This window comes from Nuphar pumila, chromosome 12 (assembly GCF_984573655.1).
Source record: "Nuphar pumila chromosome 12, dmNupPumi1.hap1.1, whole genome shotgun sequence".
Taxonomy (NCBI): domain Eukaryota; kingdom Viridiplantae; phylum Streptophyta; class Magnoliopsida; order Nymphaeales; family Nymphaeaceae; genus Nuphar; species Nuphar pumila.
In genome coordinates this window covers 9,238,696-9,382,874 of record NC_143260.1, presented here as the reverse complement: position 1 = coordinate 9,382,874, position 144,179 = coordinate 9,238,696, and the positions used below count along the sequence as shown (strand labels likewise).

Below are 144,179 nucleotides of genomic sequence, written 5' to 3'. Positions count from 1 at the left end.
CTTAAGGTTGAATTTTTTTTATCATGGTTAATTTTCCTTTTCCATTTTTTTTAAAGAGTTCAGCCTTGGGATTTCTCAATTGAAGCTTGACTTTGTTTCTAAATTTAAATATATTCTTCCTTTATTTTTTTACCAATCTGCTTCTTGTTTTTTAACCTCACTCATTTCACTCATAAAAACAGCTATATGATAAATATTAGAACTGCCACTTTCTTCTTTCTCATTATAGCTTGCCTTCACACTTTTGTCTATCTTGAATGCATATGCATGACCTTTTTCTTATTCTTCACTAACCTTCATATGTAGCACACATTTTTTATCTTGGTCCCTTGGGATTGATGTTTGCTGCAGGCCATCACTGCTCTTAAGAAAGGAGCATATTTGCTTAAATATGGTCGCAGGGGAAAACCTAAGTTTTGCCCATTCAGGCTGGCTAATGTAAGTTTTCTATATCTCAGTTTGGTTGCTGCTCTTAGTTTTGGAGGTTTTATTGGTTCTTTTCGTTAATCTTCTAGTGGCTTCAGTAGTTTCTGATGAAGCATATTTACATAGGCTTTATATTGGATTATGGCATATGAGTTCTTTCACAAGACCTATATTTTCTCCTTGCATTTAAAACTTGTTACTTTGCCATTTTTCTAACTTGAAAGTCTAATGTCTTCTATTTTTTTGAGAGATTTACACGCTGATGCATTTTATAAACATGTTTTCCTTACTGCTCTAATCTCTCTCTCTCTATTTTCCCATCACTTTTTGACCACCTTTGAGTGTAGCCACTAATCTAATTTGTCTCTGTGACATTATATATTTTTTGCTACAGGATGAATCTGTTCTGATATGGTACTCCGGAAAGGAGGAGAAGCATCTTAAGCTAAGTCATGTTTCCAGAATTGTCCCTGGACAACGTACAGTAAGTTAAAGTTTATCTGCATAGGCTTCTGAGAATTTGCATCTAATTGATATTTTGTGGTAACGAGGTGTAGTTTCATGATGGACAGCGGCAAACCACATACATGGAAATCATTTATACTGACAACTTTATGCATGGCTTTAGATAAATAACTTGTACTGGATGTTTCGCCTCACATTCAAAAGCATTTGCACTTAGAGTTGTCAATGCTTTTCCTTTTCCTCCATCCTTTTTTTTCAAGAAAATTCTCTAACACTGAATATGTGTGTGTGCATGTATGAATGTAAGTATGATCCAGTACTAGATACCGTTACAGGTGTGTGATGTAAGTGCATGATCCTGGGGTTGGAGAATTTTTGTGCAGTAAATATTTGATTAAAACAATAAAAAAACTAAGATTCTATTAACAAGAAAAATAGAAAACAAGCCTGGAAGGGTAAGTCCATAGGTTATGAGATGGTTGGTCCAAATAAGATGAGAGGATCAGAAGGCATAGGATTTTACTGATTCAACTCATCCACATTGCCATGTTGCTTCTCTTCCACCGCCTTTTCATGATCTTATAGAGAAACCCTAGAATCAATAGTTCTCTAATTGCAGTAAAACTGCTAATAAGGGCTCAACTTAATTCCTAAGCGAAGCAAACCTAAAATAAAGTTCTAAATCCATACGCAATGTCCAAAACATACTAAACAACTACTGAGCCATGGACCAAATTGGATCCAAATTAGGTCCATAATGACCACAGTTTTGGGGAACCTTTGAACTGGACAAAGTTTTAATATGGGATTGCAATTGTCTGCCAGGATTTTTGGTCAACAAAGAAGTGCACATGGAAGCGGTTACCTTTGGTGGGTTAATGTTTTGGTGTATTTGTATCTACTTGTTACTTGAAGAAACTGGATTGATTTTCTCTTTTAAACAATTAAAAAATAACCTGGATTAATGTTATCAAGACCACTTGGCACTAATAACGGGGCAAGAAATCACCAACTAGAGTAGTTACATATGTGACATGTACCAAGCCCTTGTACTGGTGTTAAGGGTACTCCTGAGTACAGGTATCTAAGTTTCAAACATAGCTCAACCAATTTTATCCATCTTATGATCTAATTAATGTGTAGCCTAACTCGATACCAAAAGTGTCTACTATTAACTATATATTTGTTTATAATGTTGTCAGTTAATTACATACCTTTGACATGCTTTGGACTTTGTAATTGATAGTTTATAACTCAATATCTGAAGCATCTTGTAAAATATAACATAACTATACATTTTTGCATGTTTACACACATGCACACAAACATACACGTGCCCACCTTTTTCAGAAATTTCAGCATCATACCCTTTGTACCCATGTTGTACTTGGTACCTGAAAGGTAGTTGTTAAACTGTCTTGGAGGGAAAAGTAATCACTTTTCCTCATTGAAGGCTTACATGGTCCATGATAGAGCCAGAATTAGTTTAAATAGAATAACACATTAAGAAATAGAAACTAGAATCTTTTAAAAGACAAAAGGATCATGGACTATCAGACTTGGTATTCAAAAGCCCAAAACATCCAAAATATTAATAAATAATGTCTAGTGTAGAAAACTTCAATTGTTCAATATGCTCCATCCTTGTAGAAGTAGGAAAATGAAAGAAAAGAACCCAGGTGTCAATCTATATCCTGAAAAGGATAAAACATAAGAAAAAGAGTATCTAGAAAAATAATTCAAGGATATAGGGCTTTGGATCTTGGAGAATCATATGAAGGATTTATATGCGTGCACAAGAGGACCTACATTAGTGCATGTTTTCGGATGACAGATCAGGTGCAATCACACTGCACACTTTAGTGTGCCGCTGCACTGATATGCCCTCCATCTTCTGTTGGGCCCCACAGTGTAAAGGTACGAGCACAGGTATGTCAACCACAAAACACACAAACACTCACATGAAAAAGATGACTCACAAAAACATTTAATGTGGTTCGGCTAACTTGCGTATGTCCACGATGGAAGGATCACTCTCTCACACACATTGTGGAGGTGATTATTTTTCTATTTAAATCAGCTTTACATCCACTTTTAGAAGTTGTTGGATTTGAGAGTCCCTTTCTATTTTACAATGCTACATTCAAAGGATTCTTGAGCTATCAAATTTTCTTTGATAGGCAACTGCTTCTTTCCTTCACTTGTAAACTTTCCATTCATTTGACATGGGAGCTGTGTAGAGTCATTATCTCCTTATCCTTCTCATATGAGCTGGAGTCGGAGTCTTCTAGATCACGGGTTTACAGTCTTAGATCACGATAGCTGGACCCATTTACTCTAACATGCCTTCTCAAGCCAATCTCTACATCAATGGGATTGAGCTTGTCTCTAATAGAACCATATCTTCGTCTAGGAAGAGCCTTCGTAAGGATATCTGCCATCCTCTCTTGAAAATAAAGGAATTGAAAATCTTATAAATTCTTGAAAATTTTTATTCCAAAAGTCAGAATTGTGCCAAAACTTAATTTAGATTTTCTTTCAGTTTCCCAAATTATTGACTATGGTTGTAGTATCTCCTTCACTTCTAACCGATGTCTTATACAGGATCTCCAGACAAGCATATTAGGGAAGGTCATAGAGAAGGGGATCTCTACTATATGGACCAGTTGATTATTCTCAAGGATACTTTTTGTTTAAATGTACAAAAATTAGATATGTTTTGTGGCATCACAAACTAGGTCATCCTAGTATCTCTAAATTATCCAATATATATCATTTGAGAAAATTTTGTAATAAAAAAATCCAATGTTCAGATTGTATTATTGGAAAAATGAAAGCAATTTTTTATCAAGAGAGAACTTTTTTTTCTTCCAAACCACTTGAATTAATATATTTTGATGTTTGGGGTCCTGCTCCTATTGTCTCTAAAGGAGGATTTATTATCTAATTTTTGTAGATGATTATTCTCGATTCACGTGCTTTTATTTTCTTAGGCATAAATATGAAGTTTTTGAAACTTTCAAACTTTTCATAACCTTGTTAGAAATTTGCTTAAAACCAATATTTATATATTTCATTATGATTTAGGAGGAGAATACATGTCAAATGACTTTAAAGATTATTTGAAAAATCATGGCATCTTTCATCAACGATCTTGTGCAAACACGCCTCAACAAAATGGTTTGGCTGAAAGGAAACACAGGTATATAATAGAAACCACTAAAACATTGCTTATTTCCAAACATGTTTCAAAACATTTTTGGGCTGAAGTTGCGCCTACTTCGATGTACCTTATAAATAGACTTCCTTCATCCAAACTTTAAAATATTTTTTCTTATGAAAAATGTTATAAAACTACTTTCGACTATTTCAGACTAAAAACTTTTGAATGTAAATGTTTTATTTTTACCAATAAAAATGTAAAACTTTTTTCAAGAGCCATTCCTTGTGTCTTTCTTGGTTATGGGAAAAGTAAAAAAGGATTTAGATGTTATGATTTTAAGCATGATAAACTTTATATATCAAGGAATGCTACCTTTATAGAAAAAGAAAGTTTCTTTGATTTAAGTGTACCCATTAAAGAAAAAATGATTACTCAATTTTGGAATTATCTCCTAAATGTAATGATGAAGTGTTAAACAACAATGATATTGTTAATGATAAACCTCAATATGCCATCCAGCGTGGTGAGTCCCATGATATTAATGATGGACCTTTAGTTATCCAATACAAAGGAAGAACTGATGATAGACATCCCACTGCCTTAGAACAATATTCTAAGTATAGATCCTCAATATAGAGTTTGTCTAGCCAAAATTTTCTCTTACTTTGAACCCTCCTTATACAAATAAACCAAGAATTATCCTGAATGGATGAATGCTATGAATGATGAAGTACTAGCCTTAGAGAAGTCTAAAACTTGGGATATAAAAGATTTCCTCATAGAAAGAAGACGATAGACTGTAGATGGGTGTTTAAAATTAAAACCAAAAGTGATGGAACTTTTGATAGACATAAGGCTAGATTAGTAGCCAATGATTACTCTCAGGAGTATGGCATAGATTATGATGAAACTTTTGCTCTAGTAGTCAGAATGATTTTTGTTAGAACCCTTATAGCTTTAGCTGCCATTAGATGTTGGTCTGTTTATCACATGAATGTCAAGAATGCCGTCTTCAATGGTGAATTGAAAGAATAAGTTTATATGGACCCACCACCTGGATACGAGGTTCATGTTGGAAAGATGCTTCATTCAAAGAAAGCCTTGTATGGTTTGAAATAAGTGCCTAAAGCCTGGTATGATCATTTTAATTATATTATGGTTAAACTTGGCTTTACTTTTTGTTGTACTGACACTGCTATGTTTATTAAGAGATCTGATGCAGGTATTGTTATTCTCTTCCTCTATGTTGACGACATGATCATCACTGGTGGAGACAAACATGGAGTTAGTTTTATTAAAAATATTTTGAAACAAAACTTTGAAATGACTGATTTATGCTTTCTTAAATATTTTTTAGGGATTGAGGTTGCATATTCCGCTCGTGGTTATTTTCTAACTCAATCTAAGTTTGCTTTCGATATCATAGACATGTTTGATGAACAGTCCTGAAGTAATAAATGAAAAAATGAAGATAGATGATGGCACACTACAGGATGATCCTACTCCTTATTAGGATGATCCTACTCCTTACTGCGAAACGATTGGGGCCCTCACATACTTGACCATTACCATACCTGATATCTCACACGCAGTCCATACTGCCAGTCAATTCTAGCATTCCCTTACCACTCTGCACATGGGTGTCATTATGCGTATCATTAGATATTTAAAAAATTATGTTTCTAAGAGGATTGTTTTGTATTCGTCCTCCCCACTCGAATTAATTTTTTATACTGACTCTGATTGGAGAAGAGATCCTAATGATAAATACTCAACTACAGGTTTCTGTGTGTTTATAGGTGACTCATTGGTGTCTTGGAAATTCAAGAAGCAGCAGAAGGTGTCGTTGTCGTCCACTGAAGTTGAGTATCGTGCCATAACCACCACAACATCTAAAATTGTGTGGTTGAGAAGATTATTGAAAGACATGGGGGTGCATATGCTCTCACATGTTTCATGAGCGCATCAAACATATTAAAATGGACTGCCACTATGTTCGTGAAGAATATTTGAAGAAGACCATCATCCAGCTTTATGTAGCATCGGAATTTCAGTTGACCGACTTCTTTACGAAAGCTCTTCCTTTTTCTCGGTTTCATTTTTTGATTGACAAACTTTCGGTGATTACACCGTAAGTTTGAGGAGAGTGTTAGAGTGTATATATATATATATATATACTTATTGCTTGCATATGTATATAATTATATTTATTTATGTAATAAGTGAAACCTATTAGGGGTATTTTAGTCACTATACATTATGCAATTAGTGGTGTTCTTAAAGGGCACTTTAGGGTTTTTCTTTTTAATGTATTTTATTTTTTTCGTCAAAGGCATTATAGTCCTTATAATGCCCTTGGAATAGAGTTGTTGGGAGTGCTCCCAATAGATATATTTCTAGCCATTGGGAGCACTTCCCAATGGCTCTTCTTTGCTTCCTTTTTTGTATAAATAAGGAGTGTAACCCCTCTTGTATGTTAAGCTTTTTCACAATCATTCTCTTAAAAATATTTCTATACTTTTTACTTGTGTTTTAGCCCCTAAGTGGCTTGTGTGGTTGTGCTCTTGTATTGACCCATAAGTGGTCTTGATTGTGTATGTTGTTGTGTTCTTGTATGCCCATAAGAGGCACCCACTTGTACTCTTTTTGTATTTTCATTAGTCTACTAGTCTGTAATGAAAAACAAGACTATAGACTATTTTCATTAGAGTCTATATCATCGGTAAAAACACTATTTTGCATTGAATTGGTGCAACATTCGGAAAGCAAAAACATTATGTGAAGTCATTTGAAATGAGATTCTGGAATCTAAAAGCCAAGAAACCTTACCGGAAGGTGAAAATGTAGAGAGCGTGGCTCCCGAAAGAGAGGAAAAGGAGTTCTTGATTAGTGGATGAAGGGCCTTTATGATTTGAGAAAACATGGTTCCAATGGATTTTGAATCCTCGTTGGTTTCACTTCTTTGTTCGTGAGACATTTCCACAGATGCCACATTTTTGTCTTCTCTTCCTATGAACTTGGGACAATAGGGCTTGATATGCCCCAACTCTTCACAACCATGACATATTATATTTCTTCTCTTGTTGTCATCATATCTAGGTTTCCCATAGTAAGGTTTTGAAAAATGTGGTGGTTTGTAGATATTTGTATTGATACTCGGTTTTAACATGACCAAAACATTATCCTTGATCTCCTTAGAATCAGACATGGATTTCAACCTTGTCTTCTTTATGTATACTTGAGCCAAGACCTCATGTAAGAGAAGAGGTTTTTTCCAATGAATGATATTGACCCGAACTTGTTCATATTCGGGTCTAAGACATCTAAAAAATTGGAACAATTGTTCCTCATGTTTTTATTTCTTTCATTCTTAAGCATTATTAGGTGTCTCCCATATAGGCTCAAGCTTAGCTAATTGATCTCAAAGTCTTTTGAGGGTACTATAATATTCCCTCACTATTTTATCACCTTGTTTGCAACTATGTATTTTGTCTTTAAGATCCCACTTGTGAGCATCTTTTTGGGTATATGTTTGTCTAACATATTACCAAACTTCATCCACTCTTTCAAATTAAAAAATATCATAGCTTAACTCCTCATGCATACTACTCATAAAGATAGTAAGAACTTTGACAGGACCCACTTTTTACTCTTTATAGACTTTTTTATAATCAAGCATAGCTTTTTCCCTTTCAACTACCTTAAGGCTCTCTTTCATAGATTCACCATCGACTCAAACACCATTCTTGTGAGAATTGATTGTGGTTTCAATGCGTAACCATCAACAAATTGCCACATATCTTTACCCATAAGGATTCTTTTCCCGCGGCCTACATGTAGTTTTTTCCATCAAATTTGATGGGAACAACCGTTACAAATTTTTTATCAGCCACAACGGAGAAGAAAAAAGATAGAGAGACAAGGAGAGGAAAGAAGAGATGATTGCAAGAAGAAAGGTGTTGAAGAAGTTTGATGGTACGCTTCCCGAGACAACAAATCCGACATATCTCATGATCCTCCTCTTGATCTTCATGTACAAGTTACAACCTAAAAGCATCAAAGCTCCGATACCATATAATAAAATATGGCAAATACAAACAAATGTCTCTTATGGGCAAGTACAATATACACAAATTGAGACCACTTATGGGTCAAGATACAATCACATACACAATACCACTTACGGGCAAGAGAGACAACATAAAAAGTATAAAGAATCTATTGAGACAGTGCTTGAGAATAAGCATAAAAAAACAAGAGGGGGTTCAACCCTATTTACACACAAGAGGCAGTCTCAATAGAGCCGTTGGACTGTTTCAACAGCTCTATTGACTAGTCAACTCTATGTTGACTAGTCAAAAAAGAACCCAACAACTCTATTTGGTATTTAACCAAATAATCCCTATAAAAACAAAAAATGACAAAAAAATTTAAGTAAAAGTACTAATGTGCTCCTAATGGGCAAAGCCTATTGCAAGGACTGAAATGACCAAAATACTCCTAATGGGTATTTACCTATTATATCATTATATATATATCCATACAACTTAACAGGCATGTACATATATCATTGTCATCATCATCGACATACCTCAGCTACGTGGGTTTCGATTTATGAGTCCTGCTTTTCAATTCCTTTTTTACTAGAGTTTCAACTTCAATCGCGTTATAATTGTCCACTGGACCTCTCACCATCTTCTTTAAAGTCTTCAATAGTTTTTTTCTTTTTCTAGGTTCATAACTTCATACACTTGCATTCTATTAGCATTTTTTATTAATGTTGAGATAGGTATTAAAGCAACATTTTTAAACCATCTTAAATGACATTTTTTTATTGGTAGTACTCCCAAATGTTTTTGATATATTCATTTTTTAATCTTATCCTTTTTCTGTAATTCCATATATCTATCTTAGCATACATATCTCTGTGACATGCAGTCTATTTTTTATCACTTTTTAGTTGCCCGACACTCCACACCATATAAGATTGCTGGCTTGTAACAGTCTTATAGGAATTCCCTTTTAGTCATAGAGGTACTTGTTTATCACATAATATTCTACTGGCTTGTCACTCTATCAGCCAAAAAAATTCTACTAGCGATATCTTCTTCAAATCCATCATCCTGTTGGATCATAGATCCTAATTACTTTGACATTGTTAAATAACAAAAATCTTTTATAGCATTTCTCTCACTAGCTTCCTCAATAAATTGTGCTCCATCTATTTCATTTGGGAATTTTCAAATACCCACCAAACTATGTCACATGGGTGCGGGTGCGGATGGGGGGTGCGGCACTTTCAAAAAACCTGGGTGCGGGGGGTGCGGCAAAAATATAAAAAATTATATATATATAAAGTCCAAAAGTTGGACATAAATGACCCTGGGTGCGTTGACTGCATCCAGGGTCAGGTTGCCCGCATCGGGTGCAGGTGCGACACGGGTGCGGCACCTAGTTGGAGAATCCCTGTGACATATAGGGCAAAAAAAAATCTTGGCAAATTTTTTTAAAGTCTGAAAATTGGACCAAAATGACCCTGGGTGCGTTGACCGCATCCAGGGTCGGGTTGACTGCACCCGGTGCCTCACCCGCACCCTGCTAGCCGAATCCTTGTGACATAGCCACCAAACTTTTTAATCTGATTCATGTGCACACCATAAGTTTGGTGGTTTTCAATTTCCCACCAGAGTTTTGTTATTGTTAATCAAATTTCCCATTCACAAACTGTAATTAGGTTGTCCTTGCATAAACTCATGTTCTAAAGTTACCGTTTTACCCTTGTAATTAGTTGAATTACACGTAGGAGATGGGGGCTTTTTCTCATGATTAAAATTATTGATTTACCCTCACTCTACAAGTCCAAGCTCAATTGCCCTATTCTAAGTAAGTTTGACCTTGGATTGGCCAAGTCATGGTTCAGAAGAGTTACTGTTTAGCCCTGGTCAAAAAATGTGTGCATGATTTTCTTACTTGCATGAGTAGAAGCATTATTTTTCCATTATAAGTTAGAACATGAAATTCCTATGGATATTTTTCCCTCTTCCAAGTTACCCCTTTGCATAGTGATAAAAACGGAGAGGCATGGGCTTGGGCCTATGCTTAACCAGTATTTCATGGCTATCCTTGAAAATGAGTCTAGATTTGGACCCAATCCAACTCAAATATCACAAAAAAAGTTATGGATTTATGTAAGATCTAAGCTTCAGTTGTATTACCAAAAAATTGGTGAAACCTATTCCTTTTCACATGAAAAAGGAACATTTCTGGATCTGACAATATGGGTTGAACCTAAGTTATACCCTGGACAGGTCTCCCACCTTTTGCGTTCCTACTTTATATTATGATAAAATTATAGTTTTTATCATATATAAACTTGTCATATTTTCTTCTTTAATCCATTGTTTTGCCATTACTTGGAAAATATTTCTCTAAAAATTGTTATTGCTTAGAAATGTAAACAGGTTTGTGTGTAGACATTCACTAAAATCAACCTAACTAGTTGCATTCTCATTGGACCCAAAGCCAATCTGGATATAGATGACAAAAACTTTACTAATTCAAGATCAATTAGCGATTGTTATGTATGTCACTGGCTTAGATATCTAGCCAATTAAATCCACTTAATTTTACATCCAGATCTAGATTTGGATCCATTTCCTAATAATTAGGCCCTCTTATTTGATAAAGGTGTATTGGCAGAACAATCGTTTTAATAGATAAATAACAGAAGTTATTGAAGATAAGCAAACTGGGTGTCATTTGCTTAATTCAGCAAACTTTGGTGGGAAATTGAAAACTCCCAAACTTTCTGTGTGCATATGAATTAGACCAAAAATTATGGTGGGTATCTGAAAGTTTCCTGTTCGTTTTCGTTCCAGTGTGAGCTTGATAAGTTGATCTGAAGTTGCTTGGTAACTTTTTGGTTTGTGATTTATGTGAATTATGATATCCCCAGTAGATTCTCGGTTCTATTTTATTTATTTTAGTTTTTGTGCTAAAAAAAAACTTTATAAGACCTCAACTTGCAAAATGTTTGTGGCTACTTCTTTCTAACTATTTAAGGACTTCTGTCTCCATGCCCTTCTTTATGGAGACTATAGATTTCAAACTAGGCCTGCCTATTGCATTTCTTTTTCTTTATAAATGAAAGCCACATGTTGAGTTGCTGTCAGGAAGAAGAATGGTTGAGCATTTGTTGTTTTGCAGGCAATATTTCAGAGATATCCACGACCAGAGAAGGAGTGCCAGTCCTTTTCTCTAATATACAATGATAGATCACTGGATCTGGTATGCTATTGCCAGTCTTTTTTTTTTCCTCCACTGATTCACTGTTAAGAGTGCATTATTTGGTTCCTGCAGCTTTTTGCTTTGAATTTGTTGGTCCACTTTCACTTCTACTATCAAACTATGATTGGATTATTTGCAGGTTTGTGTTGTTTTCATTTCATGAGCTTTTACTTGGTTTCACAGATATGCAAGGATAAGGACGAAACAGAAGTCTGGTTTGTTGGGCTCAAAGCATTGATTTCTCGAAGCCACCCCCGGAAATGGAGAACAGATGCAAGGAGCGATGGGGTTTCCTCAGATACAAACAGTCCGAGAACTTGTACTCAGAGAAGTTCTCCATTGAGCTCCCCATTTGGTAGTGGAGACAATTTACATAAGGTGTGAAATGAATGTTTATTTGGTATTTTTGACCTTTTGTTCCTGCTGAAACTTTGTTAATATAACTAATATATCAGTACTTATGCAGGATGGAGATGCCCTCCGGCTTCATAGTCCATATGGAAGCCCACCCAAGCATGGTGTGGATAAGACATTTGCTGATGTAATATTATATGCTGTACCTCCTAAAGGATTCTTTCCTTCAGATTCTCTTGGTGGTTCTGCCAATTCTCTGTCATCAGGAGGCTCGGATAGTTTAAATGGACATGTGAAGAGTACTGCGACTGAGGCATTTAGAGTCAGCTTATCGAGTGCTGTGAGCTCATCTAGCCAAGGTTCTGGTCATGATGATGGTGATGCACTTGGGGACGTTTTTATTTGGGGTGAAGGCACTGGAGAAGGGATTCTAGGTGGTGGGGCTCATAGGGTTGGAAGTTCTGCTGGTGTCAAAATGGATGCACTTTTACCAAAAGCTGTGGAATCGGCAGTAATGCTTGATGTTCAAAATATAGCTTGCGGTGGTAAACATGCTGCCTTAGTCACCAAGCAAGGGGAGGTCTTCTCCTGGGGAGAGGAATCTGGTGGCCGACTTGGGCATGGTGTAAATGCTGATGTTTCACATCCAAAGATTGTAAGTGCTCTTGGTAGTATGAACATTGAACTGGTAGTTTGTGGTGAATATCATACATGTGCTGTAACTCTGTCTGGAGACCTCTACACGTGGGGTGATGGTACCCATAATTTTGGACTCCTTGGACATGGTAATGAAGTAAGCCACTGGGTTCCAAAAAGAGTGAATGGTCCTTTGGAAGGCATACATGTGTCTTCAATTTCTTGCGGTCCTTGGCATACAGCTGTTGTGACTTCAGCTGGACAGTTGTTTACCTTTGGTGATGGGACTTTTGGTGTTCTTGGGCATGGAGACCGTAAAAGTGTATCAATACCAAAGGAGGTGGAGTCTCTTAAGGGTTTGCGAACTGTGCGTGCTGCCTGTGGTGTTTGGCACACGGCTGCCGTTGTAGAGGTCATGGTTGGAAATTCTAGTTCAAGCAATTGTTCCTCTGGCAAGCTGTTTACTTGGGGTGATGGTGATAAAGGTAGACTTGGCCATGGTGATAAAGAATCTAGACTTGTCCCAACTTGCGTGGCAGCTCTTGTTGATCCCAACTTTTGCCAAGTAGCTTGTGGCCATAGCCTAACAGTTGCACTCACAACCTCAGGTCATGTTTATACAATGGGCAATACTGTTTATGGCCAGTTGGGAAATACCCAATTTGATGGAAGGCTTCCCGCTCGTGTGGAGGGAAAGTTACAGAAATGTTTCGTAGAAGAGATATCATGTGGTGCTTATCATGTTGCAGTATTAACATCAAGAACAGAAGTTTACACTTGGGGCAAAGGAGCAAATGGGCGATTGGGCCATGGGGATACAGATGATAGAAATTCTCCCTGTATAGTTGAAGCCTTAAAAGACAAGCAAGTTAAAAGTGTTGTTTGTGGTTCTAATTTTACATCAGCTATCTGTTTGCATAAATGGGTTTCTGGTATTGACCAATCCATGTGCTCTGGCTGCCGACTTCCATTTAACTTCAAAAGGAAACGTCATAATTGCTATAACTGTGGGCTTGTTTTCTGTAATTCATGCAGTGGTAAGAAATCACTTAAAGCATCTATGGCCCCAAATCCTAACAAGCCTTATCGTGTCTGTGATAACTGCTTTAGTAAGCTGAAGAAAGCTCTAGATAATGGCTCAACTTCACAACCAACAATGAGTAGGAGAGGAAGCATGCACGGTACTTACACTGATGCAGCAGAGAAGGAAGAGAAGTTTGATTCTAGATCTCAGGGACAGCCATCACGATTCTCTTCCATTGAATCCTTCAAGCAGGTTGAGGGAAGGTACTCATCCAAGAGGAACAAGAAATTGGAATACAGCAGCAACCGAGTATCACCCATTCCTAATGGTAGCAGCCAGTGGGGTAGTCTTACCATTTCAAGATCATTTAATCCAGTATTTGGTTCCTCAAAAAAAATTTTCTCAGCTTCTGTTCCTGGGTCACGAATAGTTTCACGTGCAACATCTCCTGTATCTAGAAGGCCCAGTCCACCTCGTTCTACAACACCGACACCTACTCTCACTGGGCTTACTTTGCCTAAAGTAGTTGTAGATGATGCTAAAAAGACAAATGACAACTTGAGTCAAGAGGTTCTTCAATTAAGAGCACAGGTGAATGTTTGAACTTTCATACCTTTCTGTTTTGTTGCTGAAATGAAATTAAAACAGATAATAGCCAAGTAGTTGTACATCTTATATGGCAAAATACCTTCGTTCATTTTTTGGTGCAACCTGCAAACCATAGATTTTGTATACCATAGCATGTTTGATTGGGCTGGAACCTTCTCGCTCTGATCCTCATGAATGTTTTATATCAATGATGAGGTCAGGTTCTCTTGGTATGTTTTACATAAGCTATTGATGGATGCCCTTGATGCCACTTTGATTGCCAAATAAAGAAAATTGATTTGTTATGTGTCATAACTGCAGGTTATGCTCATTTCTTTTGCGAGAAAATTATTGAGCATCCTGGTGCATTTGTTTACAGTTGTGGTTTTAGTGTTTGCATGGTTTCAAAAGGAAACTCCTTAATTCGTAGAGCATTTACAACCCTTACTGAAAATGAAATTTCTATAGAAACTCAGAATTTTATACTCTCTATAATGGCAATTAATTTTGAATTGGGAAATGATTTTCTCTTCCCGTAACAGTGCAATGGTTTTGGCCCAGCCCGTGTCGAGTTGCTGGTAGTGTATATGGTATGGAATGAAGAACTCCCCAGTAATATGCATGGGGATTTTGTAGAAGGCATGGGCAGTGTATCCAGCGACTGGATGTGCTTCAGTAGGAATATCATTTTATAAGTTCGATTAAATTTTTGTTTTTCTGATGCAACTCTGATTGTGGAATTCTTTTGTTGGGTTTTTCTTTATCTATGTACTATGAGAAGGTTAGCATAGGGTACTGTATGAACTATGAAGAATCTTCATATGCTTCACATTACTATCTGCATCATTGTATTTCACATTAATGGTTGGAATCTTTCAATGATGATAAAATTGAAAAAGGAATTGGCTGATGCTTAGATCTGAACTTTTGTATAATAAATCACTCAGCATCTCATTCTGCAGGATATATTTTTCCTTGAATGTGTTTTATGGCTATCCTTCAAGGGTTCTACCAAATTTATATTATGCACAAATACAAAATTTATGCAACTGAATTTATGGAAAGAAGATTTAAATGATTTAAATTCTCAGGCATGTTGAATATGAGATTTTATTAAAATTTAATTGAAATTTGACTGATGAAAACTTAGATGATAATAAAGCCATGTTCAGACTTGCTTTGTAACTTTTGATGTCGTGGCAGCGTTATTGTGAGCTGGTTGTTTAAATAGATATCTGTCTTTGCGAAAATGCAGGTGGAAAATCTTACCCGGAAATCCCAGCTTCTGGAAATTGAACTTGAAAGAACTACAAAGCAACTTAAGGAGGCTGTGGCAATTGCAGGAGAAGAAACAGCCAAATGCAAAGCTGCCAAGGAAGTGATTAAATCTCTTACTGTGCAGGTGAAGTTAATTGTAAAATGCATCTATAATTTTTCTCTTATAGCAAATGTATCTGGTTTCTACAAAGGAGTCTGCTTACACTTTTCATGCAAATGAATTGCTTGATGTTAAAGACTGAGATATTAGTTTAAGTTAGGTTGGTGATATTAGATTTTAGATTTTGAGGGTTTTTTTATTCTAAAGAACTGATGTTATCGTGATGTGTAAATTGCTCTTGTATTTCTTTATATATTGTAATCTTTTGCTACAATAACCAGATTTAGGCGGGAAGAGATGTATGGTGATTCTCTAACCTATCCTTGCATTGCTGGGACCATATGACATAAATGTGCGACATGTTATTGGCAACTATCCTAGCTAAAAATATGAGATTATGGAGCTTATAAACCCCTTGGACTAACGACATGTAGTAATTCATTAACCTTAACCATCATTTGTTTCTTCAGTCTTTAGTATTTGTGAGTGCAAGCCTTAGTGCATCCAGAAACAGAAGTAATCTTATGTCATCCTGCTGCCGAAACAATGTTATGCTGTTGGGCCTGCATAAGAACTAAGGTTGAAAGGTTCAAGTAGAGCCAGCAAATTGGAGGATCTAAACCAGTTTGAACTGTTGGATCTATTTGGTCCAGTATCACATCAGGTAGGTCCAGATGTCTTCATATTAGACTGTCCCATTATAGACTCGACCAGGCCTGACTCAGCCTGATGATGGGTAACAAAAGATAATGACAACAATGATGTTGGTGATGGTGATTATTACATTTGTGCATTTGTTATCAGTTGTAAACCAATGTATAATATAAGAACACCCCTTCCCAGAAGTTGGAATGTCACATTTTAGCTATAATATGTACACATGTTCTACTAGGTAAATTAGCTGCTAAACCATGCTTGGATTTTGAACAGTTGAAAGACATGGCTGAAAGGCTACCTGTGGGAGCGTCAAAGAACAGCAAGTTAACTGTGCCCGGTTTGTATGCCAATAGCGGCAGTCCTACTTCATCTGATGCTTTTGTCATGCATGCTGAAGAAATGAGCAGCCTAACAGCTGGCCTTCGTGATGCTGATTCAAATGGAAGTAATGTGAATAGACCACCAATTGCTAATGGCCCAGCTTATAATAGCACTCGAAACATAAATCACAATGGATTGGGCAATCCAGAAGTTTCCTCAAGGAATGGTAACAAATCAACTGAAAACCATGAACATGAGGGAGAATGGGTTGAGCAAGATGAACCGGGGGTATACATCACGCTCACTTCCTTGCCTGGAGGTGGCAAGGATCTCAAGCGAGTTCGCTTCAGGTACATCTGGATTCTGGAATCATTACTATGTTTATCAAAGTTTATTGTAGTTTATTTGATTGAAAAAACTCCTTAATGCAAAATTTCAATGCAGTCGGAAGCGATTCAGTGAGAGACAAGCAGAACAATGGTGGGCTGAGAACCGGGCGAGGGTATATGAACAATATAATGTGCGTATGGTTGACAAATCCAGCATTGGTGTTGGCCGTGATGATGCTTCCCGTTGACATAGTTGTAATCTGGATGGTTTATTTGAATTGAAGCCTTTGTTGCCTCCAGTGTGGATACTCCAGCTTCTTTGTCAGATATGCTGCCCTATCTAAAAACAGGGTACATCAAAGAGAGAGAGAGAGAGAGATGTGTGTGTGTGGTGGGGGGGGGGGCATTTCTTTTTCCTGGTGTGGAGTAAATAGTGGGGCTGGTCTAGGATGTAAATTTTAGCAGGTGGCTGGCTTTTTTTAGTGTTGCAGCCATGTAATTGATAAACAATTGCATCTTGAGGTAATGTACTCTCTCTCTCCAATAGAGCCCACGTAATTGGTTGATCCCAAGTTAATGGGTTGTATACAAAACAACTGTATATTTTTTCTCCATAACTAAATCTAATCTCTTTTCATGATTCAGGAGTGAATTTTATCTGAAATTTTGTAATTGGGATGCCTACATCCATCCTTGTACAGGTACAATTTATCTTTTTGGTAAGAGTATTGCAGGTTTTTCTACATATAAGTCTTTTCAGCAACAAAGATTCATCTCAATCTAGTCTTTAATTGCAAACTCTTTTGAAAATATATTTCCTTTGAAGTTTCCAATTTGATACTCTCTCCCAGTCGTACTGATCTCTATCTATATCATTCCAATCTTCTGGAAGGCAAATCCCACTAGTGTGTATGTATGTGGTTCATACCTAATGCACTCTATTGTACCATACTCTTTATTAGAAAGACATTGTTGTGAGCTTTATCGGAACAATCTGATCACATGATTGTCTTCAGCATGGTTTGTTTATTAGGAAACACATTGAATAGAATATTCTCTACAAGAAAAATCTGAAACTTTTTCGCATTTTGGGCCATCAATTTTTGAAGCTTTCAAAATCCTGCTTACACAATACAGTCAATCTAGAAGATGTTTTTGACTACATAAATCACGTTGATTATATCTATAGGGCGTGATGCATTCCCGTTTGGCAACGTCACAAGTGTTCTTGATCCATAAATTCAACATCATCCAGTATGTTAATGTCACTCTTGTTTAGACGAATCTCGTCTCCCGTTTTAGAGTTTGCAAGAAAGTGCGCTAGAAACTCCTTTGTTCTTTGTTTGTAGCTCAAATATGTGCAAACTAAAAGATCAAATTTCTGTGAAGACGTTTGTGGATTGGGAGCTTTGAGACAAGATATTCTATCAAGGTCTATCCTGTTTTTTTTTAATGATTCGGGAAACCACTGGTTTCTTAGCGTAAGTCAGGATGAGTTCGCGACTACCGTCTCCTTCCTGGGAAAACCTTCAAAGTACCACTTTCAGATTTTCACAATTTTGACTTGATTTCTTGCCATCCGGAGTGGTTCCCTTTAGTTACTGATTTGTAATGAAGTGTAGCTTTTCTCATCGAAAAATGACTGTACTGTACGGATAATTTGACTTGATTCCTTTAAAAATCTTAAAATATTCGATATTCTCTTGATGTTCAAAATTATAAATATCTAAAATCGATAGGATCTTTTTACCCTTTGCAGCTGTGAATTTAGGCTTTATTGTGATAAAATTGTACCGCTCATCGGCTAAGTCCAACTCTCACTTAAATCCAAAATTACAACTATTTTTGTGGACCTCATGAACTCACATAAATTTATTTGTGAATTTGTGGTAAAATTAAAACCACCAAAATCGCAAATATCCTACTCTTTTGTATATACATCAATATTTTGCTTAAATATATTTGTGAAATACCTATCGCAAGTATCCTACTTTTTCATATATTTCTCGAAATTGCATAAATTTATGTGTGAAATTTCACTTAAAGGGAACAACAAAATAACATCTCTTAAATATTTTTGAAATTTTTATTATATGCGATTTTTCTTAATATTTGTGATTTTATCGAATCACATATATACTCATTTTTTCTTCTCGTTTGTGTCTACAAAGAACTTTTTAGAACCCTTGTGGAAATTATTGCATTTCGAAGAGGTTGCGATATCATTCTTATGATCAACTTTTCTATCTACAGGTTCGAAAGGTGAATTTCATACAATATATATGCATATTTTTCATGTATATTTTTATTAAACATGACAACCTATAATTAGGGGTGTGAATGGATTCAGCTCGCGATCATTGAATATCCCCATACGTATTTGTGTTTGGTTGTTGCTATGGATGTTTTTTGTATATTTTTTTGTGTTGTCATCGACTTATCTAGCAATCAGATGTATCGTTTAGGGTTTACTATGTATATTTTTTTTTATAAAAATATATATTATTATAGATAATTTATGATTGTTTGTATGTCCTTTAGTTAATATTTGTTGTTCTTGTATTGGTGTAATGGGGCTAGGGTTCACTGCGCATAAGCATTGAAAGAACTAAAGTACACTATCATGGTTGTTGTAGGAATGACATCTGAAAGGGCTAAAGTACTGATTATACTAATTGGAAATCTATAGTGATCTAAAAAATATCACCTTTAAGAAATTTGCAGCTTTAATATCTCATAAAACTAGATATGTGGTAGACTTATTGAGCCTCTGGTATAGTTATTCTCCAAACTTAAACAACCAAGAAATATAGATAGATGTTGAAGATGATGATGATGTAGAATTAATATTATTTAGTGATGATGTTTACTTGAAAGTATGCAAAGTTAATGAATGAGCAGTTAAACAAGAAGTAATTGATCAATGAAATAATGTGAATCTCGTAGAGAATGTGCATGCATCTTAGACACCATCTATCGAGCTGAGTCTTTTGCTAATTATCTAATTAGTAGATGATATTGATATTGTATATGATCAACGGATGACTACAAATGATATGAAATCATGTAGACAAAGAAGTACCAATGATCTTCATAGCATTAATTTGAATGACATGCAACCTTCATGGGCATACGACAACACTAGGTACAAGTTGTAATTTTGATGTCATTTATGGTTGAGATGTAGGTGTGATGGTGAATATGATATTTTGATTGTTAATCATGAATGTTGAAAATGCAAGAATGATGCATGCATGAAAGCGAAAGATATAATAAATTTGGATTTAGTTGGTGCAGCCGAATAGTCAATTAGTGGTAACAACGATCATGTTGACAGTGAACAATTGAAAAATATTAATGATGATGAGCATATCATATCGACAAGAGATGATGAAGACTACATGAGACAAATAAGGGTGGGTGAAAGCGATGCACCAATGGCGTTTGAGAATATGAACCCTTGGTTCTCGTTCAATGGGTTCTCATACAATGAAGAATAATTGAATATCATTGAAGCAACGATTTATATGAGCAATTTCATAATGAAAGACTTAATGATTGTGAATAATTTCAATGGCTATCAACACACTCAAACAATCAAGAAATTGCTTTGGGCAAAAGGTTTAATGATCTTCAGCATTGCTATGAGTTTTTAAAAGATCATGTGATCAAGAATAACTATAAAGCAAAATTCTTAAAGAGCTGTAATAATAGAACTATTGTTGTATGCACAAGGAAGAACACTCATATGACAGTTGATTGTCGCTGAAAGATTCATTGCACAAAAGTACGTAGAGCAGATTTCTTTCAAGTGAATAGGTATGATAGTAAGCATACATGTGGTGGATCATTGTGCGACCTTGTCGTAGTGAAAGTGTCTTCCAAGTAGATTTCAAGTGTTATTCACAAATACATGCTCGATAACCCAAAGATAACTCCAAGAGAAATCATGCATGACATCATTCGTGAGGAAGGTGTGGAGGTTACTTATAAACATGTATATCGTGGACGAAAATACACTAAGGTTGCATTACATGGTTCATTCGAAGAAACTTTTGAGATGCTTCCTGCCTATTTGGATCATCTGATGAATGCTAAATGTAGATCACTAGGGTATATTAAGACTGATTGGAAAGATCAATTTTAGTATCGTTCTTATCCTTTACTATTGATCATTGTGGTGAGATGTTTCTAATAGTATTTGCAGTTGTTGATAAGAAGCAATGATTTATGGGCATTATTTTTAGAACATCTAAAGCACAAAATCATACACTTCAATGAGTTTAAAGAGAGAGATGTGTATTAACAATTATCTCAAATAGGTATTCAGGTTTAAAGTATGTTGTCCCCCACACATAGCCTACATATTATGTTAGATTTTGCATTAAGCATTTGACAGATAACTTTTCGAAGAAATTCAGTTCACCACTTAGTGCACTTTGGTAAAGTGCAGCTCGAGCAGCCAAAAAAGAATAATGCAATTATGTTTTTGACAAAATTAAGAAACAAAGTATAGATGCATACAATTATGTTGCTACTGACATGCATCTAAAACATTGTGCTAACTGTCACTTTCCAGCAAAAAGATATGGTTGCTTAACATTTAATATAACGAAGAGCTTCAATCCATAGATTTTTGCCAAACGTTACAAGTCTCTAATTCTACTTATTGAAAAGCTTCATCTCATGTTGATGAAACTTTCTGAGAAAAGAAAGATTGTAGGGCAACATATGATAGGAGTTGTAGTGTCAAAGGTAAAAAAAAAAGCTAGAGAAACTTGAAAAAAATGCACAATAAATATGTGTGTAAGTAGTGTATTGCCTACGACAACAATATGAAGCCTGTGACTGATCTCACGGTTACAATGTTGATCTTCAGAGGAGCTTCTTGTAAAGAGTGGCAAGTTAGCGAGATTTCTTGCGAACATGGGATCACATGCATTTTATATGAGTGTAACCTACCAAAGGATTACTGCGACAAGTTTTTCATAGTTGACTCATATGGAGCTACATATAATTAATATTCATTCTTCTCGATGATAGATAATGTCTCACGCATTGCTCCACCTACTCTTATAGCTATCTATCCACAAAAAGTGATTCGCAAAGTAAGGCAACCCAAGGTTATTAGATGAAGAACAAAACATAAAGATGTTGTGTCATACAAGTGTAGTGTATGTGATGAAGTTGGCCACAACAGGTGAAAGCATGAATAACAATATGTATATGTATGTAGTGTTTAATTAATTATTTATTTGTATTTATATTCAGTGTTGTTTAATTAATTCCTTTTTTATGTGTATATCTAAGTAGTTTGAGATGTATAGCCATACATGTTCTCGCACTATACAGGAATTCAAACAACCCTGAGGTTTGAACAATAATGAACAACCGATCGTATATCAGGTATAAGTAATATCTCAAATCATGTGTGTATATTTGATATTAATCATATACAGTTTATTTTGTTATTAAGAACATGTTAATGAGAAAGGAAAAACTATAAAAAAGAACATGTCAGAGCCGAAAGAGTATGAGTTTGGCAAAAAAACTCCCTTGGCAAGTGACATGAGTGATAGTTTTGCATGTTTTTTTGTTTATTTTTGTTACGTTTGCACGTTATTTTGTTTGTTCTTTTGTTACCAAATTAGATTTACTATATAGCATCTAGCAAGATTCATAGAAAGACTCCAATTGGCTCACAACAAAGATAAGGAACGAGATAACTTGACAAAGACCCTTTACCTTACCCTGTATTTCTCTGAGTCTGAAAAGAAATGTTTATATTATTTTACTATCGATTAATACAAACTAACTGGTAAACATTGTCTGTTCACAGCAAATGATCGTAACTAAAGGGCAACGAGGTGGGGTAGCTGACTGATTGGAGAGCAACGACTTGCTGTATCATTTCCTTGATGCTGACAATGTATGTTTTTACATAACTTTGCATACTTATAAATAAATTTTCACATGCACAACAATGTTACACGAGATTTATGTTGCAGCTCTTAATTTCTTTCAAATGGGGGAAACAAACATTAGCTTCTTTAGAAAATAAACATGAAGGAAAAGGACTTCACATCGTACAATTTTATGCCGAACACATATTTAGCAGATAAAAACCTCAAACAAATAGTATGATAACATAAATTAATATTATATTCATTTTTTTGTGTATGATTGTTATCTTCTTTTCGTGTATATATGTTATAAGTTCATTTTTTTTAGTACAATTTACTCTGGTTAGGTTCTGCCTAACCCCCACTTATTTATATAAAAAAAAGTATGCAAAAGTCGTTTTTTCTCTACATTAAAAAAAAGGCTACAATAGAGAAACAAATGTTCAAAAATAGAGCAAAACAATTTGATTTTATGAATAATTATCATATGAGAACATGTGAGGGAATGGAAACCCAACCAAATATGATGGCTGATCTCACAGAAAACCAGATCAGCCATTTTTAAAAACTAGATTAGACTGGTAAAAATAAGCCTAAACCGTCCTGATTATTATAACACCACAGTGAAAATTGTGATAACGAGCTCGACCAATTATGCTGTTGGGCTGGGTCGAAAGAGGGAACCGGATGGTTAGGTTGCACGATCATAACCGAGGGATCTCAGGTTTGGAGCTACCCACCATCTTGAATATAAGGGCATATTTGATGCACTGGAAAAAAATGGGCACAAGACATCTTATCCATGAAGTGTGTGGTATGGGTGGGGCATTTTTTCCACATTGATATGCAGTGCATGGCCCATGCTGTTTCAGGGTTAAAATGTGTTCTGCGACTATTTTTAGTGAATCAAACACACCTAAGGGCACATGTGAAAGTGGGGAAAATACCGACAGAGATGCAACTGGGAAAGGAAAAGTATCAAACTTTTCATTCGTTTACACACAATAGAAAATATTTGAAAGGAAAAGTTTTCTATTTGGCTTTGATTTTTTTTTTTGAAAGAAAGTATATGTATTGATAGAGTTAACAGCAGATGCATAGACGGGTGGGATGAGATGTCACACCCGCTATGCCAAAGATACATTGGTACACGAATCTGGTAAAAGAAAAACCAGACCCGAAAAGAAAAAAAAAACGAAAATACAGCAGAATTGTCTGTAACCAATCAAAAGATCGCCGGGTTCCTCCTGATCCATTCAATTGGATGCCCGGCTTGAGGGTCATTTGGAATGAGAATGAATAGTGATATTCCCAAGAGTTGGAGCACCTTGGCATTGAAGTGAAATTCATCCATCCAACAACCCCTTTTCTTGAAACCACCAAAGCTCGAATCAAAAACTCTTATGAGTTGGTGGACCACTGATGCCCCATAATGGCCAAATCCTCGCGTGATCCGAAATAGAAATAAGATCATCCAAAGCATTCATGTTGTGAAGGTGTTGGAGCATTGGTAATAATATCAAGAACCGGTCCAATTTCTACATCAAAGGGAGGGGTTATCTTGTTGGACCATGTAAATTTGAAGCCTTACTAAGCTAAATCCGATAAGCTGCAAGAGTCGAGGAGTGCGGCAAATGAACGCATATTGCGGGTGTAGCATTGATCAGAGTTTGAGTCCTCCAATGCACCATTGATCCGTCAAGTTCGGGATCCATTGATCATGCACCATTTTGAGCTCCTCCCCAAAACTTTTCTTTAGTGAGGATATACATGGACCATAGACTGCCGTGAACAAGAAGGAGCGACTCACACAACACCACCGTTGGATGGAAAGATCTGGTTTGTCATCGGGTCCAGATTAGGGCCCACTGAAACTTGGTCCAACTGGTTAGCGATCCAATCTGAGTGCAGTTGTGGGTCCAGCGTCAGGTCCGATAACACTGGGTCCATTCAGATTACGATCTGATCCAAGACTGTCTCCAGATTCCGTCAGGATTCAGCCTGGTCCAATGTGATCGGGTCCTGTTTTCCTACAACCCAACCCTGGTCCGCATCCAGATCCGTGTGTGGTGTATTCAGATCCAATTGAGTGATTGTTTGATCCAGCTTTACATCCAGGTCCGTTACAAAAACAACAGGTTCAGGTTCAGTCGGGTCCAATTTGTTACTTGTCTGATCCAGCTCCGCATCCAGAACTGGTACAGGTACAACCAAGTCAGGTGGTTGCTTGGCCAATCCAGCTCCACATCCCTATTCGGTTGGATATCAATCCAATCCAAATGCAACACTAGGTCCAGCATCAGTTCTGATGAAGCCCGGTTCAAATGATTTGCGATCTATTCTATTACCACCTCCGTGACTGGTACATCTTCAACCTGGTCGGACGAAACTGGGTCCAAATTTTCTGCAATCCAATCCAGCACCTCACTTAGATCCAGTATAGGTATGCCGGCGTCCAAATCCAAATCCAAATCCACGCACTGCTGGTGATTCGGCTTTGGAACGTTGCAAGCAGACCGACCCTCCTCTATTGATGGACCAGCTAGGGAAAGAGACAGTTTACGTGGGCCCACCGAAATCGCCTGTTGCTCCTCAGAAAGAGGCTTGAAAGTAGGACCCAACGTCTTCGCAAGCTGGCCAGGGCCCATGCGCCACATCACCTGCTGAGTTGGAGTAGTTTCAGGAGCAAGGTGAACCGTTGTTGAGGAAAATTAGGGGCTAGGTGTCATTCCGGTGGCCGGGCCTCTGGCCGGTCATCCCTACCGGGCCGGTTCCGTCCACATGATAGGACCCCTCCGGTTGCAGCCATGGTGGCATGCAGCACCTGACCTGCCCCACAATGATGGTGCCCTCCTTTGAACCATTGACTTGATCGGTAATCTCACAGGCGGCGGTCTGTCGTGGCAGTATACCGAAGTCGCCGGTGAGGTTGTGCACGGCCGACCACCATTGCAGCGGCGGTATAACCGCGGAGGGATCCTCCGACCTGGTCCATCATCAGTCACAGACTCCCTCCGACGTTGACCCTCGTTCCCACTCCTATGCTCATCCACGTTCCCACTCCTACGCTCACCCTCGTTCCACCACTTTCTCACACCCTCCTTATCGTCGTTTCCTCTCATGGATATCACCGCTGTTTACTTGGGCTCCACCATTTTGTTCACTTCAGATAAGCATCTTCATTCATTTGGCTTTGATTTTGACAGGAAAAAATTCTCCATCTCAGAGATGGAGAAATTTTTCTTATCAAAATTTTCGGTTTTGAGGGCAGCCCTCACTCTAATCAAATCACTCTTAACATTTTTCCGTCCTGATTTTCTAATGTCACACAAATAAGAGAAAACTTTTCATAAGAAAAGTTCTCCTATGAAAACTTCTCATAGGCTAAATTTTCCTTTTCTATGAGATTTTTCTTGCTTCCAAGCACGCCAGGGAAACAAAAAGAAAAAGGAACTATGCTCTTGGGCTTGGAAAACCCGCTGAAATAACATTACCAATTTCCTTACGTGTCTTTAGCTTAAATCTGAACAATAAATGAAAGAGTAAGATAGGAGAGCTTGACTAATTACAGTAAGCCACCTGAGTTTTTGCTCAACAGCATGTTTTATAAGCAATTAGTTAACCATGGTTTATTGAAATTACAACATTCATTTCACAGTTGTTTCTGGTCCTTGACTTTCTGGAGCTCGAGTATCACCTTGTCGGAGGCATGGATCTGGTGGTCCAGATCCTAACTCAGGCATGCCTACACCCTATTTGAAGGCATTGGAGAAAGAGGTGAGTTTTACATACCTCAGCAACGTGGGTCAGATACATCAGCACCCTCAAAATTGCTCCTAACAGTCAGACAGACCCATTTGGTTTTTCTTGAATTGATTTATATTGTTTGGCAACCTAATTTCCGAAAAAAAACATATTTTCTCTCATGATCTCGTGAAAGCAAAATGTGAACTGTGACCTCTCTCTCTCTCTCTCTCTCTCTTCCTAGGGCCCAAACGAAAGCAATTAAATTTTGTGCCAAAAGTCTGTAAGTCAACTTTCATACTTTAATCCATATGACCGGCCTCTTCACAAAAAGATATACATATATAAAGGAGACTCAAGATGAGCTGGTCATCCATCAGCACACATCAAAGTGGAATCCCATCAGAAAAGCTCTTTCTCTCTCAACACACATTATTGTTGTAGTTTGGCACAAAATTTATAACCTTTGGAAGATAGCTCTTTGGCCAAATAATCCTATCTTTGTTAGTTTTTTAGAAAAAATATTTTGGAGAAAAAGTTTACTTTATGAAATATGTTCAACTAACATTGAACATTTTGAAAAACACATTAGGTTTAAAATGTGTGTAGTTGAACTTTGGACTTGAATTTAGATTTAGGTTTGACTTTGGATTCGGCCCATCTCAATTTGGTTCGGTCTTAATCTTGATTTGACTTTGACCAATTTTTTTGAATAATTTTGTACCTCGTAAAATCTCTTAAAAAGTTTTTATTTACCAAACTATTTTGATTGTTGACCAGGGTAGCCAAAGGTCATTTTTGACCTATGTGGAGAGCGACACTTAGCCTTAATGGCTAGCCTCAACGTTTATGGAACATTGGAAAGTCAAGTGGGTGCATGAAGCCCGTTGTGGGTGGTCATTCGGGCCTTAAATGAGTGCATGCTACCCGTTTGGACTTTAAATGGCTGCATGCCACCTGTTTAGCATTCATGAGTCTATGCAAACAGTTATTTCAATGATTCTATTGGGGTCTATATAAACTCCATCTGTAATACCCAAGAATTTTAAATAATAAATTCAGGATTTTTACGTAAGATTATGTAAGTTTGAATCTGGGTGCAATTCAAAACCGTTAAGTTCAAGTTTGATGTAGATTAGAACGAACCAGACACGATATCTGGTTTGAACTAGAGATTGAGCGATGCATACTCCATAAGATCGATCTTTATGAGATTCGGATCTATCGAGAATCCAGAAAGCTTGTTTAAATAGGAACAAGTCGAGTATGATTTGGGTTTGGATTAAGATCCGATAACCCAAGCTCAGAAGGGCATTTACGAATGAAAGATAGGAATAAGTGGCATTTGTGGAAGAAAGTTTGAAAAAAGTAAGAATTATAAAGTAGAGAAGAGGCAGATTGAGGTTTTCCCCATTAGGAGACCCCTAACCCCATAGGATGCTGCCATGTGGCAGCTCATCTCTCTCTCTTCTACCTCCTCTTTTATCTCTCTTCCCACTCCACTAAAACCGACCCTCTCCCCATTTTTTAATATTTTAACTCACTCTCTTTTCAAAAAGACCTCTTGAATAATCTTTCTCTCCCTTTTCTTTCTCTCTCTTTTTAATATCTCTCTCTCTCACCACCCCCACCGAAATCCACCTTTCACGGTTTTTTCTTGCTGATGCCACCCGCACCTGACGCCATCACTACCCATGACACCACCACCCACTCGTCGGGCACCACCATCGTAACCCCACCCACCAGACTACCACTATCACTGCAACCTTCTTTCCCCTCCCTCGTTCGTTGTGCTACTAGAACCACCACCATCGTCGTAGATGAGCCCCACCGCCGGATTGTTGTTAAACCACCTTTGGCACCTCCCTTCTTCTCTCTCTTGGCTGGGCACCCTCTCCCTCCCACGTAGCTATTTGCCAAGAAGGAGGAAGAGAAAAAGAGAGAAAGAAGAAGGAAGAAAAAAAAGAAGGAAAAAAAGGGTTGTTTGGGCGTGCCGCCATCACCACCGCTGCTATCGGTCGGGTGGGCCCTGTTGATGTCGAAAATGACCCGCTGTCATTGCCACTACTGCTATCACTATCGCAGTCATCTCGAGATCGATGTTGTGCGTCACCTCAAAATTTTACCACACGTTATTTTGTAAACTATGTACTATTTTGGGATTTGTGCATGCTGCATTGGGAACCGTGCTGATGCTGCCATACGTGTGTGTTGTCTCGTGGTCTGTATCATCGTCATTGCCTTGTTAGTCATGTTGAACGAGGAATTTGTTCTTTAGAGGTATAATTCTCAAATCTTTGTCAGGCTTAGGGTACGATACCCCTATGCTTATCGAGTTTCTAATTACGCACGGTGTGCGTAAGTAGTTATATGTAGATGGTTCAAAACTCAAAAATGGTTTTTTTGAGTTCGTAAATTAGTTAGAATATAATATTTAACTAACTGGAGTTGGGTTTGGCAGTCGGGATGTATAATTATAGAACCAAGAATATGTAGAACGTTTTGAAATGCATTGTTTTGCAGGTTGAACTCTTAACATTTAAAAAGATAAAACCAGTGTATTTGTTAATTGGCTACAGGTAACAGTGGACACTAAGTGTATGTTGTGTGAGTGTATGTCAATGAGGCATACACATTGAATGTTTATAATATGTCTTGATATATATACAATTATGGCATACGTATGTGAATGCTTAGTTGTACGCATGTGGTCGTGGTGTATATCCCTATTGCACTCAAATTTTTAGATCAGACTCTTGTTATAGCTCATTCTCTTCACAGATTATGCTCTAGCGAGCCATTACACACTCGTACTTGGGCTCAAGTGGGCCTCTAGTGCTTAGTTCGGTTGGTGTGTCATCGTGGATAAGACATGTGTCATTAGGAAAATTCGAGTGAATGAGGATATTCATGAGATACATGTATTTTGGTTGCCTTGTCATCATTGAATATCATTGTGATATGATACGTACATATGCAGTTGCGACATACGTATGAATGTTATTATATTTTGCTTCGTAATGTGCAGTTGAGACTTACATACAAATATTTTTGTATTGTGATTCATATGTGTGTAGTTGAGGCATACACACAAATGTTATTGTGTTGTAATTGTGCATATGCAATTGAGGCACACATACAAATGTTTATGTAAATTGACATATATGTATGCAACCAACATATGTACGAATGAATGCGATGTATGTTTATTATTATACACGAATTGTAAGATTATATATGAAATAAGACAAAATGTATGGATGCATGCATTAAGAATTAACTGATAGAGTTGTTTGCATGCATTAGAATATATTTGTTTAGGGTATATCAAATATTCATGGGTGGATGACATATCTTTAATGGTTTGACATTTATATGTAATGGGCATCGACCCCTTATGATGGTTTCAAATACAAAACTATATGATATGTGATCGACATTTGCGAATATGGAAAATGGTGGATTACAAAGATGATGCATGTTCGAAAGACATGTTTCATAATTGGTATTGACCCTAATATTTGTTTCATATATCGAAATTGTGTAATATATATTAAATCTTGCAAGTATGACAAGTTTGATTTATGCACGAGGTGCATGATCAAATAGCATAAATTTATGGGTGTTGACACAAGTTATTTCTTGATATGTTAAATTTCTATTATTCATGCTTTAATATGCTTTCTAGCATATATGATGCATAATATGATTTTTTTAAGGCAAGTTGGGGTTAGGCAGACCCCTACCAAAACAACAACCGCCCCATGTGGCAGAGGGATTCGATCCTGGGCCTTCAGCTTGACATAGGATCCCGCTTACCACATGAGATACCACCTTTACTATGCGAAATGACATGCATTGAGAAAACGTTTTTGACAATTAATAAAGTTGCACTATAGACGTCACTCTGAAAGATGGTGTGACCTTTGCTTACATTATTGGAGTCAAGCAAGTGGGTAAAATGTGAACCTGCGTTTGCACCAACTTCATGGAAATTGCGGTCCCCTCAAACGTGGACTATTACAGTCTCGTTGGGTCAAATGTGAACCCTTGCCCTACCATGATAGTTTAAGGAAACTTTGCACTCTGATATATGTAGCGAAGTTTGGGCTATAGTTGTATACCTATAGTAGTATGCCTACGATGTTTCAATCTGAGGAACAACGCAATGATGTGTCTCAGACTCTAGCGCTAGTCTCTTGTTCTCTTGAGAATTAAAATGTAAAAAATACAAATTGTATGAATGAACATCCGTAGAGAGACCTGAGTACCTATAGTTAGTCGAGTGTGGTGCTCCAGGGTAAAATGATGAAGTTTAAGTTTAATATTTGCAAGCATTGCATGGATTACAAAGGAAAGTTAATTAAAAGAAAGAAAAATTATTCATGCATGAGGTAAGTCATGAAATAATTGCATAGTTGTATGAATTTAAATTATTTACGAGTGTGATCGTGTATTTAATTTGATATTTGCATAATTGTATGCATGAAATATGTGTTAGAATGATTGCACACTTAAATGAGATATATGCTTAATGGTTTATATAGATTGGTATGCGAGCATAAGTTTACATTCGAATGACATGTACATATAATTTTATGCACAAATACAACTGTATATGTTTATATATTTAAATTATATATGTACTTACGCATAACGAGATGTGTAAGTTGTATGCTTCATTTACGCATTGATGTTTGTGTAAGACTGTATGCTTAAGCACATATAAATGTATATGTGTATTCTATGTTTGATATATGCACGCGAGCGTGCATGAATGAGTAGCTTATTAAGACCAAGTAAGGGTATGCGAAATTGTGTTGAGACATGATGTATCTCACGCTCCATTTTTTCTCTTTTCAACTATGTGAAAATAGGTGAACGGATGTCGAGGGATACATGAACTATTGTGTTGCACTGAATTGTATTCCTTTGTCTCTTTTTTGGTGTTTTGTGTATAAACTTTAGAATTTTATTTATGATATAAATAAAATTATTTTGTGCCATTTAAATTATAATGGTTTGATTTTAACTCTGTGATGCGCTCGAGTTTTGGGATGGTTTCAAATTGATTCAAAAAAGTCTTTCGATGTGTTTCAAAAAACAATTTGCCATAGTCAAAGTGGGGTGTTACACTAGTTGCCTTAGGTCATTCCATTAGTGACCTTAGCCCTTCTCTCTCTTCTTTATGCTCTCTCTCTCTCTCTCATTTTCTTGAAGTTGTAGTGAATGTGTCATGGTGGCCAACCTTTTCATTACTAGGAGTGGCTGGTATTACACGTTGAGGTGCATGCTTAATTGTATCCTAGAAGTGAGGTTGTATCCAACCCTATTGCACTCGAATTCATAGCCCAGTGGTGCAACTGTCAATTTAAAAAAAATGTCATTATTGCGCACCTCCAAGCTTTTGCTCCCACCTATTGTGAAGAAAATTCTAACAATTATATATTTATTACCATGTAAACTCCACTTCTTTTCTTTATACATGTTCTTTTTTTATTTGACGTGGAGAAACCATTGCTATGGTCTTATTACCCGAACTTGAGTTGATGTCCATATTGTAAAACTCCATGAGTACTTCATGTATTCATCGGGGATTGTTTTCTATTTGGCTTAGCTCTTGCAGCAAAGGATGTGCATCCATGTATTGAACTTTTGACGTCCTTCAACTTGAAAGTCTTAAGCCAACCCACCTAGCTAGACGTGTTGAGCCTTTATGAGGTTATAAGAATACTCATTTATTCTATTTAGCATTATGCATGCAATTTTTTTTGCCTCATGTTTGTGCTACAATAGTTCATGTGGCTACATTGTAAATAATGAGAAATTAAAATAGCTAGAAATTAAAGAAAAGGGAAATTGAAATTTATTTCATCTTCAACTCTGAATAATCCCTTAGATTTATCTTTTTATAGATAAGAATTTTCTAATTATAATCAAATTAATTAATTTATTTTGATAACTTCCAAAAAAAATAAAACTTATCCTAACAATATGGATCCAACATAATGATCTAATACCTAAGCACAAAGATCAAAAAAATCTAAAATGGATTCAAACAAATCATTTTATGAACGTGTAGTTCCTATGCTCTTTCATCGACATAACCCACCAAGCAATGGCAATTGTCATCCCTCTTATTGGGATGGAGGAAATCAAGGACAAGTTTCCATGTGAGAGCTTGCACTATCTTTGGCAGCAAGTATCATTTAAGGACCTTTCCAAAATATATTTATAATCACTTTTGATATCCCACTTTTGCGAGAGATCGAGGGAAAATGAAAAAAAGTTACTGATGAGAGAAACGTGGGAGGTGGTGATAGAGGGAAGGTGATTTTATTGTATATAACTACTTAAATGACCATTCAGTTGTTTGAAAAAATTACATAAGTGTCATGCAAGTAATACTTAGCTTTTAAAAAAAACAAAAGTATTAACAAATTTCATAATTATATACCAAAAAAACATAGCATGAGAGTCATTTAAAAGATGGTCACAAAGGATCAAATTTTTGGCATCGAATGCCCTTGCTTCAACTTTTATATATTGTATGATAAATCCACACACACACACACACACACACACACACACACATATATATATATATACATATATATATATATATATGGAGAGAGAAAGAGAGAGTGATATGAGAATATGTGAATTGTATGGCTAATTTGATACGTTTTCTGAAATGCCCTATAATTTTTTATAATTTTCTCATGTCTAAAAATGTAAATATCTGAATTTACGAAGACTTTTTTACCCTTCACACATGCGAACTTCTTATATATGCAAACTTTCTCCCAAATATGTAATTGCTTTTTGCAGAACAGACGTTCTTCTCATATCTATATCCCTTCGATTTGATGTCAAAACCTTATATTTTTATAGTCGTTAGAAAGTTGAGACAAACGACTATAACTTTTATGTTTTGAGTCAAAACCAAAAACCCAACTAGGGTTTTTGTTTCTGAGTTTCAAAACTGAAATAGAAACATACCCTACAGATTGGAAAAACCAAAACAATTGTCTTTATAGGATGTTTCAACCTATAAAATGAAAGATTCTGAAAAAATACAAAAAGAAAAAAAAACTAGACATAAATATCTTTCCAGCAACACTTGATTCGCTAGAAAATAACGAACAAGCTATGAGATACAATCTCTACAGTGTTCCTAAAACAAGAGATGAACATGCACGATTATGCATTTTCTGTCTGTTTTATAATATTTTCTGGCCACTTGTGCCAAAAATCTAAAAAATAGCAAAAAAAGAAAAGACAGATCAAGACATTAGCTTTTCAACGCCACCAAGATTGACTTGATCTAATGAGTAGTTCGGGAGAAACGTCATCTACAAGATAAACTGTTCAATAGAAGTAAGGATGAGGAAGTCCACATAAAATAAGAAAGTCTGCATAAAATATATGTGAGGATGAGGAAGTCCGCATAAAAATAAGTATGAACATCATGTTAAACTCAAACCTTAAAACTTCATAAATATCTGACTAAGTTTGCATATACCTCAGAAGTTCACATAAAAATTTGTGCGAACATCTTGTTAAACTTAGAAAACCGTACGTATTTAAGAGAAAATCCCATATTTAGAAGAAAAATCACATATATAGGAGGAACTCTACATATATTTCGGAGAAAATTGCATGCATGTGAAGAACTCTACATATATTTAGGAGAAAATCATATGTTTAGGAGAAACTCCGCATATATAGGAGAAAAATCACATATATATAAGAGGAACTTTACATATATATAGGAGGAAAATCATATATATAATTTCTGCAGAATGTTCTATGAACAATATCACTCTCATTCGACTTTGAAAACCTACATTTTATAGTCGTTGAAAAGCTGAGACACAAGCTTATAATTTTTTTGTTTTGAGTAAAAGCCTGAAACACCTCTAAGGTTTCCATTTTTAAGTTTCAAAATCGAAATAGAAGTATGTTCTGCAGACTGGAATAATCAAACAATCTATCTTTCAGAGAATATTTCTCCCCAACTGTTCATCAGATCAAGGTGATCTTGGTAACATTGAAAAGTTAACGTCTCGAACTATATTTTTTCTTTTTTTTCTTTTTCTTGATTTTCAGTGCAAGTGGCAAAAAAATAACATATAACAAACAAAAAAGGTGTAGTCGTGCCTGTTTTAGTCTGTAGAGCATGATTCTATTCTGGTTTTAGAACTCGGAAAAGGAAACCCTAGAGAAGTTTTCGGTTCTAACTCAAAACAAAAAAGTTATAGGTTTGTGTCTCAGTTTTTCAACGACTATAAAAATGCAAGTTTTTGAGTCAGGTCAAATATATAAAGATCTAATAACAGAGACTGTTCTGTAGAAAATAGACATATTTGAAAGAAAATTCACATATATTTAGGAACTTTGCATGTGTAAAGGATAAAAAAGTCTTTTTAAAATTAGATATTTACAATTTCGATCATGAGAAGAATAACAAAAATTATGGGGCATTTTGAAGAACATGTCAAATTAGCTATACAATATGGTCATTTTCTATTTTTTTAATTCTAACCATATAAATGTGATCTACATGCTTGATTTTATATGCTTTGACCTTGCACTTCTTTTCATTGGAATCTAATGCAAATCTGATTGGATTTAGATCCAAAACTAATCCAACCTTATAGATTTAGATGGTCATCTTTAAACCAACGGGGGCTCCGCGTGGTTGGTAGGAGGTCTCAGTGCACATCTCTTTGTGGTGGGACGTTGCATGTTCAAACCCCAGTGGTACATTGAATAATAGCTGGTGGGGTCTGCCTAACCCCAACTTGCCTTTCAAAAAAAGAAAAAAATAGTCATCTTTAAGCCTGCCTTTGTATGATCCGAAGATGCAATTGGTTTGAACTTGGCCTCGTTATTGAACCATTAGGCTCTTCTAGCCTTGGCTACTTCCACTCTTTGAACTTTTATTTGGGACTGGATTTGGTCTGTGCAGGTTAACCCACATTTGGCTTAAGAGTCAAGTAGGCTCTAGTGGGTTTACCATTTGTATCCTTGGTTCGCATCAAGTGGCGGGGGGCATCAACTATCTTAAAAACCATGATCTTTATTGTGCCTTCAAGCAAAATTATAGGACCATTGTGATATTTGAGAATTTCTATCACTTTAGATCGTTATAGATTGTGTATAGAATATCATTAGATTTTCTAGGTCCAAAATTAGTACTTTATTCAATGATCTCATATCACAACATTTGCTTCAAGAACATTGTGTTATATTATACCTTTGAAATTTCATGTAGACATCCTCCTTTACTCTCAAAAAATTTTTTTTTGACATCCTCCTTTCAATTTCAATAATGCAAGAACTCGAGTATTTTTTTTTTCTTTTCAATGTAAAGGTTGTCAAATGGGAGCCCTAACATAAAGGCAACAACATCAATCTGCACATTCATCATCACAAGAAAACCAAATATTTGAGATCCTCAAATCCGTAAGTCTAAGATCCGAGGCAATACATAGTCTTCTTTGCCTGAGCTAGTTTTTTTTTGAAGCTTAGGGCCCAAGTTCAATTGATCCAAACCAGACTAGGACTCGATCTGTAAGGGTGTGTTTGATTGCTTGTCCAAGCTTGGACAAAATACTTGTTCAACATAGACAAAACACATGTTTTGTCCAGAACAGGAACAATTGAATTTGTTCAGTGTTTGCTTCAATTGGACATGGAAGTGTTCCTTTTGTCCCACATTTGATTTGCATTTTGGGGACAATTTGGATACATGTGGAAAATGAGATGGATAACTTCGTTTCACATCGCCTGACCCCATCTCTCACGTCAGTTCAGTGTTTTGGATATGTTTGGATTGGATTTTAACCTTGACAATAGACCGTGGATTGGATTCAAATACCAAGAAAAAAAGTTTACAATTTATATAATTTGAAGAAATATATGGGAAATCATATTTGTTGATATACATTAACGGATATCATATTGGATCCAATAATGAAAATATGTAAAAAAAATAGCCCTAAATCCAAAAACCAAAAAATACTTAAAATTGGGTATTTTTTACATAAAATGAAAATTCAAAAAAACTATATTCAAGATCAGATTCTATGTTCAAACACATAAAATGATCTCTTGTGAGATCTTCAACTTTTTATTTTTCTTAAGTTTTGATCAAAAATTTTTTGGGGAATTAAAAAATAAATAATTTATCAACAAAATTTTGAAAATAAATAAATATAAAATCCCTACTTCAAAAGTCTTAATCAAGCAAACCTAATTCAAAACTCTAATCAATCAAATCCTGATTTGAAAGCCTAATTCAACATCCCTAATCAATCAAACCCTAACTAGAGAAGAATGAAGGGGGATAAAGACAGATGAATGATGGGGAGTCGGGGTATAACCCTCCGATTTCATTTTTTTTAAATGTTGTGAATACAGTCCCCGTCCCCACCATTCCAGGTAGTGTTACAAGCGAGCATTCCACGCATCCATCACTCACTATTTGAATGTGGGTGTGTTCCATGTGTCTGTGGCGTCCTGCGCGATGCACGGGACGTGCATTCAAACACCCCCTTTTTCGATGAATAAGCTGGGGAGGGGGATCAACTAATGAATCAACACACCCACTCACTGTGGCAATTGAATCTTACTCTATCAAAATATCCCAATCACATGGCTTATCCCTCCAAGTACTATCACCTAACAACAACAAGAAACCCACCTCTAATGCTACCCGAGCAGGATCCACCTCAATCTGACAGAAAGCTTTACAAAGCCATGAAAACTCTAGAGATGAACTTATGTTGCTAGTGACAATGGACTGCAACCATCTTAGCCAACTCACATTAGAAAAAGAAACTAAAATACCTTCCTTTCAACATCCAATACACTCAACACCTGTTCATTGAGTGGAATTTCAGGAAAAAGTAAGTTCCTGCTGGCCCATCTAACTCTTGTAATAAAACAACCATTCATGTCCTGCAAACAGTAGGATAATTTAGTTTTAGACCTGTGCAGCCAAGAGACTCATCTAAATATGCAAATCTTTTAACTGATAAGGTGGCCAAAAAGCAGGCATAAATCCTTCATAAGCCCAAACTCTTAACACAATCTCATGTTCTTTTGACCAGTTTAATTTATAGAATGCGTCCAAGCAGGCACTCCAACAAAATGCTTAGCTTTTTTAATGGAGAACTCACCTTTATCATGACAAACCATATTTCCAATTTCCTACAACTTGCACACAACAGTATGAAAAGTTTGATGCCAACAAGCAATCATTCAACTAGATTTAAAACTACAGGAGAACCACCATTTCAATTCCTACACAATAGAAGTGCAAGGAATACATTTTTTAGATAACTTAGAAACTACAAATCTCCAAATTGCAACAACCAGTGGACAAGTCAAGAACAGATGACTACAAGTTGTTGGATCATATTTCAGATCACATCGTTTTACAATAAACATCATGATATAAATCCAAATAGGTATTAACATAATAAACACGATCAGCAGTCGATCAAAACGAAAATAGTGAGCAAACATGTCGATTTCATATTATATCAAAATCCAGACAAATACAAAGGACCAAACAAATGCGTAGAATATAATAAAAACAACAGTAACATATTAATACTATGTAACAGGCTAAGGCGTATGAAAATACTCTCCTTAGAGAAGATTTGCCCCCCACATACAGTGCAAAAAGACTCTGACGTCCTTTCTCCAGGATACAATAGCCTCGACGATCCTGATCGGTGCACTTCGACGGTAGATCATCCTTCGAATACAACCTCAGCGAACGAATGTTGTAGAACTTCCCTTTCAGAGGAACACCCACAGGGAAAAACCAAGAGAGAGAGGTAGCAGGGAGAGAGAAACCAAAAAAATGCAAGAGTCAGGCATCTTCATATGTTTGAAACCCCAGCCCTAACCAAGTTTTATAACCCTCGAATGGTTACAAAACGTAGAAGAGACCAGTTACAGAATACGAGGAGACGTGACCGGATAACGGAACGACCCGTTATCCATTTCTCTTAACCCATTATTTAATCTAAATAAAAAATAGTAATGCGGGACAAAAAAAATATTGAAACCCGAACCTAAACCGCCCCAACGGGTGAGCTGGGTGCGTGTGTATGGTAGACATCTCACTCCCTTGTTCTTTGGACAAGTATTAGAATCTTCATGTAGGTTATAAAGCCCACAACTATCTTGAGATTCTTCAATATGAGACTATTCTACATCATCAAAGTCCAAACACACTCCAGAAAGGTGGTTCCTAATGTTTTTTTTTATTTGAATACCCTTCTCTCCTCTTCCTACATCCAACACAAGTCTCTTTGGCATGTGTACACAAAATACCAGCCAAGAACACTACAAATTTCTGCAATCTCCTCTGTGTGATAAGTCTGTCATCACATGCTACATAAAGAGTCCAAGTAGCACAAAAACTACAACCCTGCTTCCAAATCAAATTCCGCCATTGTTGAACAAGGTATTTCTCCCTAAGCTCTTCCCAAAGTATTCGCCATAAAGTTTAACTTTTTCCACGTTAGCAAATCATTATGATTAGAGAGTCTGATTGACTGCATATCCACATAACCACATACAATATCGCTTAAAATCTGAAGCTCCTCTTATGAATCTAAAATAACTCCAACAGAGTGGCCAACAACATGCTCAATAGCAGCATAGCCCCCCCCCCCCCCTATAATATGACTATTAAAATAGTCCCTCCCCAAGGATCAGTCCAGAATCTTGCAAGCTCACCATTGCTAAGACTTCAACTGAGACGTTGTAAGCCAGACCCCACAAGATCCCTTTCCAAGCCCATTAATGCTTGGGATTATATTTTAGTGTACAAATATTGTGCTTGGATAAGTATTTAGCTTTTATGAATTCTGTTCACGAAGACTTCTGAGTGAGAACAACACAACCAAGATAGGTGAGGTTTGCTCTATTTACATCTTCAAGTTGACGAAGACCAGCACCTCATTAAAATTTCTGCATAAATTCTTCCATTTCACTAAATAAGGATGAAATTCCTCATCAGTACAGTTCCACAGAAACCGAGCAAAACTCAGCTCCAAAATTCTCAGAACAGATTTAGGTATACAGAATGAAAGTAACCAGTGAATTGATTGACTAGCTATGTCACATGGACTCGGCTAGGGGGTTGATGCACCCACATACGCTTCGACACGAGTGCGGACACGGGTGCAGCTTCGGACACGGGGCGGACATGGACAACCAAGTGTCGAACTCGGTCAATGCACCGGGCCGAGTCCGTTCACATTTTGGACTTGGTCAACTTTAACCGAATCTATTTTTGTTTATTTTTTAAGACAAAAAACAAAAAAAAATAAATTATATATATATATAGCCGAGTCTCCCTGTTCAATATTTTTTGAAATTGCGCCGCATCCGTGTCGCACCCGCACCCATGTGACATAGTTGACTACACAACACGTCTTATTAAACAGAGTTTGCCCGCATGTGGTAACAGATTGTCCTTCCAAGAACTCAGCTTATTCATGACTTTAGAAATAAGCTGTTGACAATGATGACTTGGTATCTTACTATGAAACAAGGGTAGCCCAAATATTTGAGAGGAAACGTATACCAATCTGCCAACCGAGAATGCTGCATAGCCTTTTTTTTTAATTTATAACCCGAAGAAATCACGCCCGGCACGAAAACCTGGCCGCGCTGGCTAAGCCTGCCATACCTACAGCCATCGTGCCGGCAGCATAAAACTCTGAGGTTCGGACCCCTGCCCTCGGGGTTTATGCTATGTAAGGGCAACGCCCCATGAGAATCGAACCTTGACTGCCCGTCAAGCAGCCAAGGTCTCACCCACTACGCCATCCCCCCTTGGTGCAGAATGCTGCATAGCCTAGAACTTGAGTTATTCAAACACCCCTTTAAAAGTCTTTTTTTAAATAGATTTTGATTATGTGATCAAGCTTCTACTTAGACGTGAGCCCATCTGAAATCAATCCTAGATCCAAGCCCGTTAAGTTTACATCTCTTGGTGCACACAATGGGATAATGTCTGGTACCCTCATGAGTTCTCAAACCTTTTAGTGGGAAACTCTAAATTTTTATTTGTTGTATCTTTTGTTTATCTGACTTGAAAAGTGTACATGTTTAGTATAGTAGAAAGCGGCCCTTGGATCTTGTTTGTTTGATGTTTATATCAAATTTTTAGGGAAATGTATTGGATCAATCCTCCAAAAAACATATTTTTATGTATAACTTAAGAGTCAATTCCTACTATTTCAACTATGTTAAATATATTCATGGGTTAAATTTGATGAAAATAACCTTTCCCTATGAGTTTCAACCAAAATGTTTAGAACCCATGAAAGTAGCCACCATTTTCCCCACAGCAGCTATCAAAATCTAAGGCGTCACATACAATTAGTTGTGTTTTAGAAGATGAAGTCATGAAAGCTTTGCAATTTGCATACTATTTGCAAACATATTAGTTCAAAAGAAGCTTGACAAAAGAGATGAATAAAATATATCGAACAAAAGAAGAGGGATTCCGATTTGGAAAGAACATGTCCACGAATCTACTTTTATAAGCATATATTGTACATTGTCAATTGCATAATGCATCTTGCACGGTTGCTTTGACCTTTAAATAGTAGGTAAATAATTTATTTAAGAGTCGTTAGCCCATATGGCAATAATCCTTCAACTTTTTATTCTCTCTCTCTCTCTCTCTCTCTCTCTCTCTCTCTCTCTCTCTCTCTCCCCCCCCCATTATTGAATACTGTAGTTCTTAAAAAATCTGCTTGTACAACACGATCGAACGTGCTAAAACATGTTTTTGAATGAGCAAACCATACCGATCATACCCGTAAGGCTAGATTCACCAAAAAGCCTAGAAAGAATAGGTGGTTTCTAGTAAAGAGTACAGTACACTCGACAGCAGTCATATGTGCATATAGTATCAATTAAGGGGTGGGCATCGGGCCGGCCCCGGCCCCGGCCCAGGCCCTTTTAGAGCTCAGTCTGTCGGGCTTTAAATGCATCCCGGCCCGGAGATGGCCCAGTTATTAACGGGCTCGGGTTTGAAGAGCAGCCCGTGACCCAGCTCATTTGCCCAATGTGAAGTGGGCCAGGCTGGGCCCGACAACTAATTAGTACATTTAATTAGGTAAATAATAAATAATTAGCAAGTTTCCATGTACCCAACTAATTATCTTTCTAGTTTTTATAAATTTAATGCCACTAATTAGGTAAATAATAATAGTTACAAAGTTACTATATAATTAATTTTAAAATTTTATATTATTAATAATTAATAAATAGTTCAGTCATGTCGAGCTGTTCCGGTAGACCGCAGGTCGACCCAGACCCAACCCATGTATATAACGGGTCAAGTTTTGGCATGGAAGCTAACAGGCCTGAGCCTAAAACCTTGACCCAAACCCATCCCATGGCAGGCCAGGTCGGCTTGGCCCATCAGGCGGTGCGGCCCGTTGCCCACCCCTAGTATCAATGAGTTGAAACTTACCATGTGTTCAAAATGGTCAATTTGTTAGTGATCAACCCTTAAATCATGCTTTTTTATAAAAAAAAAAAACTTTTTTGGGTAATGAAAATTTCATTCATTTATGATCGTAAAATTTTGAATCACCAGAAAAACGGGAACACACCACATTTTGGTGGTTCCAAATTTGGTCCCCGCAAAAAGTCCATGTAGATTATAACTGTAAGGTAAGAAAAAAAAAGATATTGCTTGTTTCAACTCATTGATATTGAATACACATCCGCACCATATATATATATATATATATATATATATATATATATATATATATATATATATATATATATATATATATATATAACCTTTGAATCTCTATGTTGCAAGTTGTTCGAACCTGAAAGATGAATTCAACATATCCAAACTAGTGCCAATCAACTTTTAAATTGTATTTTTTCTTTAAAAAAAACATGATTTTATAACCCAAGAAAGTATCTTCCATTGTAAGGTTGCCGATCTTTGAAGCCTACATGTCATGATTGGATGATCTAAAAGTCCATTCTCACTAAGAAAAGCATGTAGATCACATCAGTAAATTTGGTGTCATGAAAACAATCTAAAAATAAAGAAATAAAAAAAACATGTTATATATATATATATATATGTATATAGTAGTGTAACTGTGTAAGTGCATTATCACTTTCAAACATGGCCAAAACAAATTTGCTCTGGGTGTCCATTATCGCACGCACAATGGATGCTCAGCGTCATTATTTTTGCATTAAATGTGTTATCTGACGCAAACTTGTGCTGAGCATCCATCGCACGCGAGTTCATTTAGTCATGTTCGAAAGTGATCATTCACCTATATATATATATATATATATATATATATATATATATATATATATATATATATATATATATTAAAGTTTGCTACAATTGTTTGCAAGCGGCTTAATGACACTTGAATCATGTATTTTTTATTTAAAAAATATGATTTTTTAAGTTGAGTATTTATAATATTTATAAAAATTCGACACAGTCGATTTTCAAACCTTATAAAAACATATCTGCACATCGGAATTGAATGATGCAAGAGCTCATTCCTATCAAATCAAATACGTGAATCACATTTGTACAGTCAAAATCAAGAAAAACATGAAAAAAAAACTTTTAAAAGCCCCTAAGCAGCGGCAGACACGGATCAGTGTAGGCAGCTACTATATATTTTATATACATATATATAATAATAATAAAAAACTGTGGTCTACAGATTCCCTTGTTTTTTTTGCTTGATTGGTTTTTTATTTTAAATAGTGAATAAAGTCAACTTTAGTTGGTTGCCTCTCAACAAATTTTTTTTTTTTAAAGGCAAGCTGGGGTTAGGCAGACCCCTACCAGATATCTCTTAAGCCCCATGTATCCCAGGGATTCGAACCTAGGCATTCAGCTTGGCACAGGATCCCGCTTACCACATGGGATGGCAATTAAACCAACCAAATTGCAAAAGATGATAAATAAAAAAAAAGGGACAGGTCGGCAAAGAAATATGCGTGCCTCGCTGCAATTCTGAAACTAAAGGTGCGTTCGGCACCCGGGACACACCCGTGCGGGGGCCAATTGGTCCCTCCCGGGTATTGTCCCGCCTTTGATATGCATGCGTTGTTCATCACAGAACAAAGTCCTGCGACGCAAACACACCCTAAGTTTTCTCGTCAAAAAGGACCTGGGATTTATAAGTCTTATCTCATTACTAAAAGCCAAAGTGGATATCTCCCTCTCTCTAGAGAGAGAAAGAAGCTAATAACATTAAAGATGTCAACAGGTTCACTGCAAACTTATATGTTTAACAATTTTGTAAATGATGTCAATTCCATATATTAAATATCACCAATAAGGTCATATTTGTAGTTTTATAAGAATTTAATCGTACACATTCAAGTACAATCAATAATTTGTCGCTTATAAAAAGTACAAAAAGTGCTCATTGTGTTGACAACTAATGGCTAAAACTGTCGAGTCATTTTTAGATTTATTGAAGAAATTTGTAAAATACATGTTAGCACCCAAGGTTGGGGCCGTGGAATTTAGCAACAAAATATATATATATATATATATATATATATATATATATATATATATATATATATATATATATGTGTGTGAAGAATGACCCACTAAAAACATGTCAAATCTACCCACCACACATTTTATTGGATTTTTAGTATTTTTTTCAAAAATTTGACGGTACAAATGCAATTTATATGCTTGTTTTGATAGGAATCAGTTCTTGGAGCATTTTATTCCTATATGCATTGACAGATTTGTATAAGTTTCAAAAAATCAACGGGGTACAATTTTCATAAATTTTTGAGGCTCTAAATATCTATCCAAAAAATCCTTATACAAGTGTTGATTTCTAGTAAATCAATCATACCAAACACATCTATATGGTCAGAATTCAATAAAAAATAGCAAAAATTTTCCATTGAGTAGGTTTGGCATGTTTTTTAGTGGGTAGGTTTTAATTTCTCTCTCTCTCTATATATATATATATAGAGAGAGAGAGAGAGAGTAGGGTTTTTCAAGCAGCCAAGTGATTTGATAGTTCTGATGCACCACAAATGAGTTAGTAAAACCCAAATAGAACCTTCTAAGTTCTAACGTATGCATCCAATCTTGACGTCAAGATACCCTTGAGAGCATGCCTAGATCTAGACCGTGCAAATCTGGCCCCACTCTCATCCTCCGCTTCCAAACAGAAAGTCTCAAGTTTGCCCTTTTACCCACTCAAAATGTCTACTGATATGGATCCCTATACCTGATCAGGAGTTGGAACCTTCATCCAATTAAGTCATCATGTTTTTTTATTCATTTGATCGGACTTAACTCCGATCCAATGTTAGCCTAAGTCCAACTCTGTTATGAAAGACTGGTATGACTGACTGGTAGGTGCATCCTAAATAGCAAGCAGCCTTGATCCACCGATGGTTTTTTTATTCTGTGTGTGCGTGCCTGCGCGCGCATGAGTACGTGAAGCTTTGCATCAAATTTAGGTGGTATATTCAGCCCCAGTGAGGTTTGGTGTAGTGGAATGGGGCCTAGGCCACGAGGCAGGCGGTGTAGGTTCAAATCCCATGGGCATCATCACTTGCGCAAGCCGAAGCGCAAAGGGTATGCCCACAGTGTTTTACATTGTCAGGACAGTGATTGTATGGCATAGTGGCAAATGTTTTTTTCGGCAATTTCTTGTTTTTCAAAAACTCATGAGAAATTGAAAAAAATCCATAAATCTCGCATTTTTTTTGGCAATAAAAAATAAATTAAAAATATAAAATTATTTTTATAAGAAAATATTAATAAAATTTATTTAAAAATAAAAACACATGATTTTTTTGCAATAAATAGCCGTTTAAAACGTAAATATCACGTTTAAATCGTGGTATTTATGTTTTTTTCATAAATCTCTTGATATTTTGAAAATCTTGCAAGAAATTGCCGTTTTAAACTTTCAGGCAATTTCTCACGATATTATCGCAAGATTTTCATAAATCTCGCGATATTTGTCACACTGTTGTATGGCAGGCACAGTCAGCACAGTTAGGTCTCTGATCCTACGAGCCGTTTCTCCATGTAAATATCAAAAAATAGTTAAGAGGATTCAATCTCTTACAGAGTAAAACATCCCAAAGTGCCTTTTTTTATCTAATTTACAATAGAAACTGCTTGTGCCAACATGAATTGAATCAAACATTGTTAAACACTGCACTCATAATCATGTTTCAAACATCTTTGTGTAAACCTTCAAATGAATCCATTCTGTTTGAACACGAAAAAAAAAAGATTATTATTTGGTTATGGCAACATGAGGTATAAACAACTCTAAATTACATAGACTTGGGTTGTTTCTATCCAATCAGACCTCAAAGATGGATTCAGAATATGATCCAATTGTTAGGAATTAACTTTTTTTTATTTACATAGAGAAACCACCTAAGATGAGAGACCTAGCCGGGCTGGTTCTGCCTGCCATACTTATGATCACTATTGATTTTCGAAGCCTACTAAAAGCATGCTTGCGCATTGTAATCGGATGATCCAAATACTTATTTGCACAAACCAAAACATGTACATCACATATCCAAAATTGGACAGCCATTTGATTTGTCAGTTTTCTTTTTTTAGAAAAACAGTCTTTGTATGCAAAAAGTAGACCTCACCACACATTGAGATTTTCAGTTTCTCCAGGCAAAATTATGGTCCCAACTAAGGTACAGATGGCATTGCATGACCACTGCCATCACATATCTCACATGGCCAGCGGGGTGGTTGTGAGGGTGCTGAGAGGGAGGCACCGGATCAAACCCTACTGACGCATGAGCGTGTCTAGCAGCTTTTAGATATGGGCGATGTAAGGCAGGATGGTGGTGTCAGTGTGTGCCCTATCTGGAGTTGTTCTCCCTTCAGTGAAGGTTTCTCATCATAAAAAAAAAACGATTGTATTTACAATCGAGGTAGCAAACAATATTTTTTTTGTTTTTTTTTCATGTTTAACACCATAGATGTGATCTACTTGTTTTTATTAGTGATAACTGCTTTTTGTACCATAAATCTAACCTATATACAGGTTTTTTCAGTTATACAAAAATCAATAGCTATAAAATATTGATTTTTTAACTCATTAAAACATATTTTTTTGTCAAAAAACACAATGCAATGGTCGATTTCTACTAAATTGAGTCTTTGAGGTTAGATTGAGTCAAAGTAACACTCATTATGAGATTCCAACTCAACTATATATATATATATAGAGAGAGAGAGAGAGAGAGAATCACTGAAATATGAGAACTAAAGTGTGAACTGCTATTTTCATGAATTTTTTTGTTCTTTTTTCTTGAATCTAACCATACATATGTGATCTACATACTAGGGGTGTCAACGGGTCGGCTTTGGTTCGGACTCAGGTGGTACTAGACTTGGACTCGGTTTTTGGGTATGTTATCAGATCCAAATCCTGGTCTATTCGGGTCCACTATAAAAAAAATCATACCCAAACCTGATAAGAACTACATGAACCATACCCGGTAAAACCATATTTTTTTTATCATTTTTACTTTGAAAAATTGCGGGTCTTAATCATAACTCAGGTCAGGTCCGAGTCTAGTATAAAATTTCACAAACTATACCCGGGTCCATGTATTAATCGGACATTTGGGTTGAGACTCAGGTCTTATCATTTATCATCATACCCGGACCCTATAGGGTTTGGGTCCGGTCAGTCCGGGACCGTTGACACCCTAATTAGGACTATGCAAAAATCATAATTGCATGTGTTTGTACTTAATGTTAATGTAAAGGAAAATTTTTAAATACTCCGCAAACTTTTTGGTCTAATTTATTCGCACACCAAAAATTTTAAAGTATTACCCCCATTCGTAAGCTGACTTTATATTGTTCGGGGGTTTACTAAGTTATCATTTTACCCCCCAATAACTAGTGAAATAAAATTACTAACTTGAACAAAGTAAGTTTGATCTTAGATGCATAAAGGCTATCAGCAGAATATATTTAATGTAAAAGCTTTACCAACTAGGACGATACTTACTCTTGACCTCTTCGACAAAAAAACAAGATATTAACCAATAGACAGTACAATTTGTTGTTGTGAGTTTTAAAAACTTATATATGATTAAGTCTAAATTGTAGCAAGTCAATCAACCCAACTAGGGGTGTCAACTGGTCGGGTTTGGTTTGGACCCAGGTGAGACCAAACCTAAATTTGGTTTAAGATGCTGATACCCGATCCAATTTGGGTCCAATCAGACTTACAATATGTGAGAAAGAAGTCACGGCTGACCACCCTTTTATATATATATATATATATATATATATATATATATATATATATATATATATATATATATATATATATATATATATATATATATATAATTTAACTCGGCCTCTTTGCAGGGGAAGACACGTGGGTAGCATGGTCATTTTAATAAATTTAAAACGGAACTTATTAGAGGTAACTAAACTGGGGGTAGTTTTGATTAACCCACGCTAAAACTTTGGTGGGCATTTGCAAACTCTGAAATGTTTGTTGTAAAAATGAATTAGACTGAAAAGTTTAGGCGTATTTGAAAATTTACTCATATTTATTCATAATAGTTTACTTATTAAAAAACGTGTTACATTAGGTATTTTCTCATGTTCAAGTGTGTTATTAAAGAAGTAAGAAAAATCAAGCTCTCACATCACACTAAAACCTAATTGAAATTTTGTTAAATCAATTCAATCAAAACGATGATTCTTAATAAATAAGCAACGACAAATACATATATGTTCAAATTAAGAATTGAGTATATTTGTTAGGACACATGCATACACACATTATATATAAGAATGAATTGTCATTTCCAAAATGCAACTTAGTGCTCTCTCTCTCTCTCTCTCTCTCTCTTATATATACTGCCGGTGGAGCACCTAATCTCCACTAATAAAAGCTTCAAAATTTAAAAAAAAATGAACATTTTTCTTTGTTGATGAGACCCTACAGATATGATCTAGATCATTATTTAGTGGAAAGCAAGTTTTGGGTCATGCCATTATGACATAAATGCAGGTTTTTTTATGAACTTCAAAAATCAACGGCTCACAATGTACCAAAATTTTATGACTTAAAAATCTTATTTCTATATCCAAAAAACATGATCCCTATCAAATAAATTATGCAAGTACACCTATAAGGTCTCTAATTGATTGAGAAGATGCAGCCTACAACTATGATTTCTAGTAGGTGGGAGTAGGTGCTCCCCGAGAGCACCTTAGCATTACTCATATATATATATAGTTAAAAATAATTAAATTAGTCAATTATTATTAATGTTCTTACTTAAATCAGGTTAACGTTTTTCATTATCTAATTATAAAATCACCAATAAATTGATAATATATTGTTAATCATAAATTGTCCATAGGTTAATAGGTTTATGTCAGTGCTTCAGAAAACAATGTAGCAAGGGACAAGCTGGGTATTTTTTTTAAGAGGAGGCAATTGCTTGCAAATGCAACGTCTAATATGTCCAAACGAGCAAACTTTTTAGAGATTCTATAAGACCAGAAACCTCCACCGGACCCCAACAAAGAAATTAAATTATCATATTATATAAAAAATAAACATATAAAGTTTTGAAAGGGTAAAGAAATGGTGTGTGCTTAGTTGGTGTGGGGGGGGGGGGGAATTGTCTATGATCCATCAGAGCAAAAAGCTAACTGCTCTCTCTCTCTCTCTCTCTAGCTTCATCTCCACGCTGTTCCTCTACTCCCGCCAACACCACCACCGCCACAATCCTTCTGTTGTTTATGAAGGATCAAGGGTGCAACCCAACTGACCTCAACCAGGTTTATCTCATCTTCCTTGTGAATTCTTTTCGCTTGATCCTTTCTGGCTTTGATCCTTATCGAATGATTTGTGATCCCACTGTGTTTTCTGAGATTTTTTCTCTTGATGGGTTTGTGGGGATTCACAGGAACGCGGTGCTCTAAGTTTGTTTGTTTGTTTTTTCTCCTTAAATGGTGTTTTCATTTTACTTCTGTCGTTATTTTGCTTTCTCGCTCGTCGTATGCTTGAATTTGATCGTATTTGGTTGTTGGGTAATTGCGTTTTTTTGTTTTTAATAATTGGTTTTGCTTATTTCTGGGCATCTTTGTATTTTTTTTCTATGTTTCTGGTGCATGGTTTGTGGTAATGGGGTGTATTGATTTTGCATGTTTTCGTTATGATTTGTGAATTTAAGAATTAGTTCATTTTTTTGGGGAAATTTTTGCGTGGTTAAGTTTGTAAAGATCTCTGAGGGTTTAATCCCCTTATTTGATGTGTTTATGATCTGTATGAAGCTCGATTTCTTATTGTTTCGATGGATAGAATGCGGCTGTAGATGGTTTGCATGATCTTCATTCGGTTTTGGGCCTTGAGGGCACCTGATTTTAAGTGCAAATCAACAACGATTGGAGGAATGTGAGAGTTGCCTCTTGTGTGGTTTGAGAAACCTGGTTCCAAATGAAACTGAGTCTCCTTTGCCTGTAAGAAAATTTGGGAGTTTGATAGACATTCATGCTTCAAACCATTAGCTTGTAGTTTTGCTAATGACAGCACAAAGTTTTAAATTTGGACCATTTGGCGGCTCAGTAGCCTATTTTAATGTCAACACACTTATCATGTTGCCTTGTATTCTTTTGTTGTACGGATCACGGTCTCCACATAGTCATGATTGGATGTTCTCACTCTTTTTTGCACCCCAGCTTGAGATATTTGATTCTATCAGTTAGATCAGGCTCATCAAAACTCTAGTCAAATGTTTTTCTATGATTAATCAGCTTAAAAAATATATAAAACATAAATATTCATTTTAATAACATGATATATGAATTGAATGTATATGATGCCATATGTGTTAACTTTGCTTGATAGGATGCAGACAATGCTATGTGAAGTAATTTCTTGTATCTGAAGTGATCAATAACTCAATTTATATCTTATTTATGTAAAAAAGAGAAATAAGATAATATCATATCTTAAGCCATATAATATATTGTCAAGGATTTAAGCAAATCACTATGAAGGAGAGGCCGAATCAGTAGATTCCATAATATTTCTTTTCAAATATGATTTAGTCAAAAAGCCATCAAAAACCTGGTGGTACCTCTGATTATGAAGATTAACAGTATCAGGACCCCACATTGAAATATCTAGGATCAATAATTGGTAATGATGAAACTAGTAGCTGTGGATTTATATGATGATTCTAAATCATTCTAGTTTCTATTTATGATTTTTTGTTTATATATATATATATATATATATATATATATATATATATACAGAGAGAGAGAGAGAGAGAGAGAGATGTGATGCTAATTAAGTTGGGAATGGACCCAAGTGAACTGGTTCAAAAATTCATAGTTGCAGGTGATTTTGCTTAATTTGAACCTATAAGTGAAACATTGCTTTTGTTTTTTGTTCTATGAAATATGATTTCAGTGGGAAACATGATCTTTATTGTAAAATTTGATGCACCATGGGCTATTGATTTTTTAAAATTTCTCTCAAAACCTGTACAAAAGTAATATATTCCTAGTCTCATACATCCTTCCAGTAAACAAACTACAGAAATCACAGTAGTAGGGTCTTATTTATAAGACGTGATAATATGTTATAAACTAATAGGGTCCATTCTAGTCCATTTCCAACTTGGTTGTGTGTGTGTCAGTGTGTGCACACGTGAGAGAGAGGGAAAGAGGGGATTCTAAATTTCTAATGCATTGGCAGGCATAAGGTTTCATAGGATTTTCCCACCCTTTTTGAGAGTCAAAGTAAATTCATCGAGAGGAAAGAATAAGAAAAATAGAAAGGATGATAGAAGGAAGAAACAAAAAAATGAGGACTATGGACCCCATATATGAACAATTGAATATGGAACAAGCCTTACTCGGAAAAAAAAACTGTGAGATAACTCCCAATCAAAAAGAGCCAATCCAGCTAAATCATTTGCTTCCCAAAAGTTGTTAATCCACAATTTCAAGGTAACTAGGATACCATGATGAATATGGAAAGGATTAAAGAATCTGCCTGTAAAATTTCTCTAATGTCTCTTTCCTACCATTTACACTGTCACGCTAGAGCCAACAACGATTTCCAAATGAAATGCCACTTCTCATTCAGCCTCCAACTTTTTAAGGGCTAAAATGACCTGCCATATCAAGAGGTCAGCCTCCCAAATCATACTCTGTTCATTGCAGAGGATTTGAGAGTTTGCTGAAAAATGAGCATGAAGAGAAAAATGATAACAAGATTCCTCATGCACCCAAAGCTGCCCTTGACTATGGGTTTATGCACAAGAGGCAAATAAGTTACTCACACAACCCAACTATGGGTTCAAGCACAAAAGCCACTGAAGGCCAAGAGAACACATAAAAAATAATAATTTTATTGAGTAGGGAATGCACACAATATCATAACATACAAGGAACCAAAGGTCTCATATCTATACACTTCAAGGGTGTGAGAGACGAGAGTTGTCAGTTGAGGAAGGGGGAGCAAGAAGTGATATGGGAAGCAGAAACGAGAAGCGAGGCACTTTCAAAATTTTAGAAAGCAGGAAGCGTGGGATGAGTAGTCACACCCTATGAATATGAACCAATATGAGAATTTCGTTTGGGCGTTCCCTACTGAGCGACGCGCTGTACTCTATAGGCCTGGAGGCAGTGATAAATGGGCAAGGGTTGCTTGGTTGTCGCCCAGAAGCGACGCGTCACACCGGCGCCCAGGTGTGGTGTCAAATAGGCAAGGGTTCCCTCACTTTGTTGGACGGGTGGGGGTAAAGAAGATAGTTCAAGACCATAAAATTAGGTTAGCCACTTGGAACATAGGGTCTTTAACTGATAAGTTGGTAGAGTTAGTAGATGTTATGTATAGGAGAAAGATTGATATTTTATGTCTACAAGAGACCAAATGGGTAGGTGAGAAAGCAAAAGTGATAGAACCTTGGGGATATAAGATTTGGTATACAGGAATAAATAGGAATAAGAATGGAGTAGGGATTGTTATTAGTCGTGAGTTTATAGATAATGTAGTTGAGGTCCGTAGGAAGGGTGATAGGATTTTACTTATTAAATTAGTATTAGGTACGGATATTATTAATATTATTAGTGTTTATGCACCTCAAGTAAGTTTAGATGATTCCATTAAGCGTCAATTTTGAGAAGATTTAGATGGAGTAGTACAAGGGATATCTTATGAAGAAAAGCTTTTCATCGGCGGTGACCTTAATGAACATGTAGGCATTAGTAGGGATGGATTTAAGAGTTAGTTTAGGAAGATGGAGTCTCACCTAGTAACATTTAAAAGTGGGGTTAATACGTGTCAGATAGATTTTTTTCCCACTTAGAAAGAGAGATAGGGGTTGTTACATCGATTGTAAGGTTATATCGGAAAAAAGTGTAGCTACACAACATAGAGTCTTAATTTTAGATCTTAGATTTAAAAAATACCGCAAAAGGGATAGACAAAGGATAGATCCTAGAATTAAGTGGGGGGCACTGAAAGGAGCTAAACAAGAAATGTTTGTAGAGCAGGTAGTTAAGGAAGCTGATTGGTGTCTCGAGGAGGATTCAGAATCAATGTTGAATAAGATAGCGGGTTGCATGAGAAAGGTGGCTAAGGAGGTATTGGGTGAGTCTAAAGGCGGTGCACCGCTAGGTAAGGATACATCATGGTGGAACGAGGATGTCAAATTAGCTATTAAGGTTAAAAGAGAGTGTATTAGAAATCTAAGTAAGAGTCGTGATAATGAGAATTTGGAGAAGTATATGATAGCAAAGAAGGAAGCTAAAAAAATAGTTCGAAACGCGATGGATAATGTATATAAGGAGGTTTATGACAAGTTGGATACCAAAGAGGGCGAGAAGGATATTTATAGGCTTGCAAAGATGAGAGATAGGAAATCGAGGGATTTGGGTATGGTTAGATGTATCAAAGATGAAACACAAAGAGTTTTAGTCAAAGATGAGGAGATTAAGTTGAGATGGAAAGATTATTTTGATAAGCTATTTAATGGAAGTCATGCTCAGGATCTTAGAGACTTCTCCATTCCTTTTCATGAGATGAATCGTGACTTCATGCGCAAGATTCAAAAGAAAGAAATTGCAGAGGCTTTGAAGAAAATGAAATCAAGAAAGGCAGTTGGCCCAGATGGTATACCTATCGAGGCTTGGAAATGCTTGGGTGAGAAAGGTTTAGAATGGTTGACAAATCTTTTTAACAAGATTTGGCGGACAAATAAGATGCCTAATGAGTGGAGGAAGAGTATTTTGGTGCCTCTATATAAGAATAAGGGTGATATACAAGATTGCACAAACTATCGTGGTATAAAACTCAAGGTTGTTAAATGCGATGAGGCGAAGCGAGGTGTTGAGCCTGCGTTTCGCCTCTGAGGCGTACGCCTCTCACAACTGGTATGGAAGTGAAGCGGTGGGAGGGGAGGCAGGGAGCGGCGGAGGAGCAGTTGATCGGCACGTGGCGGTGGATCCACTGGCACTTGGCGTTAGCACAACCGATGAATTGGGCAGAGGAGGAAGACTTGGGGATGAAGGAGGGGGTTCTGGAGGTTGATGAGGGGCAATTTGCGCATCACAGCATGCCTCAGTACCTTAAGCGTGCGCCTCGCCTCTGAGGCGTACGCTTCAGGTACTGAGTCGTACGCCTCTCACAACACTGATAAAACTCATGAGTCATACTATGAAACTTTGGGAGAGGGTGATTGAGTATAGGTTGAGGAAGGTTGTCATGTTATCAGAGAATCAATTTGGTTTTATGCCTGGAAGATCAACTATGGAAGCTATACATCTTCTTAGACAACTTATTATTGAGAGATTTAGAGAGAGGAACAAAGATTTGCATATGGTTTTTATTGATTTGGAGAAGGCATACGATAGAATACCTAGGGATGTTCTTTGGTGGACAATCTTGAAGAAAGGTGTTTCTCTCAAGTACATTAGTATAATTAAAGATATGTACGAAGGAGTAGTAACCAATGTCCGCACTTGTGGAGGGGTGACAACCAATTTTCCTATAACGGTTGGGTTACATCAAGGATCTGCATTAAGCCCTTTCCTATTTGCTATAGTGATGGATGAGCTTACGAGATCAATTCAAGAAAATGTGTCGTGGTGTATGTTGTTTGCTGATGATATTGTTTTGATTGATGAGTCTACAGCTGGGGTTAATGCTAAGTTAGAATTATGGAGACAGACATTGGAAGCAAGAGGTTTTAAGTTGAGTAAGAGTAAGACAGAATATATGGAATGTCGGTTTAGTAAGCAACGAAGTAGTGATGGGAGTGTAGTGAAGCTTGGTGAGCAAGAAATACCGGTGGATGATTGTTTCAAATATTTGGGATCTATCTTTCAAAAGTGTGGAGAAATTGATGGAGATGTAAATCATAGGATAAAGGTTGGGTGGATGAAATGGAAAAGTGCAACTGGAGTGTTGTGCGATCGTAGAATGTCATTGCGGTTGAAGGGAAAGTTTTATAGGACGACTATTAGGCCCACTTTACTATATGGTACGGAATGTTGGGCTGCCAAGAGACATCATATTCAAAAAATGAGTGTGGCTGAGATGCGTATGCTTCGATGGATGTGTGAAAATACAATAAAGGATAAGATTCGAAACGAGGAGATACGTAAGAAGGTAGGCGTTGCATCCATTGAAAATAAGATGAGAGAGAATCGTTTACGGTGGTTTGGACATATTCGGCGAAGGCCTAATGATGCTCCAGTTAGGAGGATGGAGAAATGGGAAAATATATTAGTTAAAAGAGGTCGGGGTAGGCCTAAGAAGACTTGGATGAAAATGATTGGAAAGGATATGAATGCTTTGAACCTCACCCACGACATGACTTTGGATATAAATTATTGGAGGAGAAGGATTCATGTGGAAGACCCACAATGATTTTCTTATTTGGTTTATATCGCCGACCCCAATTATTTTGGGATGAAGGCATAATTGTTGTTGTTGTTGTAGGAAGCATGGGACGACTTAGAAGCGAACCAGGAATCGTTTCAGAAGCGACCTAGGAAGCGAGGGGGAAGCGAAAAAAGGAAAAATAATAACAAAAATAAAAAATACAAAAATAAAAATAAAAAAGGGGGAAACGTGGGAGAAGCGAGCTTCCCCAAAATGGGAAGTGTGCTTCTCCTAAATTGGGAAGCACGTCTCAAAATTTTTTTGCGCGTCCCCACTTCATGTGACGCTTTCGGTAACTCTGTGAGAGACTCCCTTTCTAGTCATTGGGGAGCTCCCAACGACTATATTGTCAAGGACTAAAAAGCCCTTGACAATATATACAAAGACAAAAAAATAATAAAGAAAAACAAAAATGTAAAAAATAAGTTCTGCCCCTAATAGGCAGATCCTATTACAAGGGTCAAAATACCAAAATACCTTTAGAGGGTATTACCTATTACAACCATAATATATATATGAACATCGTGTACTATATTTTAACATCCCTCCCTCAAACTCACGATGCCACAACCGAGAGTTTGTAAGAAGGAAATGAAATCTCGGAGATGAAAGCACTTTGGTGAATAAGTCTGCCAATTGATACTCGGATGGCACATACGACAATGTAATGGTCTTCAAGAATTCTTCTCTAACATAATGACAATTTATTTTGATGTATTTGGTTCGCTCATGGAATGTGTGATTGCTCACAATGTAAATTGCGCTTTTGTTGTCACAACATAATCTTAAGGGTTCTACTACGTGAACTCTTAAGTCTTCTAGCAACTGTTTCAAGAATCTCAACCACACCAACTCAATAGTAGTAGTTGTCATAACTCGATACCTATGTCACATGGGTGCGGGTGCGGGTGCGGGCGCGGGTGCGGGGATTCGGCACTTCCAAAAAACCCGGGTGCGGGGGTGCGGCAGGGGCAAAAATGTAATAAGTAATATATATATATATATATATAAAGGGGGTTGGGGAATAGGCGGGTTTTTTTTTTTAAACTTTGCAGCTGTCAGCAGCTGTGCGTGAAAAACTTACTTTATGCTAGTCTGTCAGCAGCTGACAGACTAGCATAAAGTTTTTTTAAAAAAATTTCGAAGCCCATTTGGGCAATTTTTTTTTTTTAAAAATGGACATTAATGATCCTGGGTGCGGTCAACGCACCCAGGATCGAGTTGACCGCACCCGGTGCGGCACCCGCACCCGCGTCGAGTCGCGTCGACGCGGGTGCGGCACCCTCCTAGCCGAATCCCTGTGACACAACTCGATACTGTGCTTTTGTGGAAGAAAAATATACCTTTTGTTGTTTATTTTATTTTCATAAAATCAAGGAGTCATCTATAAATACACAAAAACATGTAGTTGAGTGTTGATCATTCACATCTCAACCTCATTCAGAGTCTAAATATGAATCTTCTAATTGAGAAGAAGATGACAAAAATAAACCATAATCAATAGTACTTTTAATGTATCTAATAATCCTCATTACAACACTCATATATACTATAGTAGGAGGATGCTAAAATTGACTAGTAGAATGAATGACATGATCAATATCCAGTCGAGTAATAGAAAGATAAGTTAGAGCTTCAATCATTTGTTTGTATGGAGTTTGGTCCTTCAGAGGTTCTTCATCATCTTTCTTCATCTTGGCATTGATGGCCTCTGCAACTCGAATAGCAAAGAAAACCAAGATTTGTCATATCAAAGTCCTATGATAATCATATCATTCACGTAGAGAAGTAGAATTATTATACCTATATCAAAAGACTTAGACGGGTGTGGGTAAAGAAGTTAGTCCAAGACCATAAAATTAGGTTAGCCACTTGGAACATAGGGTCTTTAACTGGTAAGTTGGTAGAGTTAGTAGATGTTATGTGTAGGAGAAAGATTGATATTTTATGTCTACAAGAGACCAAATGGGTAGGTGAGAAGGCAAAAGTGATAGAACCTTGGGGATATAAGATTTGGTATACAGGAATAAATAGAAATAGGAATGGAGTAGGGATTGTTATGAGTCGTGAGTTTATAGATAATGTAGTTGAGGTCCGTAGGAAGGGTGATAGGATTTTACTTATTAAATTAGTATTAGGTACGGATATTATTAATATTATTAGTGTTTATGCACCTCAAGTAGGTTTAGATGATTCCATTAAGCGTCAGTTTTGGGAAGATTTAGATGGAGTAGTACAAGGGATATCTTATGGATAAAAGTTTTTCATCGGCGGTGACCTTAATGGACATATAGGCATTAGTAGGGATGGATTTGAGAGTATCCATGGAGGCTATGGTATAGGAAAAAGAAACGAAAGTAGAGAAAGGATTTTAGATTTTGGTTTGTCCTATGATATGATCTTAGCAAACACTTGGTTTAGGAAGAGGGAGTCTCACCTAGTAACATTTAAAAGTGGGGTTAATACGAATCAAATAGATTTTTTCCTACTTAGAAAGAGAGATAGGGGTTGTTGCATCGATTGTAAGGTTATACCGGGAGAAAGTGTAGCTATACAACATAGAGTCTTAATTTTAGATCTTAGATTTAGAAAATACCGCAAAAGGGATAGACAAAGGATAGATCCTAGAATTAAGTGGGGGCACTGAAAAGAGCTAAACAAGGAATGTTTGTAAATCAGGTAGTTAAGGAAGTTGATTGGTGTCTCGAGGAGGATTCAGAATCAATGTTGAATAAGATAGCGGGTTGCATGAGAAAGGTGGCTAAGGAGGTATTGGGTGAGTCTAAAGGCGGTGCACCGCTAGGTAAGGATACATTATGGTGGAACGGGAATGTCAAATTAGCTATTAAGGTTAAAAGAGAGTGTTATAGAAATCTAAGTAAGCGTCGTGATAATGAGAATTTGGAGAAGTATATGATAGTAAAGAAGGAAGCTAAAAAAGTAGTTCAAAACGCGAGGGATAAGGTATATAAAGAGGTTTATGACAAGTTGGATACCAAAGAGGGCGAGAAGGATATTTATAGGCTTGCAAAGATGAGAGATAAGAAATCGAGGGATCTGGGTATGGTTAGATGTATCAAAGATGAAACACAAAGGGTTTTAGTCAAAGATGAGGAGATTAAGTTGAGATGGAAAGATTATTTTGATAAGCTATTTAATGGAAGTCATGCTCAGGATCTTGGAGACTTGTCCATTCTTTTTCATGAGATGAATCGCGACTTCATGCGCAAGATTCAAAAGAAAGAAATTGCAGAGGCTTTGAAGAAAATGAAATCAAGAAAAGCAGTTGGCCCAAATGGTATACCTATCGAGGCTTGGAAATGCTTGGGAGAAAAATGTTTAGAATGGTTGACAAATCTTTTTAACAAGATTTGACGGACAAATAAGATGCCTAATGAGTGAATGAAGAGTACTTTGGTGCCTCTATATAAGAATAAGGGTGATATACAAGATTGCACAAACTATCGTGGTATAAAACTCATGAGTCATACTATGAAACTTTGGGAGAGGGTGATTGAGTCTAGGTTAAGGAAGGTTGTCATGATATCGGAGAATCAATTTGGTTTTATGCCTGGAAGATCAACTATGAAAGATATACATCTTCTTAGACAACTTATTGAGAGAAATAGATAGAGGAACCAAGATTTGCATATGGTTTTTATTGATTTGGAGAAGGCATACGATAGAGTACCTAGGGACGTTCTCTGGTGGACAATGATGAAGAAAGGTGTTTCTCTCAAGTACATTAGTATAATTAAAGATATGTACGAAAGAGTAGTAACCAATGTCCGCACTTGTGGAGGGGTGACAACCAATTTTCCTATAACGGTTGGGTTACATCAAGGATCTGCATTAAGCCATTTCCTATTTGCTATAGTGATGGATGAGCTTACGAGATCAATTCAAGAAAATGTGCCATGGTGTATGTTGTTTGCTGATGATATTGTTTTGATTGATGAGTCTAGAGCTAGAGTTAATGCTAAGTTAGAATTATGGAGACAGACATTGGAAGCAAGAGGTTTTAAGTTGAGTAAGAGTAAGACAGAATATATGGAATGTCGGTTTAGTAAGCAACGAAGTAGTGATGGGAGTGTAGTGAAGCTTGGTGAGCAAGAAATACCGGTGGATGATTGTTTCAAATATTTGGGATCTATCATTCAAAAGTATGGAGAACTTGATGGAGATGTAAATCATAGGATAAAGGTTGGGTGGATGAAATGGAAAAGTGCAACTGGAGTGTTGTGCGATCGTAGAATGCCATTGTGGTTGAAAGGAAAGTTTTATAGGACGACTATTAGGCCCGCTTTACTATATGGTACGGAATGTTGGGCTGCCAAGAGACATCATATTCAAAAAATGAGTGTAGCTGAGATGCGTATGCTTAGATGGATGTGTGGAAATACAATAAAAGATAAGATTCTGAAAGAGGAGATACGTAAGAAGGTAGGTGTTGCACCCATTGAAAATAAGATGAGAGAGAATCGTTTACGGTGGTTTGAACATATTCGGCGAAGGCCTAATGATGCTCCAGTTAGAAGGATGGAGAAATGGGAAAATATATTAGTTAAAAGTGGCTGGGGTAGGCCTAGGAAGACTTGGATGGAGATGATAGGAAAGGATATAAATGCTTTGAACCTCACCGAGGACATGGCATTGGATAGAAATGATTGAAGGAGAAGGATTCATGTGGAAGACCCAGAATGATTTTCTTTGTTGGTTCATATCGCTGTCCCCAATTATTTTGGGATGAAGGTGTAGTTGTTGTTGTTGTTGTTGTATCAAAAGACTTAACAAATAATGCAGTGTCAGTATGACAAGATTTAAAACCTAGTTGAATCATCATTGTTGAACCGATCGTACTAAGCCTTAGGGGTTTGCTTTAGGCCATACAAAGTCTTCCACAAGTGAAGGACTTTTCCATGTGCTAACCTTAATCCTTGGGGAGGTTTCATATAAACTTTCTCATTAACATTATCATCAATAAAATCATTTTTAACATTCATTCGAAAAATAGGTTATTTCCTAATGGATGCTATAGCAGTAAGAGTTCTAACAATAGTCATTATAGCAATCGGGGCAAATGTTTCCTCATAGTCTATTATGTATTCTTGAGTCTATCCCTTAGATACTAGCCTAACTTTATATCTTTCTAATGTCTCATAATTTTTAGTTTTAATTTTATAAACCCATCTACAGCCTATAGTTTTCTTTCTTATAGGCAATGATTGAATTTCTCAAGTTTTTGCTTTTTCTAAAGCTTCTAATTTATTATTCATAGCTTCAATCCATTATTGATGATTCATAGCCTCATTATAAGAAGATGGTTTTATATACGAGTGTATGGCGGTAAAACATGCTCTATACTTAGGTTCAAAAGATTCATAAGACATAAATCTACTAGGTGCTTTGGAAATCTTCATGCATCTTATAATACTAGATGAATTTATGTCTTGATGTTGTGAATATTTTTCTAATGCACATGGAGGATGATCTTCGGTATGACGAGCGTAGGCTTGAACTTCGTTGTGTGATTCAACTATATCATTATGATTTTTACTATCATTCTTATGTGCATCATGGGTGTCCTCATTGTCACTCTCATGTACATCATGAATGCCACTATCATTATTCTCATTGATACTATCATTATCATCAACTTTAACATGCTCATTAGCAAGATAAAAAACAAAGGAATATTCATAATATTTCTTAGACTCAATTTTATCAAATCCATTTTCCTTTTCAAAAAAGGTGATATTTCTCGAAACATGAAGCTTGTCCTTTTAAATCTCATAACACCTATACCCCTTTTGATTTTGTTTCATATTCCAAAAATATACAAGGAATGATTTTTGCGAAAAGTTTATTAATTTTTGTTAGTAAGGACAAAGTTTTTACAACAAAAAACTCTTAATCTTTTATAGTCGGGTGGAGTTTTAAATAATTTTTATATAAGAGAAATGTTTCCAAGAGAATTTAAGAGCACTCTATTAATCAAATAAACTATCGTAATAGCGGCTTCGTCTAAAAAAATTTAGGAACATTTTTTGATATAAGAAGAGCCCTAGTGGTTTTTGTGAAAATCCCTATAAAAAGAAATTTTGTGTAAAAACACAATGCTAGAAACACGAGGTGTGCACAAAGGCACAAAAGGAAAACTTCTCACAAGTGCACAACGGCATGGATACAAATGCACAAAAGTAAAAAATATCAACTTGAATATATTGGGTCCCAAAAGGGGCTTTATAAAAGCATAGAGAAACCTAAAGGGGGTCACCCCTATTTATAAGGCCATGGAGACATGGGGGGCTCCAACACACATGTTGGAGCCCCTCCAACGGTTAGAATTCTAACCGTTAGAGGGGGGGCTCCAACATGTGCATTGAGAGCCCCCACATGTCAAATCAACCAAAAAGAAAAAAGACAAAAAGAAAAATACAACAAAAGAAAATGTAAAAAATATACAATCATATTCTCAAGTGAGAATATGCGTAAAATATGTGAATTTACATAAATACCCTTATCGGGTTTGAGATATATATTTATATATATATATATACTTAGATAGATACATATACATATATAGATCTATATATGTATATGTATCTTTATATATATATATATATATATATATATATATATATAAGAGACTACATTTTAACACTCTCCCTCAAACTTAGGGTGTGACAACCGAAAGTTTGCCAAGAAGGAAGTTAAATCTTGGAGAGCACAACGCCTTTGTGAAGAAGTCTGTCATTTGATATTCTGATGTAACATAAGGAAGGTCAATGATTCTTCTTAAATATTCTTCACGAATATAGTGGCAGTCCATCTCGATATGCTTCGTGCGCTTATGAAATGTGTGATTTTTGGCAATATAGATTGTACTTTTATTATCACAACATAATTTTGTGGGCCCTAGAACTTGAATATTCATATCTTCCAACAAATTGTGAATCCAAACAATCTCCATGGTGGTAGATGCCATGGCTCTATACTCGGCTTCGGTGGATGAAAGCGATACTTTATGTTGCTTCTTGTATCTCCATGAAATTAATGATTCCCCTAAAAAATACAAAAACCAGTGGTGGAGTGACGGTTACTTAGGTCACCTCCCTAATCAGAGTCAGTATAAGCAATTAAATTCAATTCAGAAGAAGATAAATATACCCCCTTGTTTATTGTACCCTTTATGTATCTAACGATGCGGAGAATGACGTTCATATGAATTGTAGTAGGTGCATGTTGAAACTGACTAGCAACATGTACTGTATGAGAATTATAAGGCCTCGTAATGCTGAGATACGTTAAAGATTCAACCAGTTGCCGGTAAGGTGTGGGATCTTTTAGGAGAATCCCATCATCAATCTTTATCTTTGAACCTACTATTTTAGGAGTTTCACAAACCTTATCATCTGTGATTCCTGATCTGTCAAGAATCTCACAAGCAAGTTTAGTTTGAGACAAAAAATAGCCTCTGTGAGAATAAACAACCTCAATTCTCAAAAAATATGTCAGAAATCCTAAGTCTGATATTTCAAATCTTGAAGTTAAGATAAATTTAATGTTCTTGATTCTTTTTACATCATCACCTGTTATTAACATATCATCAACATATAACAGTAATATAACAATCCCTGCATCAGATTTCTTAACAAATAATGCAGTGTCAGTATAGCATGAAGTGAAACCATTTTCAGTCATTACATTATTAAACCTATCGTGCCAAGCCTTGTGAGCTTATTTCAAGCCATAAAGAGCTTTACGAAGACGAATAACTTTATTTTTAGGAATTTTCATACCATGTGGAACATCCATGTAGACTTCTTCGTTAAGATCACCATTTAGAAAGGCATTTTTGACATCCATTTGATAAATATTTCATTTTCTAATTGAAGCAATGGTGATGAGACATCTGACAGTAACCATACGAGCTACTGGAGCAAATGTCTCTTCATAGTCAATCCTGTATTCTTGACTATACCCTTTAGCAACTAGACGAGCTTTATACCTCTCAAGAGATCCATCACTCTTGGTTTTGACTTTGAACACCCATCGACATCCTATAGTTTTCTTTTCACTGGGAAACGTTTGAAATTCTCAAGTGTTGGTTTTCCTAAGCGCTTTGAGTTCACTCTCCATGGCTTCTCTCCATTCAATACATCATTTGGCATCTTCAAAAAATTTTGGTTCAAAATATGAGTGAATGGCACTTAAGCAAGCCCGATATTTAGGAGAGAAAGAATCAAAAGATACGAATCTAGAGGGAGTTCTTCTAATTCTCTCGGTTCTTCTAGGGTTTGAATTATGTGGGAAGATAGATTCGTTAGGTTTACTATATTGCTCAATAGCACTTCTAAAGGTGTGTTTATCTCTATGAGTATAGGTGATAGGGTCTCCAGTTATATTTTCTTCTTGAGAGGTAGTAAGGTTAGAGTTATTGTTGATTTCAACCACTTCATTGTCACTGTTATATGTTGATTCATCATCACTAGAGATATCATCTTTAGATAAAAGATCAAAAAGAAAGGAATAGTCGACATTTTCTAAATAAGATTCATCCTTTTGAAAACCACTATCATTTTCCAAAAATGTTACATTCCTTGAGACATATAACTTATCATTTTTAGTATCATAACATCGAAACCCTTTTTGGGTTTTTGAGTAGCCAAGAAAAGTACAAGGAATAGCTTTAGGTGAGAGTTTATCATTTTTATCTGTAAGAAGAAATCACTTACAACCAAAAACTCTTAATCTATTATAATCGAGCTCTTTTTCATATAGAGTTTCGAAAAGAGAGATTTTATCTAAATTTTTGGATGGAAGACGATTAATAAGATAAACTAAAGCAAGAGCTGCGTCGACCCAAAATTTTTTTGGAATACTTTGAGAAATAAGAAGGGTTCTAGTGGTTTCAATGATATGCCTATGCTTCATTTCGGCTAACCCATTTTGTTGTGGGTCTTAGGACACGATCTTTGATGGACAATACCATAGTCTTCAAGATATTTCTTAAATTCATTGGAAAGATATTCGCCTCCGGAATCGGTCTTAAATATCTTTAAATTACTATTAAATTGATTCTTAATTATCATATGATATGATTTAAAACATGAAAACACTTCATGCTTATGTTTAATGAAATATATCCAACAATATCGAGAAAAATCATCCACAAAAATCACATAATAGGCAAAGCCTCCCTTGGATATGACGGGTGCCTGTCCCCAAACATCCGAATGAACAATTTCAAAAGGTTTTGTGGTAAACATAGATCTTTGTTTAAAAGGCATACTTCTCATTTTTCCAAGAATACAATCATTACAAGAGAAAGTACTTTTACAAAGATTTTTAATAAAATGCAAATAGGATAACTTGGTGATGTTGGGATGACCAAGTCTTTTGTGTCAAACATTTATGTATTTATGTTGGGCCACATTACAAAAAGGGGTTTTAGGGATTTGAAGAGAATCCACATAGTACAAGTCTCCCTTCTAGCATTCCCCAATCAACTTCCCGGACTGGTGATCCTGTATTAAACATTTATTAGATGAAAATTGAATGTCACATCCAGGGTCCGAGAGTTGAGAGACAAAAAGTAAGTTCAAATTCAATTTCGGTATAAATCTAATTTTGGGAATAAAGAAATTTTGAGTTTCAAAGTTTCCAATCTCCTTAATTTCAAGAGAAGTGCCATCCGTGGTTGAAACAAAAGATGGTGACGAACTTTTAGAATATTCAGAAAGAGAGGAAATGTTTGGAGACGTATGAAATGAAGCACCTGAGTCTAAAAGCCAAGAAGTTTTACCTGGAGGGGAAGGAGTAGATACGACGACACCGAAAATGGCTCCCTTAAGAAGAGGTTGAAGAGCTTTCATAATTTGATTTAGAGAGAGAGCTCCATTTGTGGAAGTAGATGTACCTTCTTTTTGAGGTTGGGATGTGGTTGTCATAGCCAATAATTTCTTCCATTTGGGACAAATCGGTTTGATGTGACCCAGTTCTTTGCAAAAGTGACACAATTTTGCTATAGTCCCTTCTTCTATCGTGTCCTCCATTGTATCCTTGATTTTGATTTTTAAAATGTGGGGGTTTATATGTCCTCAAGTTGTTCTCGAGCCTAGAAACGACATTCACCCCATCACATTCTTCTTGATTTGTGGGCATTGCAAGAACACTTGGACTTTACTTGCTAATGACCATACGAGTTTCCTCTCCACTTAATTTTGTAATGACGTCTTCTAGAGAGGGAGAGGTGAAGGAGGATAGAAGAGAATATTTAATTTGCTCAAACTCGGGTCTTGGCCCATTCAAAAAATTAAAAAATCGATCATTTTCTAATTGTTTATGACAAAGCTCTATGGCCTCCCCACTCCACTTTGGTTTGAGCATAGCAAGCTCATCCCAAACGGAGGAGAGTTCGGCAAAATACTCCCTTATAGTCATTTTCCCTTAGAGAAGAGTTAACGCCCTCTTTTGGAGATAATACTTATGAGACAAGTCCTTAGAGGTGTACATCTTTTCAAGATACTCCCAAACTTGAGATGCCTTTTTGAACTTTATAATATTGTCATTGATTCTTGTATCAACGAAAGAGAAGATCCATGACAAGATTTTGAAGTTCTTCATTTCTCATTCCTCGTGTTTTTTGCTATATTCTTCAAGAGCCTTGGTCCATTCATCTCCCTCAAGAATTTTTATTTCCCCTCTTTCAACCAAAGTGATTTTAGGCTCCGGTTCCGGAATCGAGCCTTGAACGTAACCCCAAAGCCCTTTTCCTTTAATGTGAGCTTTCATATTTCTGGTCCACACGTGATAGTTGGAGCCATTTAGCTTGAAACCAAGAGAAAAATGAGTCTTTTTCACCCATTAGAGAGATAAGATGAGAGAAAAGAGTATGTACCACAGTAAGATTTTAAATCTTACTTGTTGTAGTAATCTTTTAAAATATTGGATGAAGAAGAGTCTTCACGTCAATTTCCAAAATGTTGAAGGCATGCTTTTCGAGGAACTCAATATTTGTAAAGAACCGCACCAATTTCTTTCTCCAAGTAACCTGGCTCTGATACCATGTGAAAATCTCTATAAAAAAAGATTTTGTGTAAAAATAGAATGCTATAAATACAAGGTGTCCATAAAGGCACAAAAGGAGAACTTCTCACAAGTGCACAAAGGCACGGATACAAATGCACAAAAGTAAAAAATATCAACTTGAATATATTGGGTCCCAAAAAGGGCTTTACAAAGGCATAGAGAAACCTAAAGGGGGTCACCCCTATTTATAAGGCCATGGAGACATGGGGGGCTCCAATACACATGTTGGAGCCCCTCCAACGGCTAGAATTCTAACCGTTGGAGGGGGGCTCCAACATGTGCATTGAGAGCCCCCACATGTCACATCAACCAAAAAGAAAAAAAGACAAAAAGAAAAATACAACAAAAGAAAATGTAAAAAATGTACAATCATATTCTCAAGTGAGAATATGCGTAAAATATATGAATTTACATAAATACCCTTATCGAGTTTGAGATATATATATATATATATACTTAGATAGATACATATACATATATAGATCTATATATGTATCTTTCTCTCTCTATATATATATATAAGAGAGACTACATTTTAATAGTTTTAACTTTCAATAATATGCCGATGTTATCTTTCGGCTAGGTCATTTTGTTGTAGAGTATGTGGGCAAGATCTTTAATAAAAAATTTCATAATGATCAAGGTAATTTTTTAAAACATTTGACAAGAATTCTCTTCCGGAACCGGATCTAAATTATAGTATTTGCTTTAAATTGTTTTTTAACATAGTTGTGAAATTTTTTAAAACAATTAAATACTTAGGGTTTGAGTCTAAGAAAATATATCTATGTATATCTACTATAATCATCAACAAATATAGCATAGTATGATATTCCTTCCTTAAACACAATTGGTGCCTGTCTCCATACGTCTGAATGTATTAATTGAAATGGTTCTTTAGAGACAAAATGACTAGATCCAAAAAGTAAGGATTTCATTTTTCCAAGAATGCAATCTTTACAAATCAAATCGTTTTCATTACATTTTTCAAAAAATGAGAACAAGTGCAATTTTGACATACTAGGATGTCCTAATCTCTTATGCCAATTTTTTTATGTCTTTCTTTTCTACAAAATTATAAAAAGCTTGTTTTGATAACTCTACATTGTCCATGAAGTAGTGATCTTCACTTTTATGGCCTCGCCTAATCTGCCTCTCGGACCGGAGATCCTGCACCAAGCAAGCACTAGATGAAAAGGAGATCCTACATCCATGTTTAGTAATGTGAGAAACTGATAGGATATTTAAATTTAAATTTGGTACTACTCTAATGTTTGGTACATAAAATTTTTGACTATTTTTAGAACAATTTTTTAAAGTCTCAAAACTTTTGATTTTCAAGGAAGTCTATCAGCGGTTGAAACATAAGAATCATTTGGGTCAGCATGACATTCAGATAATATGAACTCATTATGAGCCATGTAGAAAGATGCATCAGAATTAAGAATCCAAGAAATCTTATCGGGATCAACTCATGTATACATGACCACATCGGAGAGGAAAAAACCTTGGTTCTTGAGTAGTGGTTGTAATGCTTTCATAAGTTGAGCTAGTGATATTAAACTGATATTTATGGATCTTTTATCTATGCTACTTTTTTTGAATGATGGCCCTATAGAGGCCACTTTTTTTTTCTTCTCTTTTATCTTATTTTCTCCTCTTCGAGCAAAAAGGTTTGATGTGACCTGGCTCATTACAAAAATAATCTTCTTTTTGGATTCATAGTCATTTAAGCATCTTTCAAAGTGGGGAGGCCTATAGGTTTTGGCATGATTTTCAGGTCTTTGACATGGCAATAACAGAGTCTTCATCCTTGGAAGAGGTGTTTTTCTCAACCTATTTTCTTTCATAGTTAATTCTTCAAGTGTTTCTATTATGAAAAACATACCTGTTAGAAATCATGGGTTCTGTCATTCAATCACAAGAACGAATAAAGAATAGAGAAAGAGAGAACGTGGTGGCTGCAAAAAACCCAAAATTAGGGTCTGCGGTATCTAGCGGCTGCAAAAAACCCAAAATTAGGGTCTGCGGTATCTAGCTTATCATTATATATATAGGCTGGTACAAATATTAGGGTACGAAAATACCCATTACACAACAAGCAAGAGTTGGGTTTGTGATCCGAGATCCAAACCCAGTCATGGTTGACGACTCATTTTCATCCTCCCTCAAATTGTATATGGTTTTGAACCATGAACAACTTGCCTTTTAACATTCAAAATCGGTCCTTGATAGGCCTTTTTGTAAACAAGTCAGCAACTTGATCAGCAGTCCGAACGAATTCAGGTTCAATTTCCTTCTCTTCAACCTTTTGTCTTACAAAATGTTGATCAATTTCAATATGCTTGGCGCGACTGTGGTAGATAGGATTAAACAACATATTGATGGCACTTTGATTGTCACACAAGAGAATACATCTAGATATGGATTCTCCTTCTGTCAACAGATGTCTAATCCATGTTACTTCGGCTGTAGCAGTTGCCATTGATCTATATTCAGCTTCTGTGCTGGACCTGGCAATGGCCCTCTGTTTTCTACTGCTCCATGAGATAAGATTTAGGCCAATGAAAACACAGTATCTTGAGACTGACCTACGCTCATCTGGATCTTCTGCCCAGTCTGCATCTGTGTAAACAAGAAGTTCATGCATGTGATGCCCATGCATACTCTTTTTGTACAGAAGACCATCCCCAATAGTTCCCTTCAAATATCGAAGAATGCGTTTAACAGTTTTCATATGCCCAATATGTGGTTCATGCATGAACTGAGATACCTGATTGACTGAATAGACAATATCAGGGCGAGTGAAGGTGAGATATTGAAGCATCCCTACTATCCTACGATACCCTGTAGGGTCCTCATACAAATCTCCAACTTGGGAGCTAAGTTTCTGATGAAGTACACTGGGTGTGCTTAGAGGCTTGCAATCTTTCATACCTGCCTTGCTGAGAACATCAATGGTATACTAATGTTGGGTGATTGTCATGCCTTCAGTAGTCCTGTCGACTTCTACTTCAAGAAAATATCGCAATTTACCAAGATCCTTCATTTTGAACATGTGGTTCAGGAGTTCTTTGACTCACTCAATATGTTCATTAGAGTTACCTGTAATGATAATGTTATCTACATATATCAATAACAAGGTAATTGTATCTTTGCATTTGAATATGAAAAGAGAATGATCAAGAATAGACCGATTAAAGCCATATTTCTCTACTTCAAGAGAGAAACTGTCAAACCAAGATTGAGATGTCTGCTTCAAACCATATATAGCTCTCTTTAACCTGCACACATATTTTTTGGAGTTCCCTTCTGCGTACCCAGTGGGTTGCTCTATGTACACTTCTTCCTTCAAAGTTCCATGAAGAAATGCATTTTTCATATCGAGTTGATTGATAGTCCACTGATGCTCAATAGCCAATGATAGCATGATGCGCAGATAGTTCCCATTTTTACAACCGAACTGAAGGTCTCATCGTAGTCTTGTCCTTGCTTCTATGTGAAGCCTTGGCAACCAGTCTAGCCTTATATCGCTCGATAGTACCATCAGGCTTATACTTTATTTTATACACCCACTTTGACCCAAACAGATTCCGATCATGTTCTGGGAACAATATCTCAAGTGCCACATTCATGAAGAGCCTCCATTTCTTCATTCATAGCTTCAATCCATCTCTTAGAATTTGTTGCTTGATAAAATGTTGTGGGTTGATCTTCCTTACCTAAAGCGGTTAAGAAGAGTTGGAAATCCATCGAGAAATTCTCATAACTAACCCACATATCAATAGGATGTCGAGAGCGAGTAGATCTTTTGGGAGCAGAGGAATCAACAGAAGAAGAATTCATCTCCTCATCGGAGTTGGGGAGGGTCTCTTTCTCACGTCGATAGTAAACAATGCCTTTATACCTTTCAGGAGCCAAGAGTGGTTCTGAAATCACATTGTCCTGAGTCTTTTGGGTTTCACTCATTTCTTGAATTACATTCTGAAGGACAAACAACATCAATGCTAGAAAAGAGATCAGAATTCAACCAGGGGTGATAAACTTCAATTTCAGGAGAAGTGTTAGCATTGTGATCAAATTTTAATTCATCAAATACAACATTCCTGGATATTTTGATATGCTTACTCACGGGATCATAACATTTGTATCCTTTATAATCATCAGATGAACACCCTGCAAAGAAAAATAGGGTGATTTGGTTTCCAAGATATTCATGGGCAATCAGTTTATGATATGGACCGCTGAATGGAAAGTCTCTGCCCAGAAAGTAATTGGAAGGTTACTACCATGCATCATGCTCATTGCACTCTCGACAATATGGCGATGCTTCTGTTCAACAATCCCATTTTGTTAAGGTGTATGAGGGCAAGACACTCGTCTACTTATTTCATTAGTCTAGAGAAAATTAATAAAGTCATTTGAAGAGAATTCACCTTCTCCATCACACTGAAAACAAAGGATATTATCAGAGAATTGATTTTGAACAAAAGAATGAAAATTCTGAAATAACTTGAAGGTTTCAGATTTGCATTTCATAAAGAAGATCCATGTATACCGAGAGTAGTTATCAACAAAGCTGAGATAATATCGAATGCCAGACATGGAAGGAACTGGAGCCGGACCCCAAACATCAGAACAGATAATTTCAAACAGTCTTGAAACTCTTTTATTAATAGAAGGAAAAGGGAGAACATGACTCTTACACTGAAGACAACTAGAACATTTTTTATCATTGACACTTAAACTTAGACCTGACTTAGGAATAAGACTGCTTGAGACAAGTTCAATAAAACGACTAGTACAATGACCCCGACGACCATGCCAAAGATTCGGCTCAATACATTCAGAAAGATTAAAAACACTCTCAAGAGGAACGGAAGAAGATGTAAGCTTCAAGGTGGGAGCAATAGGCTGAACACGAGTGGAAGGATTCTCTTGGAACATGTACATATTCCTTTGACGTTTTTCTTCAGCGAACGTTTCCCTCGTGTGAAGATCCTTGACACGAACAGAAAAGGGGGTAAACTCAACTGAAGCATTAATATCATCTATAAGCTTAGAGACAGAAACAATATTTTTCGTGATATTAGGAGCATGAATGACATTTGAAAGAGCGAGTGAAGAGTTTGACATAGGGATGATAGAGTTTTCAATGTGAGAAATATGGTGATGAGATCCGTCTCCAGTAACTATACTATTTCTACCAACATAAGGAACAATATTTAGGAGCTTACCAACATCACCGGTAACATGAGTAGTTGCTCCGGAATCAACATACCAAGTGCCTTGATCATTTTGTTTCAGATTCAAGTCAGTCAAGGCAGATAATAACAACTCTTTGACTTCTCCACTATTCTTTAATTTATCTATTCATTTTCTTTTCTTTGATTGCTTTCCGCTATTTTGAGGATTAAACCAACAGTTAGCTTTGATGTGCCCATTTTTGTTACATAGAAAGCAAGTGGGTATTGTCCTTTGCCTCTGCAAATTAGGAGGAATATTGAGTGTAGGCAATATTCCACGAGCTCCTTGTCTATTCCTCTCTTGACCGCCTCTTTTCTGAGATTCATACCTACCACGTCCTCGACCATAAGTAACTCTTGTGGCAAGAACATCTTGGGCTCCAATCTGAGTGTGAGTATCTTCAGAGAATCCCTTCAAAGTCATCTCATACTGTAAGAGTTTAGCACGAAGATCTTCAAAGGCAGATAAGTCTGGTAAACACAATAAGGAAGTAACCATCATATAATAATCAGGTCCCATCCCGCTCAAAATTTGATGCACCATATCTTTGTCACTGACCGCACAACCCACGATGGCCAACTAATCTGTGATAGTCTTCATTTTGTTGAAGTACTCCATGATAGTCATGGAATCCTTTCTCAGCATTTGAAATTCTTTTTTTAAAAATAGAACTCTGGCCTGAGAAACTTGAGAATACGTCTGAACAAGTTGGTGCCATAACTGCATGCCTGAGAAGTCATTTGGGATTGCCATAAGCACCTCCTGTGACAGAGTGAAAGTGATGTAGGCAACCAAAGCTTGATCTCGCTTTATCCAGGATATGTACTCTGGATTTCTAATAAAGGTAATGAAAGTGTCACCCTCCCCATTCTTTCCTTCTTGTGATATGAACTCTAGAGGAACAAGAACAGAGCCATCCAGATGACCAGAAAGATCCTGACTTCTTATGAATGTGATGATTTGTCTCTTCCAGGTTAGGAAATTAGAATTGTTCAGTTTCTCAGAGACAAGGTGACTAAGAAAGTTGGAAGAAAGACCGGATTGAAAAGAGGAAAATGAATCCATAGTCGATTGAAGACGAATACAAGAAACAAGAGATTTGCTGAATAACACCGCAAATTTGCTGGAGAACACCGTAAATTGCATAGTGATTTGTTGAAGAACATCAAAAATCGCGTAGCGATTTGCCTTTTTTTTTTAAATAACGATCTGCAGATCCGAGGCAGAAAATTAGACGATGTAGTAAAATTTGTTTTGAATGAAGTTAACCAATAAGAGGCATGTTATTGAAAATGGCGTGTTTTTGTTTTCGGAATGACAAGGAAAGAGACAGAAGTTCCAAGGGTGAATCTGATTCGAAAAGGATTCAAAAGATAATATCAATCAATTAAAAACAGATCTGAGTTCACGTTTAGATCAGCAAAGAGAAAAGAAATAGTGAAAGGAAAAGTCGACTTGAACAAATCCAAAACTCGGATTTTAGAAGAAAGGAAACACGTTAACTTGAATATATTTAAGATTGGGTTTAAGAACAAGAGTTTAAGAACAAGAGAATAAAATAGAGAATAGATGAAATCGGATTGAGAGATACCTTAAGAAAGAGACAGAGAAACTCGGCTTGAGACTCATAAGGACACGATCTTCAAGATTGGATCTTCTGCTCTGATACCATGTTAGAAATCATGGGTTTTGTCATTCAATCACAAGAACGAATAAAGAATAGAGAGAGAGAATGTGGTGGCTGCAGAAAACCCAAAATTAGGGTCTGCGGTATCTGGCTTATCATTATATATAGGCTGGTACAAATATTAGGGTATGAAAATACCCATTACACAATAAGCAAGAGTTGGGTCTGTGATTCGAGATCCAAACCCAATCATGGATGACGACTCCTTTTCAATACCTCCTCTATGTAAGAGAGTGAACTTAGTTCCTTTAACTTCGGGTATAAGTCTATTTACAATGATAGAAATGCTTTGTGTTAATTTGTTTTTTACGGAGCTCAATGTTCAAAGGACGATGCCATTTTGGCTCCAAGAGAGACAACTCTTCCCAATGAAGAGATAGCATTGTAGTATTCTCTTATGATAATGTTTCATTGGGTTATGGTTCTAACTTTATTTTGGCGGTTACATACATGAGCTATATCCTTTAAGAAATACATCTTGGAGATATTTTCAAGCATCACTAGCGTAGTCAAATTTAGCTAAGCTTGTACATTTCTTTATGTCCACACTCCACACTATTGATGAGTCACACTATGATCTTAGAGTGCCCCATCTTCTATTCCTTTCATCTTTTCTCATATTCGGCAACGACTTTGTTCATGTCATCTCCTTGGAGTGCCACTTCTTTTTCATTGTCGATCTTTGTTAGCATGAGTTTAAGTTCTTTCTCGGTCCTATCCACCAAACTTCATAGATCCTTGCTCCAAATTTAATGTTTGACAATTGATACCCACATCACATAGTTGGAGTCATTTAGTCTAATGGGAATGGTGACAACGACTTCTTGGTCATCTTCCATGGTAATGGTCAACAAGAAGATAAAGCGAGGAAGGGAGACAAAAAGAATAATGCTCTTATGAACACCATGAGCTCCACAAACTCACGTTATCATGAGCAACTTGTCATCTTCCAAAACTCTGATACCATGTAATGAAATGAAGGTGTTCTCACAAAACATAACCCAATTGGGTTTACAACTTTACGTACAAGAGGCAAACAAGTCACTCACACAACCCAACTATGTCTTCAAACACAAAAACCACTAAGGGCCAAGAGAACACATAAAAAATAATAAATTTATCGAGGCTTGGAAATGCTTGGGAGAGAAAGGTTTAGAATGGTTGACAAATATTTTTAACAAGATTTGGCGGACAAATAAGATGCCTAATGAGTGGAGGAAGAGTACTTTGGTGCCTTTATATAAGAATAAGGGTGATATACAAGATTGCACAAACTATCGTGGTATAAAACTCATGAGTCATACTATGAAACTTTGGGAGAGGGTGATTGAGTATAGGTTGACGAAGGTTGTCATGATATCGGAGAATCAATTTGGTTTTATGCCTGGAAGATCAACTATGGAAGCCATACATCTTCTTAGACAACTTATTGAGAGACATAGAGAGAGGAACAAAGATTTGCATATGGTTTTTATTGATTTGGAGAAGGCATACGATAGAGTACCTCGGGATGTTCTCTGGTGGATAATGATGAAGAAGGTGTTTCTCTCAAGTATATTAGTATAATTAAAGATATGTACGAAGGAGTAGTAACCAATGTCCGCACTTGTGGAGGGGTGACAACCGATTTTCCTATAACGGTTGGGTTACATCAAGGATCTGCATTAAGCCCTTTCCTATTTGCTATAGTGATGGATGAGCTTACGAGATCAATTCAAGAAAATGTGTCGTGGTGTATGTTGTTTGCTGATGATATTGTTTTGAGTGATGAGTCTACAACTGGGGTTAATGCTAAGTTAGAATTATGGAGACAGACATTGGAAGCAAGCTGTTTTAAGTTGAGTAAGAGTAAGACAGAATATATGGAATGTCGGTTTAGTAAGCAACGAAGTAGTGATGGGAGTGTAGTGAAGCTTGGTGAGCAAGAAATACCGGTGGATGATTGTTTCAAATATTTGGGATCTATCATTCAAAAGTGTGGAGAAATTGATGGAGATGTAAATCATAGGATAAAGGTTGGGTGGATGAAATGGAAAAGTGCAACTGGAGTGTTGTGCGATCGTAGAATGTCATTGCGGTTGAAGGAAAAGTTTTATAGGACGACTATTAGGCCCACTTTACTATATGGTACGGAATGTTGGGCTGCCAAGAGACATCATATTCAAAAAATGAGTGTAGCTAAGATGCGTATGCTTAGATGGATGTGTGGAAATACAATAAAAGATAAGATAGGTGTTGCACCCATTGAAAATAAGATGAGAGAGAATCGTTTACGGTGGTTTGGGCATATTCGGCGAAGGCCTAATGATGCTCCAGTTAGAAAGATGGAGAAATGGGAAAATATATTAATTAAAAGAGGTCGGGGTAGGCCTATGAAGACTTGGATGGAGATGATAGGAAAGGATATGAATGCTTTGAACCTCACCGAGGACATGGCATTGGATAGAAATGATTGGAGGAGAAGGATTCATGTGGAAGACCCAGAATGATTTTCTTTGTTGGTTCATATCGCCGACCCCAATTGTTTTGGGATGAAGGCGTAGTTGTTGTTGTTGTTGTTGTTGTTGTTGTGGAGAATGCACACAAAATGCATAACATAACAGGGACCAAAGGTCTCATATTTATACACTTCAAGAGAGTGAGAGACACCCTTTCTAGTCAGTGGGGAGCTCCCAACGGCTTGAAATCTAGTGGTTGGGGTTCAAGCCGTTGGGGACCCCCCAACGGCTATATTGTCATGGACTAAAAATCCCTTGACAATATAAACAAAGACGTAAAAATAAAAATAAAGAAAAATAAAAATGTAAAAAAAATCAATTCTGCCCCTAATGGGCAGATCCTAGTACTAGGGTCAAAAAACCAAAATACCCCTAGAGGGTATTACCTATTACAACCACAAATATATATATATATATATGAACATCATGTTCTACATTTTAACACATCCAGGGAGGCCATTCTGTTTGTAGTGTATTTAAATATGAGATTGCCATGGGGAAAACTTTAAGTATTTAAAATAGTTTCTTTTAACAGGCTGTAGAAGCTCATTCCTCCCTTGACGTGTGAGCTACCTTTTAGATCTTAGGATATGTGAACTTTTTTCCTTTTTGGACATTCTACTTACTAATTTTAATCAATTCTCTTTTGATGTTACCCTGGCTGTAGTATGTCAACTCTGTATGCTTTTTTTTTGTCAATTTGTGAATTTACACAATTCTGACCACCTTTTTTTTTTGTTTTTTGATATGGATATTAAATGAAATGTTGAATTACTGTTGCATAGTTTGTCAATTGATAGTTTTTGCTTTCAAGCATCAAATGCATGATGCTATGCTATACTTTTTCCTTCCTTTCACAGTTATCCCGTCATGCACTGGTGTCTTCTCCCAATTCTTTGCAGTATCAGACACCAGACTACACAAGCCAGTATTACCAGCACTTTGCTGCTCAAGGTCATCCCCAGTTTGAAGGGCATTCATTTGAAGTCCCAGCTCAATGTGTAGCAAGGCAGGGCGAGACAGTTTCTGCAAGATCTTATGCACAACCTAGTTCAGTTATGGATGCCAATAAAGTCTCCGGAGGGGAAGTCAGACGCGTGTCTCGTCAAGACATACAGTTGGTATGGAATTGTTAAATTTGTCCATCAGGATTTCTTTGTTGATAAACATAACTTTTATGATATGATCATTATGTATTAAAACCACTCTACCTATTTACTTTTTGTATTCTTCTTGCCCTTATGCATAATTAGTAATTACAAAAACAATGGATCAAAGTTATCTGTAAGATGGGAAATAACCTTTAATATAGTTTTTTTTATGATATGCTTACACTTTCCTAATTTTAGTAAATGCTGCCATGCAATCCTGAGCTTCATTTGCTATGATGACCAATTCTGATGAGCTCCCTAAATTGTGTGGGAGTTGGTTAATTTAAATCTGCATCATAGGCCATGGTAAGGTTATGCAAGCATTCAGTACCGCAAAATTGAATAGCTTCATGTCAGCTCTGCCTGCTGGGCTTCAGAAGAGGAATCTAATATTATTCACGCTATTTACAGAACAATGGCAATTTTGGTGGTATCCTCAAAATTTCTTTCATTTTGAATTCTTAAGCAGTGCTGTAGGATAATTACCTCATGGGTTTTCTTTGAAAAAATGAACATGTATCTGTTGTCCAATTATGTGTGTGTATGTCTGCACGTTCATGCATGTGTGTAATTTCCAATTAGGATATTAAACCATGTGATTTTATCATGGTCACCACTTCAGTGTATGTGGTTTGGAATGGCTAAGCTTAACAAAGAATGATATGACTGTTCGTATTATATGGTGAAATTGTAATTGGAACATGAAAAAATAAAGGAATACAAAAGAAAATTACAAATATAAAATAATCATTTCAATATGTAACAATACTTTAATAATAATAATATTAGGAAAGACGACCTTGAGAAGCATAACCGAAGAGTCATCAAGTTCAGAAGTCAATAAGAAGCCAGTAACAAAATGAACATAGTGAAGCAGAAAGCAACAAAGCTATCCTATGAATGAATCTAATCAGATTAGCCAAATATGAAACAAAAGTACAAAAAAGAGGGGAAAGAAAATGAAAAAGTTTGTCAATTATTTCAAAAGTTCAGGATTATTGCCAATGAAGTAATTCATACTGCAAGGAATAAAAACATACCGGCATTCCTTTTGAAGGTTGACCTGGAGGCTTTCACTTGGTCCAGTGAGAGCTCCTATATCATTGTTGGAGGGGATGGGATTCAAGAGTATGTGGATCGACTTGATAAAGAGCAATGCCATCAGTTTAGTTGGTCTCTACCAATGGTTACAGGAGAGTTTTTATCTCCCTTATGTCTAGGGGGGATTTTCCAAGGGATCTGTCATTCCTTTCTAGATTAACCTGGCAGCCTTGGTACTGGACTTTGGAGATAGTTGCTAGACTCCCTAGTGATGGTACCTATTCAGTTCACTAGTGATATCCTAATCTTTATTACTACTAATTCTTATCAAATGTGCAGCAGTTGGTTCATCCTTAAGATCTTCGACCTGGCATCAGAACTTCAATCAACGAACCTAAATGTGGTTTGACAAAGTGTTTGAACATATCGTTATTCAGTAGAGGAGAAGGGTGGTGGCATTGAGATGATAAGTGGCGGTGGGGAAGGGGAAGAAAATGGTGGAGGTGTGACATGTGAGTCCTGACTTGGAATTATATATTAGTATATTTTTTGCCATAATATTATTATAAAAGTGCCTCTTCAATTTTTTAGCAATTCTATTTGTGATGTCATAAGTCATAACTACCAACTTGTATCATAAAACCCAAGTACCAAATTGTAGCACTAGAAGATATTCTATTTAATCATGACATCTTCATTGCTGCCGTGCACACTGAATTTGTACTCTTACAGTTAATTTCTAGTTAATCTCTTATTGTATGTTAATTCTTTTGTGCCTGCAGCTTTGGTTACTAGTTTAATGGATAGTTAGTGCAATTGTAAGCTGTCTTATGTTGACAAGTAATGGTATATTTATTTTAGAAATGTAGCTTCTGCAAAGAAGCAGTCATTGTAGGCTCTTCTCTGTGTGTATTAGTTGCCTATGAGTTGCAGTGTATGTAATTTTTAACTTTGTTTTTTTTTTTCATTTGATGCAGGTGCAAAATCTTATAGAAAGGTGTCTGCAACTTTACATGAACCGGAAAGAAGTCATCGAAACTCTCTTGCTTCAGGCAAAAATAGAGCCTGATTTCACGGATCTTGGTAACTGTTTCAAACTTGATAGTTGTAATAAAGTCTAATTACTTGCATTGTGGTGTTGCATAATTACTTCATGGTCATTCTCTTAATTTCATGTCTCCTGATTTATGGTGCTAAGTACAAAGGTGTCCCATATTTTGACCACATAACAAGGTAATCCTGTGCTCATTTTCTGCATATCTTTATATTTCACGAATCAAGTTAACCATTACTTTTCATAGTTGAAGGTGAAATCGAATTTGGCGAAATATAAAAGTTGTCTTTTGGAAAACAAGTTCAACCTGTACTGATTTGATTGCCAGTCACCAACACTTTCCTTTTTTAAAGACGGATTATCTAAAAGGCATCTTGATTTTGGTAAAGATTTTGGCATGCATTTCATGTTTTTATTGGTAAGATGAGCATTAAGGTTATGGTCTTTCTTTATTTGGCATATGCTTCTGTTGTTTTCTTGAAGGCAGTGTCTTGATGAATGAGGGCTTCATGTAGATTCACCTATTTTTGTGAATTCTGGTATTTATGGAATTGGTATCTCAGATTAAGGATAGAGTTCATGCAGTCAATTGACTTTGACCAAGTTGGTTTCTGTCTTGTCCAACTCCTGTACTCTTTGCTCTCTATTCTAGAGCTTGACTCCTTGGATCTAGTGAAATAAGTCCTAGAGTTGGATAGTTCTGACATGCTTGTAGTCCTAAGTTGGATTTTTAGGAAAATGTTGAAGATACACAGAACTTATTGTCCGTAATTATCTTGGTCTGTCAGACTATATCCACATGAAGACTTTGATAGTGAGAATACCAGATATTTTGCTTAAAGCTAACCAAGAGATGGGAGCTATTCATGTCCTTGAATATCTATGTTTGACCATAACAAATTGACTTCTAATCATTTCTTATTTTGCTGAAGCCACATGGTAGGTCTAGTCTTTTGTTTTAGTTCCTTATATGTTTTTAACTTTAAATCTAAAAGAAGTGGTCAATTGATTTTCAACATATATCCACATGTTTTTTTGTGCAGAGATTTTTTTTGTTGTTGGATAGGCAATCTAAGGGATGACCCTTGTGGGATTTGAGCCCGAGACCCCCTAGGTCATGGTAGTGTGATCTAACCATCCAGCTGTCTCTTGTCCTTGTATAAGTTGACAACAATATTCCAAGTCTATCAGCAGTCTGCATTGAGTCCTGGGGACAAGATGACTGTGCTGTAAAGACCATTACTGAAACTTTCATATTTTGTTGGATAAGTGCTGCCTGTTACTGCTAAAAGTTTATCATGAGTTGGTATTTTTATTGAGGGAGTATCATTTCTTTTTTGTAATTTAAATGTATGTTCGAGTTCATCTTTTACTCCTTATCAGTTATTATTCTAAAAACTTGGCAGTGTATGTAGATACTGATTTTCATAGTTTGGCCTAAGAATTATTCATGTGAAGCTCTGTCACGATGAAGACAAGTATGAACATAAAAGGGATATTATCCAAATAGCAAAATGGAACATTTAATAGGATATTGCTTTTTCCATCAATTAGAAGCTTTCTTTCTTTATTTGTCCTCGAGGCCCTTTCACTAAGAATCATTTAATTGTTTACTCATTTTTCAGTCTGGCAAAAACTTGAGGAGGAGAATAAAGAATTCTTCAAAGCATACAATATTCGGCTTATGGTGAAAAACCAGATTATGATTTTCAATAAGCTGCTTCAGGAGCAAGTTGATCTCATGCAGAAGATGTGCCCATCTAGAGCATCTTCTGTACCTATTTCCAATGGATCTCATTCTACTCCATGTAAGTCACTTTTGCAGTTACAGTGTTCATTCTTTTTTGCATCATATGTTATACATTTCATTCAATCCTAATCAGCTGTCTAATATTTAATTATACTGATTTGTTTGACTTGCTTGTTTTGCATGGCTGTTGATGATAATTATATCTTTGATCAAGCTCATTGTATCATTTACTGAGGAAAATGGATGATATGCTAGAGTTTCAGTTATTAAAGCTTTACCATTAAGTACTCTTAACAATGTGACATTGATGTGTGAATGTGTGTATGCGTGTGTGCATGTGCTGTGTGTACGGCTGTCAATACACAGATGCACTAATAGTTTCAGTCAGGCCATGATGATGCCAGATATCAGTGGACATGATATTCAAATGTACAACACACACACACACACAGCTTTTTGGCCAACTTATGGTTCCAGTAATTTGGGTATCTTTTTGTGTGCAATGTCTGCTGAGGATTTTGCTTTTGAAATAAGATTTGAGTATGCAATTATGGCTTTTAGCAGTGGATGGTTTTGAGGATGGTTGTAGTAGTTTCAGGATCATTTTGTTTTTTTTTTCCTTTTTGTATGAATATACCCTCAAGGTATGTGCTAGAGAATGGTGTGTGATATTGCTGCTTTCTATTTTTTTATAGTTTATTCCTGCTTCTAACATTAGATTATTGCAGTGCAACAGCAATCACCTGCATGTTATGCTGCTGAGCACTCGAGAATGCCTTCTGCATCTGACCAAATGAACCATGCAACAGTTCCTTCGGGTGCTCTTGTCAATGGAACAGCTTCCATGAGCCAACATATGCATACGAGCGGGGCACTTGGTGCTCAAACTGGCGGAATGGATATCTCCCAAAATATGCTTGCAGTTCAGCAGTTACCGATGGGAATCATCCAAGGAAGCAATGGGATTACAATAAAGTCTGAATCTGAGTGCTCAAACAATTCTGCTTTCACATTTGGTGCTGATAACATTCCTGAAGCCCGTTTGGCAATTGGAGATGCCCCTCCTGGTGCTTTTAGCAACGTGGATATCAACTCAAGTGTCTTACACGGATCATTTCTAGAGCCTGACACATATGGCTTTCTAAGTCAGATTCCTCGGAATTTCAGTCTTTCTGACTTGACTGCAGGATTTTCTCAGAGCTCTGGTAAGTCACCTTTCAGATTTGTTGATCATCTCTAACCGGTGGAACTTTTTAAATGAAGACTAACAATATAGCTAATACTCGATAAACAGACATACTGCAAAATTACCCAGGCTGTCCATATCTAGCTGACACAGATGGGCTTATTGACTCACTGGCAAGGGATTGTCGAGGTCAGTTTTTCATGCTTTTGCAATAACCATTTTTGTACACTGCATCTTGTTTCCTAAGTTCTTCTGTGTGTGTACAGGAGAAGAAAAGAGGCTGGACACTATATCGGAAGGCTTGAGCTATGAAGAGTTTGCAAGTGATTGATTGGGTACATCTCCTTTGCGTTAATTCTGTCATGATTAACTTGGGGATCATCTGGCCCTTTTATATAATCAAGTGTTTCCATCCATGGCTTGTGTGGTGGCTCTGCATCTGCCCTGTAGGTGGAAAGCAATATCGTGTTGGTTGTAGCTTGCTCTTGTACTATCTTGCAATTAGCTGACAGCCATCATACAAAGCTGAGTTGTTTGTACATAGCATTTTTAGATGAAAAGACAACACAATTCTTGGAATTTTAATTTGCTGTCTCTAGGGTGTGCACACATCATATCAATAATGCAGTTGTGGATGAATTTGTTGCTGATGTAAAGTCAATTATGTTTTATTATGCGATCATTTTCTCTATATCACCGTGACATTTAATGCCACTGAAGTTTTGCCCCTTGGTCCGTGTTACTTATAAAGCTCTCTATATGGCATCTTTATTTTTCTTCATTGACATGGTATTCATGCATGTGAATGTATTGGAATGAACATCTACTCATGTTGCAAGCTGTTGTTAGCGTAGTTAAAACCCCGCATAAGCTCCTGCCTATGCAGCTAGGCACTCCTTAGCTTTCTCCTAGGAGCACCTAGCTGCCTAGGCAAGTACTTAGGGTGGGGAAGGGGCACCAAGGTTGGTATTTTACATTTTTTATACTATTTAAAACGTTCTAATCATGCTTTGTTTGAAGATTTTGAAATATTTAAGTTTTCAATCTTTTTATTTTTATGTGTTTATATGTTTATTTTAAATAATTTTATTCTTTTTGTGCATCTCTTGCTGATGCAGCTAAACAAATATTTGTTTAAATGAAATCCAATGTTAAAAATGTAATTATGTTTTCATTGTTTAGATTCATTCGTGATTTTTTTTTAAGTTTTAGTTGTTTAGCTTCATAAACTATGTTAAATATATATTTATATTGGTTTTAAGAATTTGTTGTATTTGTTTAACTTTTTTTTTGTCCTAACTAGGCCGACTAGGTCTTTTACGGGGGAGTGAATGAATCTAACCCGAATACAGGAGTGCCCACCTAACAGAGGTACGAACTTAATGAACCAAGATTGAGTATTCATTTTTACCCAACCAACAGTTCCAACACTTGGATTGACCCAATGATAACATTATGTGGAATAAATTCAGAAAAGGCCTAAATACATATTGTTTTAATTCTTACAAGAAAAGATCGTGTGCAAAATAATAGGTATTGTAACAGAACCCCAACAAGCCGCCCCTCTACAAAATACAAAGGAAAAAAATCTTATTCAAAATGTATAATGACAAAAAAGAGGAAACAAGACTTGAACAGCTCCAGCCCGAGCCTGAGGAGCTCATATGACATGGAGCCAACCCATTCGAAGTATTTTTAAAGGATGAACAGAAGAATCGATCTGAGTTTTGTTTACATTAAAATAAAAAATCAGACAATGATAGAAGGGTTTTGACCACTTTCTCTTTTTGAATCTTTTGAGTTCTGCTTGATTGGTCGCTCAAGATCATTGGTCTCCATCGGAAGAAAAGAATTTGTTCACTTAGGCATTCATTGAGAATGATGATCTGGTCGCTCAAGATCATTGGTTCCCACCCGATGAAAAGAATTGGATCACTTCTTAGGCATTCATTGAGAATGATGATCTGGTCGCTCAAGATCATTGGTCTCCACCCAATGAAAAAAATTGGATCACTTTTTAAGCATTCATTGAGAATGATGATGTAGTTCATAGACTATAAGAAAGCGCACTGGTGGAATACTCACGGACAGAACGCAACCAACTTGAGGACACTTGCATCACAAATTTGTGTCGGCCTGGTGAAGCTGATTACAAGCCAAATGACCGAGGATAGCTTCTCTCGACATGTTTTGGCACGACGGTTTGATCCCCACAGATTTCTGAAACCCTAGATCGATCGATTAGGTCTGTCCAATTCCAAATTTCGACCACTCCAGCATGAGTAATAAGCAAATCACAAACTAATTAGTCAGGTCCAGATCTAGCAGGTAAGGATCTGGATCTAGACCAACCACAGGGCCCCACACATAGCTGGAACCAAAAAACTGCAGACTTGACTGTAGATCCAATCTCAAATCTTAGAGAAGCTGCATGCACTTGTAAACTGTGTTGCATTTGGACTAATTTGGATACGATATGGGTTGAGGTCCAGAGTATTTTGCTTCCTGTTTTATGGTTCTAAACGTCTTCCCATGAGCATCTCTAGTTGAATAAAAATATGCCAAACAAGTGATTATTTCTCATAGAAAAGAACAAAAACAAGTCCTCAATAAGATCTTCCACAGTGTATCAAGCTCCCAGCACCAAGGAAAAGACCGAAAACAGCTGCACTACCAAGCGTGGTCTGACCAACATATCTGATCTTCAACAGTCCAGGGACCTGCAAGTTCAATGTGCAATTCCAAAGATTAGCCAATTAGTTATAGGAATCAGGAGTGAATAAATATAATTTTCCGTGGAAAAAAACCGAACCAACTTTGAGTTAATTCCAACCATTCTGTAAAACACCGAATATTAAGAGGAAAATATGAAACTTTCATGTAAAAACAAACACAAAATGGATCAAGTATATGAAAATTAAATGGAAAATAGGAGAGAAAATTTTAACATTTATGGCGATTTAGAATATGGGACAAGTTCTAGCCATTGGTGCAGCTGATGCATCTCTAGGTTTCCTAGACATGGCAATCAGCAAAAAAATGATTTCATTAAAACTAAACAGATAAACAAGCAAATAAAGACCATTAATGGTGAGCATTAGCAGGTTCTGAACAAATCTTGAATTCATGACGAAGCACAATAAAATAGAGCCCACTTCCCTTCTCAATACAACAGAAGGGTAAATAAATGCATGTCAAACGATAATCTATTCCACTCCTTAATAATCAACAAAACATATCAATATGAGAAAGGTCCCCCTAACCATCCACTGAAGTTTTATTCATTCTACTCCACCATATGCACAACCATGACCAAATGGTCCAGTCTTTAGGATAAAAAGGATCTACTATTGACACTACAGTCACCAACATAAAACGGGAATTTCTACATCAAAACTTTCTAATCAGTTTTGACTAGAGATATGAAACAACCTACAAATTGGACTGAAGGTACATGAACCAAACAGTCATTACACTTAGAAGCCTTTACTCACAGCGCACTTGCTAACCCTATGATATCCCACTATCCCAGTGCACCAACACATTATTTATGACACAACGGACCACCAACGCAAATAACATGGCATACAACATACTGGGCATTCCAACTAGGATAAACCTAGTCTGAGCAAGAAACAATCATGATATTCAACAATGAAGAATCCTCTTCCTACAATTCCCACGATGGAATACCTTGACCTGCCCTTTGCACACAACTCTCCAGCAACAATAACAGATCTAACACAATCCTTACCTAACATTGGTCAAATGCAATGCATAAGACACTACTTGCTCAAACCTAATAAGAGTGAAGCTTGGATCCATAGACATATGACAGAACCTCCCAAATGATACATCCAAAGGTGAATCACAATCTAATTATGTAAAGTGTATGCCTTAATATATTTATTTTGTGGCCAAAACTTGATGTACATTTTACTGTACACTAGTATTTAACAGCTTTTTTTATTTATTCATAAAAAAGGGATGAATCAATCTCCTATTCTTTTCTATTAATTCAAACATAAGCAAATCTATCTCAAAATCATTGTGGCTTCTATCTTTACAAGATAAAACAGGACAAAAAGTTTATAAGCTTGTGCATTTTGATATACAACCCTAAAAGCAAGCCTACCTCGAAATCACTGTGGTTTCTTTCTTTACAAGTTAAAACAAAAAGATGCAAGGGTGCTGAGCTATTTATTAAAAGAACAGAGCCCCATGTACCGTTAGGGCATGCTTTTGATTTAGGATGGGAGCATGATAGGAGAATGTGTCAGCTCCAAAACCATAAGATCAATACAGATAACTGGTACATCACCCAAAAAGAAGAATCAGACCCATTACATTATATATGAACATAAATGAGAATCTGATTCTAATTCATTTGTTGAACCAACCATCCATAAATATGCAAAAACAAAAACTAAATAAAAACTAAGCTTAAACATGACTCAAATGTGTTATATACTCCCAAGGCAAGATTCATATCGTCCATATTGTTTTATTTAAACAAGAATACAGCACTAAGGCAATCATAAGAACAACTCTTGAGAATAAGAGACAGCCACTACTGTATATGACAGTTCCATATTCAAGTTGATAGCCAAAAACCAGGATAAAAAGCTGAAGTCTGCTTAGATACCAGTATTTTTGAAAGAGCCCTTAAATTTTGTAAATTGGTGAAACATGACAAATGGATTTCAGTCGTCTAAATAAATGAATTAATTTCTGGAATTTACTAACTGAAAATATTTGCAAGATGGAGAGAAAAAAGCAAAGGAAGTCAAATCCAATATAATGTTAAGAAAAAATACAATATTAAGAAAACACTATTTGACTAACAAAGGATTGGTTACTGCACCTTGTATCTAATGGCTTCATAAGTTCCGTAGACAGCACCTGCAGGGGACAATATCAAAGGATCACGGATCACACCAAAGTTGAATTTGTCTACCAATACCATAAACAACAGGCTAAACAAATCAAACATCATATAACCAAATGTTCTATACTATCCACTGTAGGATGCTTGTCAAGCAATAGAGATGCATGTGTCCTTGTTGATCTGAGCAAGACTAGAGTGCACCAAAAATAGATCCAGAATAAATGTTGGTTTCTAAATATTAAACAAGTCAAACCTCATTCTCCCCTCTAGGGAATACAAAAGGCACAAATAGATGACTGCAAGACTCTTTTATGAGTCCACATAGCAAAACTTACTGAGTGAGTGGAACTGGAACCTCATTTATTGAATAATTACCATCCCTACACACGCATGCACGCGTGTGCAGATACACACAAGGTGGGTGATCATGCAGCTAGTTAAGCCGGAGAAGCTGCCTGCTATACCGGAGAAAGAAGTACAAAGGGGGAGGTGGATCCATTTATTACTGGAAAAAAAACTCTTGTTTTTTTTTAATGTTATGTGAGTCATCTAAGCCACCATTGGTTCATTCTACTAGACAGCTTGTGTATCAAAAGATGACAAAGTTGAGAACCTTTTCCAAGTGAATCCAAGTTAGGCCAGTTGAATTGAAATGTTGCCGGACTAATTTAGCATCTTACGCAACTACATGAACAAGACGATAAACCTGTCCCTTGACCTTATACCAAGTCATCTCATTCCTCTGACCCTTTCAAGGAATCCAGAAACTTGTAGTTTACCCTTGTAAACCATAAATCCTCAGACAAACCTAAAGCAAGTTGGCTATATGAGATCCAATCCAGCTTCCGTTGGTTCAGTCTAGGCTCCTTTTGATGCAATCTGAAGTGCTAGTCAAACAGTTCTAGGCTTCTCTCTGCTTGATCCAGGTTTATGTCCACACCATCCTGACACGATCTAGAATGTTTTGTGCATCAAGGTACAATACAAACTAGTCCACTAGAGCTTTAGATACTCAAAGGTTTGTTCAGTCAAGAGAAACAACATTAAATATGACTAGGAATTAACTAATGAAACAAAGGGATATGTAGTTAACCCAATGCATATGCTAGTTGGAAACTTAACCCTGATACTATGGTGGTTGATTAACACAACCACCAAAGATAGACCTAACTTAGTATAAAAACTTAAAATGGATTCAATTTCAAGAAATCCGTAGCCCACCTGCTAGTAACATTTTTCAACTCTGCTTGAAATAAAAAGCCCAGATATAACAAAGTAACCTTTTAAAACAATTAGGACAGCATTGCTCTTGCTTTCACTCCGGAGCTAGGCTAGAAGGCTCTGATTCTCCTTATAGAAATGCACACAATTAATAATAGCATCCAACAGATATCTTTTCTCCTTTTTTTTAACTCCAAAAAAGTCGTGATTATTAACATGCAATAAGTATGTGAAAGGAAATTAGTGGTTACCAAAAAGTTCAATAAGGAACAAGCAAAGCAAGTAAACAAAATCATAGCACATTATGTGGCCATCGCTACAGACATCCACCCAATAAAGGTTGATTCCTAGACGTGCAATGCAATCAAATTCTTGTAAATCTAATTGAATTTCAAAACAGATTGTTTGCAAGAAATTTTGAGTATTGTAAAATATTGTCCACTCTTTCCAATCATAAACACCAGAGGCAACTGCACATATTTTTTACAAAGAAGAACAAATGTCCTGGATGTTTCATTCTTTTGGACAAGAAAATATTTTATTCTCATAGATGTGTATTTTGTTCACTCAAGTGTATGCTTGCCAAGCATTGAGAGAAGATGCAGATCAAGAATAATAACTACGGACTACAAAAAGGCCAACCAAATCCAATTGAATTATGTGTCACAGAGGAGAGAGAACAGAACAAACTTTAATGGTGAGACCGTGCCCTTCAATTAAGCATGATAATTATGAATTTGAATGCATATAAATTGATTATGAATTAACAAAGGTTGTTAGCGATTATAGTCCCTAAAATTTTCTATAAAGAATTTCCTTTTTCATTTCTTGTTTGGTGGTCTTTAAAAAAAAAACGGCAATACAACAATAATGTGCAAATATGGCAAACTAGGAAAGAAATACTACAGGTTTCTTAATAACGCAAACCAAAAAAGAATCACTGTAAGTTTCTTAATATTAATTTTGGACTGCTAATATTAAAAACTCAAGCATTAATCAAAGACTAACATTAGTCAAAAACATACTCAATTTTTCAAACAAATAAAATATCTTCTTAACAGAAGACAATGTGACATTCTTGTAATCTCATAAGATTTTGGAGCATGTCGTATGTTGAGAATACACGGTGATATTTTAAATCGAAAAAAGATGACGTGACCATGATAGAGTGCAAAGGTTGCACAGAAACAACTTGGCATTTATAGTTCAAGAGGACACCCTCGTGTTCTTCTTTTTCCTTCTATTTGCCACATATGCCTCTCTTGACAAATAACAACAGGAGTTTATACAATTCGGCTTAACAATCACGAAATTTGTTAGTTATCGATGAGCACATAAAATAACATAAGAATGCTAGCAACCATAACGTCAAACGAACCAACGAAGATGTCGAAGTTAAGCGCCTCAGTATGAATGCAGATGCTCAATCAATGCAGCAGCGTATGCAAAGGAGACAAATCTTACAAGGCGCGCATAAATAACGAAAAAGAAATTGCATTACAAACGACAGAATTTTTACTGAAGGCTTCCACCAGGACAATCCAACCACACCCGATTTCATCACTCCCACAATTGAGTTTTCCATCAGAGCGGCTGCCTTCAAGCTTCGACCATCACCAAGTAGCACAAACAACAACGAAAAGCGACGACCTCAACTACAAAACCCTATACCCTCTAACAGAAAACCAACCCATCCCCTGCAAAACCTCAACTCAGCATCAACAAAATCATCGTCTAAAACCACTCCACACCAAAATTTCCTCGTCATCGCCCACAACCGAAGAAACAAAAGGGAACAATCACCCAGTAGAGGCAAATCCAATCTAGTGTTTCATGCACTTCATCTCTTAGGGGAAAAAGAGACATTTTTTTATGAACTCCGACTATTTTCGCTATCAAAATCCATAAATTTCAGAAATTTCCCCCTAATCTCTCTATATCTCAACTATGCGTGCATGGTGGGAACGAAGACAAGGAAATATTGGTGACGAAAACTTGGGAACAAACCCTAGAACTAAAGAAACCACGAGATACCCTCAATCCACCATCACCCAATTGCTCCATACGTCTCGAAACTTGGAGTTCCCCAGTTAGGGTTTCTGATTCAAGATCGAAGCTTAATTTTTCACCCGGATAAAAAGAAAGAATCACAGAGAAAGAGAGGGGTACCAACGGCTCCACCGATGGCTCCGCCCACAGCAACGCCGGTGGTCACCCGCGCGAGGCAGCTATCCCTCGCCATTCTTTCTTCTTTTCTTCTTTCCTCTCTCCTCTCTCCTCTCTGCGCTAGAGGAAAGGCGTTGCGATGAGGGAAAGAAAATTGGCGCCTTCGGCCAGTCGGTCTGCAGTTTACCCTTCTCCCAAGTATCGGTGATATTTTGAAAATATCGTTATTTTCACTGACAAGACTTGCGACTGGCCTAATGACGCGGAGAAAACACCATATCAGATCGTTTTTAAACCACCGCTCACGATATTAATAAGTTAAAATACTGTTTAACGTTTTTTATCTTTTTTATATGTGTGTGTATGAGAAAATATTTGATTCAATCGATTGTATTTTTTTTTTTGGAAAGACCTAGCCAAGCCACGTTGGTTTTGCCAGCTGTCATTGTCTTGACAAGGTAAAACTCCATGGCTTGCCCTAAGAAAAGCATCATGCTTTGACGCCAATGAGATTTGAACCTAAACCACCTGCCTAGCAGCTTAAGTCTCAACCCACTACGCCAAACTTTTTTGGGGCTGAAATCCATTGTACCTACATATAATTAACTTAACCAAACTCATTTTTTTAGTTATTAGGTAAAGGGAATCACTAGAATATGAGAGCTGAACTAACGTGTGAACCGCTATTTTCATGGATTTTTTGTTCTTTTTTCTTGAATCTAACTGGTTTTATAAGAACCCGATTTTGATGCATAATCGTGTTTTTTCAAGGTTTTAATATCAATGGCTCGGAATCTTTATAAATATTTAAGCATTTAAAAATCACATTTTTTCATTAAAAATACATGATCCAATTATTGATTCCTAGCAAGTTCACAATGGTTATATTTGCAAAAAAAAGTGTTCAAAATGCCCATATTTCTAGTTCTTATATTTTAGTTACTCATCTATGGGTAAAGGTATCCATGTATAAGCTTGATAGGTAGAAATCGGATTTTAGATGAACTAAATCTGATGTGTGTACATGTGTTCTCTTATTTTTTGACAGAAAAACTTTGTGAGCTTACCCTCCCAGCAACAATTTAACCAGGTTGGAGATGAAAATATGTTGGTGTGTTTCCTCATGATGTTGGCAACTACATACTTCTCCTGTGATTTACAAAAGAAAACGGTGTCATCAACAAAAAAATTACGGAGGCAAGGCCATAACACCAGGGAAACTTTGTAATCCCTAAATCTTCTTGATTAATGGAGTGTTGAAGCCATAGTGACAAATATCGCGAGATTTATGAAAATCTCATGATAATATCGTGAGAAATTGCCTTCAAGTTTAAAACGGCAATTTCTCGCAAGATTTTTAAAATATCATGAGATTTTTATGAAAAAAACATAAATACCATGATATTTACGCTTTAAACGGTTGTTTATCATGAAAAAACTGTGTATTTTTATTTTTAAATAACTTTTATTAATATTTTCTTATAAAAAATAAATTTTTTATTTTTGTATTTTTTATTGTCGAGATTTTGCCAAAAAATGCAAGATTTATGAACATTTTTCAATTTCTCGTGAGTTTTTGAAAAATTAGATTTTGTCGATAAAAACTTTTGTCACTATGGTTGAAGCTAGGGTTGTCAGAGACCTGACCTGTACCAAACCTTATAGTGTTCGGGTATGGTGATAAATAAGAAGACCCGATTAAGACCCGGGTCCAAACTCAAAAGTCCAACTAATACATGAATCTAGGTATAATTTGTGAAAGTTTATACCAGACTCTTGCCCGATGCAGTTTCGATTAAGACCCACAATTTTTCAATGTACAAATAATAAAAATAGTATTTTACCGGGTATGGCCCGAGTCTGGTTCATGTAGTTCTTATCGGGTCTGGTATGGTTTTTCTTATAGTAGGTCCAATTAGACCCGGGTTCAGACCCGATACCATACCCAAAAATCAGGGCCAGTGTCTGGTTCCACCTGGGTCCGATCCAATCCCAACCCGTTGACACCCCTAATTGAAGCCTACAATATAAGTAATTCAAGACAATGAGGAACAGGTACCAGAGAGTGGATCCCCCTGACGTAATCCTTTGGAGCTTGTAAATACATGTCCTGGGGAACCATTGATAACCCCTCTGAAGGAGGGTGTGGATACACAAAGCATAACCTTCTGGATCCAACTAGGGTGAAACCCGAGGATCTAAAGAGATGAACACAGAAAGTTTCAGTCAACACTAATGTAGGATTTTAAAAGATCCATTCTAAGGTGACCTGGATCACTTAAGAAGGCATCATGGTTCCAGTGTTGGAGTCTCCCTCCTTTAGCCAAGTGACCCGAAATTTCTAACGCCATAACAATTGAAAGCTATTTGAAGATCCCATCTTAATGTAGACTCACATTGTGCTGACTCAAGAATTTAATGGCTTCAACACGTGTCACGTTTTGATTGGCACGTAATATTTTTTAATTATTGTTTTGCTGATTCAGAACGATTCACTCGAGAATCGGCATGGGCCGATTTACCTGAATTCGTTGGCCAAACCATACAGGTCCGTTTCCGATACTGACAACGTTCCCCATAGTTGTTCCGTCCAATAATACAACGCACTTTGTTTGAATGGAAAACCATCCAATTACTTCACCTCCAAGACACTAATTTATGGTGGTACAATACCATCATAGATGTACCCATTAAGAAATATTTTTAAATAATATTTTTAAATAATCAAAATATGTCAATTATTTTTAATCAATTTTGTGCTTTGTTCATGTGAATTTTTGCATAATGGATTTATTAAAGGTAGATATTAACTTTGTTCTCCGTAAAAATTTGGATTATAAAATTTTGAAATAAAATATGATTATTTGATTAACCATAATTTAGTGTATAGTCTTTTAATCATAATTAGTCTAAAAATGATTTATTTAGGGTTGACCGATTATTTATGATTAATCACAATTTTTTATTTTTCCCTTTAATCATGATGTGTCAAGGAATTCAATTGGCAAGGTTGATCGATTTTTTTTGCCGATTAATCATGATTGGATGATGAGCACACTTCCCGAGGAATTGCCGAGGACGAGTTCAGCTACTATGAAGATACCCGAGATCATGTAGAAAATCGTTGGAATGTACCGTTTTAAATATGAAGTCATTTGCCATCCAACCTGATCCAGATCCCAAGTTAATTTCAGAAAGAAATTATTGATATGAATCCAGGTCCAAACCAAACATGATTGCTGATTTGGAACCAGATCTGAAATGGATCTTATTTAAAGCAAGAATGCAAGAAAATGGTAGGGATGCAAACTGGTCAGATACAAAGTGCTAAATACATTGGAAGTTGGAACCAGATTGGCAATTTTATAAATCCAATTCCGTTTTCAACCCTGGTTTTTACATGTTTCTTCCTTTTCTTTACTGTTACTATGCTTCTCATTAGATGCTTTGAGAGTGGTTCTAGTTGATCGAGAGCACCAAAACTTGAATCCTTGATCCACCGTAATGCATTTTATATCATCATACATTGTTTAGCAGTTTTCAGCTAACCCACAACTGAACAACTTGCTCTGGGTTCATTAAAATTTGGCTGGCCTTGTATCCTATCTAAAAAGCTTTTGTTTTCTGCATTTGGATTTTATAATTTGATGTAATTGGTTTCTTGATGGTTTCCTTAAAAAAAGACACTTTTTCAATTTATCGCTAGATTTTCCCTTCCAAAGAAAATTCCAATACCAAGATTTGTGAAGGTGGATTCAACAGATTTTATGTCTGGACTTTCCATAGACACAAGCTGAAGGCCCAGGATCAAATCCTGCTGGCCCATGGGGGCTGCTGTTGCTTTATCGCGGTTGGGGCACGTAAGGCTGAGTGGTCATGTCCTCAACCCAGAGTTTCACCTTGCAAGGAGGTGTGCCCATTAAGTAAGCCGGTTCTCAGGTTTTCCTTCGTCATTAAAAAAAATTCATATCTATAGGATGCGTGCTTGTGGACTGCTTTTAGTCTTTTTCAATAACCTCTGAAAAACCCGCCCCAAGGGCTTGCTGGGTTGGAGAAATCTGTAGGTTGATAGCAGTACAGAACAACTTTTGATCGATCATCATATGATATCACTGTGTAGCTGTATTTTACAGTGCTAAATTAGAATATCAGAAGACAGGCTTTTCTCAGTAGTAAAAATCACAGAAAACAGATGCTTGGCTGGCTCACATTGGTTGATGAAAAATTGATGAAACTATAGTTGATCATCGTATGATATCACTGTGTACATATGGTTGATGAGAATTTCCACAATTGCATACTCGTACATCTAGTTCATAGAGAAATATGAAACTCGAATACTCTGGGCGGAGCATGTAGGCAAAGGAGATTACAGTGCAAGCCACTGTAAAACTGCACCTTGCTATCTGCAAACTAAGAATCAGCCCGTCACAGCAGTATTGGAAGACGGGGATACAAACAGCAGAGGGCTTTGGGTCACACATCCAACTGATCACAACCTGTTAATCAAGTTCAATAAGCATCGTTAGATCCTGTTTTTGTATAAAATGCCTACAAACCACAGATCTTCTCTAAATGTTGTAATGGCAGAAGTATATAAGAGCCAAACATATTAATATAGTATTAGACTCAAATTCAATCCAGATCAGACTATGCAAATGGAAATCAGGCCGAGTCCAGATTTTATTTTTCATAGCAGATTTTCATTTGGTTGGGTGAACAATCCAAATAGCTCTCCACCTTCATTCCAGTTAGTACATCAAAAATGAAAGTACCAACCTTCTGTTTACTCTCCTCGTCCTAATAGTAGAGCCATGACCAGCAGAGGCACCACATTTCCCTCTGTTCTTTGTGCATGTGCCAGTGTTAGGTTTCACTTTTGAGGTCCCTACAAAGCAGTATTAGTCAGTAAGCTAGACAGAGAATGAGATCTGATACCAGCAACATGAGCATCACCTCTACGAGAAAATGTTGGTGATTGAACCTCCAAGCCCCCTTCCTCAGATGATGTTACCACACTTGAACTGCTGGTGCTTTTTGCAGTCACGTCATCCTGTGCTTCTTTCTGTTGAATATGCTGAGTTTCAGCTGTGCCATCTGCTCTGTGAGGGTTAATAACATCACCCCCATCTAGCATAATTGAGATAAGGCATCAATCAGCACAGCATTATAGATGCTAGAGTACCTAGCAGGAAGGCTAGCAACCTCAAGAGTCTCAGTTCTTCTCGGAATAGATTGCACATATTTTGAAAAGAAAAACTATGATATTGATAACCTGCTTTGCTGTTGTAAGTAAATATTTAATCGCCGGTCCTTGGGTCAGGAAAGAAAAGCACCTCAAAATCATCTATTGATGGTTCAGGAAAATTGCTCCAACCATGACCAGAGAATTAAATTTCTATACTTAGATTTTACTTCATTATTCATCTCAAAGATGGATTGAACAGAAAGAAATGGACCTCAAAATCATCTAATGATGGTTCAGGAAACTTGCTCCAACCATGACCAGAGAACTAAATTTCTACACCGAGATTTTACTTCTTTATCCATCCCAAAGATGGATTGAACAGAAGCAAAAACAGGAAAGATAGCATATAAAATAGGAAGTTCACTCAACTTCTAAACCTAGAAATGGGCACCAAATCACAATGTTTATCCAGAAGTGCTGCAAATGTGACACAAGTTAAATGTTTACTTTTTTCTTATTTGATCACAAAACTGAACTAAATAAATAGTGATGGTGATAAAAGCAACAGGGCAAGAAAAGGCTGTCCTAAGGCCCATAAATTTGAACCGCAGAACATGAAACTGCTTCTCAGTCATGACTCAGAAAAGATGCTTCAACTCGTAAATAAGGATAGCTATAATTTGAGCTTCAGATTGGCACAGTAGTAATCACAGGTCCAAAAAACAGAAAATGAATAAAACACCACAATGCAACTATGACTTCATTAGGTTCTCTGAAGTGTATATCATATAAAATTACAAGATCAGCATGCAGCACTGATATCAGCTCAAAATCAAATAAATTGTACAACTCAAGCATGTTAAGAGTCAAGACTTAAAAACTTACCTCTAGCAAAACCAGTTTCAACATCCTCCCCAGTGCCCTCCTCTTTGACAACCATCAAGTTTCCTATGCTTCCCATTTTCTGTTGGTGTAGGAGTGCATTATGGGCAGTCATCTCTTGATCCTTCCTCTCTGTGTGATACTTATTAAGCTTCTCCTCAAATTCTTCAATACAAGCTTTCAGATCTGGCTTTGCGAATTTTTTTGCCTGGTGAATCAAAGTAGAACAAGAGCTAAGCGTATGAAATGCAAGCATTGTTGAAGTCTGCAATAAAAAGTGACTGGCTGCACCTTGTTTACAATAGTTCTGAAGTGGCACATCACGGACTCTTCTGATAGGGCATGTTCGTAGTTCTTAAATGATTCCACAAGCTTTTTCATCCCCTTCTCAGTGAAGGTCAACTGTGAAAGGCAGAAGGCAATGTGCTCCCCTTGCTTAATATCTGCAGTACAAAGGGAAACATCAATCAATCCAAGCCAGCAAAAAGGCAGTTGTTCAATAGAGATGCATAAAATAGGGAATAGCTTTAAGAGTAAATTCTTCAACTCAGCATCAGTCAGGAACAATGCTAGTCAGCACCAATTTTTTGCATTCACGGTAAAGGTTTTTGTCAGACATTCTCAAAGTTTTAGTATATATGTGCCTATGTTTCTTAGTTTTTCCCTTAAAATATTAAGAGGAGGTTCATTGCTCCATGCTTACACCTAATCACTAGTTACATAATCAACCTCACCCACCTTAGGCTTTATTTTACCCCATCTAGGTGTTCGCTTCTACAGAAGTTCTCACGAACTCAATGCAAAAGGTGCAGTCGGTCCCACCCACATTCAATGCAATCAAATTGTGTCACTCTTATCCATGGCATCCTCTATGGTACTCAAATCACTTCTAGAACTGATCCACTGCGGACTGCCACCAAGAACTAGCTGCTGCCAGATCCTAGACCTTGCAAAGCCAATAATACTCGATAACCAAAACTCAAAAATTTGAAAGACCAATTTTACAATTCTCCTTAATCAAAAACGACCATAAAGAAAAGGTCCAAACCTGATTTTCATCCATCAAGTTTACAGACAGTTTAGAAAATCTTCAATAGAAAGTTAAAAACTACAATCTTGAAGAAAGTTGTATCTCCCTCAATTCACCTCCAAAAGGGGAGGGATTTATTGCTCACATCACTTTTCAGATGTTCTGGTGTATGCAAGACAATTCACAAATATTCAAGAGGTGCCCTGGTCGCTGATAAGGTTGGCACCAGCCCTAGCAGTCACATTCTTATCTAGTTCTTTGTGTAAGGTAGGGCTGCTCTAGTTGTGAACCCCACCTTGTCTTACTGCAGATCAAGAATAAGTGAATGACAACCCTCACTCCTCTTCTTTTGGGTTTGATACAATATCAAATTATCAATATCCCTAGTTAGAGAAGAAGGTAATGTCCAGCCCTTCAATACCCCAATAAAGTTAGATTTTGGTGCCTGACTGCTATATCTATAATACAAAGAACAACAGGAAACCAAAATGCCTAGTCTATATACATTTGACTAAAGAATATAAAAACAAAGAATAAAAATGAAATGTCCCTGTACACTATAATACAATATGACGGACAATACATTACACTAGTTACTATGCACAACACTGGCTATTTTCACAAATACATCTTCAAGAAAATTGTCAGAACACTGCCCTGAAAGATGCTAAGCCCTCTTTAACCTTACAAGATCATTCTCGAACTCCTTTCTATCCATGCTAAGATGTTATTTCACCCACTTCTCTTTTTGTATCACCTTGTTTTATTTTGTATCAAATTCATTTATCTTCCTTATTTCAGTGTCTGACATGGATTTGTGTTTTTTGTCAATCGATAGTATTAAATCCTCATGACTATATACCAAACTGTAGCTTATACTTGTACCCAACCAAACCCTAGGACGAAAAGAAAAAGCAGATAAAAGATCTACCACCAAGCTGCAGAAACATTTCTTCCAAAAGAATGCAGAAGCAACTCACCAGTTGTTCCACAGAACCTATTGCAGAGCTTCTCAACGAGACCTTCCATTTGCTTGTCCTAAAAACATTTGAACAGTCAGAAAAGGGGTAAAAAAGGAAAATCCCAATAACTTAACAAAGCAGATGCACCTTCTTAATAGACCCAATTAGGAACTGCATAATGTTGCAAAAAGTTTCTTCATTCAAGTTCTGGTTGGACAGTCTACCAAGTATGTCTGGCAGCAAATTATAGACTGGATTGCTTCCTGTGAAAGTAATGTTCTTATGCATGTCAGTTTACACTTGTCATCCTAGCTGAGGAAAAATCTTTAAAGTTAGGATTGAGAATTAAATACCCTTCTTTGATAATTCATGGAAAAATAACTTGGCTAAATTCGAAATCCTTTCATCCTCGTCTTCTAGCCGAACAGCCATCTCATTTATGTAACCTTTCACCTGATCAAGAAGAAACCAAATGTAAGTTGGCATTTCTCTAAAAGAAATAAAACATAACAGCATTGGTCAAAATTTCAGTAACCTTCATCATGTCGTTCAAAATGAGATGAGAAAGGACTAGAACAGCATTTTTTCTAACGGACTTTACAGGATCACGGAGTCTAGAGTACATGTTCTCTGTCCAAGGCTCTAATAGGTTAGGAAAACGCACTGCCAAGTCCCCCAGAGCTATTGTACAGTTGGAACGAACAGTTTCAAGCGGCGCATTCCCAGCAACAGTGAACAGAAGCTGCAGATTTGCGTCACTGGCAATGATTTCAATTCAATACCTAGGACTCATAAGATGGGGTATTTATTTAATAAAAAATGCATGAAATAATCATTAGACACTTTACCAAAAGTTGGCATCAATTAGCATCAGCTTACAAAGAGCTAGCATGCCAGAAGCCTGTAACTCCGGAAACTACAAAATGAGATCGGCACGTCAGTGTTCTCAAGTTCATAAAAACAGTTTCACAAAAGCTTTGGCATTCAAATAACTCTAAACCAACATAAATGACGTACCTGTTGCATCAGGTTAAAATTCCTACACAGTTTTGCAACAAGAGGTGCACATAGTCCAATCAAGTTCTTTTCAATGGAGCCACCTGAAACAATTTCTTTCTCTGCTTGCTCAGAAAGAGAATCAAGCCTAGCATCATCCGAGGCTGCAAGGCCCAATTCAGAATTGATAGTATTTTCCTGAGCAATAAAAAGAAACAAGTAAAACATGTTTGTTTGCCATCCTAAAATTCAGGGACGAGTGAACAAGAATAGTGGGGAAGAACCAAACTAAGAATAGCTGACAAAGATGAAACTCCCATGTAAAAAAACAGAGGTACTTAGAAATAAAGTGAATGCAACAAGTCACAGATATGGCCTTACCTTATGGGGTGTGGCAGAAGGTTCTGCATGTCCATTCAGGTCAGTTTGCGATTCAGACGTGGACATCTCTTTCTTCTTTTTCTGCTTCTGGACTTTTCTAACACAAGATTCAATGTAAACCAACTGATTCAATGCCACATGACTTACAACAAAAAGGAATCTGCTAAGTTTTGTAACTTGAACATCAGATATTGAATTATTGCCATTTGAACTTATGGTTTCAGCATGATTTCCATTATCACCTCCATTGCAGCCAAAAACAGAATTATGAGCCTTTTTCACAATTTCAACAGCTAAAATCTCAGGTCTCGGATGAATGGAATATATAGCAGTGATGGCTTTTTCTGCAGCTGCATACCAGATGTGTTCTGGTAGCCCAAAACCATTAACTAGATTCTGCAAAACCCCAAAGACCCTGCCACTACTAGACATTAGTTTTTCCTTATCCTCTTCAGACAGTCTTTGCAGTGCAATGCACGCAGTTCTTGCAAGCAAAGGATCCTCCTTCGCCCAGCGTCCAAAGCCAATATCTATGATTTCCTGCAAGTGAAATCCAAGGATCTTTTTTGATGATTTTGCAACCATGCAGAGGACAGACAGTGCTCCACGACATTGTTCTGCAGTTACCCCACTGACATTAAAGCTAAAGAAATCCCACAAAGCAGATATCTGACAAACAAAAGAAACCAACATTTAGTATGTCTATTAGACCACCAAACAGGGAATGAATGAAATGCTTCCAGCATAAAAATCAACAGAAAAGATGCACACTGATTTCATATAGTATTCATCACACAACTTCTCTATAGAACAAATAAAAACGCAAAAAAGAAAATTATGGTTCATAAACAAAAGGACACTACAAAAACATGACAAATCAAAACATATTCCAAAACCAAAATAAAGGGAAGCCATTACAGAGGTTACAGAAATCCCTATAATTGAATTTTGAACCCATGTAATCTATGTAGTTGAGCTGGTTCTAATCAAGGTGGAATTCCAAAAGATATGAATAACACCAAATAGATTCAAGTGGAGGAATCCAAGTCTGAGGCCAGGCCAAAACTCCGCCGCAACCAAACCAGTCAAGTAATCAGTCATCTGGAAAACTCTGGCACATTCAAAAAACTAGCCAAGCCATGCGTTTGTCTTAAACATTCTAGCACGTAGCACCCATTGGCCAGCTATCCTTGGGTGCAAATATATCTTTTCTAGAAGCCATCTCAAGCAAGAAAATTGGCAATATTGTGATATAAAAAGCAAGGTATCTCAGCTTTACATCTTTCTATTTCAAATACGTTTCAAACATCATTCAGTTCCAATGAACAGCCACAACAAGCAAGCATGAAAAGTGTATGGCTATGTCACAAGGACACGGGTAAAAGGACACGAGACACTCCATTTTTGTGAAATTTTCTATTAAAAATAGTATACAAAGGGACATGACACAAGGGAAAGTTGAAGAATCCCTGTCACAAAGGTGTATGGATACAATGTTAAGAGTTTTGGAAGGAAAAGTTACATGATCAACTCGAATATGGAGAACACCACCTCATAACCCCACCATACACACCCATATTCGCCAAAAATGGCATTCCAAGTATATAAGTACTTAAACATCCACTAAATTTAATATTGGCTCCACTGAAATGAAAGGCTTGAAAGTTGCAACAGTTAAAGTCAATGAGGTAATATTCAGCACATAACATAAAAGAATCCATTGTCCAACTGTTCAACTATTAATTTAAAGATAATAAAGTCATGGCAACATTATCCCTTTTTAGAAAACATAAATAATGGAACATACCGTACTTGTAGGTATCTCTCCTTTTGATGCTAATGAACTAACTATACATTCTAAAGCTGCAAGATCACCTATGTTAGAATCTACGGCAAGAGCCAGTAAATTTCTTGCAGTTTCCATGGGGCTTTTCCTCACATAGATTGTGATAAATGCACTGATCACGGCATCATAAATGGATTTATCTTGAGAAAACACCTATTTCAAGACAAGAAAAGTAAGCACTGTCAGGATCTTAATATTACATATCCATATAACTCAAGCATAATCAGATACAGGATATTAGAACATAAACCTGTGTCCAATTGCAGGAATGTGCAACTCAATTGTGAATACAACTGACAGCTTTTACATTTTGAATTGAAAGTGCAATGCATCTGAAAAAAGAAATTATTACCAGTGGCAACATTCTACAAAGAGATGCCTCTGCACCATCTATCTGAAACTGTCGACATCGCATCAACAAAAGAATGGTGTTCTCAACGTCAGAAGCAGAAGGTGAAGCCAACAATTGCACCAGAGTGGGCATGACTGATGATATGCACTTTGTGAAACTCAGTCCAGCCTCAAGTGATGCAACCAATGCCCGGGTTTGTTCCAAGTTTCCTATATCTGGCACAGAATCATTTGGAATGCCAACTTCAACTGAGGGCACATAGCTATCAGGAAGACCATCCAACATGCTGGAAGTACTCTTATTACCAACCAAATCATCCATTTCATCCCCATGGGCATTCTCACTATCTGCTTCCTGGGCATAGCTCTCAGATGGATCGTTTACCTCACTGTTCTCAGAAGAAACATCAGGTGACAGTTCATGAAGCTTTTTCTTGTACTTCTCCAGGGTGCCTTCAAATGAAGCAGTTCGCAACTGTGGCCCAAACGGATTGTATTGCAACATGTTGATGAGTAGATTCAATGCAGACTTTCTCACGTGTGCAGCCTTATCTTCAAGCCGCCCAACAGCAACTGCTGCGACCTCATTCCACAATCCAATTGATACCACATGTTCTTCACACAGTTCTGCCCATACTTGAAGAACTTTGCTTCTAGTATATGCTGAAACATCCTTAGACCTCTCCAACATGATATCCAGCATTGCCTGCTTACCGCGTAGGCGAAGCACCATTCCAGCTGGATCTCCATCAACATCCCTGAATGCCTTAGCAACTAACTTCCCAAAAACTCCAATGAGACCATTTCTAATCTTATAGGACTCGCCTCCAAAGTGAGGCACCAACATACCAACATTTGTAGACAGAAGCTTCGGCAGCCTATCAGCAAGTTCAACCAGGAACCTGCCCACATTGTCAGCACCAGAAGTGTCCCTGGCATAGTCCTTTGGATTCATCCGTCCTATTTCCCTTATCAAAGCAACTGCAAGGCTGCCATCTGAATACTTCTTCTCTGCCCAGGCAACCAAATCAGCCATATGAATTGGCAGGAAATCAAACTTGTGAATCATGTGCAGTATAGATGCAGCTGACTGCAATGTATATCGATACTTGGTAGCACAAGTTCCAACTATCCTACATAGTGCATCTTTCACATCCGTATCTCTCAACAACGCTGAATTCTCAAACAATGTGAAAGCCGATCTGCATTCCAATGCCAGCAAGAAGTAAAGCATAAACCAAAAATAGTTAGAAGAGAAAAGAACCCAAAGTTGCAAAACTATTCAAAAAGCAAATTTTGCCACCAAGTTACATACGAACAAAGACAACAACAACTACGCCTTCATCCCAAAACAATTGGGGTCAGCGATATGAACCAACAAAGAAAATCATTATGGGTCTTCCACATGAATCCTTCTCCTCCATTCATTTCTATCCAATGCCATGTCCTCGGTGAGATTCAAAGCCTTCATATCTTTTCTTGTCACCTCCATCCATGTCTTCCTAGGCCTACCCCGACCTCTTTTAACTAATATATTTTCCCATTTCTCCATCCTTCTAACTGGAGCATCATGTTAGTTTTATAAGGCATCGAAACTTTCATTCCATTGCAAACTATGGATAAACAAAAAACTGCAGACTGATTAAGAAACCAAACAGCATTAAGCAACAAAGAAACCCACTAAATACTTAGACAGTTAATGATTTACAGCCAAATCACCAAATCATACAAATCAGGACACAATGGTGAATTTCTTACTTGACAAGGAAAGATAGGTAATTGTCATCCAAATCAGATGTACCAAACAACGATTTGAGATCCATCTCCAGAGAATTGGCCACCAATCCAATAATTTTCCCCCTCTGCAACTCCCAATTCCACGACTGCACCACATGCTTCTTCCTTCCCTTTTCACACAGAAAGAACAAAAAAACACAAAACAACCAAAATTGAGACAGAATGAACCTGGGGAGAAAGAAACAGAAGGGGAAGAAACAATCAAACCCTTTGATTGCCAGTCACAGCGGTCTGCGAAGACTCGTTTTGGACACAGGAATTCTCGATGAGGACGATCGTCAACAGGAAATAGGTGTAGATTTTGAATGCATTGAGGTAAGACGGCAAGCGATCGGCAGCGAACGACTCCTCTTCTCCGGGCGACCGCGAGAGGCAGGAAATGTTCGGGATCAGCACGCTGAAGTTTGAGCGGAGGCTTTCGACGAGGGTTATCTTTGATGGAGGGAGGAGGTGCGCGAATCCCTTGACGAGGGAGTAGATCTGGTCGAAAACCTCCGGCTCCTCGACGCAGAAGAGCTCCTTGTCCGAGAGATCGAAGGCGACACCTTCGGGGAATTCGGATCAGGGGTAGAGGAAGGGGAAGGTAATTAGGGTTAGGACAACGAAAATGTAAATCAGAGGGAGCAAGGAGATACCTTTGACGATCTCTTCGAGTTCGGAACGGGAGAATACGGAGACTTCGACCGGGTTTCGGGCGAACAGGCGAATTGCGTCATCTGGATCGTCTTCGAGGTCTGTTAGGGTTTTGGGGATGACGAAAGGCGCCATGGATGGCTGGAGAGAGAGAGAGAGAGAGAGAGAGAGAAAGAAAGAGAGAGTTTGTTTAAATTGAAGGGCGGGAAATTTTTCAAGAAAATTATCTCGTGACCTGTGAGTGAGTTTTGAGGTTAAGACCACCGCTTCATCTGCCACGTTTAAAATGTGAAGACTTGCTCACAACTTCCTCTATTTTATGAGAGCAGCGTCAGAGGTCACCCTGATGCCGTTCATCCATGCAAATGAACGGCACCCAAAATATCATGGCTGGACTATGTTTTCAGCAGTTGATTTTGCAAACTCTAGATATCGTTCATCTAGGGCATCAACAGTTATGAACAAAAAGAAAAAAAAGAGTGAGTATCATGGTGTTTCGGATGTCGTTTATCACATGGATGAATGGCATTAAGGTGACCTCTGATTAGGGCTACTAAACGAGCTGAATGAGCTTCATTTACCATTTAAGTCAGCTTGAGCTTGGCTTCGGATCCTAACTAGACGAGCTGAGCTTGAGTCAACTGAGCCGAGCCATGAGATGGCTCGCGTAAACAAAGTTTATATCAAAGTTATTATTGGTATCCCATGTGTTAAACGGGGTCCTGTGTCAAGCTGAAGGCTTAGGATCTAATCCCTCTGCCACAGGGGGGCGGCTGATGTTCTGGTAGGGGTCTGCCTAACCCAAGCTTCCTTTCAAAAAAACAATGGAATTTGAAGCTTTCTCTTACATGTCATATCCTATAATCAACAGTACCAAACAACTTTTTATGCTAAAATATTGCATCTAATTTCTATATATATTCTTATGAGCATATGTACATAAGCTGAACTAAGCTGAGTATATCTTGTTCATGCTCGGCTCTTTTTGGAAGGCTATGTGGCCATAAGGCAACTCTTGAGGGTCATTCCAACAGTCACAATACTCAAATGCGCAATTGACGTGTCTTTTCAGGGACCAAAGGATTTCTCCCTATGGTGTATTCCAAAAAAACTTGAACTTTTCACAAGTATAAATGCAATGAAAATGGTAGGGTAAATATATGATGAATCATAAAAGAAATCATACAAGCATTCATAAAAAGTAACGGTTGTAGTTAATAAAGGCATTCAAACTTGTAAAAGGTTTGAGAGTGTAGACTTTCTAGGGATTTCGAGCATAATAGCGACATCTTCACCCCTACTATAATTCTGCATTCATGCATAAAGGTTCCTACAATGGTATCAGAGCAGGTTCAACATATTCCTAACAATGACAAAAGCAGTTTGTGTGTGCGGGTGTCAGTTGAAGTCATTAAAAAAAGGAGGCACAGAATCGCTCATCCTTTTCGATCAGAGGCCAGATTTGTCGTCGGAGGTACTATCGGGTCATCATTGACAAGAGGTGTCGGTCGTCGGATTTTCGCCTGCAACGGTAGACAGAGGCCGGATTTTCTCTAACCTTCAAACCCTCACTGACGGAGGCCTTCTGAGGTCGTGCGACGACTGTTGGTCACCTAGTCTGCTGCAAAGTGATGTTGCCAGACTGGTAGCCGGATGCCATCAGATGCGGTGTGCTGCCGTCGGACCGACTCCAGATTTTCACCAACAGTGGCAGACAAACAACAAAATGAAAAAAAAAAACAGAAAAAAGGGAAGAAGAAGAAGGGGAACAGGGCCTTCACCTTGCAAGAGCCGGGGCATCGCCGAACAGGCCAGAGAAGGTGGTCGTTCCTTGCCTAAATATCGGGCGCTGGAAAACCTGATGCCTCTCCAGCGTCGCTCCGGCAGGTTCCCCTCATTCTTAGAACAAAATAAAAAGAAAACGAAAAAGGGGTACCCTAATCAGGTTCCCCATTCATTTTAACGCATAAGCCCTTTTTATATAATAAATAAATAAATAATCCTGTTTAAACCTAAAATTTCCCATAAATTCAAAAAAAAGGGTTGGTTTTTCTAAAAAATAGAAAGTCAGTAAATCGATTTTTCTAAAATTACAGAAAAGTGGTTCCTTTCTTTTTTGTTAAACTCAAGAATATATATATATATATAGTTTGATGAATGATTATGAAAAGGCTACTGATTTTTTCTGAAATTATAGAAAGAAGGTTGTATCTTTTTGTTTAACTCAAAAAAAAAATTCAAGGTTTTTGTTTCTGTTTCTGTTTCTGTTTCTGTTTTTGCTTAAAAAGGCTTCTGCCTTTTTGAAAATTGCAGAAAAGTGGTTTACCTTTTCTGAAAAACTCAAAAATTTTAGAAAGTGTTTTGCTTTATTGTATTTTTGCATAATAGAGCCTCTGAACTTTTTTGATATTACAAAAAGAGAGTCAAAACTTTCTGTTTAACTCGAAAAGTTTTAGAAACAGGTTTTTGTGACTTTTGTTTACATGAAACCTCTCATTACTTTTTGAAATTATAGAAAAGTGGTTCTGAGTTTCTGAAAAACACATTCTACTTATTTTTATCAAATAGTACTTAATATTTAGCAATTTTTGTGAATTTCTTGGATACTTAAAGACCATATTGCATGCTAAACTAGTTTAGAAGGATCAAAACTAGTTTCATTTATAAATATTAGTTAGAATAAGCTTTATTAATTCTAATATTTATTTATAATTAGGAATATGGCAAATTTAATAGTCATAGCTGAGTTGTCCAAAATTAAAAAGCCCAATTGGACAAATTTTGGAATGTGGAAAAGGAAGATGCAATATTTATTAACACATAACAAGACCCTATATGTATTGAATAATGTAAAATCTTTGTTAATTGATAAATCGAGTGAAGAAGAGAAGAAAACTCATAATAAGTTTATCGAAGATGATCAACTTGCTCGAGCAACTCTTCTAATATTTAACCAAGATGACCTCATCTGAGTGTTTAAAGACTTTGACACTGCAAAAAGACTGATAGAAGAAGTTAGAAAGAAATATGATATGACTTCAGAAACCTACATTCAACTTCTTCTAGGGCAATATAACTTATACAGGATAAAAGAGCCAGGCAACGTGGTTGATCACGTGAATCGAATGTTGATAATGGTTAAGTACTTAATTACAACTGAAAATAATATTCTTGAGAGCATGCAAATCTTCACCATACTAAAAAGCCTCCCTCCAACTTGGAAGATGGTGTCAATTGCCATGAGATTAAATCAGAAAAGTCTAACTCTAACTGAGCTTCCTCTTCAATTAACCCTTGAACGAGAGCACATGTCGAAAGATAAGAAGGAAAAAGTTATGAATACCTACGAATCCTTTCCGACAACCTCTCATAAGTTCAAGCCTAAACGCACATTCTTTAAGAAATTTAAGAAGAATAAAATCAACAAGAAGCGTCCAATGCAAACAAAAAACTCCAAAACTGCAACCAGAAGAGCATGTTTTTCTTATGAAAAAGTTGGGCATTTCAAGAATAATTGCCCAAATAAAATCAAGAAGGATAATCTAGGAAATCAAATAAATGAAGACGGACAATTAGTATGTACTGTGTCTGAATAATTGATCACAAATATTGATCTCCTAGGCTGGTGGATTGATTCAGGTGCGACGTGATATGCATTTAAGACAAAGGAAGGACTTGTAGAGATGAAGAAATTGAAACCTGAAGATCGTAAAGTATATATGAAAAATAATACCTATAGTGATGTGGTCGGGATAGGGACTTATAGGCTTTAGGTAGAAGGGACTAGTCTCCTAGTAACAAATATACTTTATGTACCTTTTATGAGAAGAAATCTTTTAGCAGTGAGAGATTTTGTTAAAAAGGGCATCAAAATCTGCTTTCGGGGTGACAAGGTCACTATTGAGAAAGATAGAAAAGTGAATTTCAGGGGTATCTATGATGATGACTATGGTCTTTTTCATCTTAATGTAACTCCTTCTATAAATAATATAATAAATATTTGTGGTTATATTGATTGTGCATTTAATGTTAGTGGATATTTATGACATTTAAGGTTAGGGCATATAAATATTAATAAAATGAAAAGAATAATTCGCATGAGATTATTACATTCTCTTAAAAATATAAAATTTGAAAAATGTGAACCATGCATATCAGGTAAAATGACTAGAAAGCGTTTTTCTAAGGAAAGTAGGTCATGTGACTTACTAGTTTTGATACACACAGATATTTGTAGATCTTTAACAGTAGAAACACATAAAAAATCATATTTCATCACATTTACAGATGACTACTCAAGGTATAACTACATATATCTAATTTCTAAGAAATCTCAAGCTTTAGAAAAGTTTAAGTTATATAAACATGAAGTTGAAAAATTACTAAAAAGAAAAATCTAAGTTATTAAATTTGATAGAGGAGGTTAATATAACTTTGATGAGTTTAAGTCATTTTGCATTGATAATAATATAACTTCTCATACAACTATGCTTTATACACCACAAAAAAATGGTGTAACAGAACGAATGAATAAAACCTTAATAAATATGACAAGGTTCATGTTGGCACATGTAAATCTTCTAAAAAAATTATAGGGAGAAGTAATTTGCACTGCCATGTATATCCTAAATAAGGTTCCTTCAAAGGTTGTAGAGCTTACACACCATGAATTATGAACTGGTAGAAAGCTAGACTTGAGTCATTTGCGAAAGTGAGGGTCACCTGCACATGTGTTGATTCTTAGTCAAATGAGAGACAAGTTAGATAACAAAACTATCAAATGCATCTTCATGGGATACCCAAAAAGATCAAAGAGATATCGACAATATAATCATGAAAAATGATTTATAGAGAGTAGAGAGGTAGAATTCCTAGAAACTCAAGAAATCAATTTTGATCTTCAAGATGATGTGTCTTTCTTGATATCATAAATGATCCTGGTATACCATGTCAAGAGTTAGAGCATAACGATCTAGTTGTGAATAATGAGCAAAATTCAAAGCCAATAATTGAACAAAAAAGAAAAAGAATTCCTCCATCCTATTTGAATGTTTATTATACATTCTTAAGTGAGGAATTATGTTATTTCATTTATTTAAACAAAACTCTTGACAACTTGACTTTTAAAAATGCACTTGCTTCTAATAAGTCTGAACTATGCAAGGAAGAAATGAAGGATGAGTTGGATTCTATAGAAAAGAATGGAGTTTGGGAACTACCTACTTTGCCTAGTGGATATAGGGCAATTGATAGTAAGTGTGTTCTCAAGAAAAAACTCAAGGCAGATGAATCTATTGATATATTCAAGGCAGGATTAGTAGAAAAAGGCTATTCTCAACGAAAAGGGATTGATTATGAAGAAACTTACTCTCCTGCAGCCAAACTAACATCTTTTCATATTATTTTGGCATTGATAGCTTATTTTGATCTTGACTTATATCAAATGAATATGAAAATGACCTTCTTAAATGGTGAACTAAATGAAGCTATTTTCATGCAGTAACTAAAAGGTTTTGGAATTAAGAGTCAAGAGGATAAGGTATGCAAGTTAAATAAATCCGTGTATGGACTTAAGCAGTCACCAAGATAGTGGCATTTGACTTTTCATAATGCTATAACCAAATTGGGTTATGAGGCAAATAGTCTGGACCATTGTGTATATGCCAATGATAGTAATGTTAAATTTACTATGTTATCTCTCTATGTTGATGATATATTAATTGCAGAAAATGACATAGACATGATAAATATGACTAAATCATAGTTAAGTTCTCGATTTGAAATAAAGGACATGGGTGAAGCTTCATATATCCTTGGAATTAAGATAGAGAGGGATAAAAAAATCGAGATTGCTATGTCTAAGTCAAGAAAAATATCTTGACCACATTCTAAAGAAATTTAGAATGTAAAGTACCAAGTCAAAAGGTACTCTTATAGTAAAAGGCCAAAAACTAAGTAAGAATGACTGTCTAAAAGATGAAAAAAAAAGTTGAATGTTCTCTATGCTGAGGCAATTAAAATCCTGTTGTATGCAATGATTTGCACTAGACCTAATTTGAGTTTTGTTGTAAGTCTAGTGAGTAGATATCAAAGTAATCCTAGGCTCTCTCATTGGGAAGCAGTGAAGAAAATTTTTCAATATCTAAAAGGAACTAAAGAACTCAAGTTATACTATCAGTCAAATAGTTTAAAGCTTGTAGGCTACTTAGATGTTGACTTTATTGGTGATAGAGATGAAATAAAGTCCACTCTGATTATATATTTATGTTATGAGGTGAGGCAATTGCATGGTCATACAAGAAACAACGGTGCGTGATACAACATACTCAAGCTGAGTATATTGCCTGTAACATGGTAGTCACATTTGGTGTGTGGATAAATAGTTTCCTAAATAAGTTGAAATTGGATATTTCAAAAGATCCAGTTCAACTTTATTGTGACAATAAAATGGCTATAAGACTAATACAAACAAGAGTTGATAGCTCTAAAAGTAAGCATATTGAAGTTAAATATCAATATATTCATGATATGCTTATGAAAAAAAATGAAATAGCAGTGGACTATATTCCTTCAAGTGGCATGGTAACTAATCATGCATAAATTCTGCATTTTATATAAATATTTTTATGCATGATCCGTCAAAAAAATAAATTAAAAACCCATTCTTGTCAGTGTTTTTCAATATACTTTAAAATCAAAATAAAGCTAAAATCGTTAAGTTCAAACCTTCTCTGCATTTTTATAGTGTTTTAATTGGTTTAGGATTTCACAATTCATAGTTTAAGTAGTTTAGGAGTTTTAATTGTTGTTTTAATTAGTTTAGGATTGATTATTTTTTAAAATATATTTTTTAGAAGTGTAGTTTTAAAATTTTCAAAAATTAGTTGGTGTTTTTAGAAAAATCGTTTTCACCCTAATTTTTTCCCTCTCCTATTCGTTTCCTCCCTCTTTGCTTCATTCGATCACCGGTTCTACCCCGATTCTTCTTCTTCTTTGATCGTTATTTTGTCATACTTTGGATCTTTATTTTCATCGATGCCTTCTTACCCTGTCGTCGGAGCGCGTGTTCAACCACGGGAACAACCATTTCTTCTTCTCAACCCCTCCGTCGGAAGCGCTCATGAGGTACGCTTCTTTTCCCCGTCTCTTTATTCAGTAGATTTATTACATGCATTGCACTTTATTTACAACATCATTGTTTCATCTAGGGTAGTTTGATATCATCTTCTCGTTTTTTGCATGCTAGAGTAGGACACGTTGCATCATAGAATAGCTTTTGTGTTTCATTTTATTCTAGTTCATATTCAAATTTAAAAAAAAAAAAACGCAACATAGTTTAATCGTTCCGAAGACCTGAAAAATGATTTGTGTGGGTTGTACACTCACACAAGTTAGTTTGAACATGCAAACACGTCAAAGGACCACACTTCTCTGATTTATCGTGTTGTGTGCAAAGAATAACTTGTGCTACTAGAACAGGTTGAGCGCGAAAAGATATTTTCAGATCTGGTGACACGCGGTTTGGAAATATTATTTTTCTGGTTTTTACTGGAACATCTTCAACAACCCGCGTGTCTGACCAGAGCACACACACCATCAACGTGAGCACGCTGCCCATGTTTGATTCAGATTTTTTTTACAATGGATCAGATTCATAAACTGCAATTGTTTTTGGAGATCTGATCTACCATAGCATGCAGTAATCTGCATGGGTGCAACATTTTTACTGAAAATATGCACTAGTGCGTATGTCCAAATCGTACAATTGTTGAACACGTAATTCGATCAGCGTGATCTATTCAAAATCCAGGTTTTGTATTCAGTGTTTTCATTCAGATTTTTTTTTTCTGTGTGTGAACCAATCGCGTGAGTCTAGTTATTGCTATTAATCACGTCACTCAGCGTGATTAATGTTAGGCAGTTTCCGGTCTACAAGTTTTATGCACAACTGCGCTAGTAATTAGATAGAGTTATTTTACAATATTTTAGTTAATAGTTTAGACGTCATTTAATTCTTTTTGGTAATTAGCAGTTAGCCTAATATTAGAATTTCTATTAGCTAAGTTAATCTTTAGGTGTTAGTTATTTAGCCAAGCATTCAATTTGGGTACTTAGTCTAGAATAGAATTTTTTATATTGCTGCATGCCATTCATCAGTTAGTTATAGTTAATGTTTTGTAGTTAGGTGGTTAAATTAATATCGAATAGTTGATTAGTTAAGAGTTGTTTTAGTTAGAGTAGTTTCATATTATTTAGTTAGATTAGATATTTTGCTGGTTCTTATCTTTAAGAAGCTGGTTTTAGAGTTAACGTTTTCTTGAATCACAAGTAGTAGTTTATTAAATAGTTTGTTACAAGTTTGTTAGAATAGCTAGTTTGATTCTTGTTTTTCTTGTTTTTATATGTCTAACCTTTGTTTTAGGAATAGTGTCTTTGTTTGTTTTGTGTTTTTATCTTTTTGTGTTTTGCAGGGAACAATTGCGTGTGTGATAAGCCCTCAAAAAGCTCATAGAAGCCCCTAAAAGGTCCCTCAAGAGAGCCCTCAGAAGTGGCAAGACATTTAAATAAAAATAAAACACTATAAGCTCTTTGATTCAAAGGAAGAAGAGCAGTGCAAGGGACTAGAGCTCAAGCAACAGAAGACCCTCAATTTTTCTTTTCTTTTAGCTTTAGGTTTAGTTATTTTTAAGTGGGTTTGTGATAAGGCCATTTATTATTTTTGAGCCCTCTCGAGAGGGTAACTCATTGTCATTAGTTAATTACTTTTATTTATTTATTTATTTTAGAAATAAAGACTGCATTTTTGTAGAATACAAAGTTTTTTATTTCGTTCCCTGAGTTCGACCCAGATCTCACCCTAGTGTGAGCTGGTTTTTATTATTTGGTGTTTGGCTTTTACAAAACGTTTTTATCAAAAATATATCTTTAAAAATCCGTTTCATAAAACTTACATCAATAGCAGATCCGCTAACCCAGGCAGTCACTGAGGATGTTTTCACTAAACATATGAGTCAAGTAAAGATCACTCAAAAATTATGTATGCAAGATTTTGGTTGAGAACAAGCATATAAACACAGAAAATCCTTTATGCCCAAGTGGGAGATGTAAGACCATGTAGCCATAAGTTAACTATTGGGGGCCATTCCAACAATTACAATACTCAAATGCAAGAGACGTGTCTCTTGGGGGATGAAGGGATTTCTTCCATGAGTGTGTCCCAAAAACTTGAACTCTTCACAAATATAAATGCAATGAAAAAGGTATAGTATAAATATGATAAATCATACAAGGAATCATACAAGCATTCATAGAAAGTAACACTTACAATTACTAAATGCATTCAAACTTGCAAAAGGGTTGAGAGTGTGTCCTAGTGATTTCGAGCGTAACAACGACATCTTCATCCCCACTGCATTTTTGCATCTGTGCATAAAGGTCCCTACACTTTTCTGGTTGACAAGCTGCTCGGTTTGTTTCCTAGCCCTAACTTAACCCGTCTGAGGTTGCTTTGACCTAATCTACACTCCTTTTTTATAACCTCTCTCTCTTTCTCTCTTCGTGTGGCTGGTAAACAAGTTGAATACCATTTCACCAAAAGGTGTTCCACTTGTTTGATAGGAGGTGGTAGTGCATGTCACTTTGTGTTGGGACGTTGCAAGTTCAAACCCCATTGGTACGTTGTATAACTAGTGAGGGGTTTGGCTAACCCCGGCTTGCCTATCAGAAAAAAGGCTGACTACTATTTCACTAATTGAGTCACAGGTTTGAACTCACAATATGCTCAAGCTAATGGAACTGCGTTCAAAATGGCTTGTTTACATTAAAAAAAAAACAAAAAAGTTAAATCAGACTAAAAAAAGTTTCAAAGTTGCAAGCAATAAGATTTTATATTTAAACATATTCCTTACAAACCAAATACTTCAATAATTTGTTCTACGACAATATATTATATGTAAAATATATCTAGAATATATTTATTGCCTCTTAACAAGCATAAACAAGCTAAATTGTGCCAATCACCCATTGTTGATTTTGAGCTTGTCGAGCCTGTTATATGAGCTCATTCGAAATTTTTTATTTTTTATTTTGAGAGAAGATAAAGTCAGTTCATTGAATCAGTAAAATAGAGGCAGAATCCGCAGTAGTGATGAGGTATCACCCTGCCATAAAAAGATGGAATAAGAACACCAAACAACAACAGAGAGTACAAAAAAAAAAAAAACAGGTGAGAAAATGACTCCTCATCGGAAAGGCACATGCTGCATCTACTCGCCGGGTGGGTGTTGCATTGCTTTAGACACAATTCTGTTGTGACCCGCCTATGAAGAAAGAGCCAGCCCATGAGCGATTCACAAAGTGGGAGAAGACCTCACCATAGAGCATTCCTTGGGTGCCACATTGCTTTAGACACAATTCTTTTGTAATCCGCCTGTGAAGAAAGAGCCAGCCCAAGAGCTATCCGCGAAGTGGGAGAAGACCTCTCCATAGAGCGTTCCTCGTTAGCCAAGCCGGTAACGGGTTTGCCAGCGCTTTGTAGAGCGAAGATGCGCTGCAACTACCATCATGCCATAGTGCCCACCTAACCTTGTCCTTGGGCAGTGGCGGAGCCAGGGGTGGGCATGGGTGGGCCGTCGCCCACCCCAGAATTAGAAACCGAAAAAAAAAAATTCGAACAAGTGTCATTATAATATCAGTAATAGTTTTTTGCACATTATTCAATAATTCTGTTACTTTACCTTATGTTTTTACATACATTAGCTTAAAAGAGTCTTTAATTAGCCCGTAAATGAATTGATTCCCTCTAGTTCGGATTCAGACCTAAATTCACACGGGTCTGGACTGTAGTCCGACCTGTATGCAGCCCTAGACTCTCTCTTTCGCTCTCTATATGTCTCTCTCCCTCTGCCGCCAAGGCCAAAATAGAACAGGAGAAGACGACCATCGTCTCTCTCTGAAACCGATGGCCTGCACCATCGATTTCCGGCATCTAGATGAAGGGCTGGGAGGCCAGAACAGCAACAAGTGGAAGAGATCGACTGCCGACGACGATGGTCAGCCCCTCGCCATGGAGATCGACAACCACCCATCTTTGAAGAGGGCGGCCCTCTCTTCCGCCGAGGACTCGGACAGACCCACCTTCGGCAAGCCCACCTACGATGGAGTCATCGCCGGGAACTTTTGGCATTGTCCCTGAGACCCGAGGTCTGCCCACCCAACGAAAAACTTTTGGCTCCGCCACTGCCTTGCGATCCTTCCACCCTTGTTTGACCACCCTTCAAGGGGCAACCATCCCTCTCAAGTGAAGACCATGTCTCTTCACAATCATCTCGTCCATGATCTTTGAACAAGTTGATAGTGTGAAACATTTTGTGTTGTTGAAGGACCGAAATTCTGGGTTCCACGTGGGCTTCATGGGCAACTTCCAAAAGGGAGGTGTGGACCCAACCTCGTAGAACGGAAGGAAGCATGAAAGAAGGAGCTCATTCGAATATGTCTTCCATTCCCTCCCTCTATTTCTCTCGAAAGAGCTTTCAAACCATTTATCTCCTAATCTGTTTTGGAAAATGTACTTGCATGTATTTTTTGCTTAATTCAAACATATAGATGTATCTATCATTACTTATTCACTAAAAACTATGTCTTGGACTGAATCAATTTAACAAGAATTTCAGGTTCTTAGTTAATTTTTTTTTAAAGGCAAGTTGGGTGAGGCGGATCCCTACCAGAACAATAGCTGCCCCATGTGGCAGAGGGATTGGATCTTGGGCCTTCAGCTTGACACAGGACCCTGCTTATCACATGGGATACCACCTAGGTGGTAGTTAATTAAGTTTTTTGTGTAATATAAATCATTGATTTTTTTGTTGGGATAAAAATACATTTAATCATGAACAATATTTAGATTAATACACATTTTTTTACTAAACAGAGCATATAGATCATGTCTATAGGTTTAGATTAAGCAAATGATACATGCAAGTATTTTTTTTCAATGAGTCTAGGATGATATATAAGCTACACATTTAGCTCTCTCTCTCTCTCTCTCTCTCTCTCTCTCTATATATATATATATATATATATATATATATATACACCAATGTAATTTACATGTTTGTTTTAAAGGAACTAGCTCGTGAATCACCCGATTGCGATGCATAAGCAAAATCTTTTAACAAATTAACAACTCAAACTTTTCATAAATATTCAAGCATCCAAAATCATTTTTTTTGTTGAAACAACATGATCTAATAGTTGATTCCTTGCAAATAGACAATGTTAAACATATCTGCAGGGTCAAATTTGCAAAAAAAAAAGTATCTAAAATGCCAAGTTCACTCTATAATTCTCCGACCAACTACCCGGATGAGTCTCTCTCTCTCTCTCTTGATATATATATATATATATATATATATATATATATATATATATATATATATATATATATATATATATATATATATATATATATATATATATATATATATATATATATATATAACCCACGCTAAACACATTTGGATGGTTAGATCTAACCATAAAGATATATTAAGCACACGTTATTTGCTATGTTAAAAGGTTTTATCATGTCCATTACACCAAAATGTTCAATTTTGAGATGGTGAAAAATCAATAACTCACACTTAAATTTATAATCGCATAAATTTATTTATGAATTTTGGTAAAACTAAAACTACCAAAATCACAAATATCTTACTCTTTCGTATATACGTCAATATTTTACATAAATATATTATGAAACACCTCTCGCAAATATCTTACTTTTTGCATATACTTCCTAAAATCATATAAATTTATGTGTGAAACCACTTACCACTAAATCCGCAAATATATTACATATTCGCATGTACTGCACGATCTCACATAAAGTTATTTGTGAATATCCTTATATCGCAAATATTGTACTTAAATATTTACAAAATTATGACAAATATGCGATATTTCTTATTTTTTTACGGATTATTTGAATCGATGTTGTCTCAAACCTGCTTATTTTTTCTTTTGTCATCAACTAGTGGTCCCCAACCTATCCTTAATTGCTTCCCTTTCGGCAACTATTTTCAATTCATTTGCATATATCATACTTTTTCGCATATACGTTCTAAAATCTCATGAAGTATATTTGCAAAAATCCTATTGATCGACAAAAATTTGATAGTTTTGTAAGACTATTTCTCTATTTATAGACAAGTCAATATGATTAACATATAACTAAATATTGTTGATTTGCAAGAAATCAAATAACTTAAGTTTAACAATTACAAAGTTACATTCAATACGTGGGCTTCATTACAAAGTTATAGTCAAAGCTTAACTTGATCCATTCAATTACAAAGTTTAACTTGAATCATCAATTATAAATATAAGTTTAATTTGATCTATCATAAAAGTGCATAATAAACTATATATATATCACCAATTTAGTCTTTTTCTTTTTTTTTGGTGAACCAAAAAAAAGTTCAGACAACCTCAAATCTAAAAAAACAACAAAAGTTATTTTTTACCATTTTCAAAGAGTCCCCAAAGGTGTTTGGTGTAGTAGGATGGGACCTAGGCCACTAGGAAGGTGGTATAGGTTCAAATCTTATGGGTGTCATCCCTGGAGCAAGTTGAAGCATGAAAATTCCCTTGGGGCAAGGGGTAAGCCCACAGAGTTTTACCTGACAGGACAACAACCATAAGTATGGCAGGCAGAACCAGCATAACTAGGTCTCTTATCTTGGAGGTGGTTGAAAAAAACCATTTTCAACTGAACAATGGTAGGACTGAATTGGGGTAGTGTCCCCCTAATTTCAGTTCCTCACTGTAAATTAAGTTGGAAAAAGAGGTGAGTGTTGAGAAAAGGGGGAGATGGGGGGAGCCTGTTTTGCAAAACTGATTGGAAACTCAGTTTTGTCCACAAACCATGTTTTAGTGTTTGCTACTAAAAACGACGTTCTGAGCATGGTTTTGGTGAAACCGATGCATGTTTGTTTCATGCCAGGCACTGTCCTATGAAAAAAAATCCCTTTTTTTGTTAAAAGGTGCAATACAAACATGTCTATGAAAAAAGTGTGATGGGTCCACATATGGTAAATGCAGAAAAATAAAAAAAAAATGTATCATTTATTAGGGTTCACACTTCTCCCTGTGAGGAAGCACTTTCACTCATCAGCATCCTTTTCAAGGAAAAGTGGCTTGCCTTGAGTGGGGGTGTCAAAAGCGCCCTCTTAGATGTGCATTTTGAAAGGTTAGGATATCAAACATGAAGGAGTTTTTAGGATTTCAAATTTGAGGATATGATATCAGACCCTTCCCATTCTATTCTCAAATCCAAGGATCCCTCCTTATTTACCTTTATAATAAGGATTTCAGATCCTTTTTTGAAAGGATCTCACTGTATTTCCCTTTATCTGAAATCCTTCGTTTGAATAGCATTGGATCCGGGCATGCACCCCATGACACATCAGCAGCTGCCCATGCCATGTCAAACTTCAGATCTGTGATCCAAGATTTCAAATTCACCCTTAGCTGCACCAAAATCAGAACCTTGGTTGTTAAAGGCGGCCTGGGCGTAGCCCCCCTCCTAAGCGGTGTGGTTTGGGCAGTGGGGCCCTAATTTTATCCCTAGGTGTAGGGGTGGCAATCGGGTCGGGTTGGCGGGTTGGCGTGTCAGCATACCTCAACCCGAACCCGACCCGTTTATTAAACGGGTCGGCTGTGGCAAACACGAACCCGACCCGTTTAATAAACGGGTAACCCGACACGACCCGCCAACCCATTTAATAAATGGGTTGGGTCAGGTAAACGGGTTTTCAGGTTCGCGGGTCAGGTTCGCGGGTCGGGTTGGCGGGTTGACCCACCCGCCTAACCCGTTTATTAAACGGGTCAGCCGGGTTGGCATACCCCCAACCCGAACCCGACCTGTTTAATAAACGGGTTACACGGGTCGACCCGTTTATTAAACGGGTTGGCTTAAGCCCAACCCGAACCCGCCTAAGAGACGGGTTGGCGGGTCGTGTTAGAAATTGCCACCCCTACCTAGGTGCCACCTAAGACGCTTAGGCACTGCCTAGGCGAGGAATGCCTAGGTGGTTTATAGTCATTGACAAAGTATCAACGACTATAAAAGGGAGGCCTTTTTCCCTTTTATTTTCATTTGCTTGCATTCAACTCTCTTAGGGCAAGAAGAAAAAGAAGAAGAAAAAAAAGAATTTCAAAAACAAAAAGGTATACTCTCTCTCTCTCTCTCTCTGTCTCTTTCTCTGTCACTCGCTCGGTCTCTCTCTGTCACTCGCCTCTCTTTCTCTTGCTCGGTCTCTCTCTCTGTCACTCGCCTCTCTCTCTCGCTTGGTCTCTCTCTGTCAGTCGCCTCTCTCTATCACTCGCCTCTCTCACTCACTCGGTCTCTCTCTCTCTCTCTCTCACTCGCCTCTCTCTCTTTTGAAATGTTAATAGGATGTTTTGAAATTATTGGCAACTTTCTTTTGAAATAATGCAAGTTTTGCATTGATTTGAGAACAATCATTTCTAAAGATATTATTTCAGGAACAATTTCTAGAGTTCTTCATTTATGTGTTACTAAATGATGCATCTAATCTTACTACACTATGCTTGAATAAGGTAAAGTTGGGCCCCCAAATCTACAAAGCTTCATCAAGTAGTTTCCTGGTGCTTCCTTTGATCCTAGTAGTAGTATAGCTCCTTTTATTTCAGCAAAATTTATGTATATGTATCATGTAAGCTTTGATCCCTTAGTGCAGATGATGTAGACGGATGAGATCTTAAAAACTCATGTTGGATATAGTAGGCCAATTTATGAACTATCACATTATGCATGGTCATCTGTTTGTTTTGAAAGCATGTATTTAACAACCTTTGTTCTAGATGTATATGTTGTTTATTTGGCCTCTCTAAGATCTTCTTTGTTATCTTTGTCCCCTTTGAAAAACTAAGAACCCCATATCAAGAGCCCAAACAAAACTTTTAAAGAGTAAAATATGGAACAGGTGAAGTTGGGGATGGTGTTTACCATTAGTCTGAATTATCCTCTACATAGAAGAGATTTGAGGATATGGAAACTCACGTGGAAAAAGCATGAAGAACACATACTGTGTCGTCCTGCTGCTGATTTCTTCATCTTTTGGACTTTGTTGTGGTGAAGTTAAGTTTGAAGTTTGCTTGTCCTAGTGAAATTAAGGTATTATGTTTGAAGTTTGTTTGGTAGGTTGTTATTTGTTTGATTTATCTGCCCCTAGCTCGTGCAGTTTGTGTTACTCTCTCAATTTAAGTGTGCATAATTGTGAAATGATTTTATTTGTACAACCTATTTTTACTTGTCACTAGGACCTCCCTCGATTTCTCTAGGTTGGTAGGGCTGTTCACCTTCCTTTTGCCAGGTTTTAAGTACAACTAATAGTGTCATAAAACCAACAACTATCTTTCACTGCTGCGTTACTCTCACTTAGATCTAGCATCAGGCTTGCCAGGTTTATAGTGTTGATTAATTTTATGTTGGATACATTGTTGTTAGTTTTGACACTTTCTTTTAAGAATTTAGATTGTTTTTAAATTATTTGGCATTTGTTGATGGTTATTTGCTTTGCTTATTCAATTGTTTTTCTTATCACTAATCAAACACATTACTTGATTCTTATTATTTTTTAGAACAACCATGGAAGAAACTTCTTATGCAAGTGCTAGCGGGTCTACTTCAAGCTTGACATTTTCAAATTTAAAAAATATGCAAAACTCCAAGCAAAGATCAAGTGATTCAGTATGAAAGTGAGTCTATATTAAAGATAAATACGATCAAAATTCTTTGACATGCCTTAGATGTGGAATAACTTATAAAGGAGACATATATAGAATAAAACATCATCTACTTGAGATTGAAAGAAACGTGAAAGCTTGTGATAAAACAACTAAAAAATAAAACAAGCATTTTCTAAGTATACGAAAGAATCGAAAAAGAAGAGACAAAAAAAAATAAGAGAGAGTCAATATATATATATATATATATATATATATATATAAGAAGTAAAAGTTTGTTCTCAACTTCTAATTTTGGCAAAGGACATGTTGCAGTTTGGCATATGGAGGGATACTCGAGTAGTATATTCAGCTTGAGACCATTACAAGAAAAAAAGGCTTATGGATTTATACCTCTGAAGTGATGTAGCAGAGAAAAAAATGCAAGCAAACAAACAAACCACATTAGAGAATCGCTTAAAAAAAAAGAAAAGAAAACAATGTGCGAGTACATTAGTAGGTGATTTTATAATGGTGAAATATATTTTAATATAGTAAAATTACCTTCATTTTATAGTATTATTGAAAATATAAGCCAATTTGAACTAGGAATGAAGCCTCCATCATATCACGAGCTGCTAGAACAACTTTTACATAAATAAATAAAGAAAACGAAGGAGTTTTCAGACTAATATAAAGTGTATTGGTCCAAATATGGATGCAATATAATGTCAGATGGCTGGACTGATCCAAAAAGGCATACACTTATTAGTTTTTTGGTTAATTATCCTTTGAGAATAATATTTTTGAAATCGGTTAATGCATCAAATGAAGTAAAAGATGCAAATTTGATTTTTACATTGTTGAATAAAATTATTGAAGAAGCTGAGGAGAAAAATGTGGTTGAAGTTGTTATCGATAATGCCTCAAGCTACATCAAAGCGGGTAAGTTATTGATGGATAAAAGAAGACATTTATTCTGAACTACTTGTGTTATACATTGTATAGATTTGATGTTGAAAGATATAGGATAATTGAAAGAGTTGAAGAATATTTTTGAAAAAATAAGGCAATTGATAGTATTCATATACACATACTCAATTGTTGGGTATGATGAGAGCCTACACACAAAGGGACTTACATAAGCCTGCTGTGACGAGATTTGCTACTAGATTTTTGACTCTAGAAAGCATATATAATTAAAAAAAATGTCTAAGGTCCATATTTGTTGAAGATGATTGAGTAAAAAGTAGTTTCACAAAAATGTCAGTTTGTAAAATATGTGAAAGCATAATTTTGAATTCAAAATTTTGGAAGAGAGTAAGTCATGCTCTAAAAATAATGGCTCGTTTGATTGACGTACTTTGATTGGTTGATAGCGATAAAAAGCCTGCTATGGGTTACATCTATGAGAAAATAAACTGTGCAAAGGAACAAATCAAGGTATAAGTTATTTTTTTATATTATGCTAATTATAAATTTTATTTTTAAATTTTAACTTAGCTTTTATAATGATTTTTTTTAATTATTTTACTTAATAGGTAAATTTGCGTAATGATGGAGAAAGATATCGCCCTGTTCAGGAGATAATTAATAAAATATTAAGCAATCAATTGCACAAACGAAAGTTTTATAGGATGACTATTAGGCCCGCTTTGCTATATGGTACAGAATGTTGGGCTGCCAAGAGACATCATATTCAAAAAATGAGTGTAGCTGAGATGTGTATGCTTAGATGGATGTGTGAAAATACAATAAAAGATAAGATTCGAAACGAGGAGATACGTAAGAAGGTAGGCGTTGCACCCATTGAAAATAAGATGAGAGAGAATCGTTTACAGTGGTTTGGACATATTCGGTGAAGGCCTAATGATGCTTCAGTTAGAAGGATGGAGAAATGGAAAAATATATTAGTTAAAAGAGGTCGGGGTAGGCCTAGGAAGACTTGGATGGAGATGGTAGGAAAGGATATGAATGCTTTGAACCTCACCGAGGACATGGCATTGGATATAAATGATTGGAGGAGAAGGATTCATGTGGAAGACCCAGAATGATTTTCTTTTTTGGTTCATATCGCCGACCCCAATTGTTTTGGGATGAAGGTGTAGTTGTTGTTGTTGTTGTTGTTGTTGTTGTTGTAATCAATTGCACAAACCTTGGCATGTAACAGACTTATATTTGAATCCAATCATATATTATGAGTATGAAAATATCGAGTCCAATGAGAAGATAAAGAATGATTTATATGATTGCATCAACCGTCATGTTCGAAGTAAAGTGGAGACCAATCGATAAGATATAGAATTGCTAATAGGCTTTTCGGGATAGACTTAGCAAAGAAGAAGAGGAAAGTGCAAATGCCAGATAAAATGATTAAATTTTATATATCTCGCTTTACATTATTTTTATAACTTATATATTTTATTTACATCTAATTTGCTTTTTTTAGTGGATTGGTAGATTTATTTTGCCATTGGTTGTCCCCAACTCCAAACCTTTGTTATTTGAGTCTTAGGCCTCACATGCAGTGCATCTAGTTATAAATGTAATTGGAGCACTTTTGATGCAGTAAAATATTATTTATTACTAATTAGTAATTACTAAATAGTATTTATCAATTTGTATATATTTGAACTTTAATTTTTTTTTGTAAATTTATACAAAGAAAAAAACTGACTTTTTGCACAAGAAATTTAATTATTTGGTTTTTGTGCAATATAATTAGAGATTAAAGTGAATATATGATAAGCGAACGAATAAAGGAGATCTCGACCCCATCGTCTTAAAAGAAGTCAATGATAACGGTTTGTGGCCAAGTGAAGATGATACAGTATTCGAGGATGATATGTCACTTACCTGAGATCTTATAGATAAGACATCCGGAGCATCAAGGCATAGGATGGGGGCAAGAACACGTGCTACTAAAGGCTTATAAAATAAAAAGTCTGACAAAAGAAAGAATATGGTGGGCGTGGAAGAAGAAGAGGAAGAAGCTAGCTTTATAGATGAAACTGAAGAAGAAGAGCAATATATCGTTCAAGATTATTCAAATGATGATGGAATTTCAAGTTCATCATATGAAGATTAAATTTAAGTTGTTATTATAAACTTGTTAGGATTCTTTAACTATTTTAAACTTGAATACACTTAAAGTTAATTATATTATATGTGTGTAGATTTGTTGAATATTTGCATGCCTATATTTTTATTTGATGATTAATTGGTTATGTTTTAATTTTTTGTATAGGTTACCAATTGCATGATTTATTTATTCAATTATTTTTTGTTTCATTTTTTAACATGGCTATCAGTTACTTTGTTTTACATCTTCGTAGTGATTAAATTTATTAATTCTTATTTTAGGAGGTCGATGGAGAGTGCAAGGTCTTGAAAGATGCCACTCAAAAGATCTTGCATTAAAATATTATACACCAGTTGACTTAGAGATGCTTCTCAAAAGAATAGTAAAGTGTAACTTTTATGGTTTTATAATGCATGAAGAATTGTATAGATTTAAATGTCATGTTGCGAGGCATATCAACTTCACTGTGAAATTATGTATACATACCTTCAAATATTTATGTTGAGTTTTTTACTAATCTTAGAGAAGATGATGAGAGAAAAACAAAAATACATGCAATACTTGTGCGACAAAATTGCCAGAAATGGTCCCTGTTTCAGAAGATGACCCATCATCATCATCTCAAGCCACTAAACAATGCAAGAAGAATGAAGATGACTTTTATATATACATATATGTTTTTGAACTCTATGTTTAGTTAAATGTATTATGTTGTTAACTGTTAAATGCTTTGTATTGGACAATGTATTGAGCAAATTATTTAATATAATTGTCTTATATTATTCAACAACATATTTTGTTTTTGCTTACTGTTGATTGATTTTACGCTGTATACATGTTTGTTATTAATTTTAGTAGTTTGTTTATAAATTTGTATGTTTTTTTTGTTTTTTTTATTTGGGGTATCGCCTAGGCCTTTTAGGGGGACTCACCGCCTAGCGCCTATGACAACTAAGATCAGAACACGAAAGGAAATGAGAAAACTAATTTTTTTCCTCAATTTAAGGTCAGAAGCACACTTAAAATACAATGATACAAACCTGTTTGGCCTCGATCAAACAAGAGAAGCAAAATTTCTCTCCAACACTTTTCATATGACAAATGATAGATAAAAGAGCTCAACCAACACTGCAAATCTATATGATTACAAAAAGCTGACAGCAGAGCAAGAACAGCAAACTCAACCATATCGCTTACACTCTCAACCCTCTCAGAAGCCACTGGAAGGGATGCTGCTTGTTCTATGCTCTGCAGGGGGACCATTGCTTGTTTTACTCACAACTCCCTTGCTGAAGTAGCCGGCAATCACAGAAAAACCATCACTAGAATTCCTAACTTGCTGGAAAAATTTGTCATGGTCTTTGGCATTTTCTTCCAAGTTTCTTTTCATCTCCAGCAAGCTCCGGTACTGAGGCACACAGACAGGGCATTCTTTCTCGTTGTCACCAAGGCATCGCTGATGAAACGAATGCATGCAAAGAAAATGTATTGCAGGAAGATCAAGAGTGAATGTGCATGCAGTGCATTTACTCAGCTGGAAAATCCTCGCATTTGTCCTGAGGTCCTGTATTTCTTTCCGCATTGCTGATGTTTCTTCCTGCATCGACAAAGTAAATGAACAAAAACTGCTATTCACATTAAGAACAACCAACCACTGACACACAAATACATGACAAACTCAATAAGTACAAACCTCAAGTTATACCTCTACCAGATAGTTAAATATACTGCAAGAAGTTTTAAGTTAAAAGCTGTGCTAATAACAGATAAACATGACCACATGCAAGTAGAATTATTAAAACTGTTTGAGAAAAATCAAGCAAAACTCTTCACAAGCTTATAGCCAGCCACCTCATCCCATGCTGGTGTAGACTAGACACACTAAGGGGTCGTTTGTTTCATTCCCACCAACAAGAAAATACCATGGGAAAGGCATCTCATGATGGGAAGACCAATCCCTTGTGTGAAAAAATGCATATGTAAATTAATTCATGGGGGGGCGGGGGTATGGATTTACATAGTAAATGCATGGTCAACGTGAAAAAGAAACTCATGATGACTGTGGACCCCCTAAAACTATTTTCTTAAAAATGAAAATTTAAACTATTTCCATCATTTTTATTTTTATCAAGTCAGCTGAGATAATAAACAGGTTGGGTTTTGGTAATGGACCTGGGATAAAGACCTAGCCCAAACCCTCTGCCTAAGATGGGCCAGGTTGACTTCGTCCACTGGGACACCTGGCCCGGTGCTGACCCCTACTCATGATGGTTAAGACAGACTTGATACGATGTTCCGAAGCAATTTCAAAAGCATCCTGTTTGCTTGTTCTGTTTTTCTTGTTGTATCGGCCACCAAGTATACAAATGGAACCTAACCACCCAACAGCCTAGATGTGTGTTTATACACAGAAGAAAAATAAAGCATGGTGAAAATAATATATGACTAAATACAGTTACCTGGTACTTCTCAATAGATTTACGATCATCCTCAATAAGCTTAGATTCCTGTTCAAGCTTTCGTGCAATGTAATCCTTCACGACAGAAAGGGTAAGACATGGGTTCCGGGATAAAGTCTGGAGAACAATAATTGGAGGTACCATGTCATCCCTTTCGATATATACCAAGACTTCTTTTACTTCTTTGGAGCAATCTTCACCAAGCTCACCAAAGTACTTTAACACATCTGCCCAAAGTGATGGATCTCCACCCTGGCTTGAATCCCCAAGTTTCTTGCAACAAGAGATCAATCCCTCGTGATCATGGGCCTGCATATAGCATGATATTACTTCTTTAAAAAGCTTCATCTTCTCATACAAAAATAGGCGCCCTTCTTTGAAACCATTCATCTCACATAGGACAACCGCGAGCTCCACATCATACAAAGGGTGGTCCAGGTTAGATGGCCATGCACTTTTAAGCAAGCTCAATCCTTTCTCAAGCCTTTCCATACAGTTCTTTTCTTTGTTTTTATCCTCAACTGTAACACCTGATTTCTCTTTGCCACCCCTCTGTGGAAGACTAGTGGAGACAACTACAGCGTCCTTAAGCTCAACACCAGATGCATCTTGTAGATTTGATGGAAAATTCAAGTCATTTGATAGATACAGCTCCAACATGGTATTGTGGATTTCCACCTGGGCAGGTGAGTCCTTCACCCTGCTGGTGTACTTCTCAAGAAAATTCATAAGAGATTGAGGTTGGTGAATAAAAATGTTCACAAAATCAATAGGAGAAGGCAGCCTAAAGGGGCATACGCCATTCAAGGTCCTCCTTTTCTCTTGTTCTCCTTCATCAGTACAAAGCCTCATAAGTATTTCAATAGTCTCAAATGGCTTATGCACAACAAGAATCTTACCATATTCTTTCACTGTGACCTCAGCTTGGTTTAGATCAAGCCCAGAAATATATTGAAGTGCTTCATCATACCTACCTAGGTCCTCAAGCAAAATCTTCAAATATAACTCATGTTTTCCAGATTTTTTTGCAACATACATTGCATGTTCATGGTATCCTGCTGCACGGCAAACTCTAATTGCAGTCTCCACATCAAACTTGTGCTCCCCAACCCCATCATCACCTTTGATGAACTCATCCAGCTTTGCTACATCCTTTAGTTTTGTATAGCAATTTAGGAGAAGAGTTGTATGATCTTTAGAAGCCAGCCCTTTTTCATGTAAATTTTCCAAGTAATTTGTGAGGTTGTAAATCCTCTGGGCATCAAGAAACTTTTGTATGACATAAGAAGGCTCAAGTTGTCCAATGGTATGGATATACTGAGCCATGGCCTCGTCATAATCCTGTTTTGCATACAAGTGATCACCATACTTTCTTAGCACTTCAGCCATAGCGGCAGCATCTGCATGCTGGCTCTGGACAAGATTAATTGCAACAGTGTAGAGATTCTTCTTGAAAAGCATATCTAGCTTACTTCCCATGTCCTTCTCACCTATGCAAAGAGCAGTCTTATCACTCATAATAAGAATTATGCTACCCCATTCACAGAGCATATGTGATACTTCTCCAACTACTATGCTATGAGCTATCAGACGATTTTTAAGATCATATATGTTGAAAGTATTTTTGACGCTTCTTTGGTCAGAAATAACTGACAAAAGATACCCTCGGAACCAGCCAAGGAATTTCTTCTCTCCTTCAAAAGCCCAGCAAGGACCACGACCATCCACTTCATAGAAATATACAGCCTCAGGTCGGCCAATTACTAGCTCCTAATCAAAATTAAGAAATGAGAAAAGCAGATTAGTATCAAAGAAAAGGTCTTTTTAGGATCAACTACTGATTATCATCTACGGCGCAGGGTTTTACCTGCCGATCACTCATGGTAACACTATTGGCATGGCCTCCAATCTGATCTAGTGTCTGGCGCTTAGGTGGCTGATCTTGCAAATCAAACAGGCTCACTGAATTAGGGGTCACAGCAAAGAGCTGAAGAGTTGACCCATCAACTCGGTATGCTAGACCTGTAATAGGGGACTGATTCACATCTGATACAGTCTCCACCTGCAGCTTGAAGCGCACAATACGCTCACGTGCAACGTCACCTTTGATGCAGTAGATATAACCATTATCTAACCCTATAGAGATGAACAATATTGGAGGCGCTTCTTCAAGGACCAAAAATGATGTGATCTGCAAATGTGAAAGAAGAGTTTCAACGCCTCCCAATTCAATTTCGCAATCTACATCTAACAGATTTCTGATTTCTGAAGTCATCAAGTTTTTTTTTTTAATATTACATCTATGTGTAGAGATCAATGCATACTCGGAACCATATAGCACCAGAAACTTCAAAGATTGAATACCTTTGCTTCGGGGAATTGGTTGGTGAAAATCCGCAATATCTGAATACAAAATGGACTTGTGGTGCTGGAACCCTCTTGCTGCATTTTATCAAGATCAAAAACCTTGAGGCACATAGATGACACCTGTGGTGTGGTTGTTTCATCTTCTCCCACAGTAAAGAGAGCATTACGTTGCTGTTTGTCAAAGAACAAATTATGATAAATGTCACTCCACTGTTTTTGAAATAAAATTTTGAAAAATTCTAATGGCATTGGAGGCACATAGTCCTGCATAGCTATTGCCGAGTTTTATGAGAAGTAGTACTCCAACTCATGGAGTTGTCAAAGACCAAGAATTGTATCATAATATAAGTAGTAAAAAAATATCTAAACACAACATTTAGTTAGAATAAAAAGATGACCAATAATTACATGGGTTGCATAAGTTTATCAACAAGCACTGGAGCACAAGACCATGGAAGTTGTTTGTAGCTCCGCTACATGTACTGAAATTTCATTAAACATGAAATCATAAGGGCACATTTGGATACCCACGGGGATAATGTGTACGCATTTCACGATGTGAATATGTGAGACAGAATCCTTATTCAATCAAATTTTCAAAACTCAGCCACCATAGTCATTTCAACAGGAATACTTGTTACCATCTCTGTAGGTGGCAACAAGGGTTTCTTGAAAGGTGAAAAAGGGTGAAGATCCCATTGCCATGTAATTCTCACTCTTGATTTTGCAGGAATCCTCATTAACAAGGATTCTGATTTCTACTTTTCTAGACGTGCACCCAAGTGCAGCCTAAAAATAAATATCACATATTCTAGGATTCAAATTCTCGCAAAAATAAATTATTCAATCCTGATTTGGATTAGATCTGTTGAGCAAACAAAAAAAACCAATTAGTTGGCCTTGCATAATACCACAGCACACAAATATAACCATGGAACTGCTATGTTAAACCATCTGGATGTCATAAAAGTTAGGAAGTTGTGTGCAACATACAGAAGGAAAATATCCTAAAAGTTGCTCACAAGTGCATCATTTCAACTTCTGGTTGCATACTCTCGGATTTCAGTAACATCTCAGTTCCCTCCTTTCAAGAATCACATGCCGCCATTTTCAGTATTGCTTCTGCTAGTAAAATGTATGGTCATTGAATATGAAGCTAGATGGTAAAAGGTGGACCATCTTTACCTAAGGGACTCAGGACGACATCATGTGATTCACAAAACAAAGATCATTTCCTGAATCAAAGGCACATGATTCAGCTCAACGAATTTACACGTTACACCTCTTTCAACTTCAGGCCATATTATTATTATTATTAATATTGTTATTATTATTATTATTATTATTATTGGACAATTTTGGACAGCAAAAACAAGGAAAGTACAACGAATTGCTTTCATCCCTTAAGGTGCAAGGTTTTCTCTTTTACTCTTTCTATTCTTGTTCTTATTTTGGTTTCTCGAGCATGACATTTGAATTTTGAACCCAAGATCTACTGATCAGCACATGTCAAGAAGGTGAACAATAAAAGACAGTTTCTTACCAAGTAACTTGTTAAAAAATATAGAGAGACAAGGGAAATTTTGCACACAGTTTTCATCAATATGGAAGAAAGCCTATGATAGACCCTCACATCAACTATCTAGGTAAAAAGGATTGACAAAATCTGAAAAGTAAAAAGCTAGTGTAGGATGAACAAAGATGAGGACAAGCAAGTGTAGATTATGTCGCAAGCAGACAGATGTTTTATGAGACTCACATGAGACCAACAACTATCATATGATTCTGAATGCAATAAGCAATAAGGAGACGTCTAATACCAGCCAGACATGACATTAAGATGCAAACCTATTGTTACAGAAAACAGAAGAACTAAAATTTGATAACAAGACAGGTTACTTGCAGCACCAACGAAGACAAAACGAACAGAGTGTCCTCTCCAACAGTTTTGGCATATGATTATGAACAAATCCCTAAGTAATTTACTATAAAACTACGACGTGATACAGGTTGAAGGAGCCACAAAAACGGAAAACCAATGAAGACTTAGCGGAAGATGGTGGATTGCAGTATGCTATGAATTTGACCTCTACATTGACAATGGTGATAGCAATGATCCTTCCGTCGCGATACCTCAAGCTTACACGTACTAAATTGCGCAAACATACTGCACTGCGTAATGCCTATGTACAAGTCCAATTATTCAATCAGACCAAAAACACAAAAACATGGTTTTTCTTTCTCTCCATCAATAGATGGAACTCAGAACCCCCAACAAAGATGCCAAACACTCCGCCCCACAAATGCAAATTTCGTTGAATAAGTTTACAACCATAAGACAGAATGGCATATTTTCCAAGCTGCATCCTACCAACCCAACACAGGATCATTCTAAATCATTATCATAATTACCAACAACAAAATGCCACCCAACCCCCCCCCCCCCACCAAAAACAACGTAATTACACTAAAATTTTCACTTCCATCGAAGAAAAAAAAACATCAAAAGGGGGTCGGTTCAACTCGTCAAAGCAATCAACAAACCGACGAAATCAATTCAATACAGAAAAAAAAAGGAGGAAGGAAAAGGGGAAAACCTTGAGGTGTTGGAGGAAGAGGACGTTGGCGGCGTGGGCTCTGAAGCTGAAGGCGAGCTTGAAGCCGCGATCGAGGAGGTGGACCATCCCATCATCGCAGCCGAGGGCGATCCGGCCGCGGCCACCGGAGCAGCACTGCAGCCTCCCCTCGACGTCGGAGGGGACGGCGCACCTGCCAGATTTCTCCTCGAAGAACTCGAACTTCCTCCACTGGTACATCCTCTCTCTCTCTCTCTCTCTCTCTGCCCCTCCGAAGCTGGTTTCTGAATTGTTATGGAAACAAACAGGGGAAAAGAAGGGAGAGAGAGGTCACAAATATCGGATTTTTTTTAAAAAATCCCGATTTTATTGAGAAATTTTCAAAAAACGATATTATTCCAAAAAGAAACGCATTTTTAAAAATATCGTATGTTTTGAAAAGGTGGTTACTTTCAAAATATAAATATAATGTTTTTATCCGGGTATAAAACCCCACGGCTAGGACGCCTGTGCTGGGTGCCAATAGGAATCAAGCCTTTACCACCAAGGCCCCCACCCCAATGGGTCAAGCCCCTTTGGCACTATGATATTATCATGTTTCTAATTAGGGGTGTCAACGGGTCAAGTTTGGTTCGGACCCAGGTGAAATCAAACTTGGATTAGATTTTTGGGTATGGTATCAGGTTCAAATCTAGGTCTAATTGGGTCTACTATAAGAGAAACCATACCGGGTCCCAATAAAAACAACATGAACCATACCCGGATCATACCCGATAAAATAATATTTTTTTATCATTTTTACATTGAAAATTGCAGGTCTTAATTGGAACTCGGGTTGGGCCTGAGTCTGGTATAAAATTTCACAAACTATACCCGGGTCTATGTATTAATCGGACCTTCAGATCTGGACCCAGGTCTTAATTGGGTCTTCTTATTTGTCATCATACCCGGACCCTATAGGGTTTGGTATTTTTTATATTTAATTTTATATTTCCAATGTTTTCTTATGTTTTTTAGGTTTGCTTATAGTTATAGAATTTAAATATACCGATAATATTCCAATTTTTTTGTGAAAATATAAAGAGAGACTGTTTCATGTCGGACAGACCATGGATCGGGTCTTAACTAACTAGAATTGATACCCACCAATAGTATTAGGCTGTTGACCTATTAAAGGGCCCGGTGGATCCACAAACCCCGAGTAGTATTTGGACCTAAGACTGGTTTGATAGATTACAATCCGCATTTGGGTTCATCCCGGGGTCCTACTCAGAAGTTAGAACCTGGAATTTTACATAGAAAAATAAAAAAGGTAGTTTTAACCGGTTTGGTTCTTATCATCTGTACCTGGACTAGGTTTTCTTTCTACCTAAGCTAGGTCAGTCCAGTACCCAAACCTAGGGCTGTCAACAGGTCCGATTTGTATCTGTTACCCGACCCAACCTGAACCTGAATTTCTGAGTATGAGCGCATGGAAAGTGTTGACCTGAATAATTCTGAACCCGACCTCAGCAATATGCAGGCCAGGTTTGGGTCATGATTTTTGCCTGGTACTCAATCCAATCCATTTTTTGTTGGGCACTTGACCCAACCCGAGTATATATATATATATATATATATATATATATATATATATATATATATATATATATATATATATATATATATATATATATATATATATATATTTCTGCAGGTCCAGAATTGAGACTCTATTTTCGTGACCTGACAAAACCCAAACTGGGGCGGATCTGGGTCAACTCTGACCCATCCTGTTGACAGCCCTAAGCCCATACCAGCACCTCAAGGTTGGACCTGTGTCTGGATCAATTTGACTGAGCATATGTCCCACACTACGAGCCCTAGCTTCAAATTGGATGGCTGAACGCCACTCATGCCATTAGGTAAGTTAAAAAAAAAAAAATTTACACACGTTATCAGTAATTGTAAAAAGTGCCTAAAATTTGCCAAGACTAATTAAAATTTCTAAAATTTCCTTCCGTTAAATGTTTACAACAATTACTATTTAACTCTAAAAAAATTGTTTTAGAAAAATACATAATCTTTTCACAATAACCCAACTTTGGATAACAAAAATAAGAAGTTTTGAAGGTAATTTAGTAATGGAAAATAATCGTATTGTAGGGTAATTTGACGTGTTTTTCTTAAAACTCCTACAAATTTTAATATTTTTTTCATGTTTAGAGTCACAAATAGCCAACGTTGGAATGTCTTTTTTATCCTTTGCATGCATAGAACTGATAAAGTTTGCGTGATATATCGCTCCACTCCTCGAGTGCCACATACGCCCACTTAAAATGATGTCTACACATTTTTTTTGCAAACATCACTAAGTTTGTATAAGATTACATGTGAACTTATTATTAAACTTGAACAAAATGAGGAAATCCACATAATTTTTGCAGACTTTCTCAAGTCTACATAAAATATATGACTTGAGGAAGTCCGCATATATTTTATGCAAATTTGAGAAAGTTCTTTTATATTTTATGAATCCGCCTATATTTTATGCAGACTTTTTCAATTTTGCTTATATTTTATTAGGACTTTCTTATTCACACTTATGTTCATTATTTACATGTTTAAGAAGAACAATATATTTTTCAGATAATATTTATCCCCAATTACTCATCACATCAAGGTGATCTTAGTGGTAGTGAAAAGCTAACCTCTCAGTCTACCTTTTTTTTTTTGAGGAATTTTCGTTATAGCTGAGCAAAAAATAACATAAAACTAACAAAAAATATGCAACCTTATAAAGTACAAAGAATGTTTTTATTCTGATCTTGGAACTCATAAATGAAAACTTTAAATGCATTTTTGGTTGACTCAAAACATGAAAGTTATATGCATGTCTCAACTTTCAAACAACCTTACAAATACAAGTTTTTTTGACATTTGATCAAAGAGATAAAGATAAAAGAACAAAGATTGTTTTGCAAAAAATGGTCATATATTTGGAAGAAAGTTCATATATGTGGAAGAAAGTTTGCATGTGCAAAGCGTAAAATGGTTTTTTTAAATCTAGATATTTGTGGTTTTGGATATGGAGAGAATATTGAAAAATATAAGGTTTTTAAGGAAACATGTCATATTACTCATTCAGATCATTTTTTGAAATAGTAAATCAATTATCAATTACTATTGGGTTAATGATAAACCAAGTTAAATTAACAAAAACATGAGTTTAATTAGTGGGATATAAGTTTGGGTGTTTTAAACCATTTTAACAACTTAAGTGTAAAAAAATATTACTAATAGTTTGATTGCATTTTAGGAAATCTTTTAACAAAGTTAAATTTCTTTGTTATAAGGCAAATAATTGCTACTACCAATAGTATGTACAAAAAAACACAATGTTTACATCTTTTTTTCCCAATCTAATCTTGTAGATATAATCTACATGGTTTGTTTAGCAAGGAACATGTTTTGAATTATGCAAAACATGTTTTGAATCATGCATGCAGGGTTTCCTTAAAAAAAGGGTTAATACTTGGTGCTATTGAGAGCACAAAATTATATGGAACCGTTGAGCTGGATAGGTTCAAACTTTATAGGTTCTATCTGACCACATAGATGTGTTCAGGTTTCTTTGCTAAAGATAAAACCTTGAAGCATGTTATTTCAATCCAAATATATGATTTTTTGAGTCATGAAATTTTAGTGCATTGTAGATTATTAATTTTTGAAGTCACTAAAAAGCCTGTTTACGTATCACAATCATATGATTCAAAACTCATTTAAAACTAAACAAATCACATACATATGATTTAATCTCCAAAGAAATCTAAAACTTAGATTTTCAGCTCAATAATTCCATATAATTATGTGCCTTTCAATAGCACTAAATATTCACTCTTAGAAAAACCAATAGCTCGTAATGCACTATAATTTCATGACACACCTAGAAATGCCCGCACACACACAAAAAAAAATGTGAAAAACATGTTTTTACAACAAAATGACACAATTCAACATATGACGAATCTTGCATGTGTTCTTAATAAAAAAAATTGTCCATTTTTTGAGGTCACAAAATCAAAATGGTGTGAGAACAACTCTTAAATGAAAATTGAAAAGAGATGTAGCTCCAAAGACCACGATGAAACTATGATAAAATAGTTTATTTACAAACCATTGAGAGTAGTTCCAGATCTTTGGCAAGACTAACAAACACGCTCGGTGCACCTGCATGTTATAACAAGATTACACTTACGATTTCTTGGTAGATAGTATGGTACAATAGATGTAAGAAGATATCCACCCAAATAAATCATATCAAGACTACATAGCATAGTGACAAAAGTTTTTATCAGCAATTTCTCGTTTTTTCAAAAACTCGCGAGAAATTGAAAAAATTCCATAAATCTTGCATTTTTTCCGCAAAATCTCAACAATAAAAAATTAATTTAAAATATAAAAATTATTGTTTATAAGAAACTATTAATAAAAATTATTTAAAAATACAAATATGGGATTTTTTTTGTGATAAATAGCCATTTAAAATGTAAATATCGTGTTTAAATTGCGGTATTTTATGTTTTTTCATAAATCTCACGATATTTTGAAAATCTCGTGAGAAATTGTCGTTTTAAACTTTCAGGCAATTTCTCAAGATATTATCGCGAGATTTTCATAAATCTAGCGATATTTGTCACACTGCTACAGAGTACTGAGTAAAGACTGCACCCCACGTTTCACCAACTCATGGAACCCGTAAAGGCATTCTCACCCCCAGCTCTAAGACACCCAACCCGATCTGATGTTTCAAACCAGTTATATCTGACAAGTCTCGCTTTAATAGACCCATGGGTTCAGGTTGGGTCCGAAATGTAAATATGCAACACAAACGGGTCGGGTCTTGGCAGTGTAAGTGAAGACCCAAACCACATTTTATACCTGACCTGATTATGTACCTAAATCCTTGAACTGACGCGAACCTAGAACTGATTATGTACCCAAACCCGTTTTATACATGAATCGATCCCACTAAACCCGTTGAGACCCAACCCATTATTAGAACTCAAAGGGAGAGCAGATCAAGTGATTTGGCAACTTAACCGTCCACAATGTACATAACGACCATGAAGATGTCAAATCACCCTGATCTGCTCTCACTCAAACCCGTCTTTGAATATATATAATTGATGTGCTTTATTTTAACTTAAAATGATGGGTTGGTATTGAAATATTCTTTTTATATTTATATTTAAACATTATTTAGAATAGTTAATAAACTTCTCATTTGTTAGCATATAATCTTCTTAATGAATATCTTATTTTATTAATTTGTATAATTTTTATTAGCAAACAATTAGGTATAAAATACAAATCATATTAATACCTGAGTTGAAACCTGAACTTGTTAAAACTTGAACATCGCGTACTCGAACCTGCTAACCCATATGGGTCTATATTTTTCACCATATCCACCCAAAGCCGGACAAATCTAGGTCTAATCCTTAGACCTGATTAAAAAGCGAGTTTATTAAAGACCCAACCTGTTACATATCCTGAACTTATTAACGCACATGGGTGTAGCCGTACACGAACCCAAATTAATTTGGGTTGGGTTTGAGTCTAACATTTTAGACCCAATTCAAAATCAGGTTTGATAAGACCCAACCCGAACCCGAGCCAGTTACACCCCTTAATCAAGTGGTATCTATGACTTAAACCCATCCATTCAAACCATAGACATGTGAATTGCAACTAGAATGAAAGTCTCATATCATTGTTTTGTAAGGAAAGCATATTTAAAATTGGATGTTTAGCAGAGTTGCAGTTGGTAAGACTCTTAGGGTGCGTTTGAATTGCAGACAGAGGAGAACGGAATAGCGCGTCCTGTCCGGGATGTTCTAGGATGCCCTGTCCAAGCCTCATTATTTTTTTTGGGGCGTCCGTGACTGTCTGTCCGCCACTGTTCCGTGGAGGGCACAAAGAGTTGTCTATCGAAAAAATAATGGTAAGTAGTAGAGATAGGGTATTGCATTCTAAGTCACAGTGACATGCCTCTTTCAGTGTGTGTCATAGGTGACACGAGTCTGACACTATTTTAACACATGTGGACATTATTTTTTATATTAAAATATCAAAAAATATCTTTATTTTATTAACGACACCATCATCGAGTCATATTATTCAAAAAACTTTGGAACACCCATGTGGGTGATACCCGTATCTCTGTGACATAAGTTGTATCATGATTGGTTGGGCTAGACCGTGATAGAGAAACAAATTCAACCACCATAGTTGGTGATCTTGGGATTGCAGGAAGGTATGAGGGTCACATTGGAAAGGAGAGCATAAACAGTAAAAGCGTAACTTGAATTTCACTATGGACATATTAAGGAAGTCAATAATGAGTGAGATTTAATTTTTTTTTTTTACAAAAACCCACCTGATCTTTGATCTAATTATGTATACCCAACTAATTTCTGTGATTTTACAAATGGATACCTAGGTCAGAAAAATAAGACTCAAACACGACCCAGTTAGGTTTACCATGGTTAGATTCAATAAATTTACTTAATTACAAAATTTGAATATAAAAAACCTACCACCTACTAATTTTCTTCCAAGAGACACCTCTCAACCTCATGCAAAGAAACGGTAGAAGATCAGAGTGACCATCATAGAAAGAGGGGAAGAGGCTCATAAAATAATTAAAAAAATGGTGATGGGTAGTGTGTTATACAGAGAGGAGCAGCTGCTACTTATCTGGCCATTGGATTGAATGCAAATTTCTGTGCCTTTCTCCTTTTAAAATTCTATTTTTTATATATTTCTGTTGGTATTCTTGATGCTATAGAATTTGAAGAACTTGAGTTTTTTTTTTGTTGCTCTTTTTTTTGGTTCTTTTTTTCTGCATCCCAAATCATAATTTATCTGGCTGAGAGAGAGAGAGAGAGACTTTCAGCGTTGAGGGAGTTTGAAGTTCTGTCGATTAGACACCGCAGTGGTTACCCATGTGGTCAGCAAGGTCCCGTGTCAAGTTGAAGGCCCAGGATCAAATCCCCCTGGCACATGGGAGCTGCTATTGCTTTATGTACACTTAAGATTGTGTAGTGGTGTTCTCAACCCAGAGTTTTACCTTGCAGGAGGCAGACCCATTAAGTGACCCAGTTCTTGGTGAGGGTTTTACTTCCTCATAAAAAGATTATTTCTAGCCATCAGTATGGTATTCAAGTTCGGCCAAGAGAGAGACCTCGGTTTTGATAAAAAAATAACTTATAAAGGGATCAATGGTAAAAGAGGGAAGGGAAGGGTAATATAGTAAATTGGCTAAATTAACCATGTTTTGTCCATGGTAAACTTACTGGAATAAAGGAGGGCGTGTTTGAGACTTATTTTTTAACCCAAGAATCTATTTGTAAAATTAAAAAGTTAAGCAGGTATCTACAATTAAGTCAAAAGTTAGGTGAGTATCTGTAATTTGTTTTCTGAAAGAAATGTACGTATTAAATAACTGTCCAAAATCTGAAGGCGTGAAGGAAACGTCGTGTTTATTAATAGCAAAGGTTGGTCTATCCGAAACGGAATTTTCTGGTTTGACATTGAGAACCACGCCGGAAAAGTTTCTTTCAATTTTTGTCTGATGCGTCTTCCACATCACCGACGTCGACAAACTTTTCCTTTCAAACGATACAAAGAGAAAAAGCATAAATTTTGACGCATATTTGCTCCTGTAGTTGTGCAGGTTTAGTTTTTGTTGTTTTTTTCTCTCCTTAATATTGTCCATTTTGAGAATTATGCATTAATCTCAACCTTTTATGCAGAAATCAATGATGGGTATCTCTGTTTTGTTGTGAAATTTGCAGATCTTGGAGGTTTGTTTGTTCAAGACAGAGATTAGATGAGCGGCCAAGGAGAGACTCAACTTGCTGACCTCCTTCAAGGTATTTTCTGCATTCTATAGAGTTACCCATTCGGTTTTAAGTCTTTATTTTTTTGTTTTCTCCTTATAATTAGTCGTTGAGGATGTTTGCATTGGAAAAAAAAATCAACAAATTGGAACAAATTCTACATGGTTGAGTTGATAATTGCTTTCATGGTATGGTTTTAGTTGTTCAAGATGCCTGTTTTTGTTAGTTGCCCTGCTCTTGTTTTTGGCCACTCGCCTTATACAAGGGATGATGTTGAATGTGATGGCGTGAATTTCATGTCATAGATAGCTTTGATGCTGGAAATGCAATTCAAGTACCATGATTTTCTGAGCAATGCAATTCAAACTTTCTGCATACCTACAGTTTGTCACGCGTTGCAATAGATTTTTGTTAGTTTTTATTGGATCTGCATACATGTGCATAAAGTAGCAGTTCATGAATTAGTTTGAATGAAGGACGTTGAAGTTTAGGTGCTAAGGAGTTTAATTCAAGTCATGTAACTGATGAACATGCAGTGTTGGTAGAAGTTATGTCATTGATGAACACGCAGTGTTGGTAGAATTTGTTTATTGCTAGAGACCAGTGAAAAATATTACAACGCAACGACCATACTTATGCATAATGTGTTGTAACCTTTTAGTCCTTTCAGATTACTCTGCTTGTATGTTAGGTTCTCTGGAGATTAATGTAGTCTAAGAAAGAAAAATGTGGTCTTAATAGGATTTGTTCTCTGTAACAAAAAGTGCTGCTAGTCAGACCAACTGCTTAAGAACATAATCATACATTAGATCACTATTCCAATGTTCAGCAGTCTTTGTGTTTTAGAGTCAGAACTCCTAGTATAAGTAGCATGGCAACTATGAGTAATGCACCTTCTTTTTGGAAATGAAGGGTTCATGAACACTTCGGTGATTGAAACTTGGATAAAGTTATCTGTACCTTTTTTTCTTAGGCACCCATATTTTTTGGCACATTCATATGTTACCCAAGAACATGAAGTGGCCAAGTATACCTTTTGGTTGATTTTACATCTACACAGCATAATATTCGGATTCTGAGATAATTTCAGGATGGTTCTTCATAATGAGCGATAGAAAAGCTGAGAAGAATTCCAAAATAGGAATTGCCATTTAAAAATGAGTGGTTTTGCTAGAGACGTGACAATTTCATGTCACCTGCTCAAGAAACATTGATACTGTAGCTCACTGCAATATAAGCTCCAAAAAAGCCTAGATCAAATAAATAATTTGTAACATTAGTGTCAGATTTATATTGTAATCAAATATGCCTTACTAAAGCCTAGGCATATTGTGATCTGTCGTAAATGAAAACATTAGAAATCTCAGAACACTTTTGAAAACTCATTTCTGATCAATGTATTTTGAAAATTTAGAACACTTTTGAAAACTCATGTTCTTGATCAATCCATATGACCGTGTCCTGGCATGAGAATATGATCTTCAAGAACTAGTTTTGACATGGTCTGAGGAGAGGGAGAAAAGGCTGTCGGTAGTGGTGGACATCGGGCTGGGCTAGGTTGGCCTGTTTTGAGGCCTGTTAGGCCAGACTCAGAATTGAGCCTGCTGAAAGCCTTACCTGACTCTTGTTGGTTCAGGCTGGGCTCAGGTCTTATCGGGCTGAGTTACAGATCAGCCAGGTTGGGCCTTTCAAACCTAACTGGTAAATGCACCTGGTCTGGCCTTCTATGGCATTTTTTTCTCTGAGTTGAACATGCAGTTAACACCTACCAGGGTTTGGGCTGCACAAAGATGCCCAACCTAGCTTGTCTCAGGTCAGGTACCCAACTACCCATCAGTTTCCCGACCCATGTCCACCCCTAACCTTGTGAAGGGCTTAGGAAGTTCAAGCTTGGCTCGTTTAGGCTCAAGCTTAAGTTGTTGCGTGCCAACGAGCTTACACAAGCCAAGATGAGCCGAGCAGCTTTGATTGAGCTCAACTCAATATTGTAAACAAATTGGCTTGAGCTCAACAGTCGACTCGTTAAGCTTATTTTTACGAGCACGAACCCACTCTTACACGATCAAGAGTTGATTGGGGTAAAACGTCTTATGTAAAACAATCAGTGTGAAAGTGACACCTGTCTTATGTCTTATGTGATGAGATCACTAGTTACTTTGTATGGAAACATGACAGATGTATAGTATCCAGATTTATTTTTATGCTTACATGCAGTCGAAATCTGTCCATAACACATTATCCTACAGTTCTTTTTGGTTCATTTTCTTTCAAAGATCAGTTCAATTTTTTTCTGCTTGATCATATTTCTCCAATTTGAAGATGAATTTCTTGTCCTAAGTTCCTAACCCTTCTTTTAAACACTTTCTTTGTTGTTTTTGCCATTTTATTATTATTATTATTTATTTTTTCCTGTCTGCTTGGATGCCTCATAGGTTCTTGGCATACATTGGAAGGCCTGTTATCACAACCAGGGAATAAATGTTGTGCAGATTGTGGCTCGCCCAATCCAAAATGGGTGTATGTATCCGAGCATTTGATTTTCTTTCTCATCCTTTGAGAATGGCATCTTACATGTTCCCATTATGCTTTCATTAGTTATGCATGTAGTACGTTAATAACTCAATTGCCTATTTCCAAGCCAATTACACTCACATAATGGCTTTTGTATACTACCCATAAATTTACAGAAATGTTCAGAATTTACCGGGTTTCAGATGCTTGAATTGCATGTCCATTATGTTCATGGTGCTTTGCTCAAGCTGCAAAATCTATACACCATTTGCTGTCATTTACCGTGAAGTTTTTTTTAGAAATGGCATCCATTCTAAATAATTTGTTTGAAATTCCTTGATATCTAGAGATAATCTATACTTCCAGTGATATGGAGCTTCTTTTTCAAGAGAATGTGATGAAAAAGGAAGGTTACTATATCAATACACACACACACACACATACATATATATATATATATATATTTGTTCCGTTTGATGGTTTCATAAACATTACTGTTCTCTAGCTTCCAAATGCAATTAAATAAACAATAATCTACTGAACAGATGTATTTTATAACTGGAGAAAAAACTTGTACCATGTGACAATTGAATTTGGCCTTAACCAATCAAAAGCTGCAGATCATGTGCTTTTTGTTTCACTCATTTGGCATATTGTTCATCTTTGGAAGGAACACTTTTTTCCTTACTAGCATCAGATTTGAACCTGAAGCATTCTTTTCTCAAGTTTCTAGAGAAAACATTTCCTTGAGGTCAACATATTATTCCACTTTAAAAGAAAAACACAAGATGCAAACTAATCAGTTGATCAAACTAAAAAAAAGAACAGCAGATATAGGAGCCAATGACAACAGGCGTAACATATTTAAAAAAGTGAAAATGCTTGCACCTGTTGACTGACAACATCAAAATTCCAAGTTGGCACTAGCAAAGGGGTTGCAATTATATGAATCAAAGTATTCAAATTTACAGAATATATATATATATATATATATATATATATATATATATATATATATTCAAAACAGATGGGACATAAAGTATAGAAGCTTTGACCTCCTTAACCGAGAAACAAAACATTCCTAAAGTGGTAATGTTTAGAAGAATACTTGATCCATCAACCTACATTATTAATTAGAAAACACCTAAAGACCTATTATTCATTGAAAGGAAAAAAAATCTCAAAAATTCCTCTAGTACATAACATCTAAGACACGTATTATGCTTTGTCACGAAATGGTACGGATTCCAATACACTCCATAATGAACTCCAAGATTCGAAACATTATACATTTGGACACAAATATAAGAACTAAAATGACACATATGAAATGTGAATGAATAACTTCATTAATAATGAACATTAAAAATACAAAAAGAAAATAATATTCAAACCTCACTACAATACACTCAAAACACACAAAAGCCTAATACTACCCATCTCTCTCTCACCTTACAAAGGCACCCACCCACCCATATATATAAACACAAAAAAAGAGAGAAGAGGGATTAAAGGAGAAAAGAGGGAAAATAAGATTCCCTTCTAGCTGTTGGAGAGGGTCCAACGGCTAGATTTTCTAGAAATCTAGCCGTTGAACACCCTCGCCAACGACTAGAAGATGTCAACCTAGGTTGACATATACTTAGTCAACTTAAGTTGACTAAGATATATATATATATATATTAATATGTATATATACATAGAAGAATACATCCATCTTAACACCCTCTCTCAAACTTACAGTGACTCACTATAAGTTTGAAATTACAAAAGAAGAAACCATTACATAAAATATTTTCAAAGACTTTTCTTCCATTTGGTGCTTCTTAAGGGGTGTTCAATCATATGCTCAATTACATAAAAGATCTTCAATATCGTCAATTCTTGAAAACATGTAAATAAACCTAACAAAATATCCCAACTATACACGTACATATTCAAAGGATAACTATATTAGTTATATATTATGGAGAGAGGATGGCCAAGCACACAAACATACAATATATAAAAGACATTTAATAAGTCAATTTAACATTTTTTAAAATCATTTAAAGTATGAATTAATTTTGAAAAATCATTAATTTTAAACACGATAGTGATTAATCACTTTAATCATAGTAATTAATCACTTTAATCATTTATGAAAATCATGCACATATATATGTATCACAAAAGGCATATTAATGCATAACAGG

At 36.4% G+C, this 144,179-nt stretch overlaps 6 protein-coding genes across 7 annotated transcripts in view; 3 read left to right on the top strand and 3 right to left on the bottom strand.

The window, feature by feature from the left end:
* Positions 1 to 16,994, top strand: part of LOC149819927 (PH, RCC1 and FYVE domains-containing protein 1-like) — a 27,297-nt gene extending 10,303 nt beyond the window's left edge. Inside the window, exons 2-9 of the mRNA XM_089982611.1 lie at positions 352 to 438; positions 821 to 910; positions 11,261 to 11,341; positions 11,525 to 11,719; positions 11,808 to 13,946; positions 15,199 to 15,345; positions 16,252 to 16,649; positions 16,744 to 16,994. Coding sequence (XP_089838737.1) covers positions 352 to 438; positions 821 to 910; positions 11,261 to 11,341; positions 11,525 to 11,719; positions 11,808 to 13,946; positions 15,199 to 15,345; positions 16,252 to 16,649; positions 16,744 to 16,876 — 3,270 coding nt within the window. The 3' untranslated portion in view covers positions 16,877 to 16,994. The remainder of the gene's footprint in view (positions 1 to 351; positions 439 to 820; positions 911 to 11,260; positions 11,342 to 11,524; positions 11,720 to 11,807; positions 13,947 to 15,198; positions 15,346 to 16,251; positions 16,650 to 16,743) is intronic.
* A 32,012-nt stretch (positions 16,995 to 49,006) lies between these two features.
* Positions 49,007 to 82,669, top strand: LOC149819926 (histidine-tRNA ligase). Of its 2 annotated transcripts, none has more exons than XM_089982609.1 (7): positions 49,007 to 49,181; positions 76,692 to 76,952; positions 79,001 to 79,106; positions 80,703 to 80,885; positions 81,556 to 82,032; positions 82,122 to 82,202; positions 82,280 to 82,669. In XM_089982609.1, exons 1-7 carry the CDS (start codon positions 49,143 to 49,145, stop codon positions 82,342 to 82,344), a joined length of 1,212 nt encoding a protein of 403 aa, XP_089838735.1. In that variant the 5' UTR covers positions 49,007 to 49,142; the 3' UTR covers positions 82,345 to 82,669. The 2 variants fall into 2 exon arrangements, with proteins under 2 accessions (XP_089838735.1, XP_089838736.1); XM_089982610.1 differs by having other exon boundaries at positions 49,027 to 49,181; positions 76,734 to 76,952.
* A 1,827-nt stretch (positions 82,670 to 84,496) lies between these two features.
* On the bottom strand, positions 84,497 to 90,452 carry LOC149819925 (uncharacterized). The gene is made up of 3 exons (XM_089982374.1): positions 90,292 to 90,452; positions 86,878 to 86,915; positions 84,497 to 84,733 (listed from the first exon to the last, which is right to left on the bottom strand). Exons 1-3 carry the CDS (start codon positions 90,362 to 90,364, stop codon positions 84,620 to 84,622), a joined length of 225 nt encoding a protein of 74 aa, XP_089838500.1. The 5' UTR covers positions 90,365 to 90,452; the 3' UTR covers positions 84,497 to 84,619.
* A 3,997-nt stretch (positions 90,453 to 94,449) lies between these two features.
* Positions 94,450 to 104,489, bottom strand: LOC149819924 (binding protein). The gene is made up of 18 exons (XM_089983526.1): positions 104,357 to 104,489; positions 103,929 to 104,266; positions 103,683 to 103,831; positions 102,231 to 103,126; positions 101,926 to 102,140; positions 101,535 to 101,726; positions 99,728 to 100,396; positions 99,368 to 99,544; positions 99,199 to 99,266; positions 98,886 to 99,108; positions 98,704 to 98,803; positions 98,498 to 98,613; positions 98,369 to 98,426; positions 96,650 to 96,801; positions 96,362 to 96,566; positions 95,245 to 95,418; positions 95,068 to 95,176; positions 94,450 to 94,787 (listed from the first exon to the last, which is right to left on the bottom strand). The coding sequence occupies exons 1-18, from the start codon at positions 104,487 to 104,489 to the stop codon at positions 94,781 to 94,783; spliced, it is 3,981 nt and encodes a 1,326-aa protein (XP_089839652.1). The 3' UTR covers positions 94,450 to 94,780.
* A 20,671-nt stretch (positions 104,490 to 125,160) lies between these two features.
* LOC149819923 (vacuolar protein-sorting-associated protein 11 homolog) lies at positions 125,161 to 131,889 on the bottom strand. The gene is made up of 5 exons (XM_089982259.1): positions 131,609 to 131,889; positions 129,009 to 129,182; positions 128,512 to 128,835; positions 126,645 to 128,414; positions 125,161 to 125,782 (listed from the first exon to the last, which is right to left on the bottom strand). Exons 1-5 carry the CDS (start codon positions 131,825 to 131,827, stop codon positions 125,396 to 125,398), a joined length of 2,874 nt encoding a protein of 957 aa, XP_089838385.1. The 5' UTR covers positions 131,828 to 131,889; the 3' UTR covers positions 125,161 to 125,395.
* Positions 131,890 to 139,433: 7,544 nt separating this feature from the next.
* Positions 139,434 to 144,179, top strand: part of LOC149819922 (putative ADP-ribosylation factor GTPase-activating protein AGD11) — a 17,507-nt gene continuing 12,761 nt past the window's right edge. Inside the window, exons 1-2 of the mRNA XM_089982088.1 lie at positions 139,434 to 139,506; positions 141,906 to 141,990. Coding sequence (XP_089838214.1) covers positions 139,464 to 139,506; positions 141,906 to 141,990 — 128 coding nt within the window. The 5' untranslated portion in view covers positions 139,434 to 139,463. The remainder of the gene's footprint in view (positions 139,507 to 141,905; positions 141,991 to 144,179) is intronic.

Bases quoted from the DNA above. Each gene is read 5' to 3' on its own strand.
- LOC149819925 (XM_089982374.1), bottom strand. From the start codon at position 90,364: ATGGCGAGGGATAGCTGCCTCGCGCGGGTGACCACCGGCGTTGCTGTG. The intron at 86,916-90,291 runs GTACCCCTCTCT...TGTCCCCTGCAG, and splicing joins AGCCATCGGTGGAGCCGTTG to GTGCTGTCTACGGAACTTAT. The intron at 84,734-86,877 runs GTGCAGTAACCA...TTGAACTTGCAG, and splicing joins ATGAAGCCATTAGATACAAG to GTCCCTGGACTGTTGAAGAT.
- LOC149819926 (XM_089982609.1), top strand. From the start codon at position 49,143: ATGAAGGATCAAGGGTGCAACCCAACTGACCTCAACCAG. The intron at 80,886-81,555 runs GTAAGTCACTTT...AGATTATTGCAG, and splicing joins TGGATCTCATTCTACTCCAT to TGCAACAGCAATCACCTGCA. The intron at 82,203-82,279 runs GTCAGTTTTTCA...GTGTGTGTACAG, and splicing joins ACTGGCAAGGGATTGTCGAG to GAGAAGAAAAGAGGCTGGAC.
- LOC149819923 (XM_089982259.1), bottom strand. From the start codon at position 131,827: ATGTACCAGTGGAGGAAGTTCGAGTTCTTCGAGGAGAAATCTGGCAGG. The intron at 128,836-129,008 runs GTATTCAATCTT...TCACATTTGCAG, and splicing joins ACCAATTCCCCGAAGCAAAG to ATCACATCATTTTTGGTCCT. The intron at 125,783-126,644 runs GTAACTGTATTT...TTGTCGATGCAG, and splicing joins AATCTATTGAGAAGTACCAG to GAAGAAACATCAGCAATGCG.
- LOC149819924 (XM_089983526.1), bottom strand. From the start codon at position 104,489: ATGGCGCCTTTCGTCATCCCCAAAACCCTAACAGACCTCGAAGACGAT. The intron at 100,397-101,534 runs GTATGTTCCATT...TTTGTTTGTCAG, and splicing joins GAGAGATACCTACAAGTACG to ATATCTGCTTTGTGGGATTT. The intron at 95,419-96,361 runs GTAAGTTTTTAA...CAATTATGCTAG, and splicing joins TGAAACTGGTTTTGCTAGAG to ATGGGGGTGATGTTATTAAC.